This window comes from Gopherus evgoodei, chromosome 10 (genome assembly GCF_007399415.2).
Source record: "Gopherus evgoodei ecotype Sinaloan lineage chromosome 10, rGopEvg1_v1.p, whole genome shotgun sequence".
In the NCBI taxonomy this organism is placed as follows: domain Eukaryota; kingdom Metazoa; phylum Chordata; order Testudines; family Testudinidae; genus Gopherus; species Gopherus evgoodei.
The window spans coordinates 23,067,125-23,178,210 of record NC_044331.1 but is presented as its reverse complement, the minus strand read 5'-3'; the positions used below and the strand labels follow the sequence as shown (position 1 = coordinate 23,178,210).

At 44.2% G+C, this 111,086-nt stretch overlaps 3 protein-coding genes and 1 long non-coding RNA gene across 7 annotated transcripts; 3 read left to right on the top strand and 1 right to left on the bottom strand.

Moving 5' to 3' along the window:
* Window positions 1–8,738: 8,738 nt before the first annotated feature.
* LOC115658238 (tropomodulin-2) lies at window positions 8,739–77,655 on the top strand. Of its 3 annotated transcripts, XM_030576790.1 has the most exons (12): window positions 32,075–32,884; window positions 33,569–33,816; window positions 37,755–37,851; window positions 41,985–42,192; window positions 46,037–46,193; window positions 61,236–61,358; window positions 63,478–63,564; window positions 67,960–68,090; window positions 69,678–69,785; window positions 70,711–70,854; window positions 71,176–71,320; window positions 73,779–77,655. In XM_030576790.1, exons 4-12 carry the CDS (start codon window positions 42,067–42,069, stop codon window positions 73,811–73,813), a joined length of 1,056 nt encoding a protein of 351 aa, XP_030432650.1. In that variant the 5' UTR covers window positions 32,075–32,884; window positions 33,569–33,816; window positions 37,755–37,851; window positions 41,985–42,066; the 3' UTR covers window positions 73,814–77,655. The 3 variants fall into 3 exon arrangements, with proteins under 3 accessions (XP_030432651.1, XP_030432649.1, XP_030432650.1); XM_030576791.1 differs by lacking the exons at window positions 32,075–32,884; window positions 33,569–33,816 and adding an exon at window positions 8,739–8,866; XM_030576789.1 differs by lacking the exons at window positions 32,075–32,884; window positions 33,569–33,816; window positions 37,755–37,851 and adding an exon at window positions 8,739–8,866.
* LOC115658240 lies at window positions 16,088–36,477 on the bottom strand. The gene is made up of 3 exons (XR_004002213.1): window positions 36,451–36,477; window positions 31,677–31,679; window positions 16,088–16,174 (listed from the first exon to the last, which is right to left on the bottom strand). It is a non-coding gene; the product is annotated as an uncharacterized LOC115658240 (long non-coding RNA).
* Window positions 16,169–18,277, top strand: LOC115658236 (tigger transposable element-derived protein 1-like). The gene has a single exon (XM_030576787.1). The coding sequence runs from the start codon at window positions 16,419–16,421 to the stop codon at window positions 18,198–18,200; it is 1,782 nt and encodes a 593-aa protein (XP_030432647.1). The 5' UTR covers window positions 16,169–16,418; the 3' UTR covers window positions 18,201–18,277.
* LOC115658235 (tigger transposable element-derived protein 1-like) lies at window positions 21,627–25,735 on the top strand. Of its 2 annotated transcripts, XM_030576785.1 has the most exons (3): window positions 21,627–21,708; window positions 22,679–22,734; window positions 23,386–25,735. In XM_030576785.1, the coding sequence occupies exon 3, from the start codon at window positions 23,927–23,929 to the stop codon at window positions 25,706–25,708; it is 1,782 nt and encodes a 593-aa protein (XP_030432645.1). In that variant the 5' UTR covers window positions 21,627–21,708; window positions 22,679–22,734; window positions 23,386–23,926; the 3' UTR covers window positions 25,709–25,735. The 2 variants fall into 2 exon arrangements, with proteins under 2 accessions (XP_030432645.1, XP_030432646.1); XM_030576786.1 differs by lacking the exon at window positions 22,679–22,734.
* Window positions 77,656–111,086: the final 33,431 nt, after the last annotated feature.

Below are 111,086 nucleotides of genomic sequence, written 5' to 3'. Positions count from 1 at the left end.
GCCAACAGACCAATCAGCTGCTCTGGGACTCCGCCAATAGGACTGCAGCAGCAGAGCATCAAACTGATGTTGGGCTTTGTGGGTTGCAGCCAGGTAAGCAAGTGTCATCAGGCTTCCAGATGGAGAGTTGGAGTATCACTGCTGCCTGCTCCTAGAAACTCTCCAGACCCACATTAGAGACCTGTGGGTCATAACACAAACAAGGGAAATAAGATCTAGATGAAACTACTGTAAGGTGGATGCACAAATGGGTAAAGACTATACTCAAAGAGTGGTTACCAGTGATTCACTGGGAAGCTGCATCTAGGGTGATCCTGCAGAGATCCAGTACTACTCAATATTTTCATTAAGGACTTGGATAATGGAGTTGAAAGACTGCTTATAAAATTTGCAGATGACACCAAGCTGCATGGGGTTACAAGCATTTTGAAAGTCAGGATTAGAATTCAAAACAACTTTGACAAATTAGAGAATTAGTCTGAAATAAACAAACTAAAAGTTAATAAAGACAAGTGCAAAGTACTACGATTAGGAAGGAAAAATCAAAGGCACAACTACGGAATAGGGAATAACTGGCTAGATGGTACTGCTGAAAAGGATCCTGGGGTTATAGTGGATCACAAACTGAATATGAGTCAACAGTTACAAAAAAGGCTAATATCAGTCTGGGCTGTAATAAGAGGAGTGTTGTATGTAGGACATGGGTGGTAACTGTCCCACTGTACTTGGCACTGGTGAAGCCTCAGCTGGAGTACTGTGTCCAATTCTTGGTGCCTCACTTCAGGAAAGATGTGGATAAGTTGGCTAGAGTCCAGAGGACAGCAACAAAAATGAAAAAAGGTTTAGGAAACCTGACCTATGAGGAAAAGTTTAAAAACTGGACATGTTTAGTACTGAGAAAAGACGACGGGGGGGAGGGGGGGAGACGACCTGATAACCATCTTCAAATATCTTAAGGGCTGTTATAAAGAGGATGGGGATCAATTGTTCTCCATGTCCACTGAAGGTAGAACAAGGAGTAGTGAACTTGATCTACAGCAAGGAAGATTTAGATTAGATATTAGGAAAAACTACCCTATAAGGGTATTTAAGCTCTGAAATAGGCTTCCAAGGGAGGTTGTGGAATCCCCATTGTTAGAGGTTTTTAAGAGCAGGTTGGACAAACATCTATCAGGGATGGTCTAAGTTTAATTGGTCCTGCCTCAGCACAGAAGGTTGTACTTGATGGCCTCTTGAGGTCCCTTCCAGCCCTATATTCCTATGATTCTATGGTTAACACTTGCATATGTTCAAAGTGACCCAATACACCTTGTGCTTGGTGGAGAAAGCTGAAGGCATGTTTGTTATATGTTGTTGACTTGCAAAGGCACTTATCTGAACTAGGGACCCTGATTCTTGAGTGCTATTTACAGGGTACCTGAGGCAGAAAGGCAGATTTCATTTTATGCATCCAGCCAGATGCTCACTGATCAAGTAAAAAATGAAGGCCAGACAGTGAATGGCCCTGCCCCACATTAGCAGTCCCTGCAGTCTGGCAAGCACAGAAACCACTGCTGTTGAGCAGGTCACTATAAAGGGTGCAGAAAGAGGTAGAGAGGCCTTGCCTCCCCTGCTCTCATACCAGCTCATACAGTAGTGCAGGGTGGAGGAAAGCCTATGACAACCCAATGGAAGGATCAGACTGAGCACTCCCCATGCTCACAAGCAGATTGGGGAAGCTGTGCCTGCCTAAGGAGCAACTCAGCACAGCTCCCTATGCAGGACTGTAGAAGCAGGCCCGGACTGTGACTCAGGAGACCTGCATTCTATTCCCAGCTGTGCCACTGGGCTGGGTGACACATCACCACTCCGTGCCTCAGTTTCTCCATTTATAAAATAGGGAAAATGATACCTCCTTTTTAAAGTGCTTTGAGATCTGCTGATGAAACGTGCTGTATAAGAGCTACATACTATTATAAAACCACAACCTAGCTCAGAGTGCCCAAATAGGAATATGCAGGCATGGAAAGCCTCATTCTGATCACAGAAGCCAGATTTTAGGTGCTGAGAAACTGATTTAAAATCATAGTAGAACTTTAATTATTTGTCTTACAAGACAGGCCAGGAAAAATCCTATTATCTGGCAGACCCTGGCAACTAAATACAACCAGTCCAGACAAAGTGAAATGTACTTACTCTCTGCCTGCTGGATATGCTGCTGACAAGCATTTAAAGACCTAGACCAACTGGTTCAGATAAGGTTGGATTACACAAACTGGCACTATCCACCTAACATCATGTGCGGCATTATGGATGCTCAATGCTATTTCCATGGAAATTGAGGCAGGAAGTCAGATTTCATTTTCAGCCTCAGGATGGATGCTTGCTGGTCAGCCACTGAACCAAGGATTTTTAAATTCAGATCACACCTGACCAATAGCTTGTCCTTAAAGGAGCAGATCACAACGCATATCACAATAATCAAGACTGGATATATTTATAAAAGCTCTGCTCTAGTTCAAACAGGAATTAATTCAGGGAAGTCATATGTGAGTTATGCAGGGGGTCAGACTAGATGATCACAATGGTCCCTTCTGGTTTTATAATCTATGAAACTGTGAGGGACTGGGGAACATTAAGTTTAAACAAAGAAATATAAATTTTGGCTACAAATAGTTGTGGCAGCCATATTTTCTTTTTGGACACTGACATTTATGATCCAGGGATTTAAGATGCTGCAACCCAGATTTTACTGTTTGCACTCGTCCTCCCCTGAGCCAGTCTTCCCTACATGGGGATGGAATAACACTAGCTATTCAGAATCCATGCACCACTCGGGGACTTGGAGCCAGCCTGTGGATTCCCAAAAGTAAGTAGGATTAGTCCAGGAGAGGGCAGAGTTAGTGGGGCTGCTGTAGAATCCCTGCTGTTAGCATTAAAATTGCCCTGCTTAGAGGTAAATCCTCTTTTTTGCAGATGAGCAATCCCTATGCAAATTGCACCTCATGGATGGTTAATCTGGCCTGGGGTTGTCCTTAAAGAAATGATTTAGTCTGCTGTTGAAATGTCCTGGGAATACCCCCTCCAGTACAACAGAAGAATAGAGTGATCCCCCAAACAATCCATCTGGAAATTTAGACTGAGTCTAGTACATTCTAGACATACTTTTGAGAGTTAAGTGCTGTATGGATTCTCATGCAATACAAATACAATCAATAATCAGTCTCAGAACTTTGATGCAAAGAGATCTTGGGAACCTGAGGCACAACAGTTATTAGGTTTGTTGGCTGTGTTGGATACCTCTGAATTGCAACCTAGTGATATTGAGAAAACTAAGAATTATTTTGCAGTGCAGAACATACAATATAAATAGGATATATATAAAGGAAAATCTAGAAATACAGTGTTACTTGCCTTTGTATATATATTGTGGTTTGGGGGAGTAGTTTTAGTCCTATATCTGCATATATATTACTATATAAATCTTTATGTATTATTGTATTATGTATATTATTGTGTGTATGGATCTGATTCAATACACTCGTTTGTGTATCATTTTATTTTTGAGATTAGGATTGGTTTTCATGTTTCTAATTGTTTGATTGCAAATTCTGTTTGTGATATAAAAGGAAAAAAGAAACAATTGAAAAAAAATCATAGCCAAAGCGGGGAAAATACTATTGTTTCCAGCCAAATCACACAGACTGTGAAGAGGCCCTAGACTGTCAGATTTGTAACAGGAAGGATACAAAAGTAATTTATTGGCAAAAACAAAACAAAAAGGAAAGGAAAATCGCTATGGGAGGGTATCTCTATGTACAAAGGAACAGATACAGTTTCAACTTGTCAAAAATATTTTAAGGTGGGAATAAAGACTTGGGGCAGAGCTGAAAACTTCAAGCAGTTTATCAGAGAACAAACACACAAAGTTAACTTTGCTTCTTTGTTGACACTTCATATTTTTGCTTATCAGTATTTGAATAAGCATGATGTCATCCTGGATTTAGCAAGGCCAGTCTTTGGTTTTGGAGTTCTGTGTCCAGTTTGCTCCCAACCTATAGCCAGGTCCTTAACCTCTGTATATTCACAATTGTCTCCACCCAGTCCCTCCGGCCCCAAGACTAATCCTGGTGAAAACCTTATCCATAGTGAAAATATCCAGCTGCAACTCTATGGCTAACAAAAGCCCACTAATTGGCCCCAACCATACACCTAAACTGGCCCCAACTATGACCCTAGCCAGCAAATGCTTGCAATCCAGCATCAACTCAAACCTAATCCAAAATTCACTGACAAACATCATCTTAGATTTGAAGTACTGTTTATAGAGTGGTTCATTTCAAAGGAATTTGAATTTGCTTTTCCCCACTGACTTTAGTACTGTACACAGATACTCAAAACTAAGGGTGCTCAGATCGTCTTCCAATTTCATCCAAGCTGTTCAAAACGAGGAGAAAGGAGAGACGTTGGATAATGTCTCTGGTTTTGGCCCATTTCTTATGGTAAACGTTGGAGTGGTTTGGTATGGATCTGAGACTCATTTCATCTGAAGCTTGGGAATGTGGAGTTTCAAGGAGGTGGCTGTCTTTGTACACTGTGTTATTGTGTGTACTAGTATTTTCCCAACCAGAGTGACTGAAGCGCCCAAGGTAGCCCACTTCTGTCATTGTCATGAGTGAGTTTTCTCTTTTCTTCCTACCAAAGGTCCTGCCACTTGTGCCTGAAGCCTTTGAATGTATATGGAGTGAAGGTAAAGCTGTTACATTTCAAAGTTGCATTTTTTATTCCCACAGGAAAATTAAGCTCAGATCCAGCATTTGCTTTTCAGCGAGGTGAAGTCAGGTCCTGCTTTTTCATCCAGCTTTCCAGCCAGATTGTCATGAAGCACATGGACATCTTAATGATTGGTCCAGTGGCTCAAACTTCTCTGCCCCTACTGGCTCCCCACCTAGTGCTCAGCACTCAAATGGCATCTGATCAACACCCACTGTCCAATATCGAGCTGCTCAGCACACAGAGCTCAGTACCCAGTGGCTTTGTCTCATTTTAAAACCCAGAGATCTCTTGCTCCTAGTCCTTTGTTCTAACCATTAATAAAACTGCCTTCATAAAAGTTAGACATTAACCAAAGATCTTCCAAAATCATTTTATTACTATGTAGGATTTACATTTATTTACTAAAAGCAGATTATTTTATAATTTTATGTTCATTGTAAATAGAAAGTACACAATGGCTGATTCTTCTGATAACCATTGATATTTGTGAGTGATGAAAGGATGGGTTGTGTGAAGACACTTTCCAGTATCCCCATCATAGTTAGGACATTCATAACATTACACTATAAATATTCATATTAATTTAGTAAATGAATACATGCCTTATTACACATAAATACCAGGGAAGTTGCTTCCACAGGTATCCTTGATATGCACAGTCTGTTTTAGGTGTGATACTCATGTGGAGATAGCTCTGTTGTCTATGGTTTGTTCAATGTTCTAGCAACGGGCAGTGGCAAAGTGTCTGTTCTGCTTTTACTTACTGTGAGAGCGGAGTTTGATTATGAGATTGAATTGGTTTGGCTGTGAGAGTGAATGGAGCAACCTTCAAATTGGTACATTCTTTTTTTCTCTGAAAGTTCCCAAAAGGTACTAACAAATATTTACTTTTCCATCCCAAGAACTTGTATACACATGTTCTTGCAGGATTTCATTATACCACCCCTCTTGTTCAATGTGCATAGACAGCCATTGAGAGACAACAAAGCCCTCTGGTCTGCAAAGCTTTCAAAATGAAGACCCAGGGCTATCTTACTTTTTCATGAATGCAAGTGCTCATGTCTGTGCTCAGAGAACAGAATTTTGTTCCCATGGAAAATTACAGCATTTTGAAATTTGTTTTTCCATTTAATCAAAACAAAAAGCCAACATAGAATAGCAATTCTGAAATAAATAATCAATTTGGAAACATCAAAATGTTTTGTTTCAATAATATTGAGACTTTTGTAAACACTGTCAAAACAGTATAATATAATGTAAACTATTAAATGTAATATATATTAAAATAAAAGATCTATATAATAAGATTCCAGGATTGTTATTCCGTGTTTCACTCTGAAACCTAGAGTGTCTGATTCATTGTGGAACAATGGAAACAGCTACAAGTGTGGCTGAGAGCTCATTTTTGTTTAAAATACCACCAGGTTCAATCATCACTGGGATCCACGGTAAGTTACTGTCCAATTTTTAAGTTCTCAGTCATTTTCAGCTTTTTTTATACTTTATGACTTACACTTGAATTACACTAGGCTTCCATGTAGTATACAATGACAGGTTGCCCCCAGGGTGCCACCTGGAACTGGGGTACCAGTGAGCCCGCCTGGGGTCCCTTTAATACTATATTGCTGTGACAGGCTCTCAAGCCTCCCCCAGCACATATACAGGTAGGAACACACCCAGCTGCAGCTATGCGCAGATGCTGAGATCAGCCCTACATAGAAAGGCTCAACTAAGGAACTGCCCCGTTACTCAAGTGCACACATCCCTTTGGAGGGTAAACCCAAAATATTTGATTTCAAGGTGTTCCTTATGCTCTACAAAAAGTCTTAAATGGATGGGAACCAGTCATTCCGAGATTGCTTTGCTTCCACTCGGTGTTCTGCATTTCTGGTTACAGTCTACTAAACCAATTTTGCAGTTAGGGTTTTAAAACTCACCTCTGGAGGAGCCAAGCCCAAGCTTTCTCTGTGGATCACCCACACCTCTGGAATTCACCCTCTGTGGCAGTCCATCACCCCAGGCTTTGGCAGCTCCCAGAAGCAAAAAAGACTTTTTTTGTTTAGCCAGGTGTTTCGTGAGCCAAGGAGACTGTCCTTGAAGCTGGGAGGAGGATATTCTAATTCTGATAAAATGTGTGTTTGTCAAGCCAGCTGTTCACTGCATGTGGGAAAATATTCACCCGGAATTTCTGTGCACAGTGCCAGGACTGTGTGTTTACAAATGCACTGACAACACAACCAGGTATATAACTGGCCATTTGCAATTACAGCTTCCACATTCCACGCAGGGGCAATATGCACATGCAAGTGTGACCATCCAGTCCAGACTATATTCAATAGCAATCCTAGTCTGAAATCTTGTCAGAGAAGGGGATTCCACAGGGAGGATAATAGAAGATTGGACCCAGAAGACTAGCCTGGCTGTTGAAAGAAGAGGAAGATACTGTGTGGGGACAATGAAGAGGAGGAAGGGAAAGAGAGACGGATCCCCTGATCTGGGGAAAGAGGGGAGTGGGATGCAGCAATGAGTGGTGGGGATGGTGCCTGGTCCTGTGGTGGTGGAGAGAGAGGGGATACACATGGGGGTATTGGGGAGAGACATTGGTCCTGTGGTGGTGGAAGGAGGAGGACACACATAGGGGTGGTGGGGAAGGACCCCGGTCCCGTGGTGGTGGAGGGAAGGGGATACACATGGGGGTGGTGGGGAAGGACTGCAGTCCTGCTGTGGTGGAGGAAGGAGGATACACACAGGGTGGGGTGGAGATGGTCCCCAGTGGTGGAGGGAGGAGGATACACATGGGTGTGTTGGGGAAGGACTGCAGTCCTGCTGTGGTGGAGGAAGGAGGATACACACGGGGTGGGGTGGAGATGGTCCCCAGTGGTGGAGGGAGGAGGATACACATGGGGGTGGTGGGGAAGGACTGCAGTCCTGCTGTGGTGGAGGAAGGAGGATACACATAGGGTGGGGTGGAGATGGTCCCCAGTGGTGGAGGGAGGAGGATACACATGGGTGTGGTGGGGAAGGACTGCAGTCCTGCTGTGGTGGAGGAAGGAGGATACACACAGGGTGGGGTGGAGATGGTCCCCAGTGGTGGAGGGAGGGGGATACACATGGGGGTGGTGGGGAAGGACTGCAGTCCTGCTGTGGTGGAGGAAGGAGGATACACACAGGGTGGGGTGGAGTTGGTCCCCAGTGGTGGAGGGAGGAGGATACACATGGGTGTGGTGGGGAAGGACTGCAGTCCTGCTGTGGTGGAGGAAGGAGGATACACACGGGTGGGGTGGAGATGGTCCCCGGTGGTGGAGGGAGGGGGATACACATGGGGGTGGTGGGGAAGGACTGCAGTCCTGCTGTGGTGGAGGAAGGAGGATACACACAGGGTGGGGTGGAGTTGGTCCCCAGTGGTGGAGGGAGGAGGATACACATGGGTGTGGTGGGGAAGGACTGCAGTCCTGCTGTGGTGGAGGAAGGAGGATACACACGGGGTGGGGTGGAGATGGTCCCCGGTGGTGGAGGGAGGGGGATACACATGGGGGTGGTGGGGAAGGACTGCAGTCCTGCTGTGGTGGAGGAAGGAGGATACACACAGGGTGGGGTGGAGTTGGTCCCCAGTGGTGGAGGGAGGAGGATACACATGGGTGTGGTGGGGAAGGACTGCAGTCCTGCTGTGGTGGAGGAAGGAGGATACACACGGGGTGGGGTGGAGATGGTCCCCGGTGGTGGAGGGAGGAGGATACACATGGGTGTGGTGGGGAAGGACCCCGGTCCTGCTGTGGTAGAGGGAGAAGGATACATATGGGGGTGGTGGAAATGGTCCCCAGTCCTGCGGTGGTGAAGGGAGGATGCTGCTGCCTGGGGTTCGAAGGAGCAGGGAGGCTACAGGGGGCCTAGACCGCTAGTATTAGGACGCCCTGGGCTTCTCGGAGCACCCTCTCCATGCCCGAACTACGAGTCCCAGCGTGCTCAGCACTCGGCGCTGAGATTGAGGTTGCGCAGCCGCCCAGCTGGGGAGTGAGCTGCCTGTTGACAGCGCTGTTTTGGGGAGGGCTGGCTCCGTGGCTCGGGCAGACGGACTGACAGCCGGCTGCACCGCGGGTGACACTGCAGAAGGGTAAGCCCGCGACCCCCCGCCCAGCGCCGCGGGCACGCTGCCTCGCTCCCCCTCACGGGCAGGGGTGCATCTCCGCCAGGCTCCCGCAGAGACACAGGCACTGGTGCGGTCCATCCCCGCGCGCTCTGCCTGGCTGAGCATCTGCCCTTCCCGCACCCCGGGAGAAGCCGTGCCCCGGCTGCCGCGCGGCGCAGGAAGGGTCTTGCAGCGCTCTGAGCTGCACGCAGCCGGCTGGGCGGTGCTGCCTCTTAGGATGCTCTAGTTGAGCACCAGCTCCAGCTGGAGGAGACTGCATGGGTGTGATTGCCACCGACCGGCTCGGCTGATTGCATTGCGGAACTCTGTGTGTGTGTCGAGGTGTATATATATATATTCTGCAGGGGATGAAAGGGAGCTGTGGTTGGACTGTACAATTAAAGGACCTTGCAGGGGTTGCTACCTTGGTATAATTGCTGCCCTGCATCGTGGAGTGGTGTCAAACCCTTTTCAGACATTCCTTCTGCCTGGAGCAGAGCTACAATCCCGTCTCCATGTGCCGAAAGCAACATGCTTAGTTCCCTGGGGTGTGTTAATGGTGAAGCGGTCGGTTTGGTACAGTGAACATTACAATGCCTTGTTTTTAAACTCCACCCCCAATCCCCTGCAAATACACTTTCACAATATAATGTAATGCTTTAAAATTAGGGTGATTGATTTCAACGATTGATTTAAAAAAATAAAGTTCAAATCAGGCTGCAGAATGTCTTTCCTTTAAAAATATAGGCAGAATAAGTAATAATTTGTTTTTAAAGGGTAATTTTAAAAATTAAAATATATTAAATTTCCTCCCTGCACCTATCCCAAGTACTAAGTGCATTACAAAACTTAGAGGAAAACAGTGTTAAAATATGAAAACATGGTGAAGGTTTTTTTAATCAGAGAATATATCTGCCTCTCCTTGATGCTCATATTCCTATTATATGTAAAATGAGACTGATATACTGTCTTTAGATCTGGTCTCTTGGCTTGGACCAATTAAGAATACGTGTATTTAAAGACAGGACTCAGTAATGTGATATTGGTTTAATGATATTTCTAAGTGTTTGATGAAGGAATGTTTTCCTCTGCCTCGGACTATTCTCATCTTTATCTATGACTCTCCTGTATTTCTGCGATCTCCTTTTAGAGATGTGGTGACCAGGAAAATGAACATGTGATTCAGGTTGGAATGTACCACTAATTCAGATAGTGGTATTATAATATTTTCAGTATTATTCTCCAACTATTTGCATCCTAACATGACATTTGTGGTTTTGATTGCTGCTGCACATTGACTAGAGGTCTTCATTGGTCTGTTCACAGTGATGCTCAGGTCTTTTTCTGAATTGTTACAGTTAATTAAGAAGCTAGTAAGGTATGTGCAGGTAGTTCAAATAATCCTTTTCACTGTGAATGACTTGCTTTTGCCAACATTAATTGCATCTGCTATCATATTGTCCATTCACCTAGCTTGGCTAGGTCCCTCTGAACTTTCCCAGAGTCCTCTGCAAATGCTTCCACCTATTTGCTCAATTCCTCTTCCAGATCATCATTTTTAATTTTCAACATTTTAAAGTTCCCAGCAAGCAAACTCTATGGACTTTTGCTTACTTACCTTTGCAAGTTGTTTTCACAAATTGTAAACAAGTATGGAATCATTTATTTTCACCTAGTTCCATGTTTCACTGTATCTGGTGAAACTCCTGACTTGAGGTTGAGGTGGCTTGGCAGGGTCTTGGGCTGAAGGGCATCAGGTAGCTACCCTCGTCACATACAATTGCATATGCTGGGGTGGAGATTAACTGGTACTCTTCATCCAGTACACACAGCATGCCTCCACCTGTGAGGCAATGTGGTCATAGGTTCTGTTTAATGGTGGAGTTTGATCTACATTATAGTTTGTAAAAGACAAATTATATGGAGATATTTGTTCATCCATCTCTACTATAATTATTTCAGGTGGCAGCTGGATCCAGATGTCTGACAATTGTAATTATAAGGCAGGAGAATCTGGGGATAGCCATGGGCAAACGAGCAGCACTCTTTAGATAGCTATGGACAGTGAGAGTGGAACAATAATTATAATATTATCATGATATATTTCTCACACTAACATTACTAACATGGACAAAAATCAATAGTCTTGTCTGTTCAAGGACCTCCCATCTCTATTATAAAATTTAAAAGTATTCTGTATTTCAATGCAGAGCTCCTCATGCTATTTATTGCTATAGTTAATAAGTTGTACACATTACAGATGGTTTCTATTAGCTGGTTAGCAGTTAAAAGGCACAAAACCACATACAGTAACTTCTTGCTTAATATTGTAGTTATGTTCCTGAAAAATGCTACTTTAAGGGAAACAATGTTAAGCAAAGTAATGTAAATGGGGGGATTAGGTTCCAGGGAAATTTTTTTGCCAGACACAAGACTAGAGAGAGAGAGAGAGAGAGAGAGAGTGTGGAAGTTCTAAACAAACAGTTTAATACTATACACAGCAATGATGATTGTGAGGCTTGGTTGAGGTGGTGGAGGCAGAGGGTGGGATATTTCCCAGGGGATGTCTTACTGCTTAATGATGAACTAGCACTCTGATGAGCCCTCAAGGGTTAACCTGTTGTTAATGTAGCCTTACACTCTACAAGGCCTCAGGAATAGAAGGAGCAGACACAGCATGGCAGAGAGAGACACAGACACACACTGTGTGTATGTGGGGGGGAGAGAGAGAAAGCACTGTCCTTAGGATTTATGGGGCCCTAAGCACTATTATTAAACTGGTGCCCCTATGCCCGACAACAGCAGCCAGGGGTCGCAGCCTGGGGTGGTGGTGGTGGGGAGGGACGAGGCAGCAAGGATACCAAAACCACCTGGCTCGCCTCACGGTGGTGGAGAGTCACAGTTCCCCGCAGAGACCCCCATACCCTCTCCCTCATGCAGAATGTGTGGCACCAGTGCATGCAGAAGGTACCTAATTAAAAGCTCTAAACTTGGGAATAAAAAATGTCAGTCACACTCTGAAGTTTGTCAGATTTATTTGCAAAAATTTGCAAGAAGAGCAAGTCATCTGTCCTGCTGAATACAACATTAAATATTATGGAATGCATGATGCAGCTTCTCTGTTTTACATTTTCTTAATCAGTATTTCTAAGGAGATATTATATTTTAAGTATATTCTTTTTATGTCTTACTAAGGTACTTGCTAGAGGCTTCTCTTAAAACTACTTCATCAGCTAGTCAGAAGTAAAGAAAGGGAAACTCATTCTGTTCCAGATATCTGGAAGGAAAGGGGTGTTGTCCTTTTAAGGACTCTCTTCAACAGAGGGGTGAAGGAAGAAAGGGATGGACAGAAAGGACAGGAAGACTTTGCAAGCAAGTTTTTTTGTACTATAGTAATTAAAATGAAAATGTGTATTTTAGATAAGGGTGGTCTTTTGAAGGATTTATTTAAAAAACTATGTCTAAGTTCCAAGCATTTAAGGCTAAAGATGAATACTCAGATTGCATAGATTTTTAGATGCACAAGGATTTTTTAGAGATGTGATTTTATAATCTTCTTCAATCTTCTAATGAAATATTTTTAAAGCAATTTTTAAACTAAGGTCCTGTAGACTAACATGTTCTGAGTAAATATTACAGTAATGCACAACTGTTTTTGTCAGTAAATTCAGAAACTGACAGTATATACCAGGGGTCAGCAACCTTTCAGAAGTGGTGTGCCAAGTCTTCATTTATTCAGTGTAATTTAAGGTTTCGCGTGCCAGTAATACATTTCAACATTTTTATAATGTCTCTTTCCATAAGTCTATAATATATAACTAAACTATTATTGTATGTAAAGTAAATAAGGTTTTTAAAATGTTTATGAAACTTCATTAAAATGCAGAGCCCTCCCCTGACCAGTGGCCAGGACCCGGGCAGCGTGAGTGCCACTGAAAATCAGCTCGTGTGCCGCCTAGGTTGCTTACCCCTCATATATACCTAGGGGTTGGCAAATGCCTGTTAAATGGCTTCATTACTTGAATGGCTCTTTAATTTAAATGGCTCTTTAAACAATTTCAATGTTGTGCTAATACAGGGGTGGGCAAACTTTTTGGCCTAAGGGCCACATCTGGGTATGGAAATTGTATGGTGGGTCACAACTGCTCATGCAATTGGGGGCTGGGGTGTGGGAGGATGTGCGGGCTCTGGGGTGGGGACAGAAATGGGGAGTTCAGGGTAAGGGAGAGGGCTCTGGGCTGGAGCAGGGGGTTGGAGTGTGTGTGGGGGGTGACGGCTCCAGCTGAGGTATGGGCTCTGGGGTGGGGCTGGGAATGAGGAGTTGGGGGTGCAGGAGGGTGCTCCGGGCTGGGACTAAGGAGTTTGGAGGGTGGGAGGGGGATCAAGGCTGGGGCAGGGAGTTGGGGGTGAGGAGTGGGTCATGGGTGCAGGCTTCAGGCAGCGCTTACCTCAAGAAGCTCCCGGAAGCAGCTGCATGTCCAATCTTCCACTCCTGTGCAGAGACGCAGCTGTGGGAGCCTGCAGGATGGGTCAAAACAGGCATAGGAAGAGGTGGGAGGGTGGACACTAAGACCCGGGGTGCCCCAAATTTTCAGATGCCCTATGCAGCTGCATCTGTCTAAAGGCAACCCTGTCTGTGTGTGTGCGTGTGTGTGTGTGTGTGTGTGTCAGAGAGAGAGAGGGGCATTTCCCCTTTAATAAGGCAGAGTACTGAGAGTGGGGTCAACGTACTTAATTAGATCAGCAAACAGAGACAGCAGCTGCAGCCAGGAAGCTCCCTCCCTCCTGAGCCCTGTTGTGTGGTGAGCCCTGAGCCCCGCTCTCTGTGGAGCTAAGATACAGGAGCGGGAGGAGGGGGAGACCCTGACATTAGCACCCCTCTCCTTTCCCGTCCCCTGCCCCAAGCAAGCAGGAGGCTTCTGGGAGCAGCTCCAAGGCAGAGGGCAGGAGCAGCACATGGAAGTGGAGGGAGGGGCAGCTGAACTGCCAAGCAATTGATAGCCTGCTGAGCAGCTGCACAGAGGGAACTTAGGGGAGCTGATAGTCCACCCTGGTTCCAAGCCCCGCCCCCCAGGTCCAAGGGGCTGCGCTTCCTGCAAGCAGTGGAAAAAGAAGGCGGCTGCCAAACAACGTTATAAGGGAGGATTGATTGTGCAACTTTAAACGAGCATGTTGTCTAACTGATCAGCAATGTAATAATGACCAGGATGAGGTTAAGTGAGGAATTACTGTAATGAGAAAGGAAAGTGTAGGGGAGACAAAGTAACTTTTTTCTTCTTTTTTTAGAAATGATCCGATAATCATCATTATCGATGATCACTTTTCTGCTGACAACAACGTATATTTATAGCCCAGCCTTTAGTTCAGGGTCTGTTCACCTTCTCAGATTGAGAAACATTTTGCTGAATGAGCAGGTCCATTGAAAATACTGAGGCTACTTAAGGAACAAGGTACTACTCAATGAGAGGAAGGATAATCCAATGGGTAGGGTGTTCGCCTAGGACTTGGAAGACCTGTTCCCGGCTCTGCCACAAACTGCCGGTGTGACTGCAAAATAGAGATTATAGCACTTTTCTACATCAAAAATGTGAGAATAAATACATGGAAGAATGTGAGGTGCTATTTAAGTGCTATGGTAATCAGGACCATATAAGTGTGATAGATAGATAAGAGGAGCAGAATCTGTCTGTGAATTTGTTGATAATTCTTGTTTTAAAAGCTGCTCCTATGTAATGTACATGTCAGCCTTGTATTTGGGGTAAGTGTGATCACATATAATTCTTTTTACAACACAGTTAGAATTTGGGAGATTGGTAACTGGACACCAGAGCTTTTCTTCTGCGGATCTCAGGTACTTCCGTGATGTGTGTGGTATAAGAAACTGTCTAAAATAGACTAGAATAGTTTAACTCTAGTGCAGACTGGCAGTGCCTGAAAGGTCTTAGCATGTTATAGCTGGCGTTACCATGTTTGGTGGCCCATGTGAAACAAGGAGTGGCTTTAGTCCAGTTGCTATGGAACAGGCATTCGTATCACAAAAGGCGCCATCACAGGTGACACTGAGTCATTCCTGAGGGCTGTGCAAGCTTGATGGGATTAGTGACAGTTACTGCAGGACTCATCTTTTTGTGTTTTAGGCTGTTCTGATTTCTCTGTGGGATTTCTAAGAGCCAGGCAGTACATAACAAGGTAGATGGGGTAAAGAGAGACATGCAGAATCCAAAGGATTTTTGCCATCAAACAACAGTTCTTGGTACCTTGGTCATTATCTCATCATGCTAAATCACAAAGGGATCGGCCCTGGGTGGTTTCCCTTTAATGATGGACCTGCTTGGGAATAGGGTGCTATGCCGAGCACTTGCAGAGGCTCCGCCGGAGGATACCAGCCACCTGCAAAGCAGCTGCAGGGCTGCACATTGGCAGCCCCGCCTTACTGTCATGCGTCTGCTGACACAACATTCCTTCCACTCCCCCCTTTGCGGGAGGGGGATAGGAAAATGGGGGCAGCAGCCCACTTAAAGCAAGTTATTAGCCTTCCAGTGCCTGCTTCGCTTTAGCAAGGGGGAGAAGTGGTGTAGGGATGCTCAGAACCTGGTCCTACTGCCATGGAAGTGTGTGAAATTCATGGGAGCTTTGCCATTCACTTCAATGCCAGCTGCATGTCTCTGCCCCAGCTCGCAAACAGCAGAAAGGAGCGCAGCCCTGCAGCAAACATTTTTCTCCTCTTATAACAGTCACGGCTACTTTGGCTGCAGAGCTGCCCCGGTGTTGCGTGTATGGTTACTATGTGAGGTACAGCAGGGCTGGTTTTTCCAGGACACCCTGGAAGACAGGCCTTTGGTCCTCCAACAGGGTTCCCATGAAAGTAAGAACCTGGAAGTGAGACTGACTCCATAACTAGTCTTAGCCTAAACCCAAAGGGCTTTCAGTAGGGGAGCAGATTACCATGGAGAATGACATGGGTTTTTTCACATTCTTTCCCTTTCAATAGTTGATTGATGCTGCATGACCCCAACTGCTCCAGGCTGAAGGGAGTGAAGAGTAGCAAGTGCATGCGCCGTCTGGAGGAGGGAGTGGTGCGCTCCAGCAGGCCGGGATAGCATGAATTCATCATTACCTTCAGTGTCTGCAAGGAAGTGTTTGCAGCCACTGCCGTGAGTCTGTTGTGTCTCCTCCCTCCGTCTGTGCTGCCTTGTAGAGTGTGAGGCTACATTAACAACAACGTGTGAACCCTTGAGGGTTCAGCCGAATGCTAGTTAATCATTTAGCAGCAAGGCATTCCCTGAGAAATATCTAATCTGATATCAACGCTGTTGCTTTAGGAGAAGTTCATGAGCAGATCTGTGGACAACCCTCTGATTAGTGACTGCAGGGAGATTTGGGGACAGTGGACCTGCTGCTAACGTGCATGAGCAGGAAACAGAAGGAGCTCAAGGAGCTGACACAGGACATTGTTCCAGTGACCCTGTGCAAGTCTGTTTTAAATGTAATGGTGGAGTGCTCATTGTGATTGTACTGTACAGTATCACCCAGCATCATGAGTCAAAAACGTCGAGCAAGTCATAGTGGAGTGCCTAGTAGTAGTAGTACCACTACCAGTAAGAAAACCAGGAAAACCATTAGTTTGGATACTAAATTAGATGTTTTAAGGCATTTTGATGCAGGTAAGCATGCGGTAGACATTGGCATCACTCTAGGTCTTACTCCGACCACTGTGAGAACAATTCGGAGTAATGCCGACAAGATCAGGGCTAGTGCTCGGTGTGTAACACCACTTAGTGCTACTAAAATAAGTCGATCAAGAAGTAGTTGGATGGAAAACATGGAGCGTCTTCTCTCAGTGTGGATAGAGGACCAAAACCAGCGGAACATACCTCTAAGTTTGCCTGTGATACAAGCTAAGGCAAAAAGTTTGTATGACAAATTAAAGAGAGACCAAGGTGAAGGATCACAGACAGAGATGTTTATGGCAAGTCGGGGATGGTTTGATCGGTTCAAGAGGCGCTTCCACCTGCACAACATGAAGATGTCCGGCGAGGTGGCTAGTGCTGATACCGCAGCAGCTAAAAAATTCCCTGAGTATCTCAAGAAAATAATTGAGGAAGGCGGCTATTCACCTAAGCAAGTCTTCAATGTCAATGAAACGAGCCTCTACTGGAAGAGGATGCCTGAACGGACTTTCATTTCCCGAGAGGAGAAGACAGCGCCTGGATTTAAAGCAGCTAAAGACCGCCTAACCTTGCTTCTAGGTGGCAATGCTGCCGGAGACATGAAGATGAAACCGCTGACAGTGTACCAATTCAAAACACCACGAGCTCTCAAGGGATATTCAAAGGAAGACCTTCCGGTCATTTGGAGATCCAATAAGAAGGCATGGATAACTGGAGCTATTTTTTCAGAATGGCTGACTCTTTATGCCATCCCTGCATGGAAGGAATACTGTGCCAATGAAAATCTTGATTTCAAGATTTTATTACTTATTGATAATGCACCAGCTCATCCAATCAACTTGGACAACCTGTGCGAAAACGTCAAAGTTGTCTTTCTGCCACCTAACACCACATCACTCATCCAGCCCATGGACCAAGGAGCCATTGCTGCATTTAAGGCGTATTACTTACGCCGTACTTTCGACCAGCTCATCAGAGGCACTGATGGAGAAGGCAAACCTACGATTCGGCAATTTTGGCATGACTACAACATCCTCAAGTGCATCAATAACATTAGTGAGTCCTGGGCTGAAGTTACTCAGGCATGCATGAATGGTGTGTGGGGGAAGTTGTGGCCTGAATGTGTCAATGATGTGAAAGGATTTAAAGATGTTATTTCTGCTATGAAGAAAGATATTCTCGGCTTGGCCAAGAAAGCGGGTTTTGTTGAGGTGGAAGAAGCCAACATTACACAACTTCTGCAGTCACATGGAGAAGAGCTAACAAATGAAGATCTGGTCCATCTAGACATGATGAGAGCAATGGAAGACGAGGTTCAAGAAGTAAAAGAAGAACCAACCCATCGAAATTTGACTGCCAAACGTCTTTCTGAAGCTTTCCAAATAATTGAAGCTGGCTTGCAGATCCTTAATGATGACGATCCTGACAGGGAACGCAGCTCCAAAGTGATTAGGGGAGTTGGTCATCTAATGACTTGCTATAAAGAAATTTACCAAGAAAAAAGAAGGAAAGCAAAAGAACCATCTCTAGATATGTTTTTTCGAGTTGTGACAGTTAAGGAAGAACAGGAAGAGGAGCAGCCGGACAACCCACCCTCTTCCACCTCTGACTCCACCACCTCAACCAAGCTTAACAATCATCATTGCTGATTACAGTATTAAATTGTTTGTTTGAAATTGTTTAAAAAATTTATACTGTACATGTATATAATGTCTTGTCTGGCGAATTTTTTTTTCCTGGAACCTAACCCCCCAATTTACACTAATTTTTATGGGGAAATGGGATTCGCTTTACATTGTTTTGCTTAAAGTCGCATTTTTTAAGAACATAACTACAACATTAAGCAAGGAGTTACTGTATAATCATATGATTACCATCCCTGGCCGAATATTAAATATTATGGAATACATGATGCAGTTTTTCTGTGTTTTACATTTTCTTAATTGGTATTTCTAAGGTGATTTTATATTTTAAATGTACTCTTAAGCTTTCAAATAATCATTCCAGATTACTACATATTTAACTATTATTTTAAAGACATAATTTTAAATTAATCAGTCACAAAGGTTTAGTGTGTTCATAACAATATTCATTGCTTTTAGAAAAAGGGAACACTAATTTACTTTGTGTGATCTCCATAACAATAAATAGAAGTGTTTATGAAGTTTCACCAACTTTAAAATATGTTTCCAAAGATTTTAGGCATAACAAAGGATTTTATATCTTACTAAGGTACTGATTTTGCTTGAGGGTTCTCTTAAAACTACTTCATCAACTAGTCAGAAGTAAAGAAAGGGAAACTCATTCTGTTCCAGCTATCTGGAAAGAAAGGGGTGCTATCCTTTTAAGGGCTCTCCTCAACAGAGGGGTGAAGGGAGAAAGATGGACAGAAAGGACAGGAAGACTTTGCAAGCAAGTTTTTTTGTACTTGTAAGGGTCTGGTACTGGGGCTCATCCCTCTTAGGCACGGCGGGGAGCCAGGGCGCCTCCCTACAGGCAGCAGTCTGTGCAGGGCCCAGACCCGTCAGCAGGGGCTGAGCAAACCAATAGTCTCTAAGCAATTCAGAGTCCTAGCCCTTCAGCAGGGGCTAAGCTGACACAGGCTCTATAAGCCCGGCCCTGGAGCAGGGGCAGGGCAACAAGCAGTTCAGGCTCAGGGCCCTTCAGCAAGGGCTGAGCAAGTACAGAGTCTATAAGCAGTTTGGGCTCAGATATTTCAGCAGGGCTGAGCAACACAGTACATAAGCCCAGCCCTTGGGTGGGGCAGGGCAGTAAGCAGCTCACAGCTCAGCCCTTCCAGCAGGGCTGAGCGAATACAAAGTCTATAGCCCAGACCCTTAAGCAGGGCAGGGCAGCACACAGTTCAAGCTCAGGCCTTTCAGCAAGGGCTGAGCAACAAGTCAACAATATATAAGCCCAGGCCCTTGGGCAGGGCAGGGCAACAAACCCAGGTAAGGGTCAGACCCTCAAGCAGGGGCTGAACAGTGAGTTAAACAGCACAAGAGGCCTCCTCAGGCCAGGGGGAGGGGGAATCTGCCACCCTTGGAAGTGTGGCAGGGGGGACACAGGCCCTCCCACTCCACTGCATCCCAGCTCGGGGCCCTAGCAGTGGCAAGGGTTCACTGCAGTCAGTGGGGAATCCTGGGCGCAACACACTGACATTGGTTCAGGGTCCCCTGGAGCCAGACTGGGGTCGGCTTCCCCCAGGCCACTTCCAATCTCCCCCTCTCTAGGTACCTGTCCTTTGCCAGTGTCATCCGGCGGGTCCCAGACCATGGGTTCCTCAGGATATTGGGCGTAGGGAAGCTCAGGCAGCTCCTTGGGATCCCGGACACAGGGAAGCTCAGGCCAGAGCTCCTCCGGGTAGTGAGCACAGGGCAGGCTGGGCCTGGCAGGAGCTCAGGCACCAGCATCTGTCCTCTCCAGCAGTCTGCAGCCAACTGAGCGCTGAGGCCGGGCTTTTATACTTCCTGTCCCACCCCTTGACTTCTGGGGGGCGGGGACAGGCAGTGGTGGCTCCGCCTACAGAGGCACCTGTTCTGGCTTGTCCCTCTCAGGCACGGCAGGGAGCCAGGGCACCTCCCTACAGTACTATAGTAATTAAAATGCAAATGTGTATTTTAGATAAGGGTGGTCTTTTGAAGGATTTATTTTAAAAACTATATCTGAAGATCCAAGCATTTAAGGCTAAAGATGAATACTCAGATTGTGCATCTAAAAATCTATGCAAGGAATTTTTAGGGATGTGATTTTATAATCTTCAAATGAAATATTTTTAAAGCAAATTTTAAATGAAGGTCCTGTAGACTAACATGTCCTGAGTAAATATTACAGTAATGCACAACTGTTTTTGTCAGTAAATTCAGAAAATGACAGTATATACCTAGGGGTTGGCAAATGCCTGTTAAATGGCTTCATTATTTGCATGGCTCTTTAACTTAAATGGCTCTTTAACACTTTCAATGTTGTGCTAACACAGGGGTGGGCAAACTTTTTGGCCCGAGGGCCACATCTGGGTATGGAAATGGTATGGTGGGTCATGAATGCTCATGCACTTGGGGGTTGGGGTGCGGTAGGAGGTGCAGGCTCTGGCTGGGGGTGTGGGCTCTGGGGTGGGGCCAGAAATGAGGAGTTCAGGGTGAGGGAGGAGGCTCTGGGCTGGAGCAGGGGGTTGGAGTGTGTAGGGGGGGTGAGGGCTCCAGCTGGGGCTCTTGGGTGGGCCTGGGAATGAGGGGTTGGAGGTGCGGGAGAGTGCTCCAGGCTGGGACCAAGGAGTTCGGAGGGCGAGAGGGGGATCAGGGCTGGGGCAGGGAGTTAGGGGTGAGGAGGGGGTCATGGGTGCAGGATTCAGGCAGCATTTATCTCAAGTAGCTCCTGGAAGCAGAGGCATGTCCCCCCTCCAGCTCCTGTGTGGAGTCGCAGCCAGGCAGCTCGGCGTGCTGCCCCAGCAGCAGGCACCACCCCTGCAGCTCCCATTGGCTGTGATTCCAGTGGGAGCTGCGGGGGCGGCACTCAGAGTTGGGGTAGCATGCAGACTCCCCTGGCTGCCCTTATATGTAGGAACCAGAGTGGGGACATGCCACTTCTTCCTAGAGCTGCGCAGAGCCACAGCATGCAAGGAGCAGGACAAGCTCCCAGCTGGAGTGCCGGAGCAGGGCAAGCCCCAGATCTCGCTCCCTAGCAGAAGCTCAAGGGCCAGATTAAAAAATCTGAAGAGCCAGATGTGGCACCTCCGTCGTAGTTTGCCCACCGCTGTGCTAAAAGGTCTGGCAGATTGGATGGATTTTTCACTTTTAAGTTACTAGATTCCCTCTGGAGGAAGACTCACTAGGCTGCAGCAGCTAGCTGTGGGAGCCTGCAGGAAGGATCAGATCAGGGATAGGAAGAGGTGGATGTGTGGACACTAAGACCCACGGGTGCCCCAAATTTCCCTATGCAGCTGCGTTTGCCTAAGGACTGACGTGTGTGTGTGTGTGTGTGTGTGTGTGTGTGTGTGTCAGAGAGAGAGAGAGACGTGCATTGCCCCTTTAAGTACGCTGACCCCACTCTAAGTACATTGCCTTTTTTAAGTAGATCAGCAAGTTGCGAGAGCGGCTGCTGCCAGGAAGCTCCCTCCCTCCTGAGCCGTGCTTGTCCCCCACTCTTTGTGGAGCTAAGGTACAGGAGCGGGAGGAGGGGGGAGACCCTGACAATAGCACCCCTCTTCTTCCCCCAACCCCCCCAAGCAAGCAGGAGGCTCCCTGAAGCAGCTCCAAGGCAGAGGGCAGGAGCAGCACACGGCAGTGGGGGGAGGGGCAGCTGAACTGCCAAGCAATTGATAGCCTGCTGAGCGGCTGCGCGGAGGGAACTTAGGGGGGCGGATAGGGGGGCTGCCGGTGCACCCTGGTTCCTAGCCCCTACCAGCTAGCTCCATCAGACTGCTCTTCCTGCAAGCAGTGGAAAAAGAAGGCGGCTGCCAAATAACGTTATAAGGGAGGATTGATTGTGCAACTTTAAACGAGCATGTTGTCTAACTGATCAGCAATGTAATAATGACCAGGATGAGGTTAAGTGAGGAATTACTGTAATGAGAAAGGAAAGTGTAGGGGAGACAAAGTAACTTTTTTCTTCTTTTTTAGAAATGATCCGATAATTATCATTATCGATGATCACTTTTCTGCTGACAACAACGTATATTTATAGCCCAGCCTTTAGTTCAGGGTCTGTTCACCTTCTCAGATTGAGAAACATTTTGCTGAATGAGCAGGTCCATTGAAAATACTGAGGCTACTTAAGGAACAAGGTACTACTCAATGAGAGGAAGGATAATCCAATGGGTAGGGTGTTCGCCTAGGACTTGGAAGACCTGTTCCCGGCTCTGCCACAAACTGCCGGTGTGACTGCAAAATAGAGATTATAGCACTTTTCTACATCAAAAATGTGAGAATAAATACATGGAAGAATGTGAGGTGCTATTTAAGTGCTATGGTAATCAGGACCATATAAGTGTGATAAGAGGAGCAGAATCTATCTATCTGTCTGTGAATTTGTTGATAATTCTTGTTTTAAAAGCTGCTCCTATGTAATGTACATGTCAGCCTTGTATTTGGGGTAAGTGTGATCACATATAATTCTTTTTACAACACAGTTAGAATTTGGGAGATTGGTAACTGGACACCAGAGCTTTTCTTCTGCGGATCTCAGGTACTTCCGTGATGTGTGTGGTATAAGAAACTGTCTAAAATAGACTAGAATAGTTTAAATCTAGTGCAGACTGGCAGTGCCTGAAAGGTCTTAGCATGTTATAGCTGGCGTTACCATGTTTGGTGGCCCATGTGAAACAAGGGGTGGCTTTAGTCCAGTTGCTATGGAACAGGCATTCATATCACAAAAGGCGCCATCACATGTGACACTGAGTCATTCCTGAGGGCTGTGCAAGCTTGATGGGATTAGTGACAGTTACTGCAGGACTCATCTTTTTGTGTTTTAGGCTGTTCTGATTTCTCTGTGGGATTTCTATGAGCCAGGCAGTACATAACAAGGTAGATGGGGTAAAGAGAGATACGCAGAATCCAAAGGATTTTTCTCCTCTTAGAACAGTCACAACTACATTGCCTGCAGTAGTGCCACGGTGTTGCATGCATGGTTACTATGGGAGGTACAGCAGGGCTGGTTTTTCCAGGGCACACTGGAAGACAGGCCTTTGGTCCTCCAGCAGGGTTCCTGTGAAAGTAAGAACCTGGAAGTGAGACTGACTCCATAACTAGTCTTAGCCTAAACCAAAGGGCTTTCAGTAGGGGAGCAGATTACCATGGAGAATGACATGGGCTTTCCAAATTCTTTCCCTTTCAATAGTTGATTGATGCTGCATGACCCCAACCACTCCAGGCTGAAGGGAGTGAAGAGTAGCAAGTGCATGCGCCGTCTGGAGGAGGGAGTGGTGCGCTCCAGCAGGCCGGGATAGCATGAGTTCATCATCACCTTCAGTTTCCCCAGGGAAGTGTTTGCAGCCACTGCCGTGAGTCTGTTGTGTCTCCTTGCTCCTGCCTCCATCTGTGCTGCCTTGTAAAGTGTAAGGCTACATTAACAACAACGTGTGAACCCTTCAGGGTTCAGCCGAGTGCTAGTTCATTATTTAGCAGTAAGGAATTTCCTGAGAAATATCCCATCCGATATCAACGCTGTTGCTTTAGGAGAAGTTCATGAGTATCCTCTGATTAGTGACTGCAGGGAGATTTGGGGACAGGGGACCTGCTGCTAACGTGCCTGAGCAAGAAACAGAAGGGGCTCAAGGAGCTGACATAGGACATTGTTCCAGTGACCCTGTGCAAGTCTATTTTAAATAATAATGGTGGAGTGCTCATTGTGATTGTATTGTACAGTATCGCCCCGCATCATGAGTCAAAAACGCCGAGCAAGTCATAGTGGAGTGCCTAGTAGCAGTAGTACCACTACCACTAAGAAAACCAGGAAAACCATTAGTTTGGGTACTAAATTAGACGTTTTAAGGCATTTTGATGCAGGTGAGCGTGCGGTAGACATTGGCATCACTCTAGGTCTTACTCCGACCACTGTGAGAACAATTCGGAGTAATGCCGACAAGATTAGGGCTAGTGCTCGGTGTGTAACACCGCTTAGTGCTACTAAAATAAGTCGATCAAGAAGTAGTTTGATGGAAAACATGGAGCGTCTTCTCTCAGTGTGGATAGAGGACCAAAACCAGCGGAACATACATCTAAGTATGCCTATGATACAAGCTAAAGCAAAAAGTTTGTATGACAAATTAAAGAGAGACCAAGGTGAAGGATCACAGACAGAGATGTTTATGGCAAGTCGGGGATGGTTTGATCGGTTCAAGAGGCGCTTCCACCTGCACAACATGAAGATGTCCAGTGAGGTGGCTAGTGCTGATACCGCAGCAGCTAAAAAATTCCCCGAGTATCTCAAGAAAATAATTGAGGAAGGCGGCTATTCACCTAAGCAAGTCTTCAATGTCAATGAAACAAGTCTCTACTGGAAGATGATGCCTGAACGGTCTTACATTTCCCGAGACAAGAAGACAGCTCCTGGATTTAAAGCAGTTAAAGACCGCCTAACCTTGCTTCTAGGTGGCAATGCTGCCGGAGACATGAAAATGAAACCGCTGACAGTGTACCAATTCGAAACACCACGAGCTCTCAAGGGATATTCAAAGGAAGACCTTCCGGTCATTTGGAGATCCAATAAGAAGGCATGGATAACTGGAGCTATTTTTTCAGAATGGCTGACTCTTTATGCCATCCCTGCATGGAAGGAATACTGTGCCAATGAAAATCTTGATTTCAAGATTTTATTACTTATTGCTGACGTACCAGCTCATCCAATCAATCTGGACGACCTGTGCGAAAACGTCAAAGTTGTCTTTCTGCCACCTAACACCACATCACTCATCCAGCCCATGGACCAAGGAGCCATTGCTGCATTTAAGGCGTATTACTTACGCCGTACTTTCGACCAGCTCATCAGAGGCACTGATGGAGAAGGCAAGCCTACAATTCGGCAATTTTGGCGTGACTACAACATCCTCAAGTGCATCAATAACATTGGTGAGTCCTGGGCTGAAGTTACTCAGGCATGCATGAATGGTGTGTGGGGGAAGCTGTGGCCTGAATGTGTCAATGATGTAAAAGGATTTAAAGATGTTGTTCCTGCTATGAAGAAAGATATTCTCGGCTTGGCCAAGAAAGCGGGTTTTGATAAGGTGGAAGAAGCCGACGTTACACAACTTCTGCAGTCACATGGAGAAGAGCTAAGCAATGAAGACCTGATGCAACTGGACATGATGAGAGCAATGGAAGATGAGGGCCAAGAAGTAAAAGAAGAACCAACTCATCGAAATTTGACTGCCAAACGTCTTTCTGAAGCTTTCCAAATGATTGAAGCTGGCTTGCAGATCCTTAGTGACGACGATCCTGACAGGGAACGCAGCTCCAAAGTGATTAGGGGAGTTGGTCATCTAATGACTTGCTATAAAGAAATTTACCAAGAAGAAAAAAGGAAAGCAAAAGAACCATCTCTAGATATGTTTTTTCGAGTTGTGACAGTTAAGGAAGAACAGGAAGAGGAGCAGCCGGACGATCCACCCTCTTCCACCTCTGACTCCACCACCTCAACCAAGCTTAACAATCATTTTTTCTGAGTACAGTATTAAATTGTTTAAAACTTATACCTGCATTAAATTGTTTGTTTAAAATTGTTTAAAATGTATACTGTATATGTATATAATGTCTTTTGTCTGGGAAAAACCTAACCCTCCCATTTACATTAATTTTTATGGAGAAATTGGATTTGCCTAACATTGTTTTGCTTAAAGTCACATTTTTCAAGAACATAACTGCATTAAGCAAGGAGTTACTGTATAATCATATGATTACCATCTCCACCTTTTAAATTGGATTCCATACTATTAGCTTTGGGCCTATAAGTAGTGCCATGCCCTTTTTGTTATGTTGATCACCTTGTTGATTTTTTGTGTGAGAGAGATTAGCTTTCATAGATTCTATCCAGTTTGTTTCCTTTGATCTAATTATTGTATAAAATAAGCCTATTTAAAACTCATTATTATAATTGAATTGTTTCATTTTACAGTATCCAATAATATATTAGGTGCCTCACAATACAGAGGAGACATGGTCCCTGACGGGAAGAGTTTAGAATCTAATATGAGAGTTTACAGTCACTCAAGACTCATTCTTCCAAGACTGAGAGAAGGTGTCTTTAACTAGACTGCATAAGAATATTACTCCTATACACATTTTACATCTGCTGTGTTATCAGGGCTGACTCCAGGGTTTTTGCTGCCCCAAGCAGCAAAAAGGAAAAAAAAAACGCGGTCGCGATATGCGGCACTACTGCTGCTTCTTCAGTCTTCGGCGGCAATTTGGCGGCTGGTCCTTCGCTCCGAGAGGGACTGAAGGACCCGTTGCCGAAGAGCCAGATGTGCCGCTCCTCTCTGTTGGCTGCTCCAAGCACCTGCTCGCTGGGCTGGTGCCTGGAGCCAGCCCTTTGTGTTATAACCCCTTCATACTATGGTATGTCCCCAAAGGACCTGCTGTGTTATAACCCCTTTATACTATAGTATGTCCCCAAAGGACCTGCTGTGTTATAATCCTTACAAGCTAGTGAAAAGGGTCCTCAACGATAAGCAGTTTCTAGTTTCTGATGGTGCTACAACATTGCCAACAGTGTTAAAACAGAAACTATTAAGATCAAAAAACATAATTTCTCCAAAGTCCTGTAGTGATAAGATTCTTACAGTGCAGATGGTGTGAATCATAGAATCGAAGGACTGGAAGGGACCTCGAAAGGTCATCTAGTCCAGTCCCCAGTATGTCTCTCAGCCCGTGCTGCTTCCCATAGCTCCCATTGGCCTGGAGTAGCGAACCGTGGCCAGTGGGGGGCCGCGATCGACCAGACCTGCAGACGCAGTAAGTAAACAAATTGGCCCGGCCTCCCAGGGGCTTTCCCTAAACAAGCAGCGTCCCAAGTTTGGGAAACACTGATCTAAATCATTCATGAAGATATTGAACAGAACCAGACCCAGAACTGAGCTCTGCGGGACCCCACTTGATGTGCCCTTCCAGCTTGACTGCGAGCCACTGATAACTACTCTGTTTTCCCAGCATGCTAAAATCCCCCACTTTTGCTACTGTTCTATAAACTAAGAACAAAACTACATACAGTGTGAAACACTGCTTTGGGAGAAGGACACATGCACTTTAAAGGAAATAATTCAACAGGATTTTTCAATTTAGTAGGAAAAAAATGTTGATTTTTATGCTCAAACCTGAGAAAATTTTCATTCATTTTACAAATTTCTGAAAACACATGCTTAAAAATGAAAAAACTGCTTCACACCAACTACAGCAGCACCAAGTAGTCTGTCCCAAGGACCAGAACACTAATATATTTTAAACTATTCCAGTAATATTAGTGAATGTTTCTCTTATGAATGCTGACATATTTGAAAAAGTAGAAACATTCCTTACTTTCTCTGAATATTTTCAGACAGCTGAACAAAAGAGTATATTAAACAACAAGTGGAACAAATCAGTTACTTAGATACTGGATCCAGTGAATGGGGTTGGGTCCATTATGATTAAGAGCAGTATTCTTGTAACACAAATAGATGTGCAGTAAAACTGGGACGATTGTTCCACAGTTATCCAGCAAATGGAGTTCTCCAAATTATACAGTTAATCTGGTCCCAGACAGATTGTCCTTCTGATCTCCAAGAACAGCTCTGAAAATCAGGTTGTTGAAAACTGCATGTAGTGAGGAATTCTAATTTGACATTTGCTTTTTCCAAATAAAGTTCCTTATTTTGATAATTTTTATATGTAAACACAAAAAGCAGGATTGAGATTAGTTTTACAACCATGAGCATAAGGGAGCTACACATAAGAGATCACTTTCAGCAGTACAAAGTTGTGCCTTGGTTTTGAACCTGAAATATTTCAGACACCTCAGGAGAGTCAAAATGGAACCATTTGGCCCAGCCTTTCACAGACATGTATTACTGATGTACAGGGAAGTGTTAAAAGGACCTACACCTTTTTTTCTCTGTATGATCAAAAATGACTTTAGTTACAGATCTTGCCACAACAGTAAAAAGCATGGAGGAAGAAAATGAAAGAGAACCCTGTGGTTACAATATAATACATTAAGTGAATGAATAATCCAGTATTATACATAATAATACACTAACTTTGTCAGCCCTACATTATTTTCTGAGGGCAATAGGGATTGATCCTCCAGGATCCTCTTTGATTTTCTTTTCTGTTTGCTTCCAGGTCTGCAGAAACCTTCCTGGGAATCTGCAAATTAAGGAAACTATACTGATACTTTCCTCTGGCTCTTCCAGTGTGATTTCTCTTATTTTGCCCCTCCTTTCTGACTCAAGTCATTCCATTAATGGGAACAGGACTACCTAATGTGTAAAAAACTAAGCAACTATGTAAGGATTTGCAGGAGGATATGGATCTTAGAACACAAGTCCCTCAGGACAGAACTGCCTTTTTATTTGTCTTGCACAGCATGAGCATAGTGTTGACACTGAACAAATGATAAATAATGTAATGTAACCTATTTTTTCACCAGACTAGTTTTTCCTCAGTCTCTAAACTGATTTATCAGGTATTCCTTTAAAATGTTTATTCCCTTAACACGTGTTCATTGAAGAGAGCTTCTCTGTGCTGCTATAAAATAACTGACTTCTGTTTTTGATAGCTAGCTTTTAGTAAACTGATGTGTCCCTTTGCTCAATGGCTACATTTATAGGGGAAAAAAAATCTGTTAGCTAATGCCTTCCCTATCTGAAAATTCAGGTGGATGTTTTAGAGTTCAAGCATAACCAGCTGAGGTTACATACCTCCTGCATCAATCTCTCAATTCAAAGCAGGTGCTGAAAGTTATCAAGATGTGTATACACATGGCTTTCCCCCCAACACAGACAAATTATAACTAATATGCATTAACACAGTCTCTGGGCTTGCAAGTCCAGGGCTGTGAAGCATTGCTTTTTTATTTGACTAATTTATTACAAACTAACTTGTTAGGTATTTGATTATTAGTAAGAATTTAAATCCTAGCACTGTGGCAACAAGGTAACATTTCATGTCAAAAATAAAGGGTTCTTGTTTTTGTCTCTGAATTATGTCATGACAATTTCCATTGATATGTTTAAACCCTGTTTGACGGAAACCATTTCTCTTTAAATAGAGGTTTTTTTCCCCTTAGGGCAAGTTTAGTGTTAGCTTACATTATCTTCCTAGCAACTGTTTTAGTCCTATCTAATATCTACCTAATGCCTGCATCTGTAATGCAGATGTTTATGGTCGCTCGGGTCTACAGACTACTGGGGCCATTGTCCGCAGGTGGCACCTTACACTTTTGGACATGTTCCAGCAAACACCATTCTCTGCGTGGCTTGTAACATCTAGGATAAAATTCCACCAACCAAGGGATAGAGGCAGCCCCCTTATTACATGAGTTCATAAAGTCTATTCCCATGTTGGACTCTCCGGCCTTCAAGCCTTTGCAGTTGTGCAGGAACGGACCAAATGGCGAATGATCGCTATGGCTGACTGTCTGGCTAAGCGTTGAAGAAAGAGAGAGTGAATGCCTGGTAGAACTTGGAGAGTTATTTTGTGGTAATATTAGACTAGGACTGGATTTTTAGGCTGAACATTCAGAGGTCAAATACTCTATTCCAAAATCATGCAGCTGCCTTGTATCCCTAGTAATGCATCGGTTACTTCACAATTTACATGACAATTAGTTTCTTTATGTCGGACTTGACAGCTCCCATTAAAGTCAAATGAAAGACATCCATTTACTTTAATAAGAGTTGGATCAGGGCCTTGATAAAGAAACTAGCTGTCATGTAAATTGCAAAGGTATCCATGTGAGTCTCTAGCTATTTATAGAAATCAAATTCAAACTTTCTTTGATCCGGATAAGATGAAAGACAATCATTAGGGAATAAAAGAAGGAAGATGAAACATCAATGGATCCTCTCCCTTTGATGTAGAAGAGGTTTCCCATAAAGTCATATAAAAATTTAGATTTTAAATTTTTTAAAATATTAAATTTATTCATAACTATTTGAGACGTGAAAGTATCTACTGGAAACAAGTAGCTTTCTTTACTATGTCTGATCAATTTATAGTCTGCTGTAGGTTGTGATGATAAATTATACGGATTGCAGTTGTTTCCTTGTTACAAATTATGATGAATAATTATGCATTGACAATATGTGGACTTCTTTTAAGTTGATATTTTTCCTGTTTCAGTTTAAATGGCAAGAGCAGGTTCACTGGATCTTCCTTTAAAAATATTTTTCATAGATTTCAAAACCAGAAGAGACTACTGTGATCATCTAGTCTGCCCTGTTTATAACACGGACCACAGAACTTCCTTGAATTAATTTCTGTTGGAATTAGAGCCTATCCTTTAGAAAAACATCCAATCTTGATTTAAAAATTACTAGTGATGGAGAATCCACCACAATCCTTGGTAAATTGTTCCAATGGTTAATTACCATCACTGTTAAAAATGTGCACCTTATTTCTAGTCCAAATTTACCTAATTTCAGTTTCCAGCTATTGGATCTTGTTATATCTTTGTTTGCTAGACTGAAGAGCCTATTATCAATTTTTTGTTTCCCATGTAAGTACTTTTAAACTGTGATCAAGTCACCCCTTGACAAAAGGAAGATTAAGCTACCTAGATTGACCTCCTTGAGTCTATCACTATAAAACAGATTTTCCAATCCTTTAATTATTCACATATTTCTTCGCTGTGCCCTCTCCAATTTAAAGTAAGAATGGAGGAGTGTGGAGAATGTAGGGCATCAACAGAATGAAGTCGCAGTGTGGTTTGTTAGCATTCATCCCATAAGAACGGAGATCAATTTTCCTGGGTTCAATTTCCATTTCTGCTGAGTGATCTGGGGAAGGTCACTTAACTTCTCTGTGTCTCAGTTTCCCCATCTCTAGAACAGGGATGATAATATCCACTTCACCAGGGTGCTGTTACATTTAATTAATTAATGTTTGAACAGTGATTTGACAGCTTCATTTGAGAGTCATTTAGGGTTCAATCCTGCAAGGTGCTGATCAACTCCTAGAGATTATGAGTACCCTCAACTCCCACTGACTTCAGAAGCGTCTCGGCACCTTTCAGGATCAAGCCCTTGAAGTACTGTGGGTTAAATCCACCTAGACATGGAGGACCTTCCCGACCACTTAAGAGTTGTGTGCCAGATGGGGTGCAAATGAAGTGACTATACAACTACTACAGAACACTACAAACACATCTCTTCAGCAACACTGGCTATTGCAAACACATCAAACCTGTCCCCTACTTTCTAGATTAGCTTTCCATAGAATATTGAATCAAGTTCAAGGTCTCAGTCCTTATCTTCTTAGTGCTCCATGACCTAGTCTGCTATATTTAAAAGATTGACTAAAGCCCTGGGTTGAAGGCCATGGTCAACACAACAACTCACTTTTCTGACACAATCTACTTTTCTACTGGATGGGAAAAAATCATCTATGTAGGAGACAAAACTTTATTGGGGCCTGGTCTGAGACTGTGGAATGAACTCCCTCAGGAAGTAAGGACATCAAAAACAAACAACCCACCTTACTAAAACAAAATACTCCACTGCACACACTTCTCCCCTGCAGAGCGGATGACAGAACAAACCACATGGAACCAAAGAGAGTCATGTTACTTAATGCAGTAGGTGCAATAATGCAGAAGATGCCCAAACACTACTGTGATGTGCTCGGTTTAAGAACCTATATACAGTAACTCCTCACTTGACGTCATCCCAGTTAATATTTCATTGTTATGTTGCTGATCAGTTAGGCCTTGGCTACACTTGTGAGTTGGAGTGCATTAAATCAGCCCTGAGCGCCCTAACTCCTGAGGTGTTCACACTGGCAAAGCATGTAGAGCACCCGGACTCCATGGCTGGAGCGCCCCTGGTAATCCACCTCCACAAGAAGCATAAAGCTTGCTGTGCCCTGGCTAGAGTGCCATGGTGCCAGTGTGGACGCCCTGGTCTATTAATGCGCTCTGATAGGCCTCCATGAAGTGTCGCACAATGCCTGTTCCAGCCACTCTGGTCATCACTTTGAACTCTATTGCCCTGCCCTCAGGTGACCAACCGTCAGACCTGCCTTTTAAATTCTCTGGGAATTTTGGAATTCCCCTTCTTGTTTTGTCAGCAAGTCATGTAGTGCTCTCAGTGCATCTTTCCAAGTGACCATGCCTTCACATTCCAGGCAATCCCCAGTATGGAGCAATGGAGAAGTGCTGGACCTCATCAGTGTTTGGGGAGAGGAAGCTGCCCAGTCTCAGCTGTGCTCTAGCTGTAGGAATTACGATACCTATGGGCAAATATCAAGGGCCATAATAGAAAGGGGCTATGACCAGGATGCAGTGCAATGCAGGGTTAAAGTGAGGGAGCTGTGGAGTGCCTACCACAAAGTGCGGGAGGCAAACCACCATGCCGGTGCTGCCCCCACGACCTGCCGTTTCTACAAAGAGCTGGATGAGATACTTGGGGGCGACCCCGCCTCCACTCCAAAGAGCACCATGGACACTTCAGAGGCCATAGCAGCACACAGTTCAACAAGGCAGGAGGAGGAAAGCGGGAGTGAGGGTGCTGAAGAGGAGGGGAGCCCAGAGCCAGAGGACAGCCCGGCATCCCTAGATACATGCAGCCAGGAGCTGTTTTCAAGCCAGGAGGAAGGTAGCCAGTCGCAGTGCTTGGGGAAGAACAAACAGCAGAGGAGGTGCCTGGGTAAGTGGCTTTTATTTTGGGAAGGTAGTTGTTCGGTGCAGGCTCTTGGGGTGAGGAGGGTTGCAGAAAGAATGGTTAGGGCTGCGTGCATGCCTAAATGCAGAATAGAGCATTGAATTGCTCTCTCACATCGCAGTAATCAGCCTCAGTGATCTCACTGAAGGTCTCATGCAGAAGCTGGGCAATCCGCTTGTGCAGGTTCCTTGGCAGAGCCACTGTGCTCCTTGTCCTAGTAAGACTAACATGTCCACATCACTGTGCCGTGAGGCATGGGGAGACCACTGCTGCGTGCAGGCAAGCGGCATAAGGGCCAGGGCGGAAGCTGCATTGTAGTAGAAGACCTTCCTTTGCTTCCCAGGTCACCCTCAGCAGCGAGATATCTTCCAGGATGAACTCATCCTGTGGAAAATGTGGGAACAGGGTTCAATATAGGGGCCCGCTGCAGCTTTTGGTTCTTCCCAAGCACAGAACCCCAGAGGACACTACAGCCCTGAAACAATCAATCAGTCTCTTGCCCCTATGGTTACTCACCATTTCGGGGCTCTTGTGGATTATATGCGCTCGCTTTGGGATGGGCACTTTCTGCTATTGTGTGCACTCTGCTTGGCTAAGTTTGGCCGCATCATTGCTCTGTCTAGTGTGAACAATGCTGCCTCTGTTAAGTATTGCATTTCGGCTTTACAGATGCAACCTTGAGATCCCATCCGTCCTTGTTATCAACTGCCAAAAGTCTGCAAAGAACCAGGAAGCATCCGCGAAGAAGCAAAGAGGACCTTCTGCATGAAGTCATGCAGCAGTCCCTTACTGAAAATCGAAAAGTACATGAGTGGCGGGAGACCAAAAGGAGGCTCTGTCAGCAGAATGTGGATCGCTGCCACCAAAGCACAGAGTGACTCCTAAGCATTATGGAGCACCAAATGGACTTGATGCAGGTGCTCATAGCAGATGGAGCAGATCCGCGCCCCTCTTCCCCTCCCCCCTCACAAAAACTCTTTCCCTTGTGTCCCCATGTCACTGCCAACCCACTGCCCCCAACATCCAGTTTCTTATCGCCACCAGCTGCCTCCAACACCTGTAGCTTAACCACCCAGCCCTGCAAACTATGACCCTTATCCACTGCACTCAACCCCCCATCACCATGCGTTTTAGCCAGCCTGAAGTGCAGCACTGATTGCACAGCACTCCAGACAAGAAGGCTGACTATGATAACAGGACATATGCAAATCTGTGATTGTCCCGTTCCCCACCCCTCCCCCTTCCCTCCTCCCACACAGCACAGATGTGTCATGCCATGTGTGTTTCCCCAGTTTCTTTTCAAGAAATGATTTTTTTGGCTTTGCAAACATTCTTTATTGCATTAAGTAAAAGGTAGCATAGCCCAGGAAAGCAACAGGCAGTGCAAGTCAGTGCATCATACATAGCAAACACAGATTTTTACTAGCATTGGAACTCCCGTGCAGGGTACCAAACATTACTGGTGTCTTTCAAAATTGAATTGGTCCCTCAAGGCATCCCTAATCCTAACAGCCCCACGCTGGGCCCCTCTAATAGCCCTGGTCTCTGGCTGTTGAAATTCAGCCCCAGGTGTTGAACCTCGGTGGTCCATGCTTGAGTCAAGCTTTCACCCTTCCCTTCACAAATGTTATGGAGGGTACAGCAGCAGCTATAACCATGGGAATGTTGTCATTGGCCAGGTCCAGCTTCCCATACAGAGAGCGCTAGCGGCCCTTTAAACATCCAAAAGCACACTCCGCAGTCATTCTGCACCAGCTCAGCCTGTTGTTGAACCACTCCTTGCTGCTGTCAAGGATCCCTGTGTAGAATTTCATCAGCCATGGCATTAAAGGGTAAATGGGATCTTCAAGGATCACAATGGGCATTTTGACTTCCCCTACAGTGATCTTCTGGTCTGGGAAGAAAGTGCTGGCTTGCAGTTTCCTGAACAGGCCTGTGTTCTGAAAGATGCATGCATCATGCACCTTTCCAGACCAGCCTGCGTTAATGTCCATGAAACGCCCACGGTGATCCACAAGTGCCTGGAGAACCATCAAGAAATGCCTCTTCTGATTTATGTACTTGGAGGTTAGGTGGTCTGGTGCCAGAACTGGAATATGTGTCCCATCTATCGCACCTCTGCAGTTAGGGAAACCCATTTGTGCAAAACCAGCCACAATATCCTGCATGTTACCAGAGTCACGGTTTTGAGCAGGATGCGATTAATGGCCCTCCAAACTTGCACCAACATGATTCCAACGGTTGCCTTTCCCACTCCGAACTGGTTAGCGACCAATCGGTAGCTGTCTGGAGTTGCCAGCTTCAAGATTGCAATAGCCACATGTTTCTCCAGGGCAGCTCTCCATCTTGTGTCCTTGCACTGCAGGGTAGGGTGAGCTCAGCACACAGTTCAATGAAAGTGGCTTTCCTCATCCGAAAGTTCTGCAGCCACTGCTCCTCATCCCAGACTTGCATAACGATGTGATCCCACCACTCAGTGCTTATTTCCCAAGCCCAAAAGTGGCATTCTACTGTGGTGAACATGTCTGTGAATGCCACAAGCAATCTTGTGTCATCTGCGTTATATGAGTCGACATCGTCGGACTTCTCACTGTCACTTTTTAGCTTAAAGAGTAACTCAATTGCAATTGGTGACATGCTGGCAAGACCCATCAGCATATACCTCCACAATTTCGGGATCCATTCCCGCAGACCAAAAGGGAAGACAGAACACACAGTACAAAAACCGTTGATGGTGCCAAATGTGGACAGGAGCACAGGGATTTCTGGGACGCGAAGCAATGCATTACAGGGCATTGGGACAGGACCCAGAATGTCCCCTTCCCCCTCTCCGCCTTCCCTTTCCCACAATCTACAGCACCAGAATGGGAAGAGGTGCTCTGTGGGATAGCTGCCCATAATGCACCGCTCCCAATGCCACTGCAAGTGCCGCAAATGTGGCCATGCCACTGCGGTTGCAGCTGACAGTGTGAATACACAGCAGCACTTTCCCTGCTCCAGTCTCTGAGGGCTGGTTTAATTCCAGGCACTCTACATCTGCAAGTGGAGGCATGGCCTTAGAGAACATGCTCCTTTAAAGTTGTGCAATGCTCCTTTATAATGTTGTTTGGCAGCTGCTTGCAGGAAGAGCAGCCCATGAGAGCTAGCTGGTGGGGGCTTGGAACCAGGGTGGACCATCAGCCCCACTATCAGCTCCCTCTAAGTTTCCTGTGTGAAGCCACTCAGCAGGCTATCAATTGCTGGACAGTTCAGCTGTCCCTCCCCGCGCTGCTCCTGCTCTCTGCCTTGGAGCTGCTCCTGGGATCCTCCTGCTTGCTGTGCAGAGGGCGGGCGGGGAAGAGGGGTGTTAATGTCAGGGTGTCCCCCTGCTCACAGTCTCTCTCTCTCTCTCTGTGTGTGTCTGTCTCTCTCTGCCATGCTGTGTCTCCTCCCTCCATTTCTGCTGCCTTATAGAGTGTGAGGATATATTAACAACAACGGGTTAACCCTTGAGGGCTCAGCCAAGTGCTAGTTCATCATTCAGCACTAAGGCATTCCCTGGGAAATATCACACCCTCTGACTCTACCACCTCAACCAAGCTTCACAATCATCATTGCTGTGTACAGTATTACATTGTTTGTTTAAAACTTATAGTGTGTGTGTGTTTGTGTGCGCGCATGTGTGTACATATATATGTCTTTTGTCTGGTGAAAAAAATTTCCCTGGTATATGTCTTTTGTCTGGTGAAAAAAATTTCCCTGGTACCTAACCCCCGCTATTTACATTCATTCTTATGGGGAAATTGGATTCGCTTAATACTGTTTCGCTTGAAGTAGCATTTTTCAGGAACATAACTACAATGTTAAGTGAGAAGTTACTGTAGAACAGAACAGATGAGTATAGCATACAGGGGCATATCTATCTCCCTTGCGTTCTGCAGAGCGGGGTCGCCAGCCTGATTCCACATGTTAATTTTTCGTTATAAAGTACTTAAAATAGTCACCTGCTGTGGCTGTTTTTTTTTTCTCCAACTAATAGTCTTTTGGAACTAAATAAAATTAAAAAATGGGAGCAGTTTCTATGTAACTGTCTCTTGCATCTCCATAATTTAGATAGCTAATCAGGAAATGAGCTGCATGTAGTGCTGAAAATTTAGCCTGAATCATTACTTAGTGTGAGTAATGATTTTCAGCAATGCAGTCAAAATTAAAGCCAAATCTAGCTCTCTGAATTCTTCCCTTTCTCTCTGGCATAATTATCCTATGATTGCCTTGACTAGGAGGGTCAGGCACACAGAAAAAAATAAATACAGTTACATGATCATTACTCACTAGAACACAGAATTAAAAGTTTTCACTAAAAAGCAAATATTTTGGGGGTTAGATCCCAAAGTAATTTTACACACTGTTTTTTAAACCAAAAAAGTTATTACAAAACATTTACAATATTTATTAGCTTCTCTAATCTATTGTAAGAGCTGAGAATGTTTATCTATTTATAAAACAAATAACATTACTCCAGGGCTAATTGAAGAATATGTAACTACACCCACAAAAACTAAAATACTATTAGGAATTGTTCAACAGGTTACGCATTTTTAGGCAATTTAGTATCTTAAAAAAACCTGTGAAATTGTGCGCCAGTTCAGGCCCTGATTCAGGAAAGCATCTCTGTTCAGAACTGCACTTTAAAGCATATGCTTAAGTCCCACTGAAGTTAAGGACATGCTTAAGTACTTTCTTTAATAGAGATGGATTTAAGGAAGTGCTGAATCGAGACTGGTAAAAAGTGCTAGACTGATAATCTTGGTGACTAACGTTCTATTTACCCTTAGAATGTAGGCTCTGACAATGACAGCTTCTATTGTCTTGCCAGTGCACCACAATCCTGAGGTGGACGGACAGCCTCCACTGGTGAGAGGTGGACAGATGGAGGTGTGGTGATGGACTGCAAAGAGTTGTGTTGATGAGTGGTAGGTGGTGGTGAGGTTTAATTATACTCTTGGCTGAGTCTATCAACAAAGATGCCAAATTTTCACCAAAATGAATAAGGGTCACACAATCCAGTCCAATCTGAGGTACAAATGTGTACTACTCAGAATGATAAAGGCTCTGGGACCTCAGCAGTTGTAGCTGGTTTTGTTCCTCAAAGCAATCATTTCCCTAACTCTATCTGATAAAATATTTCAACCTCTGGATTACAACTCTGTCTTTCCTAGGGACATGATTAAACTCTAATGAAATCAGCCTTTAAACCACTAAATACAGTTTTAAAAAGCTGTAATCTCCTTAAAGAAGTTTTTCATCTCAAGTAATGACTAGCTAGAGTGCTAGGAGTTTAATGAGTTTAACCAAAAAAAATTTTAGAAGGCTCTTTGCAGTCTGTGTAACAGAAGTGCTGTGAAAACAAAAAGGAGTCCAAAGCTCATGCTCCTGAGTCTGTTAGTCTATAAGGTGCCACAGGATTCTTTGCTGCTTTTGGTTACAATGTGAATCACTTAGCCTTTTGTAAAGCTAATGCTGAATTTAGCAGCCAAAAACAAAAGAAAAAAAAGCAAATGATTTCAGTAAACCTTTTTGGCTGCTACTTTTGCATAAACTTTTCTAAAACTCACTGTGTGTATTAGGATTTTGATAACAAAGGAGTTTTTAACTTTGCGACAGGTCAGAAGATTACTAAACCTCCTAAAGGAACCCTAAAAATGTGTCTAGTTGTACTGTTAAAGGCAGGAATGACTTTATGATATTGTTATATTGCAATGGAAGTTGGAGTATAATGAAAAAGTTCTCTTTCATGTGGCAGGATGATAAGGTAATTCTATTAATATTTTAACAGATTTACCTTTATATTATTTTTTTAAATGTCCAGACCTAACGTGTGATGTTTATATAATTCTGGAGTTTTCACATCTGTAACCTATCCTATAAATTATTCTCTTCTGTCATGTGGGCTATTGACTTCTATTCAGAAACTGGATCAACAGCCAAAAGAGATGTATTTAAAATGCTTATTGGCTCATCTATTTTTCTGCCATTGACTTTTCTATTTTGGTTCTAATTCTCTCATTCAGTTTTTAGTTTAAAACTATAGGTGGAAGGGAACATTGTAAGAGTTTGATTATAATTAAATGGACTCTTTGGTTAGGATTTTGACTGAATAAAGGATAAAGGACCAGACCCTCAGGGGAAGTAAACTGGATTCAAGTCAATGGAGTTTTACCAGTTTACAACAGAAGAGGACCTGGTCCAGGAAATTCAATGTTATAGTTGCCCTATCGATATTTCTGTACAGATCGTTATTTTTTTATGTCTTAATGGGACAAAATTGCAAAAATTGAAACTCCTGAAGTCTCTGTACCTTTGTGCGTCTATATTTCTAGGTGCACAAACTAGAGTTGGGCACACAAATTGCGACATGCCTAAATATGCATTCACACACACAACTGTTTTGTTTTGTACATGCATTCGTATTAACTGTGCACACACAAAAATCATTGTGCAAATTCTCATGTAAAATTACACGAAGACCACAGGGTTCATCTTTATAAATCTGATGAGTTAATGTCAGTGGCCTGAGCATAATTTTGAATTTTGTGCATTCAAGAATCTCAGCTGTAATCTGCACAGCTAGTATATAGTTCAGTTGGGAGGCAATGAGTTCTAATAGGTATGGCAGGGACCTGGGAGCCTGGATTATGTTTTGGACTCTGCCACTAACTGCTTCATGCATCATACATTATTGCTGCTCTGAGGAGCAAGATTGCTCCCTCTTCAGCTTTTATGCAGTATTGCAAGCCATGCTACCAGTGCTAGAAAGAAGGGAATGAACAGAGGCAGGGAGCCACCACATACAAATCATAGGAGAATTATCTTATTAGTTGTGGCCACATGATAATCAATTACTTGGTTTTTGTTATTGATCTGCTGGGCAACAACTGAAAATTGACAACTGTTGAGTTTTAAAAACACAGGGTTCATGAAATGTTAAGGACTTACTGTGTTTGTCCCCAAAGTCTGAATGCAGTTAAATTATTTGGAAATGATGTTTTAAATTAAAATTGGCAGTTTCCTTCAGGGGGATTTCTTGTTTTGCTGAAAAGTGTCACCATTTGTAATGCAGACAGCAGAGAATTCTAAAATAGACTATAAACCAGTGTGCCGGAAAGCTGCTTACATTACCATGAGGAGATGTGAACTGTTTCTTAAAACCTGTCAGGAACCCAGGCAGAATGGGATGGGAAAGGTCCTAGACAGAAACTCTACAATGAAACTGAGAAGAGACAGAATAGCTTTAGGGATAATATTGCTTCCCTTATTCCAGTGTTTCCCAGACTTGGGATGCTGCTTGTGCAGGGAAAGCCCCTGGCGGGCCGGGCCGGTTTGTTTACTTGCTGCTTCCGCAGGTCCGGCCGATCGTGGCTCCCATTGGCCATGGTTAGCTGCTCCAGGCCAATGGGAGCTGCTGGAAGCAGCGTGGGCCGAGGGACGTACTGGCTGCTGCTTCCAGCAGCTCCCACTGGCCTGGAGCAGCGAACCGCGGCCAGTGGGAGCCACGATCGGCTGAACCTGCAGACACAGCAGGTAAACAAACTGGCTCGGCCCGCCAGGGGCTTTCCCTGCACAAGCGGCGTCCCAAGTCTGGGAAACACTGCCTTATTCTAACAAAGTTTCTTGTTTAGTGTTAGAAGAAAGTGAGTTTTTACTGTTGTCACATGACATTCACCGTATTTTCCCTTTAGCCAGGAGAACAAAGCAGATGCTTCTCTTTAGAAGCCACATAAAACAAATTCATCTCCCAAGTGAAGGATAATCTTGGTTCTCGATTATGTGATGCCTAAAGCTTCCCTTTGATGCTGCACATACATAGCTCCTGAACTGCAGAAAGGATGTCCTAAATCAGTGGTTCCCAAATGGGTTCATGAACCCCTGGGGGTTCACAAAATGTTACAGGAGGTTCTTGGGAAAAAATTCCCTAATGGCCGACAGAGCTGTCCCTAGGGACCCTTGGCAGCACGGGGCCAGCAGCCTGGAGCCCCTGGACTTCCAAAAGCAAAGCAGATCAAAGCAAGCATATCTATCACACTGAGGAGATTTAAACTTCAAGGTTCCTTATAAGAAATGGAAAGGGAGGTGGATTTTTTTGCTGTTTTTAAAATGAAATAGGCAGCTAGTGGTGTTTTTTAAATTATTATGAAGAACAAGTTTAAGCTTTGGTGTAATGTGCGTTGTTTGCCTGGACTGCTCAAAAACTGAATTCTTGTATAGGAGGAACTCTTTGAGTTGGCTTCTTAAATACCTTCATGCTGTTTCACATCTGATACTCCTTGATGAAATATAGGAGCCTTGTCTTATAACAGACTTATTCAAAGTGGTACAAGCTACAAAAGTGAGATCTTAGAAAAGTGTTGCCATTTTCATAAGGTAATAAAAATACTGTAATGATAAATAATAATAATAAATAGTGTGTAATAAGCATGTCATAAAAACAAATTTTATATTTCCAAGATCACTACTTTTATAATTTGTATTCAGATAAAGGAGAAAATCCCTGAAAATATTCATTTTTAGGAGGGGGTTCGCAAGACACGATATTTTAATGAAAGGGGTTCACAGGTTGTTAAAGTTTGGGAACCACTGTCCTAAATTAATTCCTGTTGCTAGGATACTTGCTGCATAGGCCAGCATGGCACTGTCCCCGCTCTTAGGCAACATTTGGAGATAGGAGTGTGATTCCCAGCTCAAGTAGACATATTTGCACTCTCTCATCAAGCTAGTGTGCCAAAAACAGTAGCCCAGATAGTGGTGAATGGCTGTGTGGGCTAGCCATCCAGAGTACAAGCCCACCCAGCCCCATAGGTACGTACTCCTGGGTACACCGCAGCTACACTACTATATTTAGCATGCTAGTTTGGTGAGAGCTAGCGTGAACGTTTGCTTGAGCTGGAAACATACCCTTAGCTTCAAGTGTAGATGTAGCCTGACACTGCTGAGCCAGAGAAAATGTTTCCTTTTTTAAATTAATCCATAAACAAAATACATATGTGACCCCCTGAGCTATAGGTGTCTAGTGTAAAAGGAGACACTGACAACCGCTTATTGTTAACAGTGAGTGGAACACCAAGAAGATTGCCTCCTGAATGGTTGAAATTTCTCAGGAGAGCATTGAGTGACCCTGTGCTACAGGAGCCATGTCGCTGCCATTCCGAAAGGAGTTAGAAAAATATAAGAATATCAATGAAGATGAAATTCTCAGCAAACTGTCAGAGGAAGAGCTGAAACAATTGGAACATGTTCTTGATGACCTTGACCCTGAGGTAGGTAATGGGACAGAAACAGGACTGATGTTTCAAAATGAAGTAAGAGACACTGAGGCTTACTTGTATTCCAGGCACATAGAGGTGATCACATGTTCTAAAAGGGGAAAAAGCACTAGACTAGGAACTCTGAGACCTTGGTTCTGTTCCCCGCTCTGCCACTGATGTGCTATCTGACATTGGGCAAGTCTTTATGCTACTCCTTCTCTATTTAGGCAGTAGGTTCTTCAGGACAGATATTCTCTTACTATGTGTTTGTACAGTGCCTAGCCTAATGAGGCTTTAATTTGGTTGGGGCTTCTAGGCACAGCTATAAGCAAATCATCATTATCATCTGTTTGTGAACATCACATTCTTTCTGAAATACGCTGACTCTGTATTTTCAACGTACAAATTCTTTTTAATTGGGGAACATTTGCTTTGCCAAGACTAACCGAGCCAAACACTAGTCATCTCCACTCAATTATATATCAGCCATATCTCTAGAGCTCTACATTAAGAAAATACGGTAGTGTTGCAGACTTGCAAATGGCATGTACAGTAGAAATGATTCTATTTCCTAAACTAGCAGACCAAGTCTGGTTCACACTGGAGGGAAAATAAGGATGACCAAAAAAAGGTTAATCATTTCAAGTTTCTTAGCACTCTATATGAAGGTTAGCCGGTAATGGCAATGACCAACCATATTTTTTACACTAAGTACTTTCTGCACACTCAATTTATTTACTGAATATTAGACTCTTATAGTCATCTGTACTGGGATAAAAGGGGGGGCAGAATGGAGAAAGAAGAGTGGAAATAGAAAAGAACAAAAAAAAAAAGAGGGAGAATTGGAAAGAGAAAGAGACACCGAAAAGAGTAGGTAAAGTTAGGAAGGGAGAGAGGTTAACTCTTTCCTCCACCCTTCACATGTCCTGTTTATTTCAACTGTCAGCTGTTCAGGTCAGTAACTGTACTACTCTATTTGTACAGAGTTTGCACAATGGGTCTCAGTTGATCCCTTAGCACTACTGTAAAAAACACAGTTAATAAGGGGTAAGAGATATTTGGCTGAGGGTATGTCTACATTACCCCCCGGATCGGCGGGTAGTGATCGATCTATTGGGGATTGATTGTATCGCGTCTACACTAGACGAAAATCGATCCCTGATCATTCTGCTGTCGACTCCGGAACTCCACCACACGCGAGAGGTGGAAGTGGAGTCGATGGGGGAGCAGCAGCGGTTGACTTGCTGCCATCCTCACGGCCAGGTAAATCAACCTAAGGTACGCTGACTTCAGCTATGGTATTCGCGTAGCTGAAGTTGCATATCTTAGGTCGACTCCCCCCCAAGTGTAGACCTAGCTTGAGAGTACTTGAGAATGTAATTTTAATAGTTACTAGTCAATACATTGCTGTAAAGAAATGGCTCCACTTAAAAAAAAAAAAGTACCTTATAGTGGAGTTTAAATTCAGAACATTATACAAACATAGCATCACTCTCTCTACAGTTTGGGAGCACCTACAAGATAATAAGGTTATAAGGAATAGCCAGCACAGAATTGCCAAGAACAAATCATGCCAAACCAACCTAATTTCCTTCTTTGACAGGATTACTGACCTAGTGGATAGAGGGGTAACAATAGATGTGATATATCTTGATTTCAGACAGGCCTTTGATGCAGTCCCACATGACATTCTTATAAGCAAACAAGGGAAATGCGGTCTATGTGAAATTACTGTAAGGTGAGTGTACAACTGGCTGAAAGACTGTACTCAAAGAGTAGTTATCAATGGTTCACTGTCAAACTGGGATGGCGTATCTAGTGGGGTCCTGCAGTGGTCAGTCCTGGATCTGGTACTATTCAATATTTTCATTAATACTTGGATAATGTACTGGAGCGTATGCCTCTATAAAAAATTTGTAGATGACACCAATCTGAGAGTAATTACAAACACATTGGGGGACTGGAAAAAAATTCAGAACGACCGTGAGAAATTAGAGAGCTGGCCTGAAATCAACACAATGGAATTCAATAAAGACAATTAAGAAGGAAAAATCAAAGGCACAACTACAAAATGGGGAATAACTGGCTAGATCGGGGTGGGCAAACTTTTTGGCCTGAGGGCCACGTCGAGTTTCCAAAATTTTATGTAGGGCTAGTTAGAGGAGGCTGTGTCTCCCCAGACAGCCAGGCGTGGCCCAACCCTACCCCCATCCAATCCTCTCCCCCTGCTTCTCGCCCCGACGCCCCCCCAAGACACCTGTCCCATCCAACTGCCCCTGTTCCCTGACAGCCCCCCTCGAAACCCCTGCCCCCTGACTTCCCCCAGGCCCCCTGCCCCTGAATGCTCCCCACCGCCCCATCCAACCCTCCTCTCATTCCTGACTGCCCCCCCGGGACCTCTGCCCCATCTAACCACCCCTTCTCCCTGTCCCCTGACTGCCCCTGGAACCCCTGCCCCTGACTGCCCCCCGTGGCCCCATCCAACCCCCCCTCTCCTTCCTGACTGCTCCCCAGGACCTCTGCCTTCATTCAACCCCCCTGTTCCCCACCCTCTGACCTCCCCAATCCCTATCCATACCCCTGCCACCGACCACCACTCTGAACACCCCTGCCCCCTTACCGCGCTGCCTGGAGCACCGGTGGCTGGCGGTGCTAAGCCGCGCCTCCCAGAGCACCAGGACAGGCAGCCATGCCACCATGCAGCACAGAGCACTGGGTCAGGCTAGGCTTCGCAGTTGCACTGTCCCAGGAGCTCACGGCCCTGCTGCCCAGAGCATTGCGCCGGTGGTCGGGCAAGCTGAGGCTGCAGGGGAAGAGGAACAGCAGGGGAGGGGCCGGGGGCAAGCCTCCCCGGCCAGGAGCTCAGGGGCCGGGTAAGACAGTCCCGTGGGCCACCGTAGTTTGCCTATCTCTGGGCTAGATGGTACTGCTAAAAAGGATCTGGGGTTATAGTGGATCACAAATTGAATGTGAGTCAACAGTGTGATGCAGTTGTGAAAAAAACTAATATCATTCTGAGGTGTATTAAGAGGAATGTTGTATGGTAGGACGTGGGAGGTAATTGTTCCACTCTACTTGGCATTGGTGAGGCCTCTGCTGGAGTACTGTGTCCAATTCTGCGTGCCACACTTCAGAAAAGAAAATATATGGATAGCTTGGCAAAAGTCCAGAGGAGAGCAACAAAAATGATAGAAGATTTAGAAAACTTGACCTATGAGGAAAGGTTAAAAAAACAGGGCATGTTTAGTCCTGAGAAAAGAAGACTGAGTTATAATTATAAAAATTATAAGTTTTCAAATATGTAAAGGGCTGTTATAAAGATGACATGATCAATTGTTCTCTATGTCCACTGAAGATAGGACAAAAAGTAATGGGCTAGATCTGCAGCAAGGGAGATTTAAGTTAGATATTAGGAAAAACTTTCTAACTATAAGAATAGTTAAGCCCTGGAATAGGCATCCAAAGGAAGTTGTGGAGTCCCCAGCACTGGAGGTTTTTAAGAGCAGGTTGGACAAACACCTGGCAGGGATTGTCTAAGTTTAGTTGGTCCTGCCTCAGCGCAGTAGTCTGGACTTGATGGCTTCTCAAGACCCCTTCCAGCCCTACATTTTTGTGATTCCCTGATTCTATGAAATGCTACATACCCAAAGCTTCCTCATCAGGGGCCAGATTCTCAGCTGGTGTAAATTGGCATAGCTCAAATGATATCAGTGGAGCTATGACAATTTATGCGAACTGAAAATCTGGCCATAGGTGTCTGTGTGTTAATACTGTCATGAGACTTGAGGGCTTCTTGGAGGACCTCCCAGACCAATATTTTTATGATTCTGTATCTGCATCTCATATATTTTGGTAGAATGCACTTCTGCCGGCGGGCTTCCGACAAAAAGACCAGACCAGTAAAGCTGCCACAGGCCCTTTCGACAGAGATCGACTGCTTTCATACTTGGAGAAGCAAGCACTGGAACACAAAGACAGGGAAGACTTTGTGCCCTTTACAGGGGAGAAGAAAGGTAATGGTTCACCCTCACTAATGCCTGCAACAAGGTGGTATTTGAACATATTAATTACCAGCTGTGGGGCCTCTCAGGGAAATTAACCAGGGGGAGGTGGATGGATGCCAAATCATAGGCTTTAAATTTAGAGCCAAAAATACTTTTTAAAGCAAACCAAATAAAATGCTAGTTTTATCTGTGGTCTAGTGTCCTGCCCACAAGACCAGGAGCCAACAGCTCTGGAGTTCTAATCCCAGTTCTTATAGCAACTCTCTCTCAGGGCTTGGGGAAGAAGCTGCCAGTCCAGCCAGGTGCTGGGCACTGTGCTCCTAATTCAGCAAACCACTTAAGCACTCCTATTGACTTCACTGGGTCTAGTCACGTGCTCACAGTTAAGCATGTGCTAGAATACTATTATGGATCAGACCCTTAAATAGACACTGTCAACTCAAATATCACACTCCTTTCTGAATAATTGTTACCTGCTATTGCTATAAGTAACACCTAAGATCACTGTAAAGGAAAGATTAGAGCAAACAGTTATTTTTCCAGTTGGTTTCTTTGTACATTTGACAGCACTATTCAGTTTCATCATTCCTCCTGTTTTTATAGGGGTTTGCCATATAGCCACAGAGGAGAGAAAAATATTTTTAAACACAGGAAAGAGTGATTGTAAAACCCCAAACATTGGCAAAGTGACTTAGGCAGGAGTGGCAACTACTTTTAATTCACTCCTTAAACAGCTGACCAGATTTCAAGTATACTCTGTCCCTTTAACATCACTGCCTCATTTTCCTCATCTGTACATTAAAAATAATATTAATACTTGCCTAAGGCCTCCTATCAGCAAGGTATTTAAGCATGTGCCTAACTCTGAGCATGTGAGTAGTTCCATTTATTGCAATGCAGCATGCTTCGAGTTAGGCATGTGCTTAAATACCTGGCCAGCTCAACGACTAAATGATTAACAACCTACTCTGACCCCTAAGAAAGTAAATGGCAAAATTATTGATTTTAATGGGACCAAGATTGGGCTCTAATTACTGTTTACGAAAGTGCTTGGAAGATATGAAGTGCTTAGGGTGACCAGATGTCCCGATTTTATAGGGACAGTCCTGATATTTGGGGCTTCATCTTATATAGGTGCCTATTACCCCCACCCTCTGTTCTGATTTTTCACACTTGCTGTCTGGTCACCCTAAAAGTGCTATTTGTATGCTAAGTGTTGTTACTATTACTATATTTCATGTTCCTCCTTTTTAAAAAAAAGGACATCATAAAAAAATCTTTTCAAAGAGCGATGACACCTAGATTTCTCTAACTGAAGCATTATTTTAGATCATTGCACATTGTCGTCCCTATTTTCTTCCCCAGCAGCTTATCCAGTTTTTAATTTTAATGACATAAGGCCTGATCCTAAGCTCATTGAAGTCAATGGGATACTTACCATTGACTTCACTAGGTCAGAATTGGGCACATATTGTTTAGAAAGGAAAAACCAGTCTATCTGAGCAGGGATTTATTACCAACCCCTCCTCTTGAGTGACCTTTATGCAGAATCTGTTAATATCATGTTAAACTGTTACAGATTTCCTTTCTACTATTGACTAATGATTCTTCTTATGAGGCCTGTGCATGGATTTAAAAAAACAAAAACAACAAAACTTGATCTGATTTTTAAACAATTATAAAATCATATTTCTAATTTAAAGTCACTGACTAAGCACTTGGAACTAGAGTTCGCTGAAGTGCTCAACCAGAGCTTTTGACACTAGTAGCCTCTTCTGTAGAGGTGCAGAGAGAATATTTACTTCATTTCAGGTTATTCAGCAAGTTCATGGCAATAACTAGCTCAAAGTTGAGAAACAAATTGGGAGCTAAAAAAGCAGGAAAGCTTATTTTCCTCATCCAATCTATAAATAAAAACTGGGTGTGAAAGGACAAGATCTACTAGTTCTAAAATCTTGAAGGATATGGTGACTAGAAACAATCAGTTCAATTCACTAACTACAGATGATACTTCCTTTATTTAATAAAGCAGTTAGTTTTAAATACAAAATGTATTTTGATAAACTTTTTTCTAATGTATCCAGCACATTTAAGGTAGTATTATTTAACTAATAACATAATTTTAAAATGCTGGTTTTGTGTATTTTTAACTGAATTCCAATTTAGATCCATCTAAAGTTTGACACAAATCACAAGTAAAAAATCATCTATTAAACAATATATAATTCATAATTTTCTAACATAAAAAGTGTAAAAAATTAAGAATCTGAATAAATGTGTTAAGCTATATAGTTGCTTCAATAAATGTATGTAGATATTGCATATCATTCTGGGTAGCAAAAAGTAGTACTAAATTGTGTAAAGGCTACATTTAGTTACAAATAAATGTATTTTAGTCAATGAGAATCAATCTTTCTTTAGGAAAGTAATTAAAAGGTACAGATGCAAAACATGATTCAAATTGATACTTTAGATCAAGTTTCCTGCTTGCTGATTTGAATCATGATTTAAGTTGGTGATTTAAATCACTCTGCTTTAAATCAATCCACCCTGGCCATGTGCATGTTAGACTCATAGACTTTAAGGTCAGAAGGAACCATTATGATCTTCTAGTCTGACCTCCTGCACAACGCAGGCCACAGAATCTCACCCACCCATTCCTATAATAACCCTCTGACCTATGTCTGAGCTATTGAAGTCCCAACTTGTGGTTTAAAGCAAGTGACCGGTGCCCCATGCTGCAGAGAAAAGCGAAACCCCCCCAGGACCTCTGCCAATCTGCCCCGGAGGAAAATTGCTTCCCGACCCCAAATATGGTGATCAGCTAAACCTTGAGCATGTGAGCAAGACTCACCAGCCAGACACCCAGGAAAGAATTCTTTGTAGTAACTCAGATCCCACCCTATTTAGTGTCCCATCACAGGCCATTGGACATATTTACCGCTAATAGTCAAAGATCAGTTAATTGCCAGAATTAGGCTATCCCGTCATACCATCCCTTCCATAAACTTATCAAGCTCAGTCTTGAAGCCAGATATGTCGTTTGCCTCCACTGCTCTGTCACAGTCATGTCTGATTTTTAATGATTAGTTAGTGTTAGAGGTAAGATTGGTTTCTTTTTTGTCCTGTCTACATTAGAGAATTTGAACTTCCGCTGCTTGGATCCCCTAGCAGACCTGACACACACAACACAAAAAAATTGCTACCCATGAGGCGCAGGATTTCACACCACCCTCGGGATTGCACTTGTCCTGTGTAAGGCTAATCATTGCGTTGTCCACCACTGCGTCACTCTGCAATGAGATATTGGGTAGTTTTTCATCTTTATGTTTTCTTTGGATACTCTTAAAAACACATGATTCTTCAACGTGTCCAGGTTGTATTAACCCTGATTATTAATTCGCAGTTTCTGTGATTTAGTAACATCACTGTTACACAAACCACAAATAACTGTACTTCTCACCTATCTCTCAGCATAGAATCAGCTCAGCCTTTCTTGCACACAAAGCTGCTGTTATCTTAGTTAGTTAGTGTAAAGTAAGTACAACACAAATGCTGATTTGGGGGTTATTAGAATATAGTTATACCAGTGCTTTTATTGCTAAAGCAATTATTCCCTTGATTTCTCTTGTGTCCCTCTTTTGGGCTCTTTGTCCCAGATTAAGTCCCCAGTGTGAGCCTTAGCAGATTAAAACATGAAAAGAAACCTCATGGCCACTGCATTATATAACTATTTGGCAATTATCTAAACAGGGAACTCTCCTCTATTCTCAGAGAAGTTGGTGGCCAAATCCCTTGAAAATATCTGTGTCTTCCTTTATTAAGACTGATTATATTCCTATATTATAAGATTTATCTAACTAGATCAATAATGACAATTATGTCCCGTTCAGCACCATAGCATCCAAGAACTTGGTGGTTTGTCCACCAATTTGTGTGCTAGTTTTAGTGCATGACTTCAGGAAAGAATCATTCCCTCATGCTGGGACTGCTGGAGCCTGTGTGTGCTGTCATCTGATTGAAGTGCATGTTTTAACAGCATTCCATAGAGGTTGTTTGCGCGCGCGCGCACGCACACACCCTGGCTACACTGAAGTCAGTGGCTAAACTCTCATTGACTTCAGTGAGGCCAGAATTTCATCCTGTGTTCACTGCCTTATTTTGTTCTCCTCTTTCCCTCTCTGCTACATAGAGGGGGAGATATGGCACGCTGTAATTTGAATCCAATAAAATGTTACTGAGACACTCATCTACCACATAAACAAGCACTGTGGGCTTTCTACAAGCTGTAAAATGAGTCTTTTCTAATGTGATGCTGATCAAATCTGATGAATGTTGTGTAAGGACCAGGAGCAAGTAGGACTGGCTGTAGATCTTAGTACCAGCGTTCCTAGTCTCAGACTTACTTAGCTTGGCAAAACTCATTGAATAAGTAACTATGGCATGATTGTTTTGAAAGATTAATGGCTAGATTCTCAATTACATTAGGGGCTTATCTACATTGGGAAATTGACTGGAATAGCTACTGCTGTAAAATATTCTGCAATGGCTGTTCCAGGAGAGCTTCTCAGGGGGACACTCTATTCTGGAATAAAAGTCACAAGCCCTAAGGCCCCCTTAAACTCTACTGCCAATATAAAGGGATTGGAAAGCGGGTGTGCATATAATTTAGACCCACTTTCTGGCCCCTTTACACTGCTGGAGCAATATAAAGAGGCATTAGTGAAAATGAGAATCAGGCCCTAAAATTTCATCTTAATTTTAAGGGTACCCTGTTAATTAAAAATTAAGATCTTGGATCTCCTGTTCTGGAAAATTAGAAACCGAAGGCACAGAAGCCAATATGCCATCCAGCACAATTCCCCTTTGAGGAATGTCTGTATGTCAGTGGGATTCAAGTGCATCAGGCTTTGTTTAAGGTTTTGTCACTATTTTGCACTTTGCTATTTGTCTTCCACTAGGAAATATATTCTCTCAAGATTAACCTTTGGAGGAAGCATTCCACTTGCTAAGTGACATTTCTACATGTTGCTATGGGCATGATGCAAAGCTTACCCTGCCATGGAAGGTCTTTGGCAAGCTGAAAAGAAAAAGGAGATGTATTTTAAAATCCAGCTCTTCCCCCTTCTCCTGAAAGAGTTTGTGGTCCATCATTTTTCCTTATTCAGTGTTTCTGCCTTCTTTTGTTAGCTTTTCATCAGGGAGTTCTTGACAAAGAAGCATCCAGCATCAGCCAGATAGCTGAAAGATGAAATTTAGTTGCCTGAATTGGTTCTTATATATTTAACACTGCCATAAGGTTTTGATTATGCTACACAACAAGCCAAAACAAATTCCAAAACTAATGGGGAGACATTCAGAGGAGTCAGAACACAGGAAGTATTAAACACTAGCTCAAAGGGGACTTAAGGGTATGGAGAGTTGCCTTGTAGCTTATTGTAATCATCTTATGTGGGACTTGCAATATTTGGCAAAAACAACAGAGCGTATGGCTTGCATTATAGTTTTGGGCCTCTGCCATAGGTTAGGAACTAAAGGGTCAATCCTGTAAATGTTGAGTGCTCTGCTCCCAGTTCAGCAAAGCACTTAGGCATGTGCTTAATTTTAAGCATGTGAGTAATCTAATTGATTTGAATGGGATTGCTCATGTGCATAAAGTTAAGTGCATGCTTAAACGCTTTACTGCATAAGGGTCCAAGTATTCAGCACCTTTGAGAATTGCACCCTAGATGGCCAAGAATTCAGTTGCCACAGAGACCACATCTCCGCATATGCTCCATGATAGCAGTTATTGTCCAAATGGTATTGGTTGTCTGTCCCCAGATTGGAGCCTGAAGCGTGTAGAAAATGGGCACTGCTTTTGTAGGTTCCTCATCTTTGGAATTTGCTCCCACTTACAGGCTGCCAAAGCAGAGGTTTGGTGACTTTCAAGAGCTGATGTGAAACACGCTTTTTAAGTCTGGGCGTCTCACTAGCAGGGGGGTCATTACTGTTGAGCAGCAGCGAGATGGTGGGAGATATGTCTGATTTGTGTAGCCACAGGGAATGGCAATCTGTAATGTTTACTTTGTAGGTTTTTTGACTAGCTCCTATCTGTAACAGATGCTCTAGCAATTCTTATATCAGAGGCAATAAACTCCAGTTCAAGAGATACGCCTACTGACTCACTGCATTATATAAATACAGCTAGATCAATTGTCAGCCATGTTTGTACAATTATGGGGCCTTGTAAGTTAATGAAAGTTTGGTGCACAGGAAAGGCAGGATTAAGTCCCAAAATGTTTAACACTGACGATGATACTACATAGGCGCAATCATATTAAAAAGGAATCTTTTGGGAGGACACAGGAATGAGACTATGCAGGGGCCATATTGTGGCTAAAACTGAACAAGGTTCAGGAATGGAAAGGATGATCCTGTGGCTCCACCACTTGACTGGCAATCAAGTAACCTGGGTTCAGTTCTCGGCTCTGCCACAGACTGCACAAGTCATGTCATCTTTCTTCCCCCCTCCGCCCCCCCATCTCCTGTATCTAAAAGAAGTACAATAATCCTGCCTTTCTTTCTGCCTTTGTTTAGACTACACACTCCTCACAGCAGGGGATCTCACTTACTATGTGTATGTACAGTACCTAGCCTGTTGGAGCCCCGACCTTACTTGAGGTCTCTTGGTGCTATCAGAATACAGATTTATTTATTATCAACAACATTTCCCCTTCTGCTTCCCTTGCAGAGGTTGCCCCTATGTGACACTAACAGTAACTGAAAAACAACCTAGTTATTAAACATTCTAAGATATGACCATTCAAATTAGAATGTAAGTAGTAAAAGTTGGGTACATCCTTGCTTGCATCTAGTACTGCTGTTTCCAGTCAGTCCTGCAGCATTATCCTTGTTTTCTATAATATCTCCTGCTGCTTGCCAAACAATTTCATGTTGGGTCTGATCCAGCTCCAGTCAAAGTCAGTGGAAAGACTCCAGTGGATCAGACCCAGGAGGACTAGTGCTGGGAAAGGAAGGGGAAATCCACGCTCTTTGTATGTGACTAAATGTGAACATTTTTCGATCAGCTGAAAAACAAAAGAAAAAAGGAGGAAAATAATGACTAAACAAGAGCTTTTTTCACCAAGCTGTTGTCATCAACCCCCCTATCCCCAAGAAGAGACCATCGATCTTTCATATACTAATAGTGCCAAGAATACTGTCAGCGTTCAGCAATAAAAATGAGAGTCATTTTCAGAGTGAATATGGGCATTTTTCCCAACCCTAGGTGCTTTTCTGATAATGGAGTCACGTTTAAGGGTTATATAGCCTTCAGGAGGAGAAACCTAACTAAAATATCAAACAGCTGATAAAAGTGAAAAGTTTAAGTATTTTAATAGGCGATTCTGGCTGGTGGAAGGTTTTGTTTGGAAAGACTCTATTATTTATTTAGTTTTGGGATGATAAACAAAGGTCAGTTTTTACTCTCCAAAGCTAAAATACTGTTGGCTGCTTTGCCTGAAATGTTGTCAGCTTCTTCAGGCTTTTTGGAGCTTTAAGACCTGTGTTCAGAGTTGACTATAACCTCTAGCATAGACTCCCTTACAATATTGTTAGCGGTGAAGCCTATGGTTAGGGTTGCCCAACAGTTTCCATTATAAGACCCTGTTTTCAGTTACTTACAACTTTGCCAAATTTATACTGCTCAGGCTGAAATGTCCATGCTGAGTGTCTACTCCAGGCTGATTTTTTTTTGAAAGTTTCAGCTAAAGTGGTCTAGCTGTTACCAAGAACAAAATTGGGAGAAGGGAGGAGACATTGTTTTGTCGCTCCAAAGTACATTTTTCCAGCCATTTAGTTGAGTCTCCATGTTTTAGAGCAGGGGTTTAAAATTGTATGGTGAGTTTCACCCTGGTGTCAGGGCTGAGCTTTTGTGATTCCCATGAAAATTTGCCTGAGTTATAAGCCTCCGAAAATCTTAGCTGGCACATGCTCAGTAGAGACGTGGTACAGTCTGGCAGCTAAATTCTCCATATGACTTTCCCTTTCCTCTTGCCCTGCCATGCTCATCTCCTTCAACCTCAGAGACCTTCTGCCTATTTGACTGCCTCACCCACTGAGGCAGACTAATATTGCCTTACTCTGATCTGAGGTCCCATGGGAAGGGCTCTTAAGAACTGTCCCAGGATGGCTTGGTCCATCATTTTCTTTACTGACCTAGTCTCGGGGCCTAGCCACGAGCCACAAGGTCCCATAATCTTTGAGCCACTACACATTGTTGTTCCTCCCAGGGAAATGGTTCAACCCAAAACTGGATTCTACATGTCTTTGGAATCAGTTTCAGTCTATCTAAGAGGCAGCCTTCAACACAAGCTAGGTGCCCACCTGCTTGTCGCTTACTGGTCAGTGGGCTTCCTGTGTCTCACCCATCAGGAAGATGCTGTGTTCATTCTTTCCCTGCTGCACTTGTCATTCTTTCAAAGATATGGAGGAAGGCTCCGGATCATCACCTGGCCCCAGATTCACAAGACCAGTTACCAGCCAGACTGAGCTTCTCTCTCAGTCACCAACCACATTTCCCTAAGTCCCTTGGCCCAACTGCTTCTGCAGCTACTTCTCTTGCTGGAAGTGGGCCTCTTACCACTGCTGTTGCAGACTGCCCATCAACTGCAGGACTATAGCCTGGATCTGCCGCTATAGCATAGTTGTCTGCTGCTGCTGTTGCACCATCACCAATAAGCTGATCACCTCCTCCATCTTCTTAATTAGCCAAGCTGGATGGGGTCAGTCAATCCTCGAGGCTTCACTTTCCCCCTTTCTTTTTTTCCTGGCACCAGCAATCTTCCTCACTCTTCTCCTGTATCAGAGACTGATTGCAGTGCCCGCCTTCTCCACCACATATAATGTGGCAGCTTCTCCCAAGCTCTCAAAGAAACAGTGCAGCACCCACAGTCCCTTTGAGGCAAGTGTCCTGTCCAGACTTAAACAAAACTCCTTCACCTCCCAGAGGATTCTGGTAGCGATAGTGGTCGGTGAAGCTGCTACTGCTTCATCAGCCAGTGTGGACTCTCTGACCCTTTATAGACTCAGATGCAGCTCCCCCTCCTTAACTGGCCCATTTGGAAGCACTTGTTCTGGCATAGCAGAGCTGGACCTACTTCAGTTACAGGGGCCAGCCAGCCACACTGTGACAGCAACTTTTAAGCTATGAGAACTTTTGAGTGCTTGACTTTGCAAACTTAACGATCTTTAAATCTAAGATTGTTGTGGGAGGGGGTTGTATGTTTATTTGTTTGGTTTTAGATAAACTCTGATACAGGGTAAGTAGTGCCTGATGGAAAGGTGTATTAATGTGACAGGAGTTATACTAGACTGTTTTTATATTACTAGTTTTCAGCTTTCAACCGAATTGAGCCTGGCCAGTTTTCTTGTTTATAACTCAGTGTATTGCTGGTAAGAATTCATTTAATTATAGAGTATTTTTAGAGAGGAATTTAAGCAAACATCAAAAGGAAAGAATCCTTTACTTTAGATGGAAAATGTGAATCTTGTGTGTAATTTGTCAGGCAGAGTTCCAAGATTATTGAATTTCACATCAAAGGTCACTCAAGCATTCTGTAATCAAGAATAAATAGGACTTCATTTTTCAATGATTCATCGAATGTAAGGAGTAATAACCAGAAAATTTTAAAGCAAGAGAACAAAAAAGACTCAGGCTGCAATCTGAGAATCACATTTGCCTGATAAACACTTTTTATACTTTATATATATAAATACACCCACACCCACACACACATATACATACACACAAGCTGCATGGAAAAAATATGAACCAAAACTCCCATTTGTATTTTACACTCTACTGTTTTCATCAGTATGGATTTCTCACTGTGCAACAGGACATTTGGCCGACAGTAAGTGGGGCAGTACACAGATCCAGAAGTGTGTAGAGAGGCACAAAAAAAATCAAATGCACATTTTGTTTAGGTTATACAAAAGCTGAGTGTGCAGTAAGCCATTCAAAAGATTATTTCATCTGCATTTTATCAATATAGGACTCTGGAATGGCAGCTCTGACCTATTCTGTAGGTCCTTATTGTTGAACATAGTTATGGCAATGATTCCTCTCTATGGTGTTGGAATGTGGCTGAGAGGTTGAGCAGTGTTGCTAGGAACTATGCAGCTGGACAACTGGCACAGCCATTTCTGGGGTCGAGGGGCTCTCTAGCCCCTGATGAGGGATATGAGAGCCCAGGCAAGAAGATATAGACAATATTGTCAACATTTGTCAGCCCTGCTGTCCTTGTCTGGGATTTCATTTCTGGAGTTTAGGGCATTGTCTGGCTAGTTCATGCTGCTCAGTGCAAGGTCAGTAGCCTACTGGTATCACCATCATGGATGAAGACAGGTCAGGTCCCCTCAAGGTCTTTAGTCTACCTAACGTCAATGGGCTTAAGTGGCTGTCATGTTTCTTTAAGGAAACATACTTGACAGCCAATGGCCCATTCTACTGATAGTTTAATTAGATATTCTGATTACTTTTGGTCCTCTACCATTGAAAATGTGGGTTTGCTCCTTCTAGGTCATCCTAGTGCACAGATGATTCACGACAGATGGGTGCATGTTGACAATCAGACACTAAGTTTGATCAGCTATAGCCTAGGGGGATTTAAATCTTATGGTATGGCTCAGAGCATTTGCTTTTTCTTCACCATAGCATCTGCAAATCACATCTATCAGCACAGTTCTGAGTTGTGGATAATCTGACAAATGTAACCTGCCTTCATTCGGAAACAGAGTTAAGTACTTCTTGCTGCAAGTTTTCTACGTACTACACACCCAACACTTGCACTTGACCGTTTTCTTGGACATTGCCGGGATGTCTCTGAATCATCTCATCTGTAAAATGAGGATACTTACCTACCTCACAGGAATGTACTGAGGGTGAAATACATTTATGCCTATGAAGTGCTCTGAGAGCCTTGGGTAGCATGTGTGACAGAAACACAAAGTATTATTTTATCAGTCACTTGTCAGCTGGCATTTTAAGCAATTCTTCATGTAGAACAGAGATTTTTTTGTAATAAGAATGGAAGAGGTTGTGGGCAAGAAGGGAAGTAAACTTCTGGGCAAGCCACCCTTGACGGTATGTCTTCAATTTTCATTTCAAGAGTTTCTGAGCCCATTCAGTCTTTAAATTCATTGCTGGAGGCTGAGAGTATTGAGATTTGTGCAGACAGACTTGCTGGAAGAGATAAATGAATCTGGGTATTATCTGCCTAAAAATGCTAATCGGGACCATCATGGAAAAAGATTTAAGCCACAGAAGCATGCAGCTATTGAAAAGCAAAAGACACAGGAATGTGTAATGGAAAGGAGCAATATCAGAAGAACAATCATTTATGGTGACAGAATGGCATCACTGAAACAAATGAAAATAAAGCTGTTTCGGAGCAGTGTCAGAAAGGCCCAGGATGTACTCTAAGCATTTGATTTACAGTGTCAAAACTTGCAGAAAATAAGACAATTTAGAACTGACAGTGGACCAGATCCACCTCTATCCAAAGGTCATTGCAGTCTCAGTACAAAGGAATTATCTAAAGCCTGACAGAAATTTAGTTGTTTAGGACTAAGGCACAAAGGGACTAAGGCTCAGCTGTATTTCTGCTAAATGAGTCTAAAAGCATTATGGACAGTAACAAATTGGGGATCACTGACTTACCAGATCAATAGTATTATCCAGCGCAGTTACTCCATTGCTTACAAGCTGATGGCGTGGCTTTTAATGTTGTCCAGTTCCTCATTAAAGTGACCTAGATTTTTCTCTGATTCAGCTGTCATAGACTGGAAGTACCATAGAGATTGATGGTCTTGGCCTTTGAGAAAAGCTACATGGAGCCACCTGCTAATGCCTATATAAGAGCAGTGTCCAGTGGGGGAAGAATTGAAAGGGTCTAGGATAGGTTGTACAAGGGTCTGTGGCAGGGAAACTACTTGGTCCTTTGAGAACATGTGGTTAAATCTAGCTCAGCTTCCCCAGCCTTGCAGAGGTGGTCATGGGAAGACCGATCATATCATTGGCTGATGAGACAGAGGGGGCAGAATGCCTTTGGGAAAGTTGGAAATTACACAGAGGCAGTTGGGGAATTGAATCCTCCTTCCCCCTGGTACCTGTGTGGTAAGCTCAAATAATGGCTGTAGCTTATGGGAAGTAGCAGCAAATACATCTGCTTCACTCCTAGTTTTGTGCCCTGTGGTCCTGGGATCAGCACATGGGCCTTGGGAAATGTCCTTTTCAATGAATATCAGAGAGTGCTGGATTAAATAAGAAATCTACAGGGCTACTGAAGGAGGAAGTACAGTCCCTACGAATGGTTTCACAGCTTATGTGCCCTTGAACAGGCTTCTGTTGATGGAAGGTTCCTGCAGAGGGATTTTTTGAATTGCTTTCAATTCCTCAGAAAACACTGTCCTTAAACAGACCCACATCTGCCTTGGATTAGCACCCGCCTGGTTCTACACCTGTACAAGTGTAGAACCCAATGCCCAGTGGTGAGTACTTGAAAATCCCAACTACTCACACTGCAGGGTATCAATTTTATTGATAGCAGTTTTTATCCTATTCAAAATGATAATGCAAAACACGTTTCCAGGTACAGATAGAAGTGTCACCTCTTGTAGCAGACTGGTCCATGGGTGGTCATGCCTAGTGATGGAAGCAAGAGTTCAGCCTACTAGTTAGAGCTGGGTCCGAGATGGGCAGAGTCCAGGAAACAAGCCAAGGGTCAGTACCAGAGAGACAGAAGCCAAATGCCAGAGCCGGAGGGTAAACCAGAGCCATAAGGCAGAGGGGGAGCCATGGATCAAAGCTGGAAGTCTGAAGCCTGAGAGGAGCAGTGGTGGACCAGGGTTGGAACAAGGGCTTAAAGAAAGCAGAATCAAGGACTAGACCAAGAACAAGCACAGTTGCAGGCATGGTAGACATTGAGAAGCTGCTGACCTGCTCTGGGGGCCAGTATTATAAGCTAAACCAGCAGCCAGTCAGGGGCTCTGTCAGTTCCAAGGCATTGTAGCTGGGCTTATTGGTTGCCTAGCAGCAAAGTTAGTCAGGGAGCAGGCCAGCAGCTGGTCCTAGCTGATCTAGTCCTTGATGCCCCTCTCTAGTTATCACAAATAAACGGATCCCCCTTTTAGGGATGTTGCAGATAACACTTCTGCAATCCTTAGGATAGATCTCCTTTTCCCAAACCATTCTGTCCAACTTGCACATGGAATCCTCCACCACTTCCTCCCCAGCTTTTAACATTTCAGCATCTATCGTAAGCCTGGCGCTTTCTAACTGTTCAGTTGGCTTATAGCCTTAGTTACTTCCTCAAAGGTGATTGCTTTTAGTGATACAGGTAAGTCCACTGTTTCATCACATCTCTCAATGAGTTTTAGTGGTTCTGACTGGTTAAGCACAACTTGGAAATGTTGCATCCAATGGGCTCTCCCTTCTTACTCTGGTTAAAATTGTACCATCTCGAGCCTTCACAATGCCACAACAGTTCAAGAATTGCTATGTCAATTGTTTAGATACTAGAAAAAGCTTTTTTAGAATTCTCTTTCTTGTATGCCTCCTCAGTTTCTTTTACTTTATTCTCCATCAATTCTCTTCTGTGGCTGATATTTTAACTTCCTTGTCTTTGTCTGCATATTCTTGTTGCAGAATAGCTCTTTTGCTGCGGCCCTGTGCTTGTTGAATTCTCTTCTTTAATTCTTTCCTCTCTCCAGGGATTGGTTGGAGACAGACATTCTTCTTTCTTACATCTTCCCGTCCCCACTGTAGTCCTGGCTGCATCAACATTTGCTTCTTTGAAAAACTGCCATTGTTCCTCAGTGTCATACTTCGGTGGCTTTAACTTTTCAAATCTATCGGTTTAACGTTGTTACTGGCATAAGGCAAGGTTACATATTATCCCTACTTCTCTTATGCATTGTTATAGACTTTGTGATGAGAACAGTGATGGCTGCTGCCAAGAACACTGATATTATTTGGACAAGAGATAATATATATGCGAGACTTAGATTTTGCAGGTGATATAATATTGGATCCCAATTTGGATGCAATGAAAAGACTCTTTTTGAGCATAAAAGCAGAAGTAGTCAAAGTGGGACTTTGTATCAGTATATAGAAGACCATGATCATGGAGGCAGGAGAGAATGCTGTCAGCACTGTCAAATGAGTGACTGATGGAGAAGAATTTAAAACAGCTGATGACTTTGTCTATTTTGGAGGTACAATATCTGCTAATGGTCAGTTCACTAAAGAAGTGAGGGCAAGAATCAACAAAGCCAGGGGGTATTTTTTCAGTTTGTCAAACAGCTGAAAGAGTAAGAAGATACATCTACAGACTGAAATGAGATTGTACAATGTTAATGTTCTCCCAACACTACTGTATGCCTCGGAAATGTAGCAGATGGTGGAAGTACACAGCTGGAACTGACTGCATTCCGCCAGTGTTGTTTAAGACTAATCTTGGGAATTCACTGGCGAGATCGTCTAACCAATGTGGAAGTGTTGTGTTGCACAGGTCAGCAGACTGCAGACTCAATAATCAGACAAAGACAACTACAGTGGTTTGGCTGTGCCAACGGGTTACCCCGTTGCAGAAGCACAAGCTATGTCTTAGATTAGATCCCCCCTAGAGGGAACAGAAGGGATGGAGGACAAAGAATACCTTAATGCAGGATGATCACAAAGAATGTGACCATCATGCAGACAGCTTACCATAGAGTCAAATATCTTACTCTGGATGGACAGTAGTGGGAAAAATGGATTGTCGCATGTGCCACTACGCACAGGAGATTCCAGAGCTAAAGTATAGATTTTAGGACCTTTGCTTCCACAAAAATCAACTAACCCAACATACAGTAGAAATGTGCTGAAGGTGTAGAAATTAATAGGGAAACGTACATTGGTGCACAGTATAGAACAATACTGTTTACAGGTCTCCTCCCTGTATGGTCAGGATGGGGAGGAGTTGTCACAGTAATTCATTATTCACTTTCGGATTTTTCCCCCCTCAGGAAAAATATTTATCCCTAAAGAAAAACCCATAGAAACCCACACCGAAGAGAAGGTAACCCTGGAGCCAGAATTAGAAGAAGCCCTGGCCGGTGCCTCTGATACTGAGCTCTATGACCTTGCAGGTTAGTTAATGTGTTTGTAAGTATACAGTCTTCTTCAGCCCAGCACTGCCTGGCCCTTCCACCAGGAGTTTGAGTTGTCACAGCATGCTCTAGTCTTACACTGGTTAGACCTGTCTTTCTTCAGCCTCTCTATTACTCACCCTATTTTTAAGCCCTTATGGAATCTAGGCCTCTAAAATGCGCACAGATCTTAGAAATGTGGAGCAAAGATTGGTGCATAAGTGTTCGTGTGGACTCAAGCCTGCATCGTTCTAATGGTATTGCTAATACACTTAGTTGTATGCACTTCGAGCAGGGGGTGTGATTCGCAGCTTGAGGAGACACTTGTGCCAGCTATCATCGAGCTAGCATGTTAAAAATCAAGTGTAGATGCCTCAGCACGAGTGGCAAGAGGGGTAAGTGCCCCAAGTACAGCCCCACCCAAGACCCTAGGGACATTCTCGAGGTGGTTAACTGCTCATGCTGCTGCTGCTACATTCTATTTTTAGCACGCTAGCTTGATGAGAATTAGCATCAATGTCTCCTCAAGCTGAGACTCATACCCTCAGCTCGAAGGGTAGATATGCCATGAGTGTCTTTTCACTGCAAGTGCATTTAATTTCCACTGTATCATTGGAGGTACTCAGCACCTTCTAGAATTGGGCCTTCAGTATCATTCAGAGCATTTGCAACTGTTTTCACTATTTTGTGAAAGACACAATGTTGTGTACCTGCAAACATATTTTAAACAACCAGAACACTGCCCCACTACACCCAATGTGCATCTCACACAAAATATGCTATCTACAAAGTTTCTGGTTCATATTGTATCCTCATTTCACACTGTTACCACTGGTGTGAATGAAAAGACTAAGGATAAAGTGTGGCTCTACATTAGGGTTTTTGTTTGTGTTTTACAATGGTCAATACTAGAGCTGGTTGGGAATTATTTTTTGAACAGAAAGTTCATTTTTCAGAGAAATAAAATTTTCCATGGAAAATTTCAGCTTTACTGATTTCTTTTCAATTTTTTGTTGGGAAAATGTAAAAATATTTCAGTTTGTTGAACTGAGTTGAAACATTTTGTTTTGAGTCAATTCAACATTAAATGACATCTGCCTAAGGTGGTGCATTGCAAAGGAAGAGTCGTAGTTCAGATGGCATCCCCCTATTCTCTCCTGTGTGCTGAGCTCCTTTACCAGACTACATCTCCCATGATGCATTGCGGTTTCTCCTCTGACCAAACCTTGTGGTGAATCATGGGAGCTGTATGACTGAGGTACATCATTCAGCCAAAACAAATGTAGAAATATCAGAATTTGACCTGTGATGGAAATTCCAGTTTCTGCTCAGCTGTAGTCTGTACCCAACTCACTGTACAGCACAAATAAAGACTAATATATGATTATATAATAGCCCTACCAAACAGAGGGTTGCAAATAGCCCATAATGGCAGTGTAATAGTCACAAGTGAGATTGTCTGTAGACAGTCACTCTCTTCAGTGTCTGCGTAAGGAAAATCTGAGTGTAAAGGTAAAAATCCACAGTGAGTCATTCATTCTCGAGTCATAGATACCTGTACACAATAGAAAGGTTCCCTCAGGTCCAAGCAGGCAACTAATCCAAGGAGAAGGATCAGATACCTAACCGTTATGTTGTTTCTGATAGAATACTGTGGAAACTGCCTCTGTACTAAGATCATTTTTATTTGCTGCTTCTTTTACTGAAGTCTGGTTTCTTTCATCAGCCTATTTCTAGTTCTCATATAAATCCTTATTGCTGGGTCTTCCATAATGTTTAAACGTTTTATTTCTCCCTGCCCAATACTTTAGCACCCACAGAAATCCCAACATGGTTATGATGTGCATGTATGAATGTAAGTGTACAAGGTTATAGACACATAATATGCATGCTCCACTGGTGCATTTGTAGGAAAGAACCTACAGTCAAGTTCTCTAAACTTTCAACTTATCGTATTAGGTTAACCAAGCCTCACCTATGAACACATGTGACCCAAGACAGTAACAACTCTCTGATTGATAATCTAGCTAGGGAACTAAATTGAAATTTGTAAAGTGCATGTTTTTTTTGCAAACTTTATTAACATTGGATTCTACTACTGGCATTTTTATGTTTATAGCTGTTCTTGGGGTGCACAACATGGTCAACAACCCACAGTTTGATGAAGAAGGAACCAGCGGTAAAGATGGAAAAGGAAGTGTGAGAAGTAAGTAAACAGATTTCCTCTGCAGTCTGCTTGTGTTCTTAGGTAGTTATATACATGTTGGGGCTTGTTGGTCTAATAAGTATAATATCACTGGACCAATCCTTGATTAACCCAACATCATTAATCATGAGGAGGCACTCTTAAATTAAATACAATTTAAATTAAAAATTCATACTATCGACAGTGTGCTACACAAATAAATCACTCTAGCAGGGAGCTCAGCTTTCCTTACAATCAAGGCTTGCCAGATAGTGGTGGCAGAGAGGATTGGGAGTGCCCAGGATAATAAATGTGGGAGTGGAATGGGAAGCTAAGGCATCCAGGGGCATATGGATGTGGAATTCCAAAGGCAGTAAGTAGAGCATTGGCATCTGCGCAGTTACTGAGAAATGACCATGTGATCGTTATGCAAGTCAGAGCATCTCATCCAATCACTGTACATACATTTGCCTGCCCTTACAGCTGTGGGCCATTAACTGGGTAGTATCCCTGGCTGAGACAATTCCAAGTTAGTACAACCTGATGCTTGATGTGTTTCTAGCACAGTTCACAATATGTCAGGTCCACCAGGCTGCCTTCAGCACTGTGAGGAGGGTACTTGCAATAATAGGGAAAGCATTATTTTCATCTGATCTGTCACTTGGGCTTTTTTGTTGGACTTAAAAATAATACCCAGTACACTTTAAATGATATAGTGTGTGTTCTTTCTGTGGTTAAGTACATTCTGCAGGAGGTGTAAGCACGCAGAAAAATAACAACAGTCACAGATGTTAAAAAAATGAAACAAAATTCAAATCTTGTAACTTCCTTTTCATCAGAGATGATTCTGAGCTGCAGAGTTTAGCTCAAGATCTGAACTTCCCCTAATGTTTGGAGTTCTTTGCTCCAAGGGTTGGGCTCAGCCTGTCCGTAAACTTAGGGAGAAGCTGCAAAGTTTGGATCCAATGCCTTTGCACATCCTGAGTTCATGGATGTTCAGATCCAGGGTTCCAATTCTGCATCCCTCTGTGTATTTCAATGCTAGATTGTGATGGGCCTTTGCCTGAGTGCATAGGAAAAGGTAGCCACACAAGAAGTCTCCCCTCCAATATGGGCTGTGACAATAGCAGTTGTTGTCAGCAGGGACTTTTCATCTCCTCCCTTCTGTGTGTGAAGAGATCACCCAAGAGTAGAGTGACCAGATGTCTTTATTTTGTAAGGACAGTCCCGATATTTGGGGCATTTTCTTCTATAGGCACCTATTACCGCCCCCCCACCCCCACTGTCCCAATTTTTCACACTTGCTGTCTGGTCACCCTACCCAAGAGGAGGACATGGAGGTACACAGAACAGGATTGAGATATCTCTGCAATCCTTCCCAGTGGGAATCTGTGCGAATTGCAGGCTATCCCAGAACATGCAACTGCTTATGGTGATAATTCACATAAATTTGAGATTATTTTTGTTGTATTGGGTCAAAACGTCAACTACGTGGGTTTGCTAAACTATGCGCCAATCACAAATTTAACACCAGAAAGTTGCTCTGTCAGATCGCTTTGTTCCTTGGTCCAAAAGCAATAACTTTTCCTAGCTAAGTGTAATTTTTCAGTAAAAAAGGGGAACACATTTCAAGAGCTGATTGTTAACATGACAAAACAGTTCCCTAGTTAAAGAAATAAAATGAAATTCATGGACAGTGGCAGACAGCACAACAGGAGGAGAAAATCACTGCCTACTACTCATGACATGGTAAAGTAGAAAGTCTACTTTGTGAACAGGGTTACAATCTTTAACAAACAGTCCTTCAGTGGCTGGTCCTTGGCTTTCAGCTTAGTAGAGTGCTGCTACATATGCAAAAATGTTTTGGTGCAATTTTTAGTTTGAATCCAAAGGGTGGTGAATTCTCCAAGTGCATTTTATTAGCAATCTCCAACATCAGGAACTCTCTGAAGGCTGCCACTGGAGTATTTATGGAGGTATTAGGAGGTCCTGTGGGGAGAGGACTGGGACATCCTCTATAGCAAAGAGAGTTGGAATCTGCTCATATAGTGAAATCCAGTTCAAGGTGTATGTAACACAAGTTCTACAAAGAGCTTAGGTGTGATTTAATTGGTGCATTGGCTTGTCTTGTCCCAGTGCACCAGGATGAGTGTCACCCATTGCACCTCATGGAACTGCATGTAAACTTTCAGGTTTCAACACAAGCCCCTTGAATAGAACATGACTTTCTGCACTACAAAATAACCATGTTTAAACACAGTTGTGGTCAGTAACGCATTCCTTTCTTGGCTGTAGCAGCTCGGGTGGGCAAGGCTTATTATTCATCTCCACAATTATAAGCTGGGGAATTATAGATATTAATTATGTTGTATGCTATGATTTTTATGCATCTCCTGGAATGATTAATTTTCTTTTATAGTACATGGCTGCCAACATTAAAAATTGTATTGCTTTGGAACAGGGATATGCAAAGACTTCATAAATCTCAGTGCTAGCAGAGAGCTGCTTTTCATGCTTTGATAGTTTTATGATTTAGAATGTGCGGATGTTGCAATTTTACAAGAGCTAATTGAATTTATAGATGGGCTGCTAGTGTCAGAGATGGAGGTGGACACTAAAGGGCCTCATCTAGTCTTTGATGTTAGCACTGTGTGTTTAGAGGGAAAGGGGCACTTTCTCAGAATATAACCAAATATATTCACAAGCGCATCTCCCTTTGCAGGCTTTATGGCAGGACCATAAACCCTGGGTTCCTTTCAATATTGCTATTTTATATCCTGTGCAATAGACTACATGCTTCTCTCAGAGTTGGCTGCACATGGCTGGGTCAGCTTTGCACATAAAGCTGAGGACAGAATTTGTCCCTAATAATACAGCTCAGGACTCTGGTCACATACCATAGGCTAACATGCTTCCCTTCCCAAGGACAGATGCACAGAAGGGGCTGGAACTAACCTGACTGTGCCTGCATACGCTCTCCTTTGTGATGATGGGGACAGAACTTCCAGGAGATGGCAAAGATCTGCAGGAAAGGCAGGGTCCAACCCAAAGTAGCTCATAGGATGAAAGGGTGACTGTCCACCCCAAAAGGCACAATTTGGGTTTGGTTTTAATTTCAAGGAAAATAGATGTTCATTAGATTTGCTGGAAGGGAATGCACACTGCAGCCAGAGTCTCCTCCTGGCAGCACCCTAGCAAGCACAGTGGCTCAGCATCTACACCAGAGGTGGGCAAACTATGGCCCGCAGGCCACGTCTGGACCACGGAACCATCCTGCCCGGCCCCTGAACTCCTGGCCGGGAAGGCTAGCCCCCAGCCCCTCCCCCGCAGCCTCAGCACGCCACGCCACCAGCGCTCTGTTCCCTCCCTCCTGTTGGGCAGCGCAGGTGGCGTGGCTGGCTCCAGACGAGCGGCGGAGCTATGAGCTCCTGCTGCTCTGAGCAGCATGGTAAGGGAGTGGGGAGCCGGAGGGGGGGAAGGTTGGATAAAGTGCAGGGGGCCCCGGGGGCCATCAGGGGACAGGGAGCAGGGGGTGTAGGATGGGTCGGGGGTTCTGAGGGGGCAGGAAGTGGGAAAGGGCGGATGGGGGCAGGGGCCAGGCTGTTTGGAGAGGCACAGCCTTCCCTACCCGGCCCTCCATACAGTTTTGCAACACTGATGTGGCCCTCGGGCTAAAAAGTTTGCCCACCCCTGATCTACACCATGCCTGGCCTGGAGGAGGTGCAGTATACTCCTCCTTCATGCCAAGTCAGCTGTGCTGGCCAGTGTGGAGAGGGGAGTGAGGTGTGGCCACACCCTTACCTAGCTCCTACCATTTGTAAGAGCACTGCAAGGGCACTAGAAAAGAGAAGGCCTGTTCTCCCAACTGTATTGTAGCTGACCCCTACAGAGAGACGTAAGAATGGGAGAGAGCACGGTGCTGGTCACAATTTGGTGTATAACACTAATTCTAATGTATATAGCACAGTGAATGTCATACCATACACTTCATGTCACCTTCATCTGGCTGTGTTAATGGGTCTGCTAGAAGGTTGCCCCCCGGGAAAAGTATTTTCTACTACTTCCCCACAAACTGGGAAAAGTGTTCTAAAGTGTATCTCAATAATTATTCATCTCTGCACTTTAGCTGCACTTTCTTTCTTGCGTATAGCTGCACAAACTAATAAGAAACAGTAGGAGAAGCAACTGAATGTGATACCATTCTTCACTGGCCACAAAAGCATCAGCATCTCAAAGAAACACTAGTCAGAAATCCAGAACCCTTCTTCCACAATGCTCCACGGCTTACAAGTATTCATCACAAACATGAGATTCGCCACAGCAACATCCAGCGTGCCTCAACCCAAACATAAGTGAGAGTTTGGAAAAGCCAGTTTATTTCCGATGATGCATGTTTAATTCGATCCTGTGTTTCAGATGTGATCAAAGGTGAAAAGGTCAAGCCAATTTTCGAGGAGCCACCTAATCCAACTAATGTGGAAGCAAGTTTGCAAAGGATGAAAGCAAATGACCCTAGCCTCCTTGAAGTCAATCTGAACAACATAAAGGTATTTAGATCGGGGTTGTGGCTTCATTTTCTTTGCTGCAGGAGGTTTCATCTGAGATGACAAGATTTACAACGTTTTTTTGGAAGCATGGGGTTTTGTTTTCCAACATGTTGCTGCATTTACAATATTTGGGAGGAACAGGACACTCAGGAGAGAAAGAGAGGCAGAAAGGAATTGTCCCAGTTATTCCAAGGGTTACCAACACCTGACATAGAATTAGCTGCCAATTAGAACTCTGAGCAAGGATTCCCTTCTGCCTTCATTTCTCTAACAGCTGGTAAAGAAAGATACCTCATGGGGCACCCAGGGGTGCTGAGAGTCATTGAACCAAACTGTAAACCCTGTATCTGATGGAAACTACTTCAAGCAAGTGGGTGCAGCAGCCCCCCTTGTTCCAGCACTTATGGGGGTACCACACAATTGTTGGCCTCATTCAGTTAGTCCACAGATGAAAAGGAAGAAGTTAGGAAGCTCAGACACTGAACAAGCCCCACCCCCCACCCTGAGCTGGAGAAGTAACCTTTGTCTGCACAGTTTAAAGTGGCTGGTTGGATCTAGGAATAGGATAAAGCTTTGTTAATGTTTGCTGTGAGCTCAGAGGTGGTGACAAATAGCAGCTCATTATTTTTTTCCCTTTCTTCTTTCATCTTGCTTTAAAACTAAGTAATTTTCTAACAGGACCGGCATGTTGAGTTGATTCATTGTATCCTCCTCTTTATCAGTATAGCTTGTTTGGTAGCAATCTCACCTCCAGGTGTCTAATTCCATGTCAAGACTTAGGCTCATGCCCAAAGCTGCCAGTGCCTGTTGTGCTAAGGGTTTATGGATTGGTTATTCACCCCTCGTCACACTGTTTCTGGGCCTGAGTATATATTTGAAAAAAAATAAGCAATACCAATGATCCAACAGTCCAACCACAAAGCTGTACCACAGCTCAGCACTTACTCTCACCTGCCGGTAACAAATCCACAACCAATAAATAGACCTCCTCGCAGCCAGCAGCAAATTTGTGTCCCAGCTAAAATGCCAGATTTAACAGATACATTTTACACTCCAGCCCATGGGGCCAAACTCAGGCTTTGTCAGATTGCAAGAGGGAGCTTATGCTGATGATGGGGACCCGCCAATGAGAATATTATGGCCATGCTTCAACCCTGGAGACAGACAGCAAGAGATTGCCACCAGCCTTAATTTCCAGGATGGTGCATGGTAGAAGAGACACCTAGAGGATCATCAGTTCTCAGACTGTTTAGGACTTTACAAAGAAATCAGCACCTTTCATTGCACCTGGAAATGAATATGAAAAACAGTGCAGAGCAGTATTTTCACTTTGGCCTGCCTTGCCTAAAAGGTGGTGGCTGCATTCTGCCCTAGCTCAAGGCACTGGGCAGTCTTCAAGGGCAGCTGCAAAGCTGAGCAAGTTACAGTGGCTTGTAACAAGTACTCTGGCTTGATGGGCTTTGTAGAGCAAAGGGAATAGCTAAGAAGTTGTACAGAGAGGCAGTGTTAATTAATGTAGCAATCATCAAAATAAATGTCTGGTGATGTGATTGGCTAAAATGTTTACTGTGTTTTGTCTTAATGTAGAACATCCCAATTCCAACGCTGAAAGAATTTGCTAAGGCTTTGGAAACCAACACCCACGTGAAGAAGTTCAGCCTCGCAGCCACTCGAAGCAATGACCCCGTTGCTGTTGTAAGTTGAAACACAGCTTGAAAAGACAGAATTGTTCACTAAGGCTGCATTTGTATCTAGGAGAGTGTGGCAGGACAATGACTCACTGGTGCGGCGCCTCCTGCTGGTCATCCTGGGAATTAGCTCTTCCAGCCCAGAGCTCCAGGCCAGTGTCTCACCTGCCACTGGCCCCCCATGTTTCTCCCAGACCCCGGTGCCCTCTACATCAGGGTTCTGCCCCCAGCAGTAACCCACAATCTGGGTCTCCCTACCCAGGGGAACCCCCAACCCGCTATCCCCACCTTGCCTCAGTGGCTACTGCCAGTCATCATCTAGCCCCCGCTCACTGGGACAGACTGTAGTCTCGTCAACGGCCAGGGGGGTTAGGACCTGCTGCCTTCGCCTATCTCTGGGCTGCCCCTCTGCAGTCCCAGTACCTTTCATAGGCCCTTTTCAAGGCCCGCAGCCTAGGTTTTTTTCAGGCTGGAGCTCCCCAGCTCCCTCTGCCCTTCCCCAGCACTCCTCCACCTCAGGTACTCATCTCAGCTGCCAGGCAGCAAGGTCCTTCTTTCTCAGACAGCTAGAGAGAGACTCCTTTTGAGCTCCTGGCTCACAGCCCTTTTATATGGCCAGCTGTGGCCTGATTGGGGCGTGGCCCCAGCTGTGGCTCCTTCCCCAGTCAGCCCAGCCTTTCCCTGCTGCAGCCCTCTTTAGGGCTGCTTTTAACCCCTTTTCGTCAGGAGCGGGGTTACTGCCCTGCTACAGAGGGGCTCGTTTTTCAGATGTCTCTTGTGACTGTGCACAGTGGCATTATAACCTGTTCTGTTCTAGGAATACACTCTTCCTCCATAACTGTTTGCAATGCTTTTCTAGGTATTAACCACAATTCAGATTCTTGAAGCTTTCAGAGTTTCAAACTCATACCACCTCTTCCCTGACTCTTCAGGCTTTTGCAGATATGTTAAAAGAGAACAAGACCCTGAAGAGTCTAAATATAGAATCCAATTTCATCACTGGGGCTGGCATTCTGGCATTGATTGATGCACTAAAAGAGAATGAAACCCTGACGGAGATCAAAATTGACAACCAGGTAAGGAGCGGGCAGTAAATTGGTGCCTACTTTGTTTAGTTTCTGGTAGGTTCCATATGTTCTTCTATAATATTTTAGGTTTGGGATCTGTCAAAGAGGCGAGGCAAAATCCTATGGATCAGACTTTCTGCACCTCATTCCTAAGCCCATGCTGCTAAGCAATAGAAAACAAAACTGACCAATGCTAAAAAGAAAGCCCAGAGGAAGTTCTCCAGAGATGGGTTTCTCTCTCCAGTTTGTAGCACATTACTGAATGTAACCACTTCTCTCTCTTTTGTGAGAAGATGTTTCCTTTTCTTTTCACTGTGTGTCACCCAACAGAGGCAGCAGATGGGGACAGTGGTAGAGATGGAGATTGCCCAGATGCTTGAGGAGAACTCCAAGATTCTCAAATTTGGATACCAGTTCACAAAGCAAGGTCCAAGAACCAGGGTAGCTGCAGCTATCACTAAAAATAACGATCTAGGTAAGATGCTACAGACATTCATCAGCAATTCTTGCAGGCCAACTCCTGCCCTCCTTATACACTTTGTCAACAAAAAATAATCAAATAGTGCTAGATCCTGAGGTCCTTAATCAGCTGAGAGATTTAACCAGCCTTTATCCTACTGGGGACAATTAGAATTTCAGGAAATAAAGTATATCATGGGAATTCAACAGGATGTTTAAGTATTGCTAAAAAATAAAGTATCTGCACCAAAGTATGCATTTGCTCATTTTTTCCTAAGTCCTTACTGAGGCAAACCCAGACTGAAGTCAATGGGTGTTTGCCTGAGAAAGGACTTAGTAAACCTTATCATTTAGACAGTTACTCTAGAATGTTGCCTTCTCCTGGTTTGCATCTAGAAAGTTTTTCTCTTTTGCACTGGCAAATTATCACTGACTATTTAGTACAATAGACTACTTCATAAAACCATATCTGGAAAAGCAAAACGCTGGAAGCAGAGGCAAAATGACGGACATTTGCACTGCAAGGCTTTGGAATAAGGCAGTCTCTTTGCCAAGAGCTTTCATGTTTACATTAAAGGAAGTTCATGGCCAGACATTGTCATTGCTGGCATGCTGCAATGAGAAGTATTCTTCCAGCTCTGCCTGTTTTGTTCTGTATTTCAGAAACCCAGTATCACAAACATGGCATCTCAGTGCAGTTTGGTAACACCAAAGCCTATCTAGTATGAACAGCATTAATCTGGCCTTATGGCTCAGTGCAGACTGAACAGGATTACAGAATAGCTAATGCTGTGGATGGCAAGGAGCCACCTGCACAATGGACTAGTTAGAACTTCCCAGGCCCTCTTACAGTGCATTGCTGAGTGCCAGGAGACTCCTCCATTGTGTGGCAGGGAATAAGACACAGGGCCGCCCAGAGCAGGGGGCAAGTGGGGCAATTTGCCCCAGGCCCCGGCCAGCATTTCGGCGGGGGGGGGAAAGGGGGGACTTCAGTGCTACCGAAGACGCAGAACGACTGAAGGGCCCCCCCAATGCCAAAATGCCGCCAAAGACCCGGACCGCTGCCGGGTGAGTACATGCGCCGCAGCTTCCCCGCTTTGCCCCAGGCTTCCTGACTCCTCTGGGTGGTCCTGATAAGACATCACCCAGAGTAGTCCTGCTCAGGGCACAATAGTAGAATGTCATTGATCCGTGCTTCATTAAACTGCATTCCCCCAAAATAATCCATTTTCAGTGCAGATCCGTGGGTTAATTAAGGTTTACTGTATTATCCAATGGCCCATGCAACCCAGAGATCTATTCTGAGACTAAACTGTTTCCTTTTGGGTCTAATTTGATATTTTCCTTGTTGTTAGTAATCAGTACCATGTGAAAGTACATTATAAAATGTCTGATTCTTTCATACAGATACGTTTCTCACAAAGCCATCAAATGACTTAACCATGCATATTTGCATGTAGTGTTAGCATATGGAACAACAGAATTTTTACTTATTTCGTAACCCCACAAGAGAAACTCTTGCAATTGGAACAGCTGTTGATTTTTGGCTACATCACACTTAAATGAATCCAGTGAGGAGGATCTAGCCCTCCCACACAGTCCACAGTACCTGTTTCAATTTAGTTGGAGAAATATGGCTTTTAAAAAAAACAAATGATATAAGCCATCCTGATAACCTAAATTTAACCATTGGAACAAAATATCAAGAGGAATGGTGGATTTTCCATCACTTAAAGTTTTCATATCAAGATTGGATGCCTTTCTGGAAGATATGCTTTAGCCAAACTCAAGTTTCGGAGCTCAATACAGGGATAATTGGGTGAAATTCTGTGGCCTATGGTTACATGGTTACTCAGACTAGATGACATAGGCCCCTTTCAGCCTTAAACTATGAATCTGTGAAATCTCTGGACACAATCCTGTACCTCCTAGATCAGGGATCGGCAACCTTTGGCCCACAGCCTGCCAGGGAAAGCCGCTGGCGGGCCGGGCCGGGCCGGGCCAGTTTCTGCCTGCAGCATCTGTAGGTTTGGCTGATCGCAGCTCCCACTGGCCTTGGTTCGCCGTCCTAGGCGAATGGGGGCTGCGGGAAAGGCGGCCAGTATGTCCCTCAGCCTGCGCTGCTTCCCGCAGCCCCCTTTGGCCTGGGAGGGCAAACCGCAGCCAGTGGGAGCTGCAATCAGCCAAACCTGCAGACACGGCAGGTATATAAACCCGCTTGGCCTGCCAGCGGTTTCCTTGGCGGGCCACATGCCTAAGATTGCCAGTCCATGTCCTAGAAAATACTGATGGGCCAACCCTCCCATTGATTTGAGTGAGAGTTGAGGGTACTATGCACTTTCCTTAACTGGGTCCTGGAGAAGGGAAGTACGAATAACCCAGTTTTCTAGTCCCAAATAATGTCACATTGAGATGTGTGCTCGGATACTTAGTAAGTTAATGCTGAGAGATGGCTTTTGATTTTACTGGCATAGTTCGTAAAAAACGAGTGGAAGCAGACCGGCAGTAGCCATGCCTTGGAGGATGCGAAGTGGTATTGAATGCAGCCGACACAACGGCAATCTCACAACATCCACTGGTCAGAAGGGAAGACACTGGAAAATCATTGTAATGAAGGTTGCTCGTTTCCGTTACTGTCCCCTTTAACCATTAAAGTTGTTAACTTTCATATTTAGTTTAATGTTTATGAAAATATAATTGTGTTATCGGAATATATGAAGCTGATATCCACAACCTAAGGTTAAAATATGTTTTACTGAGCTTCAGCTGGAATCACACTGAATCTTTTATAGTCCTTTTTTTAAACTCTGTTAAAAACCGATCATTTTACATTGATAAAGGATTCTCTATATAAAATGGGGCTTTACCACCTTGTCCTGCAATGCCTTAAGCATGTGAATAATCCTCACTTGTGAGAGTAGTTCCATTGAAGTCAATGGGCTGCTCAGGTGAGTAGAGACTACTTATGCCAATACCGGTTTGCAGGATCACGCCCTTAGGCCCCAATCCTGCTTTCAGATCTGTGCAGTTGGAACTCTACACTTATACAGATCCCCACTGGTTCTGCCTTTGTGGATCCAGATGTAGGATGCATTTGTAAGTATTGTCAAAGCCTATTGTTTACATGTGTTTAAGTTAGGCTGATCACGTCATCAATATTACACTGACGTGTATTCTTATTCCATGATGTAAAGTAAAAATTAGTGTTGCCAAACCTAGAATACCTTAACAATGTCACTTCATTATTTTTCTAATCCATTGAGGATTTTTTTCAAAAAACAGAATGCCAAATTTGCAGTGATAAATCTCATTAATGGAAACCAGTATACTGAGCAGTGCTCGTTTTGCTTTGTACCATATTGTTGACTGTTTTTTAATTTCTGGTATTTATGTGCATTTATTAGTATAAATGACAGAATTGTTCTCGGGACCAGTTAGATAAAGAGTGAGTAAAATATTTAATCCAGGGTGGCAGCAGCTCTACCTAGAGATGGACAACAATTAGAAGAGTAACATGTACCAATCACCTAGTTTACATTTTTAGCATCTGATTCAACACTCATTCTTTGTTAAGCAAAGTGCTTAAGCCTGTGCCTGATTCCAATGGGACTTTAGCAACAGTGCTTAAGCACTTTGCTGAATAAGGGTGGGCGTAAGTACGTGTTCCAGTGCTCTGCTGAAACAGGGCATTAACCCAGAATTCTGCACATTGCTGAACACATGGATGATACTTGTGCAGCAGAATTAAACCCAACAGCATTAGAACAAATCAGTGGGGTATTGTGAAAAGATTGTGTTAAGTGTTTAGTTTGCAATATAATTTCATTGTATTGTGTATAGTTTTATAGTATCAGACATTAATTTCTAGCCATATATATGTGTATATATATATTGTCTTTGCCAACATCTGAGTCTGTTAAATAGCCAGGGGTTCACTTTGGTCATATTTAAATGTAATGCAAGAATTAAGGAAGGATGCTATTAACTGGTTTAGTTATACTAATTCTTTCAGAAAGCTTAAGGTGTTTAACTGGGGCCAACAACCTGCGGTACCCTTGAAACATTAGCCTCTCTTCCCTCTTTCTGGCCTACACACTTCCCATCATTTGTGCTGGTAAAAGAGTTCTGGCCAGGGGACTGTGGAAAGGGAACGAATGGTGCGCTGACATCTTTGAGCCTGCAGAAGACATTGGGCTGGGGTCTGTAAATTAGGAGGGGATGGAGGCAGGGGAGCAGTCAGGGTGTGTGGGATATTCCCCTCTGAACCTGGCAGATTCCTGAACAGAAATCTGCCTGCAAATCAGTGCTGCTTCAGACCATATAAATTCACTCTCTATCCATCTAGTCTATGTCATCTATGCCTCTTTTAAAATAGGTGGGACCAATGGCAGCACTGCTCCTGAGGGGTGCAGTGGGGTAGGGCTGGTTCTCTGCACTATAGCCCTGGTTGTATAAAGCACTTAAGCACGTGCTTAAGTCCTACTGAATTCCAGACAAGCATAAGAGCTTTGCTAAATCAGGGCCTAAGAGTAGTATCCTCAGTACAACCATCTTCCCTGAGGAATCTAGGGTTCTGAGGGGCTTTCAAGGCCCTCTCCCTCCTCCAGTGCAGGGTTAGAAACTCCTCCTCCTCAAGGGAAGAATGGGAAAAAAATTCTATGAGAGGACCTTGTGGCATTACTAGAGGTTTTTCCTCACCCCCACGCAGGATTTGCTGTGAGAATGGATATCGACCCACATAGTCTTAAAAAAAAGGGAGACTGAATTCCTTCATATGGTCCAGATTGTGCATACCCTTATGTGAGCAGTCCTTAAAACCAATGGGGCTACTTGCATGTGTCACAACTACTCTTGCATGATTGTGGGTTTGCAACATCAGGCCCAGTCTAGGGGAAGAAATTTGATTCAGGTATCCTTATCCCCAAAGCCAAAGATTTCTGACATGGACAATCTTCAGCCTGAAAAGAAATTTGTTCTGATTCCCACCTTTTCCCTATTCCCTTCTTTAGGTTTTTTTTTTGGGGGGGGGTGTATAAGAAGAGCAGGGGATTCCCAAGTACATCTGGATATTTTTTTTACATTTTAATGATTTTTTTTAAATCAGCTATGTTTTTTACTGGGATCTAGTGTGTTCAGAACAAGCAAGCATGAAGCGTTTATAGTCTGAACCTCCACTCAAAATGTAAATGACATTGTATTTGCATGCAGCAGTTCTGTAATGGGTGGACTGGTCTGGCTGCTTTGTGACGTATGGCAGCATCTCCCCCGTGTCTATTTGAGCAGAGCCATTGTGAACTGGCTACATTCATGTCAGCAACGGTTTGTAACATTCCACTTGCTGGGCTAAACAAGGAAACAGACTTTGGGAAGTGCGGGTAGTCTCACCTTCCCTTCATCGGCCATGACTGCAGGCATCATGCACAGATAGCTGTTTTCTAAGAGTGAGACTCTTCCGGCACTTCAGAGTTTCTCCTATTAAGAGCCAGATGGTGCCCATGCTGGGGGTGGGTAGGAAAGGGATCGGGGAAGCATTGTGTATAGTGGAGCTTTCCAATGTATGACATCCCCTCTCTGGCCTGCCAGCTGGCTTGGGGTCATAGCTGAGCCTCCCTTCTACCCCTTTTTATCTCTTTTGGAGGGTTTGCTCCTGAGGGGGCACTTGCAGGGAATAGTCCTTGGCCTCAGGAAGGCACAGGGACTGCAGTGGCGACAAGTGACTGCCCAAGAATCAGAAAGGGACCTCCCCTTCTTGCACATCCACATGAGGGCTGGCCATGATCTAGCCTTAAGCATTTTATAGTGAACATAGTGACAAACAATGTATGAAAATATAAGGTTGTATTCACTATAGCTATAGCGAATCTAGTGCAGTTAGCAGTGTCTAAATATTAACCTTAAAACAGAAGCAGATGGCCAGTTAAAATCCCCTCTCTTAGTATTAAGGGGGTTAATATTTGACTAGGTCATTTTTAAGTACAATTCCAAGCAGATGGTCATATTCCCAATCCAGTAGCTCTGACACAGAGCATAAGTAGAGGTCCCCTTTTTAAACAACACACAGACTGGGAGTAGCTGGGCTCATTTGCACATTGCTTCTCATGTTGATAGTTTGGGTTTTGTTTGTATTTTTTATAACATTTTTCATTGAGAAACTCAACTTGTGCATATCCTAACATTTGTGAGTGTTGTAGAGTGCACTAAGGAACGTGAAGTGTAGGTGTTAAACACAAGAAGAAAATGTTTGATCTGGAATATAAATGATTGCATATGCACAGCATGGTGCATTTTACACAAGGGAATGGGAATCACCAGAAATGTAGCAGTGACTCCCAAACACCTTGACTTTTATAAATAAACCTTCATAAGGAAATTGGCTTTCTGTGTTTACTTGCAGCTGTGCTAAGTGGCTGTCAATGCATTGCCACAGACCTTGGAGTAAGCAACTTTCCTCACCCTCACGATTTTCACTTGCTCTTGAGAATCATTTAAATGTCACATTCTGTCTCCCAGGTAACAGAACTTTAATGGGAATTAGGCATGTATTTGACAGATGCCCCCCGAGTTATGCAAACCTGACATGCAAATCTGCACTTACGGAAAAAGTTCAGTATGCTAGAAATAGGAGGGGGAGGGGGATTGTATGTGTGCGCTTGTGTAATGGTTGGGTATATGTTTCCGACTTATGCAAAATTCAGGTTACACAAGGCGTTCCGGAATGGAACGCTTGCCTAAGTCAGGGAGCGTCTGATGCTTTTGAAAATCCTATATCTTTAGGGACCTAAATACCTTTAAAAGGTACCTAAGTCACTTTTGAAAATAGGCCATCGGCTCCTTAGCCACTTAAGCACTTTTGAAAATGTTACCCGAGAGCTATTCCAAGGCCAAAATGTGAGATACTGACCTTTTTAAGATGACATGGCTCCCAGATTAAGTATATCACAAAAAACAGGAAGCAGGAAAAAGAGGGGCTCATTTGTAGAAGCATAACTAATGTTTTCTATAACCTCAGTTTCAATTTTCAGCATTTATGATCCCAATAATTTGTAACTAAGTAGTGAATGATAACAGTAGGTTTATGCAAGACAGCGGTAAGTATTGCTTCAAAGAAAAAAGTGCAATTTACAATAAGGTGCTGGTACAAAATCTCATCTGAGCTAAAAGGTGGCTAGATTGTTAGGTGGCCATGGATGTATTTTCCTCATTTTAGCGTTGTGCAAGATCTAAAATCCAATTTACATTCTTGGCTTTGGGATTTTAAAATGAATCTCAGTTGTTCTCATTGCAGACTTCTGCAGATGTGTTAGTGATCGAAGTTTCCCAACACGTCTCAGCAGGGATGAAAACTGATCCAACAGAAAGTCAAAAAGAACTTTCTAAAATCTAAGCAGCAGCTCTCTGATCCCCTACAAGATTAATCAATCATTTATCAGATTAGCAATAGAGCCTCTCACTGGTCAATGGACAGTGACGACTATGACATTATTTTCTTCTGTAGAATATTTTTATACAGCAAATAGTCCTTTGTATTCACAGCAATTATATGTGGTGATACTCCTGTCAGTAGCAGCCTCATGTGGGTTATTGCTGATGTGCGTGTGTGGTTGTTAGCACACGGTTGCTATTGCCAAATCAGGAGCTTATATCAAAAACATACAGTATGCCATATTTCACCTTGGAGTATCCCTCCATAGCTCATTTTATGGAGAGCCTGCAAAATGGGCTTTCCATAGGTTTTGGTGGAATACATATTTCCTATGAGTCCCCACTGAGTGTGACCTTTCAGTGGTCACCCTGCCAGATTTTGCCCTTATTAATTTATATTGGTTTCTGCCAATGTGTACAGACATCTCCAATGTTCATTCAATGCTCTACGGGCAATGGGAGTTAGGCACTTTATCTCTTCAGGTGCTTCTGTAAATCCTGCTAGAAACCAATCTGCATCTTTTGGCAAATAAAGGACTGTGTAAATCTGGCCCTAGGGGTCTACCCCATACCTTACAGTACACAATACAATGTCAAGGACTGCCTTTACATAAATAACTAGTTAGAAAAACCCTCCAGCCTCCCAGCCAAAGCCCAGTGAGGAGTGCAGCATGCCCGCAAGGCTATCAGATCCAAGATCAGGAATCTGCTCCAGGAATGCCCTACAGCAGTGAAATAGCTCTGACTGAACTAGAGCATGTACAGCGCTACAGATATTTTCTCAATATGAAAAAAAAAAATCTCAAAAACACTTTCCAACTGTTTGGGCTCAGATTTCCAGCCAAAGCTTTTACTCAATCTCTGGAGTAAATCACACTCACGCTAGCTGTAACAAGCCTTTCCGAGTTCGTGTTAAACCAGGGTCAGCCCTCGCCCCACATGACGTTAATAACTAAACATTCACTGATCCTCCCTCAGTTCAACCACCAGCAGATTTTATTTTGCCTGCAATAGCGCGATGACGGGCTAGATTTACTTGTCTAATAAAAATGAGGGCAGCCCTTGGGTACCTGACAGGCAGCCAGTGCAGCTTGGGTGCCCCAGTTTAAAATATTAAGGCAAATCTAACTCCTGCTCCCCACTCTTGCAAGCATGCAAGGCAGAAATGCTGCTTTTCTGTTGTGTGAGGGAGGGGAACGGAGCGCAGGCAGCAGGGGGCCAGTACAGGGCACATTCCCATCCCCATGCGAGTCCTGGGGTGGGGGTTGCACTGCTCACTAGGACTTGTTGTCAGAGCATGTGAACAGTGCAGTCACATAAGTCACCCCTAGGTCTCTCAGTGTCCTTGGTGATACCTCAGTGGCTTGTAATGGCAGCAATAACATAAGCTTTAGGGAGAAGATGAAAGGGCTGCGTGCAGTGGGAGCTTTGTGGGGGTGTTAGAAAACTCCTAGAGGAAAGGCGGAAAGGAGAGAATTGAAATTGTCCCCATGCTGGCTGAATATGAGTCTGAAGGAAGCAGTGAGGTGCTCTCTAGAAACACAAGCTAGTTCCTAGTCTCTACCAAGACCCAAATGGACCCACCTGGCCTAAGCTTTGGCAGTATACACCTAGATAGGTCACTAACCGTTTATTTCATTGTCATCTGATCTCCTCTCTCTATTCTGAGTAACCCTGGTTTTGAATTGGACCAGTTGGGCTTTGCTTTGGATTCTTTGTGGTCTTCACACATGCCAGCCTTGAGAGGCAGCCCCACCTGCCAGCCCAGCTCTCCAAGGTAGTGAAAGGGGAGGTGTCCCAGCTCGGGATTCTCAATTCATAGGGCATGTCATGTGCAGGGCTGTGTTGACAGATGCAGGGGAAACACTGAATGCCTCTAGGTGACTGTAAGGGGCTTAAGGGGACACTCCTTCACCTTCAAGCTTCAGCACAGTTGCCATCACCCTTTTACTGCGTCTTTAATTGAAGGCCAAGTTTTACCCTTGACCAATTAATGTTACTCCCACCCACTTGCCCAGACACAGACTGTGAGGAGACAGACATGAAAAATCTTCACTGACCTTCTAATTTCTGCCCTTACTCCCACCCCTACTTTCACTGCCATCTCCCTTGCTGTCTGTCATCTCACAGCACAGCTGCTGTGTGTTTTGATGAACTTCACAAGAAATTACAGGAGGAGCTCTTGTTAATGGCAGAGAACAGTGCTAATGTGACAGCTGTTTCTGTGCTGCTATTTGCAAGGAGAGTGAGTTGTGAGAAGAAATTGGTGAGACAAGTGCTTTGAGATCTTTGGGTGTAAGAGTTTATAAAGGTCAGAGGATTATTGCTCTCTGCCTTTGGCTCCTTCACACAAAGGTAAAGGGCTCTTTGGAGAGTGGTGCTTGATCCTGCATCCTTTTCACCACATGGCTCCTTTTGAAGTCAGTGAGAGTTTTGGCTGTGAATGGGCTACAAGACTGGAGCCAAAGATTATTCGAGCCCATGCTCTCAATCTGAGTTTCCGTTTTAGGAGTCAACTTCTCATCCCACTCCTCTGGCTTTTCAATATTAAAGAGTAACATAAAAACAGCAGAAGATTCTTCACTTACAAAAAGAAAAAAAGGATTGAAGCTATTTCCACAGAATCTCTGAGCATGTGTCTTGATTCCTTGACCCTCATTCCTGTCGACGCTAAGTTCTGTCCCACATGGGGCCTGAGCACCAATGATTACAGACCAAAGTAAAATCAAGTGGGAGTTTTGGCTCTACAGAAGGTGCAGAATCCTTCCCATGTGAGTGAAATTCATGGCAGCATGAATGCAGCAAGCTGAATTTAGCCATGGACCTTCACCTCCCTCTGCTGCCATTCACAGCAGTAAGAGTTCCCCACCCTTGTCTTTTCATGTAATGATCAACAAAAACAAATTTTAATCAATTTGTATTGACATGAAAATGTTTGGTGTAGCTTGAATCCAGCATTTCAGTGGCAGGGATGTGACTCTGCCAAGCATTTAAAGTAGCTCTGGTCAATTTCCTTCTCTGTGTGTGTCTTGATTTCTCTGTATGCATCCAGGGCACCACATTCTGTTCCCAGGGACATGTTGCAGCAAACCTCTCTGAAGGCTAGTGTCCAAAAAGCAGCTCATGGTCAGCTCTCATTGCTGCTGGTTGGGGAGGGGATGGGAGGAGAGGGGGCAGAGACAGGGAATGTAACATGCATATAAATATTCTAATTGTATTTTTATTAACACAATTCCAGTAAGTGCCAGTATCTCTGCATAAAAATCAGTCACTCTGTTGTAACAGGCTTTTTCTTCACCCTGACATCCATTTAGAAACTGATAAACATCCACTACAGCTGAAACAGAGGAGACTGAGCTAACACATGGGGTTTGCTGCTGTAGAACCACCCCCACACGACCTCCATCTCATTCCTGCATGAGTGGCATTTTTAAAGCAGAGTTACTCGGGAGGATCCAAGCCACAATGAAATGCTTTAAAATATTCATGCTATGCTTGGCCATTCTAGTAAAGCAGATGAGCACAAACAAAAGCAGGACAACGGGGACTCCCTTAATGAGGGTCTGGCTGCCTCCTAGAGCCATCTGCCTGATTTAATCGAATCTGACATTAGAGAGAGAGAGAGACTCTGGTGAGCAAGAAAAGGCAATTAGGCTAAAGCACTTGCACAGATCATTTGCCTCTCTGGTCTTTGCTGATTTCAGCTGGTACTGAAAGCCCTTTCAATATACTGAACCATGTAGAATCCGAAAGCTACATTTCAAACTGTGCAAATTAGATCTCGCATCCTGTGCATCACTACAGGCTCTGGCCCCCACTCATATGCACTTTGGAGTGCGAGTCAAGCTGTACCAGTGAGTGCTGTATAAATGAACAAAGATACAAAGTTATCCCCACTGTTAACGCTGTCAATGTTCCGATCTGCACAGAACGTGAATCTGAGACAGTGTTCAGAGCTATGGGATAACAAGGCTACAGAGCTAGGAAATGACTGAGTGGTACCTGTCCAGTAGGCCAGTTAGCATTTCCTGCTAGTCCACACACACAATGCAGCAGCTGCACACACTGGGGGCTCATTTCACACATTGATTAGGGTTTATTGGATGTCTAATGGGCATTTCAACCATATCACTAAATCTTCACACTGCTCAGCGGAACAGAGGGATAACAACACGGGTCTGCAGGAACCTACCCTCCTCACTGGAGGGATTTCCTCCTCACTGTTACCTGACAAAGACCTGTTGGTATCTACCTTTGTCCACTAGAGGGCATACTGGCACTTCAATACAGTGCTGTATGTTTTCTAATTTGCTTGCTGTTTTTTTGTTTTAACATTTCTTTAGCTTCATACTGTCCAGTGTATAGAGCATGGGATTAGGAACAGCCCAAACTTTAGAAAGTAAGAGGGATCCACTCAAAAATCATCACCTTCTAAATAATTTACTCAACGATTATTGCTGTGTGTCCCCCCGTTGGATGTAGGGTACAGAGTGTATTAGGAAGTGTAATTGAGGGTAACTACAGTAATAAGCTTTCCTTTTGACCCATTGGCTCTGTTGTGCCTTTTGAGTGCTGGGGGAGACCCTGGACCAGATTGCATTCTGGTGTACTTAAGCAGCACGCCAATGAAGTCAATGGAATTGTACCCAGTTACTCCAGCTCTGAATTTGTCCCCATATGTCATGTTCGCATCACAATTCAGCACTAAGGTGGAAGACCTGATGCAGTGGATCATACAAGAGAATGAAAGTCTGATATGCATAAGCAAGTCAGACAAAAGTACCCAATGTCCAGCACAAATCTAGAAAGAAAGGCGATGGGCGGTTATGCTGTGTCCCTCCCCGTTGAAGTTAGCCATCACAAAGACTGGGAGGCTACATCTTTTGAAAGATTATTTCTACAGTGCAATCTATGCAGATGAATGAAAACCAAAATGGTGATAAGTTTTAATTCCAATGTGATCATGTATTGGCATCCAAAGGTTATAGCCATAGTCTGAAAAGCAGTTTGACAGTGATTAATGGAAAGTTCACAATTGTGCTTAGTCTCTAAGCAGAGGTTTGCATGGTATACTGTAATTTTAGTGGAGTGTTCACGTGAAAAATTGTAGGTTGTCTCTAATAACATGGGAGTCTCATTCTTTTGCTCCTCTCCCTGTGACTTCTTAATTAAATGAGAAGGTCAGTGAAAGTTGTTTTAATAGCTGAGTAATGCAAATACTGTCCTTGATCAGGCATTAGAGGGCATGATCCTGCACTCTCCTGAAATTAGTTGGGGCACAATCCTGTACATGCTCAGTGTTATCATATGTAGTCCCATTGACTTCAGGAGGAATATCCCCAGGCTTAATGTTAAACTCCCACTTGAGTGCTTACTGCTTTGCCTGACTGAGGCCTCAGAGTTTCAGGTACACAAGGAAGACAGGATCAGGTCCATAGTTTGCAATTATAGGACTGTAAGAGAGTGGACTCACCCCTGCAGCACCTCCTGCTGGTTGTCCATGGGAATTAGCTCTTCCAGCATACTGGAGCACTCCCTGCAGGCTGGTGATCCGCCTTACCACTGGCCCCTGTGTCCCTCCCAGGAGCACGGTGCCCCTTTCTCTGGGTTGCTGCCCCCCTGACAATAACCCCCCATTCTGGGTCTCCCCACCCAGGGGAACCCCCACCCACTAACCCCACCCACTAACCCCACCTCGCCTCAGTGTAAGGCTACTGCATCACCATCTAGCCCCACTCCCTGGGGCAGACTGCAGTATACGCCACTTATCACAGGCAAGGTTGGGTTGGACCTGCTGCCTTTCTCTCTAGCTGGTCTTAGGCCATCAACTAGGCCCACAGCCTGGGGGTTTTCCAGGCTGGAGCTCCCCAGCCCTGCTCCACTGCCAGTATCCTGCTCAGCTCCCTAGCAGCCAGGCCCTTCTCTCTCTAGAAGCAGGGAGAGAGTGAGTGCTGAGCTTCTGCCTGCCCTGTCCTTCTTATAAGGCCCTGTTAGTCTGTTTGGGGCATGGCCCCAGCTGCAGCCACTTCCACCAATCAGCCAGGGTTTTGCTCCCTTCCCCATCCCCATCCCTCTGCAGGGCTTTTCCAACCCCTTCAGGGCTAGAGCAGGTGGTCACCCCGCTACAAGGACCACAATTTACAAAACTGCTCAGTCCCTGATTCTGTGTACACAATTGCTGCATAGGCAACTGTCCAGTTAGCTGCCATTCAAAATCAATGGTCAGCTGATCTATCTAAGTGATGCTTTGCATACATAATTATGACCATTACCCGTTCCCTCGCTGTAAGTGTGCATGCACATATCTGGATTTGTAAGCATCTGCAGTTCCAACCAGTTGGGCCACAGCGATGCTGTTTGTATCCGTCTCACTTGGGTTTTGTCAAACAACCAACTGTTCTTGTTTTCAGGATGTTTAATGTGAGTTTAAACATTCCATCCTAGGTAAGTGAGAGCTCAGCCTGCTAACGAATTTGCAACTTTGACTCTTTTGATGGGCTGATCCTGCCATCCTAAACTGGACAAATCTCCACTGAAGCCAAAAGGGAGTTTTTATCCAAATCAGGTTTAACTGCTGGATGGGACCCTGAGGGTAAAAATCTCATCTCCAAGACACGGCAGAGTTTGGGCGAGATGGAATTCCCCTCCCAACCTGCAATGCTGGGCATCTGCATAGAGCAGGGGTCGGCAACCTTTCAGAAGTGGTGTGCTGAGTCTTCATTTATTCACTCTAATTTAAGTTGTCATGTGCCAGTAATACATTTTAACATTTTTAGAAGGTCTCTTTCTATAAGTCTATATTATATAACTAAACTATTGTTGTATGTAAAGTAAATAAGGTTTTTAAAATGTTTCAGAAGCTTCATTTAAAATTAAATTAAAATGCAGAGCCCCCCGGACCAGTGGCTAGGACTCAGGCAGTGTGAGTGCCACTGAAAATCAGCTCACGTGCCGCCTTCAGCACGCATGCCATAGGTTGCCTACCCCTGGCATAGAGGATGGTGATCTAATGACCACTGAAGTCAGTGGGAGCCTTTCAATTGATTACAACGGGTGTTGGATCAGGTCCCAGAGCCGTGGGGGCTAATAGTGCCCTGGCCTAGTGCACCTCTTCTTAAGGGTTTAAAATAAACCCTTCCTGCTGCTAGAGTAGAGCAGCGTGCATGGATTTCCTGTTTCCAGGTTGCATGTGAATCTTACCATGTTCATTGACTGCAAGAGGAAACCCAAGGGAGCACCAAATCACTGCTTGTTCGTTGTCACAGGATAAATGGTGATGAGCCCCTTGGGTTTTCAAATGTGGGATGCAGGCACATGGAGTCCCCTTGGCATTTCACTAGCATTAATTAATGTCTCCTTATTGGAAAGGGAAATTGGGAACGAATCAGCTCAGTACATTTAGTGAACAGCCGGCCTGAGACAAGAAGAGCCAGCCTTGAAACAAATGCTGGAGTTGGTGTCCAGTCTAGCACCAAGCAATCTACAGTTCTTTGGGCTCTCAAGAAATGATTCCTCAGGCAGCAGGGAGTGGCATTTGGTAGGTGAGGGCTGGTCATACATTCTGCGGGACAAAGCAGCAGCCAGGGCAGGATTACAGAATGTGTCATTGTGAATGAATGAGGGGTGGGGGGGACACACTGGACAGAAATGGGGACCCGGTTTCAAACTCAGCATGCCGTTTTCTAACAGGTGCAACAAATAAAGTGAGCATTCTAGGCTGGAAATATTCCCTCTTGCCTTTCCTGTATCAAGTCCAGCTACTGAATGAAGCAGTAACAACTGAGTGCATTTTCTGGGGAAAAGGGCTGGTTTGGAGGAATGGATGGTGTGACGAAGTGGGAATGTTCTCGATGTGTTATTTGAATACTGAGTGGGGAGTATTAACCTGGAAAGGCTGCAGGGGAGTTTTGCTGGGACGGCCTTTGGGGAAGGGAGGATACCTGAGCATGAAACATGAGAACCCAGGATGGGGGGTTGGAGGCCAGGTAACACCTCTGCCTGGGAAACTGGACAAAGGACACAAAGGCAGGGGGAGGAGCTGGGGGGGAGGCTGAGTGAGTGGGCTGGAGGGAGTTTCAGTTTGGAACTGGCTGGGAAATGGAGAGGGGTGCCCCGACCAGGCTTGGGCTTTCCAACGGGGCTGTGGCCTCCGGGGGGCCCCCAGATGGACCTAATTAAAGGGGGTCCTGTTGTCTGTACCAGCAAGACCTGTTTTGGACTGTGTTCCTGTCGTCTAAATAAACCTTCTGTTTTACTGGCTGGCTGAGAGTCATGGTGAATGGCAGGAAGCCGGGGGTGCAGGGCCTTGACTCCCGCACACTCCGTGACAGATGGAAAACCCCAACTCCAGCTGGTTATCGATCCCTAGGACACAGCCTCTGCTGAGGGCTATATCCTTGTAAGATCAAACACATTTTTTTAAAAAAAATGCCCTAGAAGAGGAGGTGACTCCCTGTTGTGCTCCCCATTTTGGGCGTGCGATTGGCTGATACAGGCATTAGGTCACATGATTCTGGGCATTCCTAGCTCATTAATAAATACTAATGTTTTGCACTTTGCATAGCACTTTTCATCAGAGTTCAAAGTGTTTCACAAAGGTGAGAACTGTACCCTTCCCATAGTACAGATGGGGAAACTGAGGCATAGAGAGGTTTAATAATTTGCTCCAATTCACCCAGTGAGTCACTGACAGAAATCTGTGAATACAAGCCAGCTCTCCGAAACCCCATTCCACTAGATTGTGTTGACCGGTATCTTACCCTGTCAGACTAAAATTTAGTTACCAGCCATCTGTTTGTTTCCAGTATAATTATTCCAGATCTCAGCCATATTTTCTCTTTTTCTCCCTCTGGTTCAGTGAAGCCTATGCTCACTGTAGACAGTTGAGTTGGGAGATTAGCTCCCATCACATACATATGCAAGCAGCTTTTGAACGTAAGTAGAGCAGTAAAGGGAGCGTGACTCATCCAAGAGCATCTGGGGGTGATGTTGTCATGACAACAGAGCTTTTAACTGGGTATCTTTGTATTATTCAGACTTTGGAGCTTTTAAATAATGACTGGATTCCTCTCCCTCCATTTTCCCAGATTCTTAATATTTCCACCTCATTCACAATGCAAGGAAGCCTCATCCAGATTTCAAACAAGCCAGCCAACGATCAGCACAACAGAGAGCCAGTCCACAGAGCCCATGAAAAAAAGAGGGCAGGTTTAAAGAGAGGCACTAAATAGGGGGCAGGCTTTCCAGATGAGGCCAGGTTTAACCATCATTCCAGTTAAAGGGCTTCCCCTGCGAGTCACTGTTCCTCAAATCCTCTGTAAAGGGGGGGCTAAGCATGGAGGTACCCTCCACGCAGCCGTAAGGGCAGCCCCTGGCCCAGAGCAGATACCCTGCCAAGTCGATAGGAGTGAACGAGTGTGTTCAATGCTCTTCCTTCCCCAGCCATCCCCTCATGCAGACACTGGACCTCATGGAGAGCCCTCCACAGGCTGGATCCCACGAAGGGGAGCAGCTGATGTCAAGGAGGCAGCTACACAGACAGGGAGAGATCCAGAGTTGGTGTGTTCCCTCCACACATGGATCCGAAGGGAACAATCCTCTCGCTGCTTTGGGCTGCAGTTGGCCCTTCATTAGAAGTCACGGGGGAGTTGTGAGTATGGATGTCGCTGGAAATGAAGTGCTCTGCAGGTAGGACGTTCTGTGCAAAGGCATATGTTGGGCCTGGTGTGCACTACAGTGTTAAGGCAATGCAAGGCTGCTTACATCAACCTAACTCTGTAAGCATCCACACTAAGATTTCACTCCCACGGATGTAACTGTCCCGCGAGGCCGACTTAACTCCACCTCTGTGAAAGGTTTAGCATTTAGGTCAACATAGTTGAGTTGATGCAGTGTTAATGTAGACACTGCGTTACTTACATCATCTTTAGTGGCCTCCAGAAGGTGTCTCGCAAGGCCCCACCTTGACTGCTCTGGTCACCGTTTTGAACTCTGCTGCCCTGCGGTCAGGTACATGACCCTCCCCTTTAAAGCCCCACAAATTTCTGAAATTTCATTTCCTAGTTGGCCGGCTCGCAGAGCTTATCTAACAGCTCTCGAGCATGCCTAGCAACTGCCCAGCTGACCACGCCAACTACACACTGCAGACACACTCCTGTCCAGAGTACGCAGGAGGTTTTGGATCTCCTGGGTCTGTGGAGAGAAGAGGCCGTGCAAGCACTGCTCCGATGCAGCCACAGAAATGTCGATATCTATGAGAAGAACGCTCAAAGTATGGAGAAGAAGGGCTACAAGAGACCAGCAGCAGTGCTGCGTGAAAGACAAGGAGTTGCAGCAAGTGTACCAGAAAGCAAGAGAGGTCAACAATCACTCCTGTGTGCACACTGACTTGCTTTTACAAAGAGCTGCATGCCATCCTCGATGGAGATACCACCACCACCCCCAAGAGCCCAGTGGATACCTCAAGGGAATACGAGTTACAGGCCCCTGCCATGAACGGTGAGGTGGAAGCAGAGGAGGAGGAGTATGGGGGACAGCCAACCGGCAGATCCAGCAAGGCAGTGAGCCAGGACCTGTTTTTGACTCCTGGACAATCCAGCCAGTCCTGAAAGTCCAGCACAGGTGAGCCGGCTGCAGGGGAAGGAATCTCTAGTCAATATGCAGTTTGCTTTGAAATTGCAGGGATGGAATCCCCAAAGCAGCAGGGCACATCCGTTGATGTACTATTTTTTACTTGCGCAGGAAGAGGTAGAGAAACAACCAAGGGAGGTAGACTTGCTATCCACTTCTCATTCCCCTGTAGAGGTAGGCAGAGGCCCTGCAGAACAGTTTGTTTATGTGCACTGGGGTGTCCCGTGAATCCTCCATGGAGATCTCAAGGAAATTTTTGTGCAGCTAGTCTGCAATTCTCTGCCCAGGTTTTTGGGCAGGGCTGCCTTATTTTTTCCACTGCGGTAGGACACTTTCCCACGCTACTCAATGATTACTTCAGCCAAGGCCGCCCAGAGGATTCAGGGGGTCTGGGGTCTTCGGCGGTGGGGAGCCCTCACTTCAGTGGTAATTCGGCAGCGGGGCGTCCTTCCGCTCTGGGACCCGCCGCCGAAGTGCCACGAAGAGCCGCGGCGGGGGACCCCCGCCACCGAAGACCCGATACTTTGGCGGTGGGTCCCGGAACAGAAGGACTCCCTGCCGCCGAATTACTGCCTAAGCATCCCCCCACTCGAATTACCGCCGAAGACCCAGAGTGTAAGAAGCTCTGGGGGCCTGGGCCCCGCGAGAGTTTTCCAGGGCCCTTGGAGCAAGTGAAGGACCCAGCTCCAGGACCCCAGAAACACTCTTGTGGGGGGCCCTGCAGGGCCCAGGGCAAATTACCCCACTTGCCCCCCCTCGCCCTCTGGGCGGCCCTGACTTCAGCAGGCACAATTGCAGTAAATAGACCCGGTCTGCAGCCAGATGCTTGCAGAAGCTGTTTCCTTTCAGCCTCTGTTACCCTCAGGAGTGAGATATCAGCTAAAATCACCACCACCTGTGGAAAACGGAGCCAGTATTCAGTTCAGTCGACCTATCTGCACATATTCATGCCTGCAAGCTATTTCCCTAAGTTCTTCTTATAGCCCAGGTATCCAGCTGCTCAAAATCAGCAGACTCGTACCACTTCTGCCCTGCACCTGGCAGAAACTTTCTCCCCTTTGCTTCACAGATATTATGCAGGACACAGCAGGAAGCTATAACCACTGGGATATTTTTTTCCACTGAGGTCCAATTTCATGAGTAGACAGTGCCAGCAACTTTCAAATGTCCAAAGGCACATTCAACTGCAATGCTGCATCTTCCTGAGCCTTTAGTTGAAGCACTACTTGGTGCTGTCGAGGTGGCTGGCTTTGTAAGCCACAGGGTAGACCGAATCTCCCATGATCACTATTGGCATTTCAACATCCCCAGTGGTAATCCACCAGTCTGGAAAGAAAGTCTCTGCTTTCAGCTTTCTGAACAGTTCTGTGTTCATATAGATGCACGTCATGCATCTTCCCTGACCAGCCCGCACTGATATCAATGAAGCGTCCCCGGTGATCCACCAGCACTTGCAATACCATAGAAAAGTAGCCCTTTCCGTTGATGTACTCTGTGGCAAGGTGGTCTGGTGGCAAAATTGGGATGTGTGTGCCATCTATTGCCCCTCTTTGGGAAACCCATTGCGACAAATCCATCCCCTATATCCGGCATGTTGCCCAGAGTCACAGTCCTTTGTAGAAGGAAGCAATTAATGGCCTTGCATCACAACCACCTTCACAGTGGATTTCCCAATTCCAAATTGATTCCCAACTGATTGGAAGCAATCAGGTGTTGCAAGTTTCCACAGAGCCATCACCACTCACTTCTCCACTGTCAGTGCAAATCTCATTTTGGTGTAGCTGTGCTGGAGGGCTGGGGTAAGCTCTGCACACAGATCCAGGAACATGGCCTTGTGCATCTGAAAGTTCTTCAACCACTGCTCATCATCCCAAACCTGCATTACGATGCAATCCCACCAGTCAGTGCTGGTTTCTCAGGCCCAGAACTGGTGCTCCACCATCTGCAGTAGCTCTGTGAATGCCGCCTACAACTGTAAATTGTTTCTAATGTCCCATAGCAATCTAGCTTCCAAGGAATCATCATGTTCCCTGTGATTCCTCTAGCGGCTCTGCAAATACTGCAGGATCAGACACTCTGTGCTCACAACACTCATCACAATGGTGCAGAGCTGTGCAGGATCCAGGCTTCTGACACAGGTGGCAGACAGCGAGGAGGAACATGTGAGTTTGTGAAGATTTTTGGAAAGAGGTGTGAAAAATTATAGGATGCAGATGACATGAGGGGATGGAGAACATGGCATTATGGGACATTGGAATCATGTTCCTAGTCACTCCTGTGTGACTTGTTTGGCCGCATGAGGCTTTGCAAAACCTTCACAAAACACCTTGTGCTAGATGGTGGCGAGTTGCACAGTGGGGGCATGTCTACACTTACCTCCGGAGCGATCGATCCAGCAGGGGTCAGTTTATCGTGTCTAGTGAAGATGTGATAAATTGACCGCTGAGTGCTCTCCCATTGACTCCGGTATTCCACCAGAGCGAGAAGTGCAGGCGGAGTCGATGGGGAAGTGCCAGCAGTCGACCTACTTCAGTGAAGACACTGCAGTGAGTAGTTCTAGGTACGTCGACTTAAGATATGTTATTCACATAGCTGAAGTTGCGTAACTTTGATCAACCCTTCCACATCCCCCCCCCCCCCAGTGTAGACCAGGCCTAGGATAGTTACCCTTGGTGCATGGCTCTCTGTATCAATGCAAGTGCTGCTAGTGAGGACACGCACTGTCGACACGAGGAGCATAATGTGGACACACAAAAGTGGTTTAATTATTGCCACAGCTGTGTGCCAACATAACTTAAGTGGACATAATTTTGTAGTGTAGACATGGCCTTAGTTTCTCAGCTCTGATCCTAGTGGCCAAAAGCGACACAAACCCTCTCTCCTCATCCTCAGGTTTATCTCCCTTCCCTGCCTTTTCGTTATGATTTAAACAGACACTCTTTCCCCAGGAATGTTTCCATAAACATCTGAGATCTGCATGAACAGTTTCACTTTACCCATCCCTGGCCAGTCGAAAATCCAAACTCTGCCCTCAGACGGCTGCACCTGGTTCCATTATTGTTAACGGGGGCGGGGGCATCTCAGGGCACAAGGTGGCCTGTGTCAGCCGTTCTGGAATTAGTACCTCCTGCCAGTCACTCAGCTGCCCTTAATTCAAGAGCACAGCCAGCAATCTGCAAATGAACTGTATCCCAGTTCTGTGCAACAATCCAGAAAGTTTGGATTTAGCGTGGGCAGAATAGCTAGGATTCTTGCCCGTTTCAATTGCTATAATAATTTGGGTTCTTCGCAACAGATTCAGCCCGAGACAGAGCTCCTTCAGCTGGGATTTAGTTTACATCTGGGAAAACTGGGCCAACTAGAGATTAAGTGACTTGCACAAGGTTAAAGATTTAGCACGATCCTTGGAGGCCCATTGCCTCTAGCAAGAGACAAAGGCGGCTCAGCATCTTGCAGGATCAGGCCCTTTATTTGATGTCCCCTCATTGTAACATTTTCCTTTTAGCAGCAGCAGCATGTTAGCAGACAATTCTGTGAACAATGTGAAACAAAATGGCGTTATGTTCTTTTTGAAATTTAAATAGTTTCCAGAGACACTGGCTGCTGACGAGAAAGAGACTCTGCACTCTGGGGACTTAGATGCACACCCATAACCTCCAGGCAGGTCAACTTGAGCTGGGCACCCACTGCTGAAAGCAGGGTTTACTTTACCTGCAGCATCCCCAGGGGTTTAAAAACCAGCATCAATTCACCATTACTGTATGCAACACACATCTGTTATGGCTTGTTTTCTGTGAACTGTGCTTTTAACTGGAAAGACCTCACACTCTGCTATTTATTTTGTGTTCAGATGCAGAATAATATCCCCTGTGCTCTCCCAGGAAGCTCTTAGTTTTGTAGGGCTGCAGCCTAGATAATTATTGCATAAAAAGGAGACTTTTTTTTGGTGGGGGTGGAATATACTGCAAGGAGTCCCATTACTGTGAGATTATTGCCATTCTTGTGTTCTGGGCCATCAGTTTCATGAGAACTGTGTACCACCGATTCACTAACTCTTGGGATTATGTATATGAAAAGTGTGTTCAGATGGAAGGAGCAGTGGGAAAGAGAGGGTCTGATATCTACCCCAGTGCTGTTAGAGAGAGGGAATGCGCAATGTTAATCAAAACAGGGAAGGAAGAAAACTAATCCTGGGGAAATCTGTCCTTCATGGCCAGGATAATTAGCTGGAAAAGGCTTCATAACAAAGGAAATGCTGAGTACAACATTGGTAGATGTGCAGGTGAATGAGCCCCTGATGGCGTGGCTGATGTGATTAGGTCCTATGATGGTGTCACTTGAATAGATATGTGAACAGAGTTGGCATTGGACTCTGTTGCAAGGATAGGCTCCTGGTTTAGTGTTTTTGGTGTGTGGTTGCTGGTGAGTATTTGCTTCAGGTTGCGGGGGGGCTGTCTGTAAGCGAGGACTGGTCTGTCTCTCAAGATCTGTGGGAGTGAGGGATCATCTTTCAGGGTAGGTTGTAGATCAGGGTTCGGCAACCTTTCAGAAGTGGTGTGCTGAGTTTTCATTTATTCACTCTGATTTAAGGTTTTGTGTGCCAGTCACACATTTTAATGTTTTTAGAAGGTCTCTTTTTATAACTACACTATTGTTGTATGTAAAGTAAATAAGAAAGAAAGGAGATATACCTATCTCCTAGAACTGGAAGGGACCCTGAAGGGTCATTGAGTTCAGCCCCCTGACTTCACTAGCAGGACCAAGTACTGATTTTTTTTTGCGCCAGATCCCTAAGTGTCCCCTTCAAGGATTGAACTCACAACCCTGGGTTTAGCAGGCCAATGCTCAAAACCACTGAGCTATCCCTCCCCCCAATAAGATTTTTAAAATGTTTAAGAAGCTTCATTTAAAATTAAATTAAAATGCAGAGCCCCCCAGACCAGTGGCCAGGATGTGGGCAGTGTGAGTGCCACTGAAAATCAGCTCGTGTGCCGCTTTCGGCACCTGTGCCATAGGTTGCCTTCCCTTGTTGTAGATCCTTGATGATGTGCTGGAGACAGACTAACACGGCTGCTACTCTGAAACCTGTCACTAACTTCGTTCATCTTAGGGGCTGAGCATGCCACCTCCGCTGCACTCACAATTGACAACTGAAATGGATATTCACTACCAGTGCAGCTAAAGAAAACTTTTTGCCAAAGTTAAAGATTCAGGAACAGATTCTAATCCCAGTTACACCAGCATAAATCAAGAGTAATGCTGCTGGCTTGAATTTCTCTGGCTTTGCACAAGTGTAAAAGGGATCAGAAGCTAACCTTTATTCTTCATTCAGTTCACGAAGGATTTTACGAAAACATATTTTGCAGCATAGGTAAATCACAAGATAGGTTTGTGACATAACACGAAATGCAGAGATAGGACGAAATTACTAGACTACACCACTAAGGTGTCAGAGAAATAATAGCTGTACTAGCTTGCAAAAGCAGCAGGAAACCCATTACCTTAACATGATAAGTGCCACCTTACAATGAATCGTTGTGTACAACTAAAAGGCTATTTTTGTACATAGGTAGGAGAAATTAACAAAATTTCAAGCATAGGGGCTTGCAAACAGGATAATCATATTCGTAAACTAATGTGTTTGCCACTAGGATACTTGTTCAATGAATGCAATTAAGTGACTAAGAGATACAAATATGGTATGACGACATCCATTAAATAGAAATATATTTTAGTCTCATCATTTCTTGGAAGACTATGTTCAATGGCTTTTCTAGTGTTTAATCCCAAGAGGCTTTACCTTTAAAATCCCAAAGTCACGGCAGGTAAACCCATTGAATTTGTTTCATTCACTTGCAAGGATTAACATTCAATATGGGAAGCTTCTGCTTTATACAAACAGGTGACGAAGTTATTGCTGCAGAGATACTGTTGTGTACTCTTACAAGAATGGAATCAGTGAGACAGCCCAAGCAAGGGTGAGTAATGATGCATATTTCCTGGAATGAGTGTCAAAAAAGAGCAATCATGAAGAGGCTGGGACTGCAAAAATCTCAAGATTTGCAATGCTGTTAAATGAAAAATTATTCAGTGGCAAAGGTAGGTATGATTTGGAACAACGCTTTAAGGAGATGAACCCAAGCCCTGCATTGGAGCAGCCCACATGGTGCTCAACAGTCCAGAAAATTGCTTGGGTCAATTCAAAGTCCATAGCTACAAAGGCAAGAATACAAGTTTATGAACACTATTTGTACATAAGTAGTGCCTAGAGGCCCCAGCTGAAATCGGGGGGCCCTGGACTGGACATTACATAAATACATAGTAATATACAAGACAGACAAAGGATGAGAGAAAGGCAGTATTATTTCCATTTTACAGATAGGGAACTGAGGCACAGAGGGATTAAGTGACCTGCCCAAGGTCACACATGAAGTCTCTGGCACTCCAATCTCTTAAATCCGAGCCCAATGCCTTACATACAAGACCACCCCCCCTCCTCTATTTGACATCTTAGTTATTAAAACAAGAAGCCTTCTAGATCAAACTTCTGCTATTATAAAAACACAAGCAGGAAATTGCAACAATATTTGAGAAAATGGCATGCTTAAAAGAGAAATCATTTGCACTTCCTGTTTTACTCTAGTTATCCCAGAATGCATCAGATTCATTTTTTAAGAGAGAGAGGTGATAAAAATGTTGCAGGTTTACAAATCAAAACTGAATATTATTTGTTTTTTCACTGCCCTTGCTGGTGTATTGGGGAAAATGCTATCCTTACATGACATACATTTTTCAAAGACACTAAAATAAAATCAATACTGGCAATTAGCATGGTCTTTAATCTGATGCTGCAATATCTGGACAGAAGGGTGTTAAGTTTTTGCAAAAAGTCCAATACTGAAAACAAGTTTTTATTTATACTTCAACAAACCTAATAGCTGTGATCACTATGGATTGCAAAGGTCACTACATAAACCAGTCCCAGTAATTAGTGTTATTTGTTTTTCTTTCTGTAACAGTATTACGAGAACAATTATAATGTACAGAATGATTAAATATTTCCATTAATATTACTTCCTTTTGTCGAGTGCATTCTGGAAGGACTGTTGTGCAATTTATGTGGTTAGTCTGCAGGGCACAACTTCATTTCCTACACAAAGGTTTACTTTACTTGTTGGGCATGGAACAAATCTTCATTTTAAAATCTATGCTTTTTGTCACTCAAAATATAGTCTGCAATTTGTTATTTAGGTCATTTTAAATTCACAGCCCGAGTCTCAAAACTACTGCCGAATACTGTCTACCTGGCCTCTTATTCCTTTTTAATGCACTTATCACTGCAGTGTCTAACCCCAGGCTCTCTCAGGCTCTATGAGTCATTTTTATAAACATTTATAGAAATTACTAAGTGCATTTGGTTTCCATGAGAGAAAAAACACAACTTTACAAAATAATGTTCTCAGCAGACCCATTTTATACCCAAGGCACTTCCAGCCTTCAGTGATGATGATGTTCTTGGAAGCAGGTTATTGGAGATTTTAAATTAGATTATTGAATGTATGCCTCCTCTGATCCTGCTTGGTTGGATCACAGGAGCAAATTTTACTTTAAATCTGAGAAGAAGGTCACATATATAAAACCTTTCCTTTAAAAAAACATCCTTTTTTGATTACTCTGCCTTCATTCTTAAAACTCCTAAATTACTATTGACTAGGTACGTGAACCATTACATGGATTGGGTAGAACCGTACTTGTAACACTAGAAATGAACACATGTGCGATAGCTGAAGTTAAACCAGTAACTGACTGATGAGAGCACATGGGAAGTGGGCCCCTTTTAACCACTTAAGGAGGTTGCTATATTCTGTATATTTTAGTCTTCAATTTACAGCTTCCATATTATCTTCTCTAACAACCTTCCCTGCCTAATATAGCCCAGATATCAAAGTCCATGGGCAGGGCCATGACAGCGGGTTCAGGCCCTGGTGAAAAAATTTTTCGGGCCCCCCATCAAGGGCAGACCGGCTAAACAGGGCCAATGAAGCCGGGGAAGCTGGGCCCTGGGCCCCCTTTCAGACCACTGGGCCCCAATAATTTATACCAGTTTCCCCCCGTCTGCCCTGTCCATAGGATGGGGTTCTGAAGCAAGAAGATGCTGCTAGGATCTCCTTGCAGCAAACCCCTTACACTGCAGTGAAAAGGTCACACAGGGACCATCCCTAAACCTGGCAGATCGCTCAGGATCTATGGAAGGCCAGGACCAATCATGTAGGGACTCTGTACTTCTGCAACAGCTGAACTCCCTTGTCTCCCTGGCCTCATGGCTCCATTGGAACCCCATTGTCAGAGACCCTCCCTGGCCACAGCTCCAGAGACAAGATTATACAGCCCTAGGCAGTAATATCTTTTCAGTGTAAGGCCCATCTCAGCATGCCCCCCCGGAGCTACACTGCATGCTCCTCTGCTGCAGAGTGTGTGTGCGTGTGTACGTACACGCTCCAGGACTCTGACCAAAGGAAGTTATGTTCTCAGGTCACAACAAGACATCACACATGAATCACTCATATCAAAATGCAATGGCCTCTTCAAAAAGGGAGAGACGCAGAGGGGATGGGCCGACGTAGCTAGGAACATCCAAGGGCAGGATTCTCCCAGCGTTGGTGGGGAGAGAATGATGGCTGAATAGACAAGTTCAGTCCCTTCACCTATCCTATCCCCAGGTCCACCTCAACGTATGTTATAGCTCACATTATACCCACTGAGCAATGCAATGACAGCGAGTGTGTATGCACATGCAAGAGCATTTTAAAAATATTAATATATAAGCAAATACTTATGTGTTCTCTTCCCAAGCCAGGAGCTCTTTGCATTCCTCCTCTCAAATCCCCTCTTCCCAGGCCAGGAGCTCTGTCCGCTCCTCTATCTGCACCCCACCCCTCAGGTCAGGGCTCTAGGTACCTTGTGTTGCCACCTCTGAGGGGAAAAAAAATAAAATCGAGGACATCGGGATGATTCTGAGCTCATAAACTGGACAACTAACACCATGTACAGAGCACCTTGACAGATACCTCAAAAAAAAGAATGGCCCTGGGAAAGCCTGGAGAGGTGGCAACCATACAGGTATCCTTCTCCCATACTCCCCACTTTGAGCAGGACTCTAGATACCCCTTCCTCTCCATCTCCAACACCAGGGGCTTTTTATCCCCCAACAGGGAAAGGGGACTCACCCCCTGGCAGAGGTACCTTGCCCTCTGGATTCCAAGTGGGACCTCTCTCTCTTCCCACCTGTGATGAAGTGGGAATTTTTTGTAATTTTTTTATGAATCCCATGTGTCTCTCAGGTTCCTGCTATATTTTACATTGCTACCCATTTTTTTCTTTGATGTATTGCTCTGTACTGGGATGCACAGGCAACCAAGTTCTTTCCTTATGCCCAACCTAGTTCCATAGGCCAACACATCTTTGTACTTTTAAGGGGTTGCAAAAGCACTGGAGGAAGCTCAACACACAATGTTATAGGTTTCTCCCTCAAGGATTTTAAATCCACTTCTTAGCAGGCTATGATAGAAAGACTGTCTGAATAGGCTAAAGGTAGGTTCTGTCCATTTGCTGGTTCGCTAGCAGTTCAATCTATCATAAAAGGACTCACACTTAGATTTCTTTTGAGTTTCATTCAGAAACTTAAGAGCTAAATAAACCTAAAGTTAGTCCTCATTTTTCTGCCCCAACTCAAACTAACTTTTTCCCAAGTGGAAAATGTTGGGTAAGCATGGAATGAGATTTGAGAAGGGAATGAGAACACAGGCCAATTCCTGTTGACAGTTACAACTGTGTAGCCTTATTGACTTCAGGGAAAACAGATTTTTGTACAAGAATAGGTTTTGGTCCCTTCTGCTTTTTCACACGTGGTATAAGCAGAATCTCATTCACTTTCCTCCCTCTAAATTCTGAGCACTTTAAGACAAAAAAAGAATAAAATAAAAAGCAAGATCTGCTTGATTTAAACATGCAAATGAAACAGGAAGCTCTCCCTTCATTCTACATCAGCCTTAAACAAACACAAGATCTGATGTAACCAGGGTGTCACTACAGCAGGCTTGGTTGGACTGATCTTTTGAAAGCTCCTTAATGGTTCTTTTAAGATGCTGATTTTCAGTGAAAGTCTTTTTGTTCAGGGAGGCAGAGAACACAACAGGGAATAGCTTTGTTTTGTCAATTCCTACTCATTTAAAAGCTGAAAGGCTTTAGATTAATTTTGTTTAATGTTTGTACCATGATTTTGAAAAGCTAACATAGTACAGGTGCTAATTATGATGACTGGGCAACCATCTAAAGATCAGTGTCACTTTTACTTGTTAACTTTTTCTTACAGAAAGCTTAAAACAAACAAATGCAAACAGTAGGGGGCTTGTTCACACGGAACTCATGCTTAAAAAATCTCACGTCAGAGCTGCTGATCACACAATCTAGAATAGATAATACTTAGTCCTGCCATGAGTGCAGAGGACCAGACTAGATGACCTCTCGAGGTCCCTTCCTGTCCTCTGATGCTAATTGTGGAAGAGCTTGGTGACAGAATGGTCTGATGTGGTGATTAACTACACAAACTGGGTATCATCCCACAAATGATATTTGGGTTCACTGTGAAAACATAATTCATTGTCCTCGGCCAATGCAATACTGGGAGGCAGCTTTCAGAGCAAGACAACCTAAAATACAATGCCACCCCGTGTAATTTCCCCACTATTATTTCCTCTATTTCAGTGGATTTTACACCTAAGTGGTTTTCTTTTACATAATAAAAGCTGGCTGCCTCCCAGGCTGCAGTCAGAGTGAGATAGGGTGTGTGGTGTAGAGGCCATAGCTTGAGGGAAACACCTGCAGGGCTTGGCTTTGCACTGTGCCCGAGGAGAGCTGAGGGTAGAAGCACAAGGCTGAAAGAGGTGAGCGGGATGGGGAATGTTGCAGGGTTTACCCTCATACAGCTGGCCACTCCACTACTGAAGAGGAAGGAAGTCTAATAAGAGAAGGACAGTCAGTGTAGCATCCCTTGTGCTACCTCTTATTCAGAAGTATTTGAAGAATTGAGTGTAGTGAAAGTAGAATAAACTTGTTAACTTTACATAAATAAATAATATGTAAATGTGTGTAGATAAATGTTCAATGACTTCATAATTTTTTTTGCAACGTGTAATTCATACTTAGGTCTTTCCCTCCCATTAGCTGTAGGTCCCTCATAACCGTAATCCGTCCCTGCCATAGGATCTGGCAGATTGCAGGGGGTTCCTCCAAGAGATGTTCCAAAGCTGGGGGCATCACACTGATCCTGTGAATCCGTGACACCTCCACAAACACAGCACAGGCTAGTGGGGACGCAGCCTGTTGGCAGAAAGCAGCTCTCCTCTGCCTTCTAGCTCCCCCTGATGGCTGAGTGTGGCACTGCTGAGCAGAGCCCTGGCACGGAGCAGGGGAGAGAGGAGACTGTTCACAGATCTGAGACAGTTTTGGTCTTCACCTCTTCCCCTTCGGGGCTGGCTGAAAGTTGGAGGGAAAGGTCCCTTCTGGTTCCCCATTAAAATTACGGCCACTGGAATATCTGTTACAGAAAAGCAAACTTGACTTGGATTCTCTTGTATGGTCCTTGACACCCAGGCTCAATTAGGACCAAGTGGGTATGAAATTATACCAACAGAATTCTCCCCATGCTTATAGATGTGGTACCATTTACACCCTCTCTGCTGTCTCTTTACATCAGAGTAAATGACTGCATGTGGGGCAAAGCAGTGCAGAATCAGATCTTCCCACCACTTTTTGCTTGAAGGCAAGACAGTGAGGGTCAAATTCTTCTCTGTTACACCTAAAGGCAGTGGAGTTGCACAGGTGTAACTTAGAGAAGAATTTGGTTTCCAAATACCTACACTGGTTCTAATCCTTGCTCTGATGTGGACTCCTTCTATGGCTTTGGACAAGTGGCCATAATCTTTGGATCCCTGTCTGTGAAACATGCTGTAAAACCATAAAGACATCTGTGTCTAAAGACATGGAACTAACCTGACATATTAGAGAGACAAGCTGGGTGAGGTAATGTATTTTATTGGACCTACTGCTGTTGATGAGAGAGACCAGCTTTCTTCAGGTCTGGGAAACAATTTGTTCCACCTTGTATTTAGATGTGACTCTGAGCATGTTTCCCAGACCTGAAGAAGAGCTCTATAGAACCTCAAAAGCTTGTCTCGCTCACCAACAGAAGTTGGTCCAATAAAATATATTACCTCATCCACCTTGTCTCTCTACTATGTCAGGTTAGTTCCATGCCTTTAGATGCAAATTGTCTTTATGATTTTACAATGTTTCACCACAGCTATAACAACACGGCATTTATCTGCTATCACCCTTATCGCTACTCATCTGATGGAACCTCCTCTACAGGGTCTGTATGCTCTTTTAGGGAGCAGGGATGCCTATCTATGTAAAGTGCCTACCACAGTAAAGCCCCAATCCTGTTTAGCTGCTACTGAAATATAAACAACAAACAACAACAACAATAATAATAATAATGAGTGAGGGAGTCTCTCATCACACCTAAACTGGGGTGCTGCTAGTATTAATGGCATAATGCACTTTCTGATGAAGCAAAGTGCTCTGGAATTTTCAGTTAAGGAAAGTGTTTTATACTAATGGCTCTTATCTTTTTCAGTACAATTTTGCAAAGAAAAATACAGTAAGCTCAAGTTTGACACTACATGCTAATGAGTTCAGTGATTGTCTCATGCTACATGAAGAGAACCTGCCAGGTCAACTAATCGGGAGATAGCAGAAAATTAATGCTGAGAAACAGAAAACACCTTTTCAATCTCACAAACCTATTCATGTGGCCAGGGGTTAAGAAACTAATTCAGAACAGCCTGAAGCAATTGCCTAAAAGGGAGTTAAGATGTGAAGCAGGTTACAGAGTATTTGTTTATCTACAGGACTGGAGTTTACAGAAGGTGGGTTTGGATTCTATCAATTAATTCTTCTGATGGCCTTACAACTTTGGAGACAAATGAAAATATCTATTCAGCTGCTGAGAGCTAGCTGACCAGATACCACAGTAATGAACTACTTCCTGTGGACAACTCCATTCAGGTGAATTAGCTAATTGCAACAGTTAGTTCTGCAATTCTGCCAGGTTCCATACCAGCAGTGGAGTTCATCTTCAGAAAAAGCAAACTCCTCATGCCAAAGAATAGAGCAGGCATAGTGGGGCAGTCTATTAAAAAAAAAGAAAAAGAAAAAAGAAAGAAACAGCTGCCATGTGTTGTTAATATCATTTGTAGAGACACCACACAAGAACAGATGTATGCTGGACTCTGTAGAAATTAAAGGGGGGAGGGAAGGTTGGAGATGGTTTCAGCAAAGAAAGGAGTGAAAAGAGGGCAGACTTTCAGTAGTCTCAGAATCAGCATTCATATTCTCATTCATGTGCTGTATTTTGCTCCCTTTTAAATCATCCTTCTAGAGACACAAGATGCCAGGAGTAACAACACTATGAATAAATTGTGGGGTTTGAAATTCAAGGGACTTGCCTGTCGCCAACAATAAGCAGCAATTTGACACAAGTCTTACCGGCAAATATCTTCTGCCATCATCATCTCCTCACCCTACAGCTGTGAAATGGGGCTTAGATGCAGTAAGCTTTCTAGAAAACCCTAAAAGGGAATGACAATTCAGAGCAATACCATGGTAAACAATCCTGAGAATTAGAGCTGGTCTCTCCATTTCTTTCACTGAATTATTAACCTTTTTCCTCTGTACAATCAAAAGCAGCATCCCCTTTCTGTTTTATTTCAGATTCTAGTGTTCCCCTCCCTGTACTTTGAAACACAGTTCACTCCACCCACAGACTGATCTATTTTATTCCATTCCTTTCCTTTAGGCTTAATCTTTTCTTCAGAAGCCCAGGTGATGGCTTTATGTCCCTTCATCACAGGGCCTGGAAACTCAGATTTCTAATGACTGTCTGTGCCTTCCAGGTGACCTCATTACTCCTGTGTCACACAGGTTGTTTAATACCCTGTGGTACTGTTTATTCTACAGTTCAGGTCTGCTTGTTGCTTTGTTTGCTTTACTCTTGGGTGCCTGGGCACATTTCTGGTATCCCCATATTGTAAGGCTCACCTGCAGTGTTGTTTAGAATATCTAGCTGTGAGAAACATTTGTCAGCAGAGGCAGCTCATGAAGTTCCAGTCATTTAACATTAATAAACCCCATCTCAATGCAATTAAGCAGGGGGTGGGGGAGTGTTATTTCATCATGGTGACAGTGATTGACTTTATCTGAATATTTTGATTTGATAATTGGATTTCTATTCTGATATCTTAGCTCATTCACTTTCAGTGAAAATCAACATGATTGGTTTATTTTAGCTGAAATAATTCACCAAACTCTAAAGAATTGGGCTCAACCAGAGCTTTGGATACAAGCAACCCTAAAGGTTTGAGAAGTTTGGGTCTGGTTCCTAGCCTTGTGGCCCTAGCCCATGTCTATTGTTGTAAGGCAAGGCAGGTGCTATCATTTTTTGAATTTGGTGAATGAAACATAAGCTGTCAGGAACCCGTTCACTGTCTCCTTCAGTAAGGGTGGCAAAGGTAGCCAACCCCTACATGCAGCAATACTTAAATAAGCAAGATCAACACTTCTCTAAAGCTCCCAAGCTGTTGCCATGGACTGATTGGCTAGACAGTAACTAGCACAGCACAGAGAAAAGCTGAGTTTTACAGTGCATGCCTCCTGGAGAAATACTGGTCCTTCTGAAAGATGATATTGCTGACTGGCAAAAACTGGGGACAAGGACTTTGCATAATATTTGGATACAACACAACAAACAATTCCTAGCTGTAGCCTGACTTCGTACAATACATACAGTCTACAGCAAACACATCTGCCTTAGTTATTTAATATCTTTGTTGCCACTCTATACCAGATGTAGTTCCTAGAACTTAATTTACACTTTAATATCAGAGAGACAAGATGGGTGAGGAAATATCTTTTATTGGACCAACTTCTGTTGGCAAGAGACAAACTTTTGATAGAAGATATTACCTCACCCACCTTGTCTCTAATATCCGGGAACTGACACAGCTACAACACGACTGCATACTTTAATATTAGTAAATCAAAGTCAACAGTATCTGACTATAAAACCTCAACACCCGTACTTGTAACTGTAACTTTCTGAGCATTCCTTGACTTTGGAATAGCTGAGAGAGAGACTGCCCCCCAGAGAATCTATCCTGTTTACTCTAAGCCTGGACAGAATTTCAGGAGTTTAGTTAGTGCTGGGTAAATATCATGCAGGGTAGAAATGAGCAATGAAGGTCATATTTTCTGTGCATCACCAGCTCTAGTCTCAGGGCTTTGATTTAAGGTGCTCCCACTAACTGGGAACAAGCAGATTAATGAGGAGTTATTTTAACAGTAATAGCTGACATTTATATTTCATCCCAAACACTCACAGAAAGCTTCACATACTACATACATAGCTTTGCACAGAGAAACATGCACATATAAATAACACTCTTCAACGTAATATTTTCAAAATCAAAACTAGCCCAAAAACAAATAGAGCAGCAGATTAAATTTACTATTGATGTAGGTGTTAAAATAGAACTGGAATCTTGGCTCCATATCCTTTAATAAAAACTAAAGATCTCTCCATTCCAAACTGTTGATGCAAAGGAAATTAAAGCTGCTGTGTTATAAAGGCACTTGGAACACTGCGGAAACTACGCGAAGCTGAAGTTGAAGTATCCTAGTTCGACTTACCTGGTTGTTCTCATGGCGGCGAGTCGACTGGCGCGGCTCCCCTCTCGACTCCGCCCACTCCTCCTGCCGAGGTGGAGTATGGGCGTCAATTAGCGGATCAATTTATTGCGTCCAGACGAGATGCAGTAAATCGATCCTCGATACATCGAACACTACCCGCTGATCCGGCAGGTAGTATAGACATACCCTCAGAAACACTTTGAAAAAGTTAATACAGATTCTAGTGAGGAAGTAGGTGGGATGAATCAGCTGCTCCTAGGGTGACCAGATGTCCCAATTTTATAGGGAGAGTTCCGATTTTTGGGCCTGTTTCTTATATAGGCTCCTATTACTCCCCACCCCGTCCCGATTTTTCACATTTGCTACCTGGTCACCCTAGCTGCTCCCTAGGCACCCATTGGGGGGCAGTATTTCAGTAGGGCTCAAAGTGCAAAGGGACAAAAGGAGGGAGGAGGACACTGAACTTCTAAACTGGTTCCACTCTCATCCTGTGAAATTTTGTTTGCAAGTTAGAATGTTGAACTGCCCCTCCCCCCATATTAAAAGGGAGATGCTTCTCTATGGAAAGAGTGTTACTAAATGGAGAACAGGAAGAAATGAAGATGGTAAAGCACTTTAGAAGGGTAAGAAATAGCACCCAGAAACCCCCACCCACACACTGCCAATGCCCCCTCTCCACTCTCTCATCTCCAATAACACCGTTAAACACATTGGATCCTAATTCTCCACTGCCTTTCACCAAGTGCAAACATTTTCACCTGTGCACACTAGGGGTAAAACAATACCTGATCAAAAAGATTTCATACCCACTTTGAACAGAAGTAAAGGGCTATGCTAGGTGCCGGAGAACATCACCCACTTGTAAAACTGCTTATGAGGCTAAAAGAGCACTTGGAATAGATCACCCCGTATACACGCTCAAATGCTTCCTTAGAATTACCTCTGCCCTCCGACCCAAAATAATGCCCCTCTTATAACAGTCATACATACCATGTGGCAAAAGCATCCACCTCTAAAAAGAATCCCCTCCTGGCTTCAGGTGCTGAGCCTTTTTTCATTTTCCATTGGAGGCCAACCTAAAAGAGCACTTATATAGCCCAGAAAATGTCACCACTGCTAGTGATGAGAGCAAAGTCTCCTGGGGTGCATTAGCTCCATATCAGGGGGGCAGGCAGCTGATGGAAAATTAGCAGCCTCAGAGCTCTGGGACATGAGTAGACTAACGAGTGGAAGAAAAAATGCACAGCTTTGAACATTAAGAAAATTGTTTGCATTTGATTGTTTATTTTAAATGATACATTGGGGAACCAAACTGGAGTCTAAGGGACTCAATGCTTCCCAGACATGATAGCCCTGATTCTGTTCTCATGCCACTTTTACAGCTGGTAATGCCACTGGAGCTACCTGACTTACACTAGTGTAAATGAGATCAGAACCAGGGCCAATGCCTGTTATGCAGGTGGATGAAGAAGAGGGGAAAAATGGAGTGAAAGAAAAATGAATGAATGAGAATAGAAGACCAGGCCAGGGGATGGCAAGGAAAGGTAGGGAGAAGGAAGGTATCATGGCGGAGGTATTGGGGAGGGTAAGAATGGTCCAGTAGTTAGTACATGCAACTAGAAGCCTGAAATTCTGGGTTATATTTCTTCTGTCCACTGACTCCATGTGTATTCTTGGGATTCTCACCTGCAGGACAGCTTCCAAAACAGGGGGCATTTTGAAAATCAGTTGATGGGAAAGCGTTGTTTTTTGAAAATGAGATGTGATTGTTGGAGACCCTGTGTTAAAACCTAGAAGATGAGGGAAGTAGGTTAAAATCTAGTTAGAATTTTCAAAAGCCTTTCCGATGCCAAGATGGAGAAGAGGTAAAAGATCACCTTGACCTATAAACAGGTTATGTAAAGCTGTCAATAAAAATAAGCACAAAACGAAGTCAAAGGAATTACATGCATTGAGTTTACTTAAGCTGAACTGTGGTGATGGAATGACCGCCAAGAAGCCTGATGTCTGAACAATAGATCAGAAATTCCTTAAAATATCAAGATACTCCTGAGTTTGGAGCAGGAGAAATAATCTGGATGAGAGATGAGACAGTGGTAGTTGATCAGTTGGAGGAGACCAAAGCATGGTAGCCAGATAGAGTCCCAGCCTAGGAAAGTAGTCAGAGTCTGGAGGACAAAGTTCATCTATTTGTGGCCTGCAGCACATGAACGAGGTTGCACCAGTCAGAAGCTTATTATTCTATTGTATCTCTTCTCTTCAGCTCTTGCAAAGTGCATAGCCAGGGCCCGACCAAATTCATGGCCATGAAAATTGCATCATGGACTGTGAAATCTGATCTTTTGTATGCTTTTACCCTATACTATGCAGGTTTCATGGGGGAGACCAGTGTTTCTCAAACTGGGGGTCCTGACCCAAAAAGGGGACTGCAAGATTATTTTAGGAGGGTCACAGTATTGCTACCCTTACTTCTGCGTTGCGTTCAGAGCTGGGCAGCCGGAGAGCGGCGGCTGTTGGCTGGGTGCCTAGCTCTGAAAGAAGCGCCCCACCAGCAGCAGTGCAGAAGGGTGGCAGTACCATACCATGCCATTCCATCATTACTTCTGCACTGTTGCCTTCAGAGGTGAGTGCCCAGAGAGAAGCAGCTGCTGACCAAGGGCCCAGCTCTGAAGGCAGCAGCACAGAAGTAAGGGTGGCAATACCATACCATGACATCCTTACTTCTGCACTGCTGCTGGCGGCAGCTTTGCCTTCAGAGGTGGGCTCCTGGCCAGCAGCTGCCACCTTCTGGCCATCCAGTTCTGAAGGCATCCCCACTGCCACTAGCAGTGCAGAAGTAAGGGTAGCAGTATAGTACAATAACCTTGCGACCCCTCCCCCCGAACTCCTTTTTGGATCAGGACCCCTATAATTACAACACTGTGAAATTTCAGATTTTAATATTAGAAATCATGAAATTTCTGATTTTTAAAATCCTATGACGGTAAAATTGACCAAAATGGATCATGAATTTGGTAGGGCCCTATGCATAGCAAATAACTGTTGCGTGGGAATGACTGAACCACTCTTCTGAGGGTCCGATCAGGAAGATTTGCACTTCCTTGTGCTGCTCCTTTTTTCAGCACCCAGAAGCAGCTTTTCACTATGTGACATTCCTCATTCATTGATGCTATAAAATTTTGCACTAGGTTTAGCATCTTCCTTTAAAGACACTACATAACCATCACTAGGGAAGGCAAAGTATCCACTAAAATCTAATTCTTTCTGAAGCAGCTATTCAGAACCAGACAGGCCGATACTTTTCTCCATGCTCTGCTTTTTGCTTTGGGTCGCAAAACCAGACATGCGGTTAATTTCTGCCTATCATACTCCAGTGAGTAGTTCAACTGAAGTCAATTGACTACATGGCTGATGAGTATATTACAGTGTCACTGAATTTAGTACATCATAGGAGTGAGCTGAAGTCAATGCAACTACTCACATTAGCAGTTTTGGGCCACCTCCATGCTGCCAAAGGCATGTGCAGAGTCTGTGGATCAGCAGCCATGGAATTTACTGTATCATAGCATTAGATTATGCTAGATTATAGCATTATAAATGTAAGAAAGGATTGTCTAGTAGTTAGAGCATTAAGCTAAGATTTAGGAGACTTGGAGTTCAATTCTCAGCTCCTCTGCATACTATGTGACCTTGGGCAAATCACATAGGCCTGGTCTACACTACGGGGTTAGGTCGAATTTAGCCGCATTAGGTCGATTTAAAAATGAATGCGTCCACACAACCAACCCCATTCCGTCGACCTAAAGGGTTTTAAAAATTGACTTCTGTACTCCTCCCCGGCAAGGGGAGTAGCGCTAAAATCAACTTTGCTGGGTCGAATTTGGGGAAGTGTGGGCACAAATCGACGGTATTGGCCTCCAGGAGCTATCCCAGAGTGCTCCATTGTGACCGCTCTGGAGAGCGCTTTGAACTCCGATGCACTAGCTAGGTACAAAGGAAAAGCCCCGGGAACTTTTGAATTTCATTTCCTGTTTGGTCAGCGTGGCGAACTCAGCAACACAGGTGACCATGCAGTCCTCCCAGAATTGTAGAGTGTAGAATGTTTCTACGCTCCCCCTATCATCTCTGTCCCTGAGGTTATCGCAGATTAGAAGGCAAAAAAAATGCACTCACGACATGTTTTCTGAGCTCATGCAGTCCTCCCGCACTGATAGGGCACAGCTTAACGCATGGAGGCATTCAGTGGCACAGGCCAGGAAACAAGTGAGTGCAAAGAGCAGAGGCAGGCCGCGATGCTGAGGCTAATGGGGGAGCAAACGGACAAGATAAAGCATCTGTTGGGGGAGAAAACGGACATGATGAAGCATCTGTTGGAGCTGCAGGAAAGCCAACAAGAGCACAGACCCCCACTGCATAACTACCTACCCTCCTTCCTATGTTCCATAGCCTCCTCACCCAAATGTCCAAGAATGCGGGTGAGGGAGGCTCTAGGCACCCAGCCACTGCACTCCAGAGGATGGCCCAAGCAACAGACGGCTGTCATTCAAACATTTTGATTTTTAGTGTGGTTACAATAAACAATGTGGCCTTGTCCTTCCCTCCTCCCTCACCCAGGCTACCTTGTCTGTTATCTCATTTTTTTAATTAATAAAGAAATAATACATGGTTTCAAAACAATAAGTACTTTATTTCAAAGCAGGGAGGGTGGCTGGCTTACAGGGAATTAAAATCAACAAAGGGGGCAGGTTTGCATCAAGGAGTAACACACACTGCTGTCACACCAAAGCCTGGACAGTCATGAAACTGGTTTTCAAAGCCTCTCTGATGCGCAGCACGCCTTGCTGTGCTCTTCTAATCGCCCTAGTGTCTGACTGCTTAAGATCAGATGCCAGGAAATTTGCCTCAACCTCCCACACCGCCATAAACGTCTCCCCCTTACTCTCACAGATATTATGGCATACACAGCGAGTAGCAATAACAATGGGAATGTTGGTTGCTCTGAGGTCTGACCAACAGCGCCAGTGAGCTTTTAAATGTCCAAAGGCACATTCTACCACCATTTTGCACTTGCTCAGCCTATAGTTGAACTGCTCCTTACTATTGTCCAGGATTCATGAACGGATCCCCCCGAGCAGGAGAGCAGAGTTGCAGCGGGAGCAGTGGATGAGGATGGTTAGTGGTCATACTGCACCGTCTGCAGCCAGCAGCACCCAGGAGGACCAGAACAGATCCCCTGAGCGTGCCACTGGGGATTAGGAGAGTAGAGTTGCAGTGGAAGTGGTGGAGCCATACACCATGCCCTGGAGGTTGCTAGGAGTCGGGCAGGGAAGATGTTCCCAGAACCCCCGGCCAAGCTACATGTCCGACGAGGACAGTTAGCAGTCCTGCTGCACTGTCTGCTGTGAAGGCAAGGAGCTGCTGCTGTGTAGCAACGTCAGCTGCTGCAGGTGCTTCTGCATCGAATGCTTGGAAGTCCAGGTAGGGCAAGGTACCTCGGCCAAGGCAAAAGGGCAAGAGCCTTGGAGCTGTTACATGTGTCAACCATGGGGTGTTACGGCGCCAACTAGACTGGAATGTACGACTGCAATACTTCTTCACCAGCGACAAAGGACAGGAATATGATGCACCTAAAATCTAAAAAGGCCCACACATTTCCCAGAGTCACTACCCTTGATAACAGAACATTAATGATTGCATTGGCTACTTGGATCACAGCAGCCCCCACAGTAGACTTGCCCACAACAGCAGCGGCGATGGTGAGCTGAACAGGCTCCATGCTTGCCATGATATGGCATCTGCATGGGTAACCCAGGAAAAAAGGCCCCAAATGATTGTCTGCCATTGCTTCATGTAGGTAGGGGAAACTGACGACATGTATCCAAAACCACCCATGACAATGTTTTTTCCCCATCAGGCATTGGGAG

Coding starts and splice junctions, on each gene's coding strand:
- LOC115658236 (XM_030576787.1), top strand. CDS start 16,419: ATGAGTCAAAAACGTCGAGCAAGTCATAGTGGAGTGCCTAGTAGTAGT.
- LOC115658235 (XM_030576786.1), top strand. CDS start 23,927: ATGAGTCAAAAACGCCGAGCAAGTCATAGTGGAGTGCCTAGTAGCAGT.
- LOC115658238 (XM_030576789.1), top strand. CDS start 42,067: ATGTCGCTGCCATTCCGAAAGGAGTTAGAAAAATATAAGAATATCAAT. Junction 63,565..67,959: donor TGGAAAAGGAAGTGTGAGAA/GTAAGTAAACAG, acceptor CCTGTGTTTCAG/ATGTGATCAAAGGTGAAAAG. Junction 71,321..73,778: donor CACTAAAAATAACGATCTAG/GTAAGATGCTAC, acceptor TTACTGGCATAG/TTCGTAAAAAACGAGTGGAA.